The sequence below is a fragment of the Kogia breviceps genome, chromosome 7, assembly GCF_026419965.1.
Source record: "Kogia breviceps isolate mKogBre1 chromosome 7, mKogBre1 haplotype 1, whole genome shotgun sequence".
Taxonomy (NCBI): Eukaryota; Metazoa; Chordata; class Mammalia; order Artiodactyla; family Physeteridae; genus Kogia; species Kogia breviceps.
Genome location: NC_081316.1, coordinates 16,542,070 through 16,678,216, shown reverse-complemented (window position 1 = coordinate 16,678,216; position 136,147 = coordinate 16,542,070). Strand labels below are relative to the sequence as shown.

The 136,147-nt window shown below is 50.4% G+C and overlaps 8 protein-coding genes across 28 annotated transcripts in view; 2 read left to right on the top strand and 6 right to left on the bottom strand.

Annotated features, from left to right (window-relative positions):
* Nucleotides 1-9,592, bottom strand: part of ACTN3 (actinin alpha 3) — a 13,857-nt gene extending 4,265 nt beyond the window's left edge. Inside the window, exons 1-12 of one of the 2 annotated variants that reach the window (XM_059068788.2) lie at nucleotides 8,779-9,592; nucleotides 4,875-4,989; nucleotides 4,576-4,695; nucleotides 4,209-4,295; nucleotides 4,040-4,127; nucleotides 3,485-3,563; nucleotides 3,316-3,397; nucleotides 2,488-2,573; nucleotides 2,104-2,196; nucleotides 1,435-1,665; nucleotides 1,162-1,309; nucleotides 1-102 (exon numbers count right to left, since the gene is read on the bottom strand). The exon at nucleotides 1-102 is cut by the window's left edge and continues 49 nt beyond it. In XM_059068788.2, coding sequence (XP_058924771.1) covers nucleotides 1-102; nucleotides 1,162-1,309; nucleotides 1,435-1,665; nucleotides 2,104-2,196; nucleotides 2,488-2,573; nucleotides 3,316-3,397; nucleotides 3,485-3,563; nucleotides 4,040-4,127; nucleotides 4,209-4,295; nucleotides 4,576-4,695; nucleotides 4,875-4,989; nucleotides 8,779-8,928 — 1,381 coding nt within the window. In that variant the 5' untranslated portion in view covers nucleotides 8,929-9,592. The remainder of the gene's footprint in view (nucleotides 103-1,161; nucleotides 1,310-1,434; nucleotides 1,666-2,103; nucleotides 2,197-2,487; nucleotides 2,574-3,315; nucleotides 3,398-3,484; nucleotides 3,564-4,039; nucleotides 4,128-4,208; nucleotides 4,296-4,575; nucleotides 4,696-4,874; nucleotides 4,990-8,778) is intronic. The other variant, XM_059068787.2, reaches the window with a different exon arrangement.
* A 189-nt stretch (nucleotides 9,593-9,781) lies between these two features.
* On the top strand, nucleotides 9,782-15,704 carry ZDHHC24 (zinc finger DHHC-type containing 24). Its single transcript, XM_059067950.2, has 3 exons — nucleotides 9,782-10,142; nucleotides 11,306-11,583; nucleotides 15,096-15,704. Exons 1-3 carry the CDS (start codon nucleotides 9,862-9,864, stop codon nucleotides 15,389-15,391), a joined length of 855 nt encoding a protein of 284 aa, XP_058923933.1. The 5' UTR covers nucleotides 9,782-9,861; the 3' UTR covers nucleotides 15,392-15,704.
* Nucleotides 15,705-19,491: 3,787 nt separating this feature from the next.
* BBS1 (Bardet-Biedl syndrome 1) lies at nucleotides 19,492-38,219 on the bottom strand. 6 transcript variants are annotated; one of them, XM_059067945.2, is made up of 17 exons: nucleotides 37,815-38,219; nucleotides 37,392-37,468; nucleotides 37,241-37,275; nucleotides 34,323-34,595; nucleotides 34,161-34,207; nucleotides 33,982-34,020; nucleotides 33,787-33,859; nucleotides 32,848-32,979; nucleotides 31,901-32,007; nucleotides 29,961-30,081; nucleotides 29,635-29,793; nucleotides 28,464-28,533; nucleotides 27,714-27,872; nucleotides 25,109-25,242; nucleotides 23,941-24,075; nucleotides 23,088-23,174; nucleotides 19,492-22,854 (listed from the first exon to the last, which is right to left on the bottom strand). In XM_059067945.2, the coding sequence occupies exons 1-17, from the start codon at nucleotides 37,859-37,861 to the stop codon at nucleotides 22,768-22,770; spliced, it is 1,782 nt and encodes a 593-aa protein (XP_058923928.1). In that variant the 5' UTR covers nucleotides 37,862-38,219; the 3' UTR covers nucleotides 19,492-22,767. The 6 variants fall into 6 exon arrangements, with proteins under 6 accessions (XP_058923928.1, XP_066893728.1, XP_066893731.1 ...); XM_067037627.1 differs by having other exon boundaries at nucleotides 37,392-37,465; nucleotides 37,815-38,205; XM_067037630.1 differs by lacking the exon at nucleotides 32,848-32,979 and having other exon boundaries at nucleotides 37,392-37,465; nucleotides 37,815-38,188.
* Nucleotides 38,220-38,574: 355 nt separating this feature from the next.
* Nucleotides 38,575-75,320, bottom strand: DPP3 (dipeptidyl peptidase 3). 7 transcript variants are annotated; one of them, XM_059067936.2, is made up of 18 exons: nucleotides 75,242-75,310; nucleotides 73,782-74,056; nucleotides 62,157-62,246; nucleotides 61,408-61,545; nucleotides 60,749-60,823; nucleotides 60,029-60,122; nucleotides 56,239-56,369; nucleotides 55,999-56,129; nucleotides 55,865-55,923; nucleotides 52,751-52,945; nucleotides 52,420-52,532; nucleotides 51,963-52,055; nucleotides 50,422-50,484; nucleotides 50,198-50,322; nucleotides 49,955-50,075; nucleotides 48,330-48,509; nucleotides 41,565-41,727; nucleotides 38,575-39,126 (listed from the first exon to the last, which is right to left on the bottom strand). In XM_059067936.2, the coding sequence occupies exons 2-18, from the start codon at nucleotides 74,049-74,051 to the stop codon at nucleotides 38,954-38,956; spliced, it is 2,214 nt and encodes a 737-aa protein (XP_058923919.1). In that variant the 5' UTR covers nucleotides 74,052-74,056; nucleotides 75,242-75,310; the 3' UTR covers nucleotides 38,575-38,953. The 7 variants fall into 7 exon arrangements, with proteins under 7 accessions (XP_058923919.1, XP_058923925.1, XP_058923924.1 ...); XM_059067942.2 differs by having other exon boundaries at nucleotides 75,247-75,308; XM_059067941.2 differs by having other exon boundaries at nucleotides 73,782-74,059; nucleotides 75,247-75,306.
* On the bottom strand, nucleotides 68,806-70,074 carry LOC131759205 (protein-S-isoprenylcysteine O-methyltransferase-like). Its single transcript, XM_059067951.2, is given in 4 exon segments — nucleotides 68,806-69,231; nucleotides 69,234-69,290; nucleotides 69,502-69,677; nucleotides 69,788-70,074. Coding segments are annotated over 4 exon segments (858 nt in total). The 3' UTR covers nucleotides 68,806-68,893.
* A 3,688-nt stretch (nucleotides 75,321-79,008) lies between the features above and the next one.
* PELI3 (pellino E3 ubiquitin protein ligase family member 3) lies at nucleotides 79,009-87,955 on the bottom strand. Of its 6 annotated transcripts, XM_059067946.2 has the most exons (8): nucleotides 87,755-87,927; nucleotides 86,467-86,619; nucleotides 85,854-85,925; nucleotides 83,632-83,761; nucleotides 82,935-83,036; nucleotides 81,943-82,137; nucleotides 81,437-81,625; nucleotides 79,009-80,029 (listed from the first exon to the last, which is right to left on the bottom strand). In XM_059067946.2, exons 2-8 carry the CDS (start codon nucleotides 86,616-86,618, stop codon nucleotides 79,460-79,462), a joined length of 1,410 nt encoding a protein of 469 aa, XP_058923929.1. In that variant the 5' UTR covers nucleotide 86,619; nucleotides 87,755-87,927; the 3' UTR covers nucleotides 79,009-79,459. The 6 variants fall into 6 exon arrangements, with proteins under 6 accessions (XP_058923929.1, XP_066893732.1, XP_066893734.1 ...); XM_067037631.1 differs by lacking the exon at nucleotides 85,854-85,925 and having other exon boundaries at nucleotides 87,755-87,943; XM_067037633.1 differs by lacking the exon at nucleotides 81,437-81,625 and having other exon boundaries at nucleotides 81,901-82,137; nucleotides 87,755-87,893.
* A 19,656-nt stretch (nucleotides 87,956-107,611) lies between these two features.
* On the top strand, nucleotides 107,612-110,656 carry MRPL11 (mitochondrial ribosomal protein L11). 2 transcript variants are annotated; one of them, XM_059069438.2, is made up of 5 exons: nucleotides 107,612-107,959; nucleotides 108,335-108,430; nucleotides 108,854-108,947; nucleotides 109,032-109,191; nucleotides 110,381-110,656. In XM_059069438.2, the coding sequence occupies exons 1-5, from the start codon at nucleotides 107,837-107,839 to the stop codon at nucleotides 110,484-110,486; spliced, it is 579 nt and encodes a 192-aa protein (XP_058925421.1). In that variant the 5' UTR covers nucleotides 107,612-107,836; the 3' UTR covers nucleotides 110,487-110,656. The 2 variants fall into 2 exon arrangements, with proteins under 2 accessions (XP_058925421.1, XP_066893737.1); XM_067037636.1 differs by lacking the exon at nucleotides 109,032-109,191 and having other exon boundaries at nucleotides 107,749-107,959.
* An 11,872-nt stretch (nucleotides 110,657-122,528) lies between these two features.
* Nucleotides 122,529-128,258, bottom strand: NPAS4 (neuronal PAS domain protein 4). Of its 3 annotated transcripts, XM_059068281.2 has the most exons (8): nucleotides 127,934-128,258; nucleotides 127,006-127,157; nucleotides 126,725-126,827; nucleotides 126,333-126,606; nucleotides 126,041-126,150; nucleotides 125,559-125,694; nucleotides 124,020-125,437; nucleotides 122,529-123,280 (listed from the first exon to the last, which is right to left on the bottom strand). In XM_059068281.2, the coding sequence occupies exons 1-8, from the start codon at nucleotides 128,106-128,108 to the stop codon at nucleotides 123,252-123,254; spliced, it is 2,397 nt and encodes a 798-aa protein (XP_058924264.1). In that variant the 5' UTR covers nucleotides 128,109-128,258; the 3' UTR covers nucleotides 122,529-123,251. The 3 variants fall into 3 exon arrangements, with proteins under 3 accessions (XP_058924264.1, XP_066895516.1, XP_058924263.1); XM_059068280.2 differs by lacking the exon at nucleotides 122,529-123,280 and having other exon boundaries at nucleotides 123,927-125,437; nucleotides 127,934-128,204; XM_067039415.1 differs by lacking the exons at nucleotides 126,041-126,150; nucleotides 127,006-127,157; nucleotides 127,934-128,258 and having other exon boundaries at nucleotides 123,155-123,280; nucleotides 126,725-126,811.
* Between the last annotated feature and the right edge of the window lie 7,889 nt (nucleotides 128,259-136,147).

Sequence of the window (136,147 nt, the reverse complement as noted above, 5' to 3'; positions counted from 1 at the left end):
CCGCCAGGTCGCTCTCAAAGGCCTCGTGGCGCCGCAGCAGCGCCCGCACCTCCTGCAGCGAAACCGACTCGTAGTCGCGTTGGCTCAGCATCTCCTCCTTCCCTGCTCGGAGAGAGGCCCGGCTCAGGTCACCGAGCAGCCGCGACAGGAACAGGGGGTCCAAGCCGGGCTGTGTGACCACGGAGGGTCCTCATCTGTGAAAGGTAGGTGATCACACCTGCCCAGCCTACCCTCGGGGTTTGCTCTGAGACACTCGTGTGATAAAGTTAAGTGAAGCTCCTGTTCCGGGGCATGGCCCGTGAGTGATGTCAGGGTCCCTTGACCCTGCACGATTTGGGGTGGCCCTTGGTACACTTTTGGTATTATTCGATCGCAAAGTGCTTTCCAACGACTCTGTGAACCCAGTGAGCCCTTGATCCATTTTCCTTTGCTTACCCAGTGCCTGGCACTTGGTAGACCCTCTATGAATATTTGTTGGATGAATGAATAATGAATGTAAAAGTGCTTTGAGAATGACAGTTACCATAATTATGCAAATAAGACCACAGTCACAGTAATTGCAGCAGCAACCATTTCTTGAGTGCCTCTGCGTTTTGCAGAGAAGGTAACTGAGGTTTAGAAGTTCAAAGACCTGTCAGGATAACATAAGTGGCGGTATATTTAAGGAATTATTCTGTCAAACCACTGCTATTCAATATGTCCATAATCCATTATTAGCATTCGTTCATTATTTTTTTAAGCAGGACTCATTCAGTTATAGGATTAAAATCCTTGATAGAATACAGAACGAATGTTTTCACCCAGTGATATATTTGATTCATGCAATATTTTGGCATCAGTATACTTTACATCGTTTACATTATACTTTGGGTATAATGTAAATGATGTTAGTGGGGGGACTCACCTTTGGACCCCTACCACATACACAAATAAAGTGCTAAATGACAAATTAATCAGAGCAGACCTACAGAAGACCAGAGCCAGGAGAAAGTTAGGGGCCTGAGTTTACAGATAAAGAAACTGTGGCCCCAAAAGGGGCAGTGACTTGACTGCACAGCAAGTCAGGGTGGGACTAGAAAACAGATCTCCAGCTTCCTTGCAGAACACCTACCCCCGACCAGTCTCCGCCCCAGGACAGAATCAGGCCCCGGAGGTACCTACCCCGGGTCCAGGCTTCGTGCAGGGAGGCCTTCTGCTGGAACTTCTCTGCCAGGTGCTGCAGCCGCTGCAGGCGCCGGATCTCCGAGAGCAGCCAGTCCTCATAGCCCTTCTCCGCTTGCTCCAGCCCCCGCCATGCATTGGCGATGTCCTGTGGGGCAGGCAGAGGTGCCCGCCATCACAGTTCACCCATTATACAGATGGGGACAGAGAGACCAAGGTCACCCGGAGGATGTGGGCAGGGCTGGGGTCACCACCTCCCCTGGCCTGGCTCACCGAGACCAGCTTGCCCTCAGATGGCATGAAGGCGGGCCGGTGGCTCAGCCGCAGCTTGGTTTGCAAGGTGTTGAAGTTGATCTCCAGCTGGCACTTCTCCTGCACGCGGGGCGGCTTGTGCAGGCGCCGGTAGTCCCGGAAGTCCTCCAGCTTGCGCTGCATGGCGTTCATGCTGGGCTCGCCCATGCGGTTCTCCAGCCACGGCACGGTGCGGCGGATCCATTCCAGCAGCTGCGGGGCCGGGCAGGGGCAGGGCAGAGAGCGCTGAGTGGCCTGCTCACCTGCCCACCCCTCTCCACCCGCACCCAAGCTGTGGCCAGAAGGCCGGGCCTCAGGCAGAGTGGGGGTCCCCGCTCGTCAGGGCAGGAGCAGGATGGTTAACTTCTGAGTCCAGGGACCAGTGTAGGTCAGCAAAGCACAAAGGGCCAGGGGACTGCCTAAAGATGAGTGAATGGAGAAATGAACGAGTAACTGGATGGACGATGAGTGGATGACAGGAGCCTGGGTGGGCGGAAGTGGGCAGGGGGTGGGTAAAGATGGCAGGAGGAGGCTGGGAGAGGCCACAGCTACTCTGAGGAGAGGGAGGCTCTGCAGGTCCAGGCCCGGGCTCAGCTGCATTGGGAGAGCACAGGTAGGGGAGGGGGGAGGTCCTCGCAGCCCCAGCCTCACCTCACTGGCCAGCTTCTCGTACTCCTCCATCAGCTTCTCGTTCTCCTGGTTCACGGCCAGCACCTTGCAGATCCTGTTGGCGGCTGTCTCTGCCTGTGGTGGGAGTGGGCAGAGGGGCTGGCGTTGGAACAGCTGCCACAGACACCCCCGACCCAGCCTCCCTCTGTAAACCCTTCAAACCTGGGCCCATGCAACGGAGGAGAGGATGAGGGGGCACATTTTGGAGGGTAAGCATGGGCTCCCAGGCCAGAGGCCTCTGCGCCTGAGCTCCCCCAAGGATCGAGTATGTGCGGCTGGGACAGTGGCACTCCCACCCACATGGGGCCTGGCACCTCCAGATGTGGAGATGCTGCCCAGCCCAGGCAGCAGCAGCTGAGCCCCTACCTGCTCCGCCCCCGCGAAGGCATGGTAGAAGCAGGAAACATAGGTCATGACGGCCTTCTCATCGGGCTTTGGGGTGTTCACGATGTCTGCGGGATGGCAGCGAGGTGTCGACTGGCCGAAGCCAGGGATGGGGAGTGGGCTCGCGTCCCCAAGCGGGCAGAGAGTTCCCTCGGGACGGGAGGGTGCAGAGACATCTAGTCATGGCCACTAGCTGCCAGATGCCCCAAACCCAGCTCTTCTCTGGAGCCCTCTCGGGTCACCCCAGGGCCTAGCAACCTCCCCCTCTGTGGGGTGAGGAGAGCATGAGGGCGTGGGTGAGTGAGCAGACACTGCAGCCCTGATGAGGCGCCAGTCCGCACTGCCTGGTGTCTCTAACCATCCCATACCTTGGTCTGTCTGTCTGTCTTTCTCCTAAGTTCACATCCAGGGTACCAGGCACAGTAGGTGCCCAGAAAATGTTTGCTGGTTCAGTTGACTAAAGCCTTTATGGGCACAGGGACAAGAGGCAGGACCCACCCGAGAGCAGCTCCCAGGAAGGGTGACCGTCATGCCACCAGGTGACCCAGGTTACTGGGATATGAGGTAGAAGGTGGAGCCATTACATAAGGCAGAGGCGGCAGAGCCTGGTTCCACTGGGTGGAGAGGGACAGGGGACCGGACAAGGGCTCCTGGAGAAGGGGACCTGTTGGCAGGGAGGACTCTGCCCAGGGAGCAGGGTGGGGACAGAGCATTCCAGGAGGAGGGAGGAGCAGGGGCAAAGGTGTGGAGGTAGGACCGTGCCGCCTGGTGCGTAAGGGGAGTCCTTGCCCGGGCGAGCCTTACTCTCACCTTCTGCATCCAGCATCTTGGGGATGTCCAGGTACTTCTCTGCCACCTCGAAGGCAGTCTGCAGGTTGCCGATGGGGTCATCCTAGATGGTGTGCGGGGTGCGGGGGAGGTGAAAGGTCAGCTGAGGGCAGAGACTGGGGAGTCGGGGCTGGGGGTGGCAGAGGCCTACCTTGCGCAATTTGGCGTAGTCAATGAGGTCGGGGCGGTGCCGGTGGATGAGAGCACAGAGGGCCAGGCCATCCTTCCAGCTGGACAGAGAGAAGGGGGGTGTGGGGTCAGGCCTGGGTTCAAGCTGCAGCCCCGTCCTACCCTCGTCCCAGGAGCACCCCTATCAGGATGGCATCATCTGTAAAATGGAGGAAAGTCCAAACTCCTTGGCTTGGCATTTAAGGGCCCTTAATTGCCAACCTGGGACCATTTCCTCCAAGCTCATCATGGTTCCTTCACATCCATGTGCTTAAGCTACACCAATTTCTAGATGTTTTTGGTCTCCAGGTCTTTGCTCACAAGGTTCCCTCTGGCTGGAACACCCTTCCCGGGATGTCTCCCGTGCTCCCTCCTCCAGGAATTTCCCCCTTGCCCTCCTGGATTCGATTCAACATTGACCGAGTCCTCCTATTTCCAGACACTGTTGCAGGAACTTGGCTGTGACCTCCCCTGCCCTGTGGCTCATGCTGGGGCCCAGAGCCCGGCTGAGGCCCCACACGCTGATGGGCAGACAGACCTGGTGTGGAAGTTCTGCACGTTGACGTTGCGGTACGGCGCCGTCTTCCGCTGACACCACAGGAGTAAGCCCTCCTTGGCCGAGGTTTCTGGGCGGGGACGGGGGCGAGTGTTGGCTGGGGAGGGCTTTGGACCAGCCCTCTCACCCTACCTGCCTCCTTGCCGCTCACCTTCCACGGAGATGTCCTGGATGGCGAAGCGAAGGATGATGGTCCAGATCATGCCCAGGGTCATCTTCAGGTTCCCGTCAACAATCTCTGAAGGGTGGGGGGTGGGGACACACTCCACCTGGCACTCAAGGCTTTGGCTGCCCTCCCCCTGCTCCGCCCTCTGGCCCTTGTCCCCATCCCAGGGCTGGCACCTAGTAGGTAGGTGCTCAATCATTTTCCTTCAAAATGATTCATGGAACACCTACTGGGTGCCAGGTCCTGTGCTGCTGACAGTCCCTCCTGCGAGGTGCGGACGGTTATCCCCATTGTTGAGATGAGGGACCGCACCCCAGGCCCCTGCCCAGGCCTCCTCCTGCCACCGCCTCACCTTCGGCACCGATGGACACCAGCTTAACCCCCTTGCTGGCAATGAAGTCCAGGGCCTTGTTGACGTTGGCGATCTTGTGGAAGCGCATCTTGCCTTTGTCTGGCCTGGGCAGCCTCTCGCCTGGGTGTGAGGGGAGAGGTCAAGGGTCAAAGGTCATGAGAGGAAGCTGAAGACATGGTCCTCAAACTTCCCCCTCCCTCAGCAATCTCCCTCCGGCACGCTGATGCCACTACTCCCCCAGCTCTCTGGGTTTCTCCCCTGGGTCCTGGGGTCCCTGTGCACTGATTTGCACCCCTCACCTGAAATGACCTCCAGGAGCAACATGAGTCTGAGGCCGTTGCGGAAATCGTCCTCGATGTTCTCGATCTGGGTGCCAGCCTTGCGCAGGTGTGAGTTGCACCAGGCAGTGAAGGTCTGGGGGCAGAGGACAGTGCTCAGACCCTAGTGCTGAGGACAGTGCCCTGGCTCCTGTCAGGGCAGATCTCAGAGCCCAAGGCCCTGGATTCAAGTACCGGCTCAGCCACTGACTTGTTGTGCATCTGGGGCCAGCCCCTTTCCCTCTCTGAGATTTAATTCTCCCGGAAAAGGAGAAATGGGGTCTGGGGCCCATTCAGGTCCCAGTTTGGACTTGGGGTGCCTCACTGCCAGCACAACAGCTTGTGTCAGTCTCAAGCACTGAAGGGGGAATTAGAAACCTGTAAAGCAGACACTCCAAAGTGTGGGGCTCTCTGAGGCACAAGGGTCAGTGCAGGGTGATACTGCCTCAAATCTGAAAAATTCTGGGTTGAAGCACAGATAGCTCTGAGGGACTGTGCACCTGTGTTTTTATTATCTCAGTGTCACCGACCTCTTACAGCTGTTGTGAACTGGCCTTCAAGCAGACCATGAGGCTGCAAGAGCTTTCTGCAGGCTGTAGAGGATCAGCTGGACACTCAGGCCCAGCCTGACCTAGTTTCTGGAGGAGACTGCCCTCCCTCTCCGGCCAGAGCATGCTTCCACCTCAGCCTCTGTCTGAGATGGGAGGGCTGGTATATGGCTGTGTGTCTTTGGGGGATGGTAGTGACCTAGAGCTTGGTGCACAAGTTTCTACCAACCTACCAAGCCTCGAGGCCCTGGATTCCGCCATCAGCAGTCCTTGGAGGAATCCATACTTGGGCCCCAATCCCAGCTGAGCTACTCACTCTCTGTGACCTGGGATGTGCCCCTTGACCTCCCTTGGGCTCAGTCTCTCCATTTGCACAATTAAGGTTCAGACTCAGTGATGTCTCAGGTCCTTCTTCCCCTGACCTTGCAGGGTTCTGGAATTGACAGCATCCCCCCGCCACTGCAAAGCAGATACTCCAGGGAGGTGGCCCTGGAAATCATTTGGAATTCTTTCCCTCCGCACTAAATTGACGGAGCCCCGAGCAAAAGAGAGGGCAGTTGGATTCTCTGCACTTCCTTCCAACCCTGGAGTCTCAGATGCTCTGGGTCAAGATAGGGCAGGAGGAAAGGCAGGAATGGGTGAGGCCTCTGTGATGGAGGAAGGGGCATTCTTTCATTTGACAAACATGACTTTTTTTTTTTTTTTTTTTTTTTTTTTTTTTTTTTTTGCGGTACGCGGGCCTCTCACTGCTGTGGCCTCTCCCGTTGCGGAGCACAGGCTCCGGACGCGCAGGCTTAGCGGTCATGGCTCACCGGCCTAGCCGCTCCACGGCATGTGGGATCTTCCCAGACCGGGTCACGAACCTGTGTCCCCTGCATCGGCAGGCGGACTGTCAACCACTGCGCCACCAGGGAAGCCCAAACATGACTTTTAATGAGATTTGCTCCTTGCCCTAAAGGAACTCACAGTCAGTCAAAGAGTTCTGTTGGTCTAAGAAGTGCTGGGAGAGACTATTATTGGGGAGACTAGGGGAGGAGTTCTTCATATCAAGTGGGGGACCTCTTGGGGAAGGTTAATAATTGATCAGAACTGTGATGGAAGTGCAGGAGTTACTCAGGCAGGGAACGGCAGGCAAAGGCATTCCAGGCAGGGGCAGCCACACGGGCAAGTGCTTGGCGATGAGAAACAGTTACGAGGTTTGCGGAGCTACAGCCATCTGGGCACCGCTCTGGGGGTGTTGGGGTATACGTGGTGAGAGGCAGGCCGGAGGGGCAGCAGAGGCCAGATCATGCACGATCTTGAGTGCTAAGCCAGGGAGTCTGAACTTGATCTTGAGGGCAACAGGGGAAGCTTTCAGGCACAGGAGGGGGAGGGGCAGCACTGTGTTTTAGAAAGCTCATTCTGGTTGCAGAGGGGAGACAAATGGCTTGGCAGAGCAGAAGGGAGAAGTGAGGAGGTGCCGACTGAGACCAGAGTGAGGGAGGAAGGGTGTCAGTGAGTGGGACAGGGCAGGATCAAGTGAATGAGATGGAAACATTTGTCCTTGCTAGAATATAAGCTCCCTGAGGCGGGGTCTTTACTTTTGTCCCCTGCTGAATTGCTGGCACCTAAAACAGTGCCTGGCACATACTAGGACCTCCTTAAGAAACAATGAATGACTGTTTGCAATGAGGTTGAATAAAGAGGACTCGGTTATCAGGTGGGAGGAGACAGGAGTGCTTCAAGACATGGAGGAGAAGCAGGCATGGGGGTGGGACTAAAGCTGAGCACAGAGATGTTCATTACATTGTAATAAACAATGTTAGATGAGAAACAACCAGAATGTCCAACCCCAGGGGGTGCTGATGAATTTACAGAGCATCTACTCTGTGCGATCATTGAATGAGTCAGTGAGGTGGGTGGCTGTAAGTTGGGTTGGAAGGGTGCTCCTGATATTTTAAGTGATGAAAGCAAGCTACAGACTAGCTTGTATCTTATGAGGGGCATGTGGACCTGGATCTGGGAGAGGCCTGAGTGGGCTGGGTGGGTGGGGGGATAGGAATTGTTGCAGAGCAGATGGCAGCTGGAGCCAGGGGCAGGGATGACATCACCGGGGGATTGCTGGACCCAAGGACCACAGCCCTGCTTGGAGACAGGTGCAGGAGAAGCCCGGGGGGAGGCGTGTCACCCCGGGCACCCTAGCCGTGTCAGCTGAGGCTTCTAGCCCCTGGGGTCATCTCCTATCAACTAACCCAACGGAAATGCTCTGATTTTAAATTCTGGGATTCTCAGATCCTGCAAATCCCACCAAACACCCCTGTTCCCCTGCCCTTTCCTGGACTCATACACTGTTGGCAAAAGTGCTGAGCAGGGTCTAATGACCTCGTGGTACACTCCTACCACTGTCCTGCCACACTCCCCAAAGTTTCCTCACTCCAGCCTGGATCATTTTCTCTTTTGGGTCCCCAGGTATCCTGCCCCCTCCACTTGGGAAAGTCTGGGAGTGAAAATAGATCGGGGAGGGGAGGCCCGAGTGCCTTACAAGGCTGGGCCTGGGCAGCAGCTGCCCATGTGCCCCTCTCAGCTCCTCCAAGGTGCTGCCTCAGCACGAAGTGTCTATCTGGCCAGAGAGTCAGGTTACCTACCATGAAAGGGAACCCAGGGCTACCCTCCTCCCCGACCTTGTGGCCTTTTCAGCAGATTCAGGGCCCCTGGGGTGAGGAGGGGTATCTTGGGAAAGAATGGGGGTGGGGCAAGCAATGGGCAAAGACCCTCAGGTTGCGGGGCGTCCTGTTTTCTGACAGCATATGATTTTGGTCCTATCTCAGCCCCGGTTTCCTCATTTGACAGTTGGGATAGAGTGACCACGGACACCACGCTGGAGAGAACATAGAGAGGGTGGGGAAGGGGTCTGGGATGGTTACCCCTTCCCCACACTCCCAAGTCCTCTAGCTGCCTGGCTGCAAGTCCGCAGGTGGCGTCTGGGAATATTTCACTAGAGAGTGGGGTTGTGGAGACAAAGATCATCCTTCCCGACCTCACCCAACCCCGAACTTGGATCTCCCAGGCTTTGCCCAAAACCATATTCCTTAGCAGAAGTGGAGCAGTGGGCCCAGGGGAATGAACCCTGTGGGGTCGGGACCCCAGAAACTCTTCTTGTCCTCCTAAACCCCTCGTGAGGGTCTCCAGCCCTCTCTTCGGGCCCTGGGGGACAGCAGAGGACTGATGGAAGAGCCTGGGTGAGGAAGTGGCACTGAGGGTTAAGACAGGCTCTGCCCCTGACCTGCTGAGATGCCAAGGACAAACCGCCTGGCTTCTCAGGCCTCAGTTTTGCCATCAGGAAATGGGCTAGCACTCACTTTCCGCTGCTGCTTCTCCCAGGCCGGGTCCAGCAGCAGGTCGCGGTCCCAGTCCTCCTCCTGTTCCATGTACTCGCCGCCCCTGCCGCCGTCGCCCGCGAAGGGCCCCTCCCCGGTCCCCAGACCCTCGGGCTGCATAACCATCATCATCTCGCTCGGGCTCCTGGCTCCGCTCCGCTCGGCGCGCTCCAGGACATGGGGGCCGCGTTAAGTAGCGCCCGGCCCAGCCCCGGATCGGATTCCGGCTAAATATGGGGGAGGAAGGAGGGGCCGGATGGGGGCGAGGCCACTCGGGTCGGGACCAGGCAGCAGGTTGTCCTGAGGCTAGGAGACTGCAGAATTTGGGGGCACTGGAGTGTACCCTGTGGCGGAGATCCGGGGTTCGCGTTCCGGCTCCGCAGCTTGGAAGCTGTGTGACTCTTGGGAAAGCCACGGGCCCTCTCCGAGTCTGTTTCCTCAGGTGTACAACGAAGATGACGGTAATAATAGTGGCTGCAGACTGCTCTAGAAGCGACCGTTTGGGCCTCCTCATGACCCTTTTCCTGCGCCGCGCTGGTGGGAAACAGTAGCACTGTTCCCATTTCACAGTCAGAAACACCGAGGCGCCGAGCTGTTTTGAATGTTTTCTGGGGTGATGAAGGGAGACACTAGAGCATGGGGAGGGGCTCCAAGCCAGCTGGATGGGCCGAAGCAGGGCTATTAATATCGGGGCGACTAGGGGGAGAGGGGGAATGTGCTGAGCCGCGAAACACCGACGCCACCGAAGCGGCAACTCAATCTTCCCGGAGAGCCGGCCAGCGGGACCGGGGTGCGGGACTTCTGCGGGAGGGGCGGGGCCTGCGCGGGTGGGCTGTAACCGCGCTGCCCTACCGGCTCTAGCGCCAACGAGATTCCAAGCATCTGTTTGGCTCGTTCGGCCGTTCAATCACATCTCCGTATCTGCGGGCCCTCCCCGTGAACCTGAACGCTCGCTCACCCCTTCAGAGCTTCTATTGGTCGTAACAGACGTCCGTTTGCCACTCTCCCCGCCCCAATACGGAAGCGGAGGGGTACCCGGGATCCGACCGCTAGTGGGTCCAGGCCATGGGGCAGCCCTGGGCTGTGGGGAACGCGGAGGCGGCGTCTGCGCGGCTTCCTCTTGTGCTCACCGCGCTGTGGGCCGCGGCCGTGGGCCTGGAGCTGGCCTACGTGCTGGTACTGGGTCCCGGGCCGCCCCCACTGGGACCCTTGGCCCGGACCTTGCAGCTTGCGCTGGCAACCTTCCAGCTGCTCAACCTACTGGGCAACGTGGGGCTCTTCCTGCGCTCGGACCCCAGCATCCGGGGTGTGATGCTGGCCGGCCGTGGTCTGGGCCAGGGCTGGGCGTGAGTGGGGCACGGGATCTGGAGGGGGGGAGAAGCGGGAGCTTTGGGCAGGGAGAGGGCCTGTTACAGTAAGATCCGCTTGAACCAGACGGCAGAAGGAGTATCCTTCATCCACTTAAAAATATTTGAGTACCTACTATGTGCAAGGTACTATTCCAGGCACTGGAGGTACAATAAAACATATTCCTGATTTCAGGGAGGGGGCAGATGATAAACTTTAGGCGTAATAAATCAGAAAATAATGTAGAATGTTAGAAGGTGTTGGTGGTAAGGACACAGAGAGAGCAGGATAAAGGAGACCCAAATTGCAGTTTGAAATAGGGTGCTCAAGGTAGGCCTCATTGAGAAGGTGGCCTTTGAGCAAAGACCTGAAGGAGGGGGGAGACTTAGCCACAGTCATCTGGGGGAAGAATGTTCCAGGCAGAGGGAACAGATGATGTAAAGGCTCTGAGGCATTTGTGTGCCCAGCATGTTCCAGGAGCAGCAAGACAGCAAGTGTGGCCAAGGTGGAGTGAGGGGGGAGAAGAGAAGTCAGAGACGTAAAGACCTTGTAAGACCTCGAAGACTTTGCTTTTTACTAGAAGTGAAATGGAGAGTCATTGGAGGGTTTTGAGCAGAGGAGGGACATGACTTAGATTTTATTTACTTGATTTATTTTTTTCTTGGCCGTGCCAGGGATCGAACCCGGGCCCTCGGCAGTGAAAGCGCGGAGTCCTAAGCACTGGACCTCCAGGGAGTTCCCCTGACTTAGATTTTAAAAGGATCAGTCTGGCTGCTGGGGTGAGGCTACACGAGTTGGGACAAAGGTGGAGTCAGGGAAGCCAGGCAAGAGGCTCTTGCAGTAATCCAGAGGGGAGCTCATGGTGACTTGGACAGAGGTGGTAACAGTGGAGGACAGGAGAAGTTTGCTTCTGATGTTAGAGACCAGAGAAAGGCCTCAGGACTGGGGCTCTCAGAGCTGGAAGAGCCCTCAGACCTCCTGTGCCAGGAATGGAAGGGCCTGGGAGGTGGTGTTTAGCCTGCATTTACCTGTGAAGAACCTGAAGCTTAGAGAGGGCAGGGGCTGTGCCCGCTTCCCCAGGATGGGCTCAGGGGCTGACTGGGCATGAAATGGGGCACTCAGAGCTGCTGGGGGAACTGACCCTGTGGTTCCTTCCCTGCAGTTACTGCTACCAGTGCCAAAGCCAGGTGCCACCGCGCAGCGGGCATTGCTCTGCCTGCCGCATCTGCATCCTTCGCCGGGACCACCACTGCCGCCTGCTGGGCCGCTGCGTGGGCTTCCACAACTACCGGCCCTTCCTGTGTCTGCTGCTTCACGCCGCAGGCGTCCTGCTGCACGTCTCTGTGCTGCTGGGCCCTGCCCTGTCAGCCCTGCTGCGAGCCCACACACCCCTCCACACCGCCGCCCTCCTCCTGCTGCCCTGGCTCATGCTGCTCACAGGTGGGGGGCCGGGGAGGCCTCCACAGAGAGGCGGAGGCCCGTTTTGGTGGTCGATGGGATTTCCGGCTGGTTCTCCAGGCAGCGCCCTGGGGACCTGGTCCCGGTGTCAATTACGGGAGGTGACGGGAGCCTGGTATTTACTTGGGAGTGCGGTCTGGTAAAATACAGGGCCTCAACGTAGGTACAGAGTTCTGGCTGAGAGAATCAGGGGAGGGTTCCAGAAGGTGGTGGCAGGGGAGAAAAGACTAGTGGGATTTCACCTCGAGGGGGATGGGACGGGGAGAGAGCATTCTAAGTGGGGGGTGTTCGGAGCTAGGGGAGCAGCGTGAACAAAGGCTTGGAGGTTGGGCACGGAGTAGTGAAGGCATTTGATGGGAATTGTGAGAATTAAGGCTAGGGCAGTAAGTGAGGACTGGATGGTAGAGGGCCTTGAATGGAGTGTGAGGAGATGGTCCTTACTTGATTGGGCAGTGGGGAGACAGTGAAAGTTACAGGCAGGGGAAGGTCCAGTCTTTGGAAGTGCGGAGGGGATGTTTTGAATCAGGAGACTGATTGAGAGGCTGTGTTCTGGTTGACACTTTCCTCTGACACCACCCAAGGTAGAAACCCCACTGGTTTTTTATACTTTGTTCTCTGCCCCCCAAAATGCTTCGGGCTTTCTTTTCCCTGACTCCTTCCTCCTGACCTGTCCACGGTCCTCTCTGTAACCTTGTCCTGCAATTACTAAACTCCCTGACCACTCTGAATAGTGGTTCTGTCTCCTCATCCTATCCAAGCCCAGCTCTGTCCCCAGGACCCCCTCCCTGCAGCCCAGGGGGGGTCTTGGGAGGCCTAGTGGGGCTGTCAGGGTCTTCCTGTGCCCACACTGGCTTCCTGAGCAGCCCTCCTCTGCCCTCCTCATGACCCCCCTGCCTCCACTGAGACTCAAGCCCTCCAGCTGCTCCTGTCTGCAAGCGCCCAACCCCCGGTCATCCACGGTCTCCCACTCGTTTCCCGAAGTCACTGAAGACTTGGGCTCCGGCCCCTCGTCTCGCTCTCAGCCCTGGGCCTTGCTGAAGGCACAGGTATCTGAAAGCGTGGGTGAATGGCCCAAGTCGCTCAGCTTCTTGACCTTCTCCTCCCCTCCTCCTTCCCCTGCTCCCACATCCCCACCCCAGTCGTGTCAGAATCCAAAATGTGTCACCTCCCAGAGCACCCCATGTCACCCCTCTCTGCCCCCACCACCTCTCCTATCCATCTGTCACCCTGTGCTCCGCAACCCTGCTCCGGAGCTCCTGGCCCTCACCTTCCCGTCCATCAGCACCTTCCCCCTTCACCACCCCAGGTCCAGCGTGGCGCCCTCATTTCCACTAGCAGCATCTCATCTCAAGCCTTTTTGCCCCGTCTTCCTTCTGCTGTGCCTTCCTGGCTGCTCTGTGTCTGCCCTTGGCTGCGGAGAGCTGCCAGAGATGCCTGGTACTAGGTGGCAGTTGGCGTCATGTCACGTTCATGGCTGCTGACCTCAACAGGCCCTCAGCGGTGCCTGGCTGCCCTGGTTTCTCATAAGCTTCCTCCCCCTAATGGCTGCAGCTCCAATCTTCCCACTTTCCTGTCCTCCAAGCCCCAACCTCTCTTGAAAATACATCACAGAGGAAATTAGACACCAGATGGCACGTCCAGAATTGGCTGTCCTGTCCTGGGGGCAGAAGCTCACTGCCCCAGCTTCTCCTGGTGCCCGACCCCTCCTCCCTGCTGGGAGGCCTCACACCGTGGGTCGCTTCTCCTCCTGCCACACTGCAGGCTCCCTCCACTGGCTTCCTTCGGGTTTTCCCACCTGGTACAAGGCGTCTCTTCACCCTACGTCCTCCTCTTCCAGCTCATGCCTTCTGGCTCTTTCAGCAGCAGCCAAGTCAAAGAACTTGCCGGGGCTGTAGGCTGCTTTTCCTTTCCTCCCACCCATTCCTCCACCTGCTCCAAACTGGCTTCTGCCCCCACCCGTCCTCCGAGACTGCCACAGTCCCCAGGCCTCTGTCTCCACAAAACCCAGAGGACCCTTCTGTGTTCTTTTCTTGCTTATGAGACCTTTCAGCCTCATAAAACTGCTGGCCTTCAGCCTCCTTAAAGGGCTCTATGCTTGACCTCCCCGACAGCTTGTACTTTGGGGTTTCCTCCTTCCTTCCTGGTTTCCCTACATCTGATCCCTATGGACCTGGTTTCCTGGCTGAGGTCGAGACGCCATTCTCATCTCCCTACACACTCTGCCGGGTCTTGGAACCGCCCGGGTACCAACCGCTCACAAAGCTGCATATCCAGCCTGGGCTTCTCTCCTGAGCTTCCAGAACTGTCCACTCACTTGTCTCACAGGCACCTCTCCATCCTGCCTCAGGACCTTCAAACAGAATGTGTTCTCCCCTCTTCACTTAGCAAATACCTCCTTAACCTTCAGGCATCACCTAAAATATCACTGTCAAAATAGATGAAGTTTATTTCCCTGAGCCTCTTAATAAGTTTCCATGTCATCTCCCCGCCAGTAGGCTCTCTTTTCTTATTGAAAAAACATTCACATAACATGAAACTCATAATTTTAACCATTTTCAAGAGCACAATTCAGTTGCATTTAGTATATTCGCAGTGTTGTGCAGCCATCACCACTGTCTTAATTCCAGACCATTTTCATCATCCCCAAAAGAAACCCTGTGCCCATTAAGCAGTCGCTCCCTATTTCCCCCTAGTGCCCCCAGCCCCTGGCAACCAGTAATCTTCTGTCTCTATGGATATGTCTGTTTGGGACATTTCATATAAATGGCACCATACGATACATAATCTTTTTTTGTGTGTTTTTTTTTTTTGCGGTACGCGGGCTTCTCACTGCTGTGGCCTCTCCCGTTGCGGAGCACAGGCTCCGGACGCGCAGGCTCAGCGGCCATGGCTCATGGGCCCAGCTGCTCCGCAGCATGTGGGATCTTCCCGGACCGGGGCACGAACCCATGTCCCCTGCATCGGCAGGCGGACTCTCAACCACTGTGCCACCAGGGAAGCCCGATACATAATCTTTTGTGTCTGCCTTCTCTCGCTTGACATAACATTTCAAGCATCTTGTAGTTCATTAGTTTACCTGATAACTTATGACCTTCTGTGGGTCAAGATGATGCAAGACGCTGTACTTTCCCATTGTCACACACATCACAGCTGTAATTAAGTAACTGAGACATGATCTCTTGAATGTCTGTCTGTGAGCTCCCTGAGGTCGGACATGCTACCTGCCATTCATCCTGGTATTCATGGGAGGTGCTCACAAGTTTGTGATGCACGAGTGAAAGTCACATCTAGGGCAGGGGGCTGTGTCTGCCCGTTTCACCAGTGTGTTCCATCAGCCGGCATGGGTTGGCCAGGGAGCAACAACTCAGTGTTTGCTGAGCAGAGCAATGCGTCCTGCTTCATGGTGGAGTAGGGGACGGGAGGAGGGCAGGAGCTGGGCTCTGGGACGGCTGGGCTGCTGCTTCTCCTTGACCCTCTCTGCTCTCTCCTTGCAGGCAGAGTGTCTCTGGCGCAGTTCGCGCTGGCCTTCGTGACCGACACGTGTGTGGCGGGTGCACTGTTGTGCGGGGCTGGACTGCTCTTCCATGGGATGTTGCTGCTGAGGGGCCAGACCACGTGGGAGTGGGCTCGGGGCCAGCACTCTTACGACCTGGGCCTCTCCCACAACCTGCAGGCGGCCCTGGGGCCCCGCTGGGTCCTTGTCTGGCTCTGGCCCTTCCTGGCCTCCCCGTTGCCGGGGGACGGCATCAGCTTCCAGACCACAGCTGATGTGGGACTCATGGCTTCCTGACTCCAGGAAGAGCCTGAGCTGTACAAGGAGTGGGGAACAGGAGAGGGGACTCAAATAACTTGTTTCAGGCCCACCCCCAGCCTCAGAAGGGGCGGCGGGCTGGTACTGATGCCTGCTTTCGGCAACTCCAGCCCCGCCCTTAGCCTTGCCCTTGCCCAGCTTGGACTCCTAGTGTCCGGGGCTTGGGCCCTGCGGCTCTGCCTCTATCAGTGGCCCCTGAGTACAGCGAAGGGCCTGGCAGGGGGCCGCTCGGCCTGCCCAGCTGCCCCTTTGCCAGGTTAATAAAGTGCCCACTTGGTTCTTGGACTCCCTCCATCTTTGTGGGTTTCTGGACCTTCACTGTTGCCCGGGCTGCTGTTTTTGTCTCCTCTGATTGTCAGGCCTGGGAACCACAGAATGCCTGAGGGTGTGAGGCACCAGGGCTCTGCCTCCTGCGGCCTTGGGGCGGCGGGGGTGGCCAGCAGCTTAAGGCAGAATGTAGCGATCCAGGGTATGAGAGTCCAGAATTCTTTCCCAGGTTCAGTGCTGTATACTTAGGAACATTTCACAGCAACAATTTCAATGAACTTCTCTCCAGCTAACCCGGTGCACTGGGCAGCAGGTATGTGGGTGATAAAGCTCTTGAGCGTTGATGTGATAAGATCCCGTGGTAGTAAATGGAGGAGTTTGGATTTGAACCCAGACCTTTGTGCTTTCTCCTTCACCCTTGAACGGCCGAAAAAATCAAGGCAGAGAAATCAGGTGGGGATGTTCGAGCATCTGTGCTGGATGGTGCTGAGACTGCTAAGCTCCTCCTCTCTGGACTCTTTGGGAGCTGCTTGTTAAACACTTCTATTTAAATATAGTAAACAGACATTTCCAGTTAAATGTGGCAGATTTAAACATGTGAGTTTGTTTCCTCTTAAAATCTAAAATGATAGTAAAGAAATTAAAAATGATGTAAATTTACAAAGACAAAGAAAATAGGAGGGAGACAGCCCTAGACCAAAGAGCCTGACGACATTCTGAAAGATGGAAAGTGGATAGAGGCTCATTTACTCTCTTAGAGAATTAGAAGTTGAAATTAAGTGTTCCCCTCTTGGAGGGGCCAAGAGGCAGCCCGATCGCCCCCAGGAGCCCTGGAGAGGTTCACCGTGGAAGGCAAGGTTTGGGGCTGACGGTGGGACGAGACTGATTCAAGGTCTCTGAGAAGCAGCTAGGTTGCCCCGCCCCCAGGACCCCCCGCTGGGGTGGAGGCGGGGGCTTTTCGAAGAAGCTTTGCATCTCAGGGGCCCTGGGGAGGGTGGGGGTGAGGGACTGGACCAAAAATGGAGTTAAGTGAAAACCTACAAGTGCTGCTGGGGGAGGGGGGTAGTCCTTCAGTGACATGGCAGGCTTGCCTTCCAAGAACCCACAGAGAAGCCCACCCTTCTGACAGGCCCCGCCCATGCCCACAAAGGTTTGAGCTGCTAAGACTTATTTGTTTTTCTAAACAGCATGCTCTATGACTATTTTTTAACTCTGTTAGGAACTTGGTGTACCTGTCACTTTGTGCCGTACATAAGCATTGGCAGACTTCTGTTTCCTCTATTGCTTTACCCCTCACCCTGCAAAATATCTTGGTTTTTTTTTTTTTATAGTGAAAAGATACAAGGAAATATTTATAAAATAAAGAGAAACAACACCCTCCCCGCCCCCATTTAAGAACTGGATACTGTTTCCTTTGAGGTCCCTGCTGTGCCCCCTCCCTGGTAGAGGAAACACTGTGCTGTCTTAATCATCCCCTTGCTTTGCTCTGTGATTTTATTACATATGTTTGTACTGGTTTTGCATGTTTTTGAATTTTATATAAACGGAGCCACACCATGTTTATTCTTCTGTGATTTGCTTTTTCCTTCAATATTATGTTTCTAAGATTTATCCAAATTAATGTGTGTGGCTGTAGAGCGTTCCTTTTCCTTGCTGTATAGTGATCCATTGAATATACCACAATTTATCTTTCTCTCTTGTCCCACTGATCATTTTATCTACCCCTGTGTATGATCTCCTAAGATCTATACTCGGTCCTTGCTCTAACATATAAATTTTAGAATCAGCTTGTCAAGTTCCACCAATAAAAACCCCCCTTGAAATTGTGAATGGAACCCAACTGAATCTATAGATCAGTTTGGGGAAAAATCAACATCCACATGAATTTTCCCATTCGTGAACATGGTGTAGCTCTCCATTTAATGTTTTCAATAAAGTTATGTATGTTTTCTCATAAAGATCATGCCTTTTTTGGTTAGATTTATTCTTATGTATTTGATATTGTGATGCTATCATTCATAGTTTATGAAAATAATTTTATGTCCAGCAAATCTAAAACTTATTTACTTGAAAATCCTTCTGGGTTTTCTGTATTTATAATCGTATCTATGAAAAGATAGTTTTGTCCCTTTTAAATTTTTATATCTCTTATTTTTCTTTTTTCTTTTTTATTTTTTTGTGGTACACGGGCCTCTCACTGTTGTGGCCTCTCCCTTTGCGGAGCGCAGGCTCCGGGTGCACAGGCTCCGCGGCCATGGCTCACGGGCCCAGCCGCTCCGTGGTATGTGGGATCTTCCCAGACTGGGGCACGAACCTGTGTCCCCTGCATCGGCAGGCGGATTCTCAACCACTGCGCCACCAGGGAAGCCCTCTTATTTTTCTTTAATTTTTATTTTTTTGGCTGTGCCGCACGGCTTATAGGATCTCAGTTCCCCGACCAGGGATTGAACCCAGGCCATGGCAGTGAAAGCCCAGAATCCTAACCACTAGACCACCGGGGAACTATCTCTTATTTTTCTTGCCTCTCTGTCTGGGTGGAAGAAAGGGTGGCTACCCTTGACTTGTTTCTCACAATAGGGGGAATGATTTCAATATTTCACCATAAAATATGTTTGCTGTGTTTTTTAATTTAATAGATGACTTTTATTAGGCTGAGAAAGTTCCCTTCTATGCCAGGTATGTTGAGTTTTGATTCTTTTACTTTCATTCTCTGCCTCTTAAGAATGGCCTGTAGATCGACTGTTTAAATCTTTGGCTTCTAATAACTGAAGTATAGTCAATTTTTTTTGGCCACACCACACAGCATGTGGGATCTTAGTTCCCTGACCAGGGATCAAACCTGTGCCCCTTGCAGTGGAAGCACAGAGTCTTAACCATTGGACTACCAGCCAGGGAAGTCCCAGTATGTAGTCATTTTTATCTATTGTAATTAACGTTCTTGGATATATTTCTACTCCTTTATTTTGTGCTATTGTCCTATCTTGGCTAATTTTTACCCTTTTATTTTTTGCTGGGTGTAGAATTCTAGGCTAATAGTTATTTCCTGTCAATATATTGAAAATATTATTCTGGCTTCTGGTGTCTATTGTTGCTGTAAGTCAGCTGTCATCTATTTCATTGTTTTGTTGTTACTGTTCCTTTGAAGATACTTTCTGTCTCCAACTGCTTTTAAGATTTTTTTGTCTTTGGTATTCTACATTTTACTGTGATGTGTCCAAGTGTGGTTTTCTTTGTATTTATCTAAATGGGATTCCTTAGGTTTCTTGATTCTATGATGCCTTTCATCACTTCTAGAAAGTTCTCAGTCGTATCTTCAGATGTTTTCTCTGTCTCTACTGGAACTCTGATTAGACCTTCCTACTCCATCGTCCTCGTCTTTTTTTAAAAAAATATTTGGCTGTGTCGTGTCTTAGTTGCGGCACACAGGATCTTTAGTTGCAGCATGCGAACTCTCATTTGTGGCATGTGGGATCCAGTTCCCTGACCAGGGATTGAACCCAGGCCCCCTGCATTGGGAGCACAGAGTCTTAGCCACTGGACCACCAGGGAAGTCCCCCTCCTTGTCTCTTAATAGCTCCTATTTTCTCTGTTTCTGGCATTCTGAATAATTTCCACAAATCTATCTTCCAATTAAGTCTTTCATCAACTGCTAAACCAATCTATTGAAGTTTTTTTGGCTTTTGTTTGTTTTTAGTGGTTGTACCAACTCATCGAGTTTTATGTGTCAAATGTTTTATTTTTCATCTCTAGAAGTTCTGTTTGGTTCTTTTTCAAGTTTGCCCGCTCATTTTATATACTCTTGCTGTCTTACATTTTAAAGTTTTTAAAAAATTATTTATTTGTTTGTTTATTTATTTATTTTTGGCTGCGTTGGGTCTTTGTTGCTGTCCACGGGCTTTCCCTAGCTGCGGCGAGTGGGGGCTACTCTTCATTGCAGCGCACAGGCTTCTCATTGCGGTGGCTTCTCTTGTTGCGGAGCATGGGCTCTAGGTGTGCAGGCTTCGGGGGTTGTGGCTCGTGGGCTTCAGTAGTTGTGGCTCGTGGGTTCTAGAGTGCAGGCTCAGTAGTTGTGGCACACAGGCTTAGTTGCTCTGTGGCATGTGGGATCTTCCCGGACCAGGGCTCGAACCCGTGTCCCCTGCATCGGCAGGCAGATTCCTAACCATTATGCCACCAGGGAAGCCCAAGTTTTTTTTTTCAAATTATTATTATTTGGCCATGCCATGAAGCATGTGGGATCTTAGTTCCCTGACCAAAAATGGAAGAATTATGAAAAAAGACATGGGGTCCAGGAATTAGGGAATCTAGCCCAGAACATGGCAAACAGAATTCCCAGGAGAAGTGTTCGCTGCAGTTCTAGAGAGCCAACAGCATTCACTTAGGCGGGGGATGAACAGAAGTGTACAGAAAAAAGAGGAACCGTCAGACTGGGAGGAGGAAGAATTAGCAATCGGTATAATATAGAAAACTAAGCAAATGAAAAAAACAGGGCAATTATTAACTCCATGAAAAATAAGTACACAAAAAAGGTAATTTACTTATAGCCCAATTCTTGGCTCTGTAGTAAGTAGATAACTTTCACACAGTAATCCAGACAGTGAGTATGGATTTACCTAAAAACCGGGGAGAAAAGGAGAGGGCAGGGTGCTCCCACAAGAGAGCTATAAGCCTCATCTATTACGACAGGGAGCCAAGAAATTATGTCCAAGCATAAACATATTTAAAGAATAGCTAAGAGAACTGTAGCATGGGAGCAGTGCTGGGGAATGGGGAGAGGCTTGCAGGATCTTAGTTCCCTGACCAGGGATTGAACACGGGCCACTGCAGTGAAAGCATGAGTCCTAACTGCTAGACCGCCAGGAAATTCCTGAGAGGCTGTTTTCTTGTTATAAACTGCCTAATTCCATAGTACTAAGTAGGTACATGTTTTTAGATACTTAAAAAAGAAGGCACCACTCTTCTCATCCTTAATGTACAGTTTCTTGGAGCTCTAACTGGTGAGGGCATTGGGTATCATGCACAGTTTCTTGCTTTGTATTGCTTTATTTACACTGTCCAGACCAGTACAATTCACATATTTTTAAATAATAGGTACATTGTATTACATCATATAAATTCACGTTAGGTGTTGGGGTTAGGAATAGTTTCTCCACTTTCATCATCATGAATAACTGAGTAGAACCCAGATCAGACTTCTTTGTTCCGAGTTCACACAGTTCATCACTTCACTGGGGTGAAAGGGATTGTGAGGTCATCTGGCCCAGCCCCAGTGACACAGCTCCAGTGACAAGGGGCCCAATACCTGCTAGGGCAGGCCCTTCCATCTCTGATAAGCTCTCTCAGAAGCCTCTTCAGGTTAAGCTGAAATCTCTCTGACTGACAGCGACACTCGCTCTACCTGTCTTTCCATTTCCAGACGGAACCTCCTGCTTAGTCCAACTGTGCCTCAGTCAGCTTGATCTAGAAAGTCTGCACCACCCTGATCCAATTGGTTTGTTTGCGAGTGGCCGGACTGTGCAGAGAGGGGGATGGGGCTCTTTCTCTGGTCCAGTCCCCTTGCTTCTTTTAACCTGGCCCCAGAATGCATTCCCTGGGGAGGACAGGGGGTGACTGTGGGCTGTCCCTCACTGTCTCTGGCACAGAGGCTGTTGCCTGGCAGAATCAATCAGCTTGGGGCTCTTGGTCTCAAGAGCCAAAGCTCTACACTTACTCTTGTCAAGTACCCCCTTTCTGGAGTTGACTCCTTGTTTCCTCTAGAGGGGCTGCCAACTCTAGGATGTTAGAGCTGAATTTGGTCAAACTGCCTTATTTTACGCTTGGGGAAACTGAAACAGGGATTTGGGTACTTCCCACAAGCCTGAGCTGTCTGCCACATGCTAGGCTGAACCTGGTCAGACAGAAGATATAGGTCCTTCCTCAGGCAGTAGGGTTCCTGGCTCACAAATGCCTCAGGGCGGCCCTGGTAGCGCTAACTCAAAAGAAGGCTGTGAGGCGGGCCAGGCAGACTAGCCAGGGGGCTCCGGGAAGCACCAAGGGCCCAGACTGTGGGTCTCTGATGCTTAAGGTCTAAACATGTACCTTCATGCAATCTTCAACCTGACTCAACACCTATGGTCCATGCCTTTCCAGTGAATCTCACACTATGGCCACTGCCCAGTGAACTTGCCACTCACCTGACCGATCTGGGCTCTGGGGCATAGAAGAGCATCTTGACTGGCAGTTCTAGGCTTCTGCCTCCCGAACCCCCTCCTCAGGACCCCAGAGACGCCCCTGCTGTGTGCCGCGGCCCCACCTCTGCTCTGTCTAGCTGAGCCTTCCTCTCCTGGGATGCTTTCTGGGCACGAGCATCCAAGCCAGGAGCAGCAGCTGTGTGGTCTTCAGAAGCCTGGTGGGGGCTGGGGCCACTAGCTCCTGCACGGCACTCTCTGCCCCTCTGCAGCAGCTTCTCCCTTGGTGATCTTCATGGAGCATCACAGGCCTGAGACCTTAGCTGAGCCTAAGACTTCCTGTGGGAAGGCAGCTATTCCCGGGGCCCCCTGCTGAGCTCACGAGGGGAGATCAGAGAGCATGTGTTTTGCCTGCAAGCTGAGCTGGCAGGAGCCAAGCCTCTGGAACCCCAGGGAGCAACAGGGGGCTCAGTCTCACCCAAGAAAAGCCTCTGATTGTCTCGGGCAAGGCCCCAGCCAATTCTGCAGCAGCAGCAGCAGAGTGACATGCCTAAGGGAAGCGGCAGACGAGGAGGCTGGGCCTATGCCCTCATCTCACCTTGAGCACTTCAGAACTCTGCCTTCAGACCTGGGAGTGGTTTCTGGGGAAAAGTGGGGAGAAGAGAGTGCCCAAAGGGCCAATGCCTGGGTTTCCCTGAGGAGGACGGAGCCCAACCTCCTGGGGACTCACTGACCTGCTGCTACAGGTCACCCAGTGGTCAGGGTGGTGAGAAAGGCGCACTAGGAGAGGAGAGGAAGGCTGTCGCCCAGCACACTGCTGCAGCGGAGGGGGCCTGGGGCCGTGGACTCCGCCCGGCTCAGTGGAAGGGGCTGGATCTCCCTGGTCCTGATTCCACAGGGGCTTTAACACGGGCTCAGGCGTCAGGCAGCTGCCAGCCCCTCACTCACAGGCATGTTGATGTGGGCGCTGAGCAGGGGTGCGCTCTGGCCTTCTCGGAGCACCAGCACCTATGCAGAAGGTGCCCAAGGTAGTAGGGGGCATTCCCCCTTTACCCCTGCTCCTGCAAAGGCCAAGCACGGCCTGGTGTGCACTGGCCCTACTGCAGGGCTCTGTCAAAGGGGAGGGGGAGGCTGGGAGGCCTCTACTGGGCAGACACCCACCCCATCCTGGCAGCACCCCGGGGGCCTTGTCCGCACTCACTCACACTGACCTCCCCAACTAGTACCAATGGGCAACCTACCTTGATAATGTCTGAGATGCCCTTGTCGCTAAGACTCTCCACAAAGGTCTCCAGGGGGTAGTTGAGCCCTGGCACCAGCAAGGGGACCTAAGTTTGGGGACAAAGAGGTGAGGAAGTCAGCCCTCACGCCTAGACGGTGTTTGATAGATTCCAAAGCACTCTCATACCTGTTGTGCCAGCTGAACTTCAGTGTGCCCTGGCAGGGTGGGCAGGGATGACAAGCCCGTTTGAGGAGGATATGGGCTCAGTGGGGGGAGTGAATGCCGCAGGGCTGCATGCATGTCCCTAATTAAAGCTAAACCTTTTTTTTTCTTTCTTTTTTTTTTTTTTCTTGGTCCAGTAGGGGAAACGTGGAGTCTTAACCACTGGGCCGCCAGAGAAGTCCCTAAACCTAAACCTCCAACCAAGTCCAGGGCTATTTCTTTCACATCCCAAAGTCTTTCTCAGTTTCTGGTCCTTCCAACTTAGGGTCAAACCTGGACCTGGGGGGAAACCAGGCTCTTCACTCTGGAAGAGTCTCCATGGGGCTCCTATTCCTGCTGCAGGAGTGGTTGGAAAACAGGGTGGGCTCTGGGACCCCAGAGCACCAACGGGCTTCTGAGAGCAGCACCGGTGAGGCCTGAACTCTCACTGTTCTCCCAGAACCTTCGGTGTGCCTCCCGGAGACCTCTCACAGGCTGGGAGAAAAGTTGCTGAGGCAGGTCTCAGGGGCTCTCCCCAGGGCCCCTGCTGCACCCTAGTCTGGTCTGTGGCTGTAGCCACTTGCCAGCTCCCTCACCTCTGACCTGTGGACATCTAATCCGGCCCTGCCCTCCCTTTCTCACTCCAGGTCTCAGTAAGGTGGGTCCAGTACCTTGAAGAAGGCCCGGGGCAGAGCATAGAGGCCCTCGTTGTACAGGAAGCAGACCAGCAGCCCCAGGATGGGTCGGGCTGTTGAGGTGTTCTGCAGGTGAAGGGTGAGCTTAAAGGTGGGGCCCAGGCCCTGAACCTGTGCAGAGGGTGGGGTGGGGAGAAAGCCCATAGGACCTAGTGGCCTTGGGGGCTGAATACGGCCTACCCCGGCCCTGCCCGCCTGCTCCCCCATCAGCGCCCTCAAGTCACCTTCCTCGAACCGCTCTAACGCACTGTCCATCTGCCCCTCAAAAGACACAGAGCTCAGAAGCTTGGCTCCACGTGCAAGGGATGAGCAAAAGCCCAGAGCGGAGAAGGGGCTCGACCGAGGCCACTCAGCAAGTTGGTCGGAGGCACAGCTGGCCTGGGGAAGCCGGCCCTGGCTCCCACCTGTGTCCGCGCCCCGCCCCGCCCGGCTCCGCTCTTCGCAGGGCCTGGCCCACCTCCTCCTCTTGTCCTCTGGTGGCTGCAAGGATTTCACTTTTCTCCCTCTTGCCCTCGACTGCTCTGCAGCCGCTTCCTCTCTGTATCTATCCACTTTCTTTAGGGAAAGAGATATCAGAAGCCCAGTTGGATCAGACAGCACACCTCAGGGACCCATTCAGAGCCAGCTGGAGCCCTGACGACCTTAAGGTCACTTGTGTCTGAGTACAAGGGGCCCTCATCCTCCTTGTGCCAGTGTAAGTCTCAGGATGGCCCCTTCCCAGTACCGGGCAGTCCGAACTCCTTGGGCTGCCGGCAGTTACCGAAGTGAACAGGTTTCTTCCCTGTACCACAGCTGTAAGAGTCCCTCCGGGCTCCTGGGAAGAAACATCCCAAGGTGACTACCTGTGCGCCCTGCCCCAAGTCTGGGGGCTCGTCTGAGGTACCGCATGGAATAAGGGGGCTGGAGAGCATGCCCCACTCTGCAGCCAGCCAAGGGGAAGAGGTGGCACAGGAAGGAGAAGGTGAGAGCGCTCTCACAGAGGAGGACATGAGACTTGGGCCCTGGGCCTGTGAGAAGGTGAGAAGGGGCACGGGGCCTAGCTGCCTTGGGATCCGCTCCAGGGCTGAGGGGTGCCCGCCCGGCCCTGACCTCTGCCCCTCCGGCCCTGAGGTGGCCTGATGCCCCCCGCCACGTGGGTGCTCACCACAGCGTGCAGCTTGAGTGGCTCCCGCGCCGTCGCAGACACGGGGCTCAGGCTGGACTCGAGGGCCTGAGCGTAGGCACGGGCGGCCCGGAGGCGCAGCAGGTAGAGGTCTGCCTGGAAGGTCCGGTGCATGGCTGGGGAGGCGCACAAAGGGTCGATGCTGGACGTGAGGAGTGAGGTGGGAGGAGGGGCAGGGCCGGGGGAGTGGGCGCTCCTGCTCAGGCGGCCGTGGGGAGAGTGCAAGAGGAATGCACAGTGGGCAGGGGCTGGGAACGTGGGCCACAGGAGGACTGAGGTCCCACAGCCGGCCTCTGGTGACACTGGGCGCTGCGGCCCACTCCCTGCTCCTCCTTCCTGGTCCTCCCACCACCTGGCTGCCCACAACCTCAGCCTCCTTTGCTGGCTCCTTCTAGTAAGGGCTGGGGTTCCCTTGAGTTTTGTCCTTGGTCTTCTTCTCATGCTCTGTCTTCCTCACTGCCCCATCCTTGTCCTGCCCCAGCTGTGACCACCCCAAAGAGGAACAACCGCGAGCTCGAGGGCAGGGGCGCATCAGGGCCCGGCCCGCGTCTGCACCTGGTACTGTGCACTCATCTTGGGCAGCTCGGCGCCCGGCCTGCCTGCTGCTTCTAACTGCCTGATGGGCACCTCCACCTGGACGTCCCATCAACCCCTGGAGCTCAACGCTGCGGAAACCAACCTCATTTCCCTAACTCCGTCACCGCATCCCCATCCATCAGGTCACCCAGGTTCACCCCTCACAGCTAATCACTTGCCAAGGCGGATGACTCTTCCTCAAGGCCTCTCCAGAGCCCGCTCCCTCCCCTCCGTCCCACTGTCCCTACTTTCCAGACTGAGCGCCTTGGTCAGCCAGTCTGTCCTTGCTCCGAGTGCCTGTGAGGGGCCTTCTGACATTCAGAAGCCTTCATCTTTATGTTATCCCATCCTTTCATCTTTCCTTTTTCCTCTAATACTTTCACAGTTTATTTTTAATTTACCCAGAATTAACTTTTGTGTTTGGTATGAGGTAGAGTTCTAACTTTTTTTCTAGAAACAAGTTGTCCTAATTATGTTTTTTGGACAGTCTCTCCTTCCCCCACTAATTTGAAATGACACCTCTATCATATACTGACTTTCCACGTGTACAAGGGTCTGTTTCGGGACTTCCTAAACGTGCCACTGAGCTGCATCAATGCCCACACTGATGCCACAGCTGCCAATTCCTACAGCTTCATAGTTCATTCTGCTATCTGACAGGCTGAGTCTCCTCATTCTGATTTCCCCCAAACTTCTTAGATTTACTCTTAGAGTCAACTGGTCAAGTCCTCAAAATAAAACCCATTGGGATTTTAATTGTAACTCTGCTATGTTTCTAAATTAATTTCAGAAGCTGTTAACTAATCAGCAGCTTTACACCTTTAGGTCTTACTACCCTGAGACCTGGTAAGTCTCATCATTTACATATTCAGGTGGTCTTTCCTGTTCTTTAAAGCAGTTTTATAATTTTCTTTATTAGACTTTGTGTTTTCTTGTTAAGTTTACGTCTAAGGATTTCTTTGCTATTGTGAATGGAAACTTTCTCTTTTCTAACGGTATACTGTTGGTATATACAAAAGCTATTGATTTTTGCTATTTTCATTATACCTTAGAGAACTTCCTAATTATTTCTCTAATATATCAATTGCTTCTCTTGGGTTCTCTAGGCTACAACAGCCTGCTAGCTATTTCTTTATCCTGTAATTTATCCTTTAAACTGTAAGCCAGATTCCTTTCAAAGACAGAGAGGGTTGAGTTACTGTATTTTTCTGCTTAACATCTTTCCCATCTCTCTCCACTACACGGAGTAAACCAAAACATCTTAACTTTGCATTCCAGACCCTTTCGGAGCCCGCTGACCTGCTTTTCCAGCTCCCCTCTGGCCACTGAGCCTTGCTGCACTGCACCCGCAGCTACATGACGTTGCTTAGATCCAGGTAGGGCCCTGTGCCTTTTCACAAGCCTCTGCCTAAATCGCCCTCCCCTCTTCCTCTCTGGCTGGTAGGCTTATAATCATCTTTTAGGGTCAAATCCAATATCATCTCTCTGAAGCCTTTCCCAGGCTCCCAGGCAAACACACTCCCTTGTGTGTCTCAAGAGCCCCTGCAGAGACTTATTCTACACCTGCCATGCAGCATGAAGTTAGCAAGGTCTACTGAGCTCTTTAGGTAAGGACTGGCCTAATTCTAGGCACCTGGCACAAGGCCTGGCATAATCATGGGTATTAAGTGAATGAATGAATGAACAAAAAGAGCAGGAAAATCAAATAGGATAAGGAAGAACCTTGATCAAATTCTACTTCTCTCATGAGAATTCCTGCATCTGGAAGTGGCTGCTCCCTCCTCGAATCCTAAGGGCTCTCGCCCTCACCCACAGCACCTTCCACCTTGAGGTGTAGCTCTTTGTTGGCAGGGTGTACCTCCTAGGCTGTCTCTGGGCTTCCAGAGGCATGAGACCCACCTGGTTCACCCAGCCTCCTCCCACTGCCTAGGGCACCCAGGTGGCATTCACCCAGTCCCTGCTGCTTTGGCGCAAGGGAGGAGGAAGAGGAAGGAGCCAGCCTGAATCTCACCGGTGCCGGCTTCCCGCTCTCGCAGTGTCTGATCCACATAAAGCCGGGTCTTTCGGGGCATGTTGAGTTTCATGGCCTGGGCTGGTGGGGGACCTGCTTCACCTCCCCCCTCCACAAACACTGCTGTTCGCTTCAGGATCTTTATAATCAGGCCACCACCTAGGGAGGAGGACAGACAGAAGCAGATTTGTCCTCCCCAGTTCTACCCTACGTTCCCATTCTTTCTTCCCAAACAATCTGTCTCATATCGACCCATTTCAGTCTTCCTGCTGAGACTCTGAGTTTCTGGAAGGAATGAAGTGTGTCCTACCATTCATTCATTCATTCATTTAGCAGATGATTTACTTGTTTGTTTATTTTTGGCTGCACCACTCTGCTTGCGGGATCTTACTTCCCTGACCAGGGATCGAACCTGGGCCCCCTGTAGTGGAAGCGCAGAGCCCTAACCACTGGAACGCCAGGGAATTCCCTAGCAGTTATTTATTGACCACTGTGATCTTCCTGGCATTGTGGCGGATACTGGGGTGAATTGGAGACACAGCCAGGGCCTGGCGCCCAGGTAGCGACATCAGACTGCTGGTGAGCTGTCCCCAGTGAAGGCCCAGCCCAGAGAGGACGTGTGTCTGCAAGCCCTGCTTTCCAAACCCAGGCCCACCCATGTTCCACATCCCCCTCCTCTTCTTTCCCAGGATCTGGCCTATCTCACTGACTCCCAACTTTAAAACCCCTGCCAGGCCTGACTTGCCTCACCTCGTGTAGTCACGATGAGGGTGTGATCTTCCCGCCCGTAGCGGCCAAAGCAAAGGCTGGTCACTGCATCCTACGGTGGCGATTTCAGAGTTTAGCTGGGAAAATGACTCAGTGAGGCGAGCAAGACTGGGGAGGGGGATAAGGCTGGGAGACCCCAGATATGATGTACGAGGTGAGATGTGAGGCGAGGCCTGGAGCCACGCTGCCTCTAACCCCAGCCCCTCCTCACTGCCGCGGCCACAGTTCCAGACCGAACATCTCTGGCTTTGGGTCAGCTTTCTAAGAGGTCTCCCAGCCTAGTCTTCCTCGCCAGTGTCTTTCACACTGCTGCCTCTGCTGCCTTTCAAAAATACAAATATGACCACGCCTATTCCCTGCTGAAAAACCTCCAGTGGCTTTTGCCCTCCTTGTCAGCACATTCCAGGCCTTCCGCATCTGACGCCAACCTGCCTTTTCTATCAGTTCTCTCCCTGCCCTTTCCCCAACCCACACACCACACCGCCTGCCCTCCCAGCAGCCTGTGGTCCAAACCAGCTGCTTTCCAGTTTTACATTGTGACATACGACACTTTATACATACAGGTACACAAAGTTTCACAAGTGATATATTCTGAACTTCTTTTTTCTGGTTCTGTTGCTGGCCTGTTAAATTGATTTTGTTTGAAAAACTCCGGTTCAGATTCATCAAACTACCTGGATTCCTTTAAAGAACACTCATGCCTCTCAGCCTTTGTTCATGTTATTTCCAGCCTGGAATATTCTATCTCCATTTACCCACTCCATTTATCGAAGCAAACTGCTTCGAGGCGCAGCTGAATTGTGATTTGCCCTGTGGAAATGGCTCCTGAGTTCCGTCCCCATTTATCCTTCACCACCACCCCCAGTCACTAGGCTGCCTCTGTGCTTTTTCAGTGCTTTGCTCTGCTTTAGTCTGCCTTGTATTTGAATCTGCTGTGTCTCTAGCTGGCTATCACTTCAGACTCTAAGTTCCCCGATGGTAAGGATTCAGTCACTGATTTATGCTTCTCATACAGTGAGCTGTGCATATGGGATGCTCAACGAATGTTTTCAAAATGCATCAGAAGTTAAGGGTGGCAGGTGGAGTGGGGTCAGGAGAGGCAGCTAAGGGGCCCCACAGGCGGGAGCGGGGCAAGGAGGAGTCAGCAGCTCACCGGCGTCCGGACGACGCTAAGCAGGGCCTTGTCGCGGTAGATGCGGACCTCTCCGTTGGCCAGTCCGGCCATGACGGCCTGCAGGCCCCGGGAGCGCTGCTCCAGGAGGTTCATGGTCAGGATGGCAGCAGGCATCTGCACTGTCCACAGCTTCTTACCCTGCGGGGGGGACCGGGGACGGCTAAGTGTCTGCAGGGGGCTCAGGGCTTAAGAGTGGAAAGAAGGGGTGGCTGAAGTTGCTGGGAAGGGAAGCCCAGAAGGGCTCGCCTGCTGAGGGGGACTGAGGAGGCACGGGTGGGGGGCTGGGGCTTGCCCAGAGGCCACACCTTGTGGGTGAAGCCATGCAGGCTGTCTCGGTTGCTGCCCACCACCAGGACCTTGTGAACCCGGACAAGCCCCACGGGCTGGGCACTCAGCTCGATGCAGTACTTGGGGCGCTTGGAGTCTCTGTGGAATAAAGACACACTCTCCCAGCCCCAGAGGAACCCTCTCTCCTTCCCCGGCTGACCCTCCTCTTTCCAAGCCCCACAGACTGTCCTGGCAGGAATCTAGGCCCACAAGCAGATGACGGCCGTATTAGTTCCACCTCTATGACTTAGCAGCTGCATGACCTTGGATAACAGGAAGTGTGTCTTACCTCCTAGTCTTCCTCTCAACTTTACCACAGTAATTTGTGTGATAACCTGGCATTTACCAGTTTACAGGGAGCGTACCGCAGGTTAGACAAAGTAATGGACCGACGCAGTTTAGTAATTTATCAGAAAAGCATGAGGAGTTTACTCTGTGTAAATGCACTGTTCTCAGTTTCCTGGCTTCTGAGTCTTAATTTCTGTTATCCAGAAAGTAGGGATAATTCCTGTCTGTCCATCACAGGCTCTAGCCCACCTTTCTTAAGTCTGAGCCAGAGTCACCTCCCACCTGATGACTCGTCTGAGAGCTTCCCCACTGGTCTCCGGGACTCCTTCCAATCTACCCTCCACCCAGCACGGTAATCTTTAAAAAATGTAAACGGGTCATGTCATTCTTCTGAGTAAAACCCCATAACAGTTTTCTACTGCACTTCGGATAAAATCCAAAATCTTTACCATGTCCCACCAGGTCCTGCATGAGCCGACCCTGGTCTCTACGTCATGTCTTGCCACCAAGCTTGAGTGGCACAAGACAATGTCTTTCTGGGCTTCCCCGGTGGCGCAGTGGTTGAGAGTCCGCCTGCCGATGCAGGGGACACGGGTTCGTGCCCCGGTCCGGGAGGATCCCACATGCCAAGGAGCGGCTGGGCCCGTGAGCCATGGCCACTGGGCCTGCGTGTCCGGAGCCTGTGCTCCGCGACGGGAGAGGCCACGACGGTGAGAGGCCCGCGTACCGCAAAAGAAAAAAAGACAATGTCTTTCCCATCTAGAGTTCGCTTAAATTTCCTCTGCCTGTAACACTCTTGCTTCACTTTTTTTTTTTTTTTTTTTTTTGCGGTACACGGGCCTCTCACCGTTGTGGCCCCTCCCGTTGCGGAGCACAGGCTCCGGACACGCAGGCTCAGCGGCCACGGCTCACGGGCCCAGCCGCTCCGCGGCACGTGGGATCCTCCCGGACCGGGGCACGAACCCGCGTCCCCCGCATCGGCAGGCGGACTCTCAACCACTGCGCCACCAGGGAAGGCCCCTTGCTTCACTTTTTGAACAACTGGCTCCTTCTTCACCTTCAAGTCATCTCCCCAGACGCATTCGCTGATCACCCTGACCCCATTATTTTTTTGAGCCTATATTTTTCCTCCATAGCATGCATCCAGTTTGCAATATTATCTTGGTTTGCTGACTTTAATATCTATCTTCCCACAAGGGCAAGGACTTTGTTAATGTTCTGTTCATCAATATATCCCCAATAACTTATACAATGCTTAATCCATAGTAGGTGCTCAAAAACATTTCTTTAATTTAAAAAAATGACGACAAATATCAAACTAATGCATAAGGAAATTTCACATACCTATAAAAGCAACAGAACAAATACGAGAGACTATTTTTATTTCTTCTAATATCTGATTGCATCACTCGTGTTACGGCCACCCAGCCCCGTCTCTCACTTTGCCGGGCCCCATCGGACAAGCCTCCACATGTCCCCTGTGCTCAAGGGCTCTGCCTCCCATATGAAGTTCTCAGCTCTTTCCATTCCCACATTCTAGCCCCAAAGCCCCCTGCTCATCTTACAAGCCCTCAAGACCACCAGGTTTCTGAGCTGTTCCTCTGGCCCCAGAGACCACGGATGTGGCTACCTTCTCAGAATATAGATGTTCCCGTTGCGGCAGGCAGCAGCAAGACGGAACTCCACATCGAACTGGCCAGAAACCTCCAGGAAGACGGGGACGCTGGGTAGGCTCATCTGCAAAGAAGAGACTCAAACATCCCGATTTCCCTGAGCCCCAGCCCTTTCCTGACCTGAAGTAATTCCTCCAAGTCCCAATCTCCTCACTCACACCCTGCTAGTCACAGTTTAAACTTGTACAATTTTTCTGGAAGGAAACTCGGCAACATGTAGCCCTTTGACTAAACTAGGCCACTTCTAGGAATGCATCATAAGGAAGCATTTAGATAAGCACACAAAGATGTTTGGGCAAGGAAGCCCACTGTGGTGGTGTTAATAATAGCAAAAAACTGCAAACAAATGTACAATAGGTGACAGGGTACATCTACATAATCGATGTTGTGTGGCCTTTGCAAAGGCTGATGTGGTTTTATATAGATATGGAAAGATATTGATAAACTTCTGCTACATGAAAACAGTAGCCTACATGATCCTATACCACGAGGCCATATTTGTTAACAAAAAAAAATTATGTAAAGTTATATATCTGTGTCTAAATATGAAAATGTCTGGAAAGACTTATGCCAAAGACTTATCTGTGGGTGGTGGGATTTGGGGATATATATCTTTTTCTTTTCTTCTTCTTTTTTTTTTTTGGTCCCATCACATGGCATGTGGGATCTTAGTTCCTTGACCAGGGCTTGAACCCATGCCCCCTGCAGTGGAAGCGCACAGTCTTAACCACTGGACCGCCAGGCAAGTCCCTATATCTCTTCCTTTATGCTTATCTACATTTTATAATTTTCTACAATGAACACATATTACCAAGAACTAACTGGGGGGCAGGAGATATTGCGGAACAGGGGAGGGAATGGAGCCTGGGCCACGGCTGTGCCCACGGCCAGGCCCCACACTGACCTTGGCCAAAACAGTGAAGGCCTCTGGGTCCAGCACCAGGAGCTCCTTGTTCTCAGTGCCCAGCACCAGGCAGGACACAGCATCCTCGTCAGCCAGGTTCTTCTTCAAGGTGGTCATGGTGGTGATGACTGTCTGCAGAGGGGCTCCAGGGGTCACCCCGTAGCTCCCCTCACACCATCCCCCCAGATACTAATGCTCGAGACATAATGTTATGTACTCAAGGGAAGCAGGATATAAAAGCATAATTATAAAGGAAATGTACCAAAATGGTAAGAGTACCTCTGAGTAGTAAGTGTAGTCACTTATATTTCTCCTTTATATTTCTCTTTATTTTCAAAGTTTTCTCTAATGAAAATATATTACCTTTACCCCCAAGATGATAAAAGTTATCTAAAGCTACATAACTATATATCAATTCAAAGCTCTCACTGTGGGGCTTCCCTGGTGGCGCAGTGGTTAGGAATCCGCCTGCCAGTGCAGGGGACATAGGTTCAAGCCCTGGTCCAGGAAGATCCCACACGCCGTGGAGCAACTAAACCCATGCGCCACAACTACTGAGCCCGTGCGCCACAACTACTGAGCCCGCACGCCTAGAGCCCGTGCTCCACAAGAGAAGCCACCGCAATGAGAAGCCTGCACACCGCAACGAAGAGTAGCCCCCGCTCACTGCAACTAAAGAGAGCCCACATGTAGCAACAAAAACCCAATGCAGCAAAAAATTTTAAAAATGAAAATAAATAAATTTATTAAAAAAAAAAAAAAAGTTGTCACTGTTAACTGGAAAGTAGAAGCCCTGCAGCTTTGTGACTATGTATGTGGAACGGTAACTGCAAAGTAAAACTAGTCGCATTTGGCTGTAGAATTTACCACGAATGTTACATGGTCTTTTTAAAAACTGTCCATATTTTTTCTAGGGAAATAAGAAGAGAGGGGCAGTACCTGCCGCCTGATGGACTTGGACTTGTGCTGGTTCACAAATGCCTCCATTTCACTCGGCTCCAGCTGCAGAAACCTGGATGCACAGAGCACTGACACCTGCATGCCTTGGGCCTGGCTGCCCTCCCCAGGCCACTCCGCAGCCGCTCCCTCCCCGCCGGGAGCTTCTGGAGCTCTGGCCCTCCAGAAGGCCCTTACCTGAGTGACTGTGCAGACAAAGGCACCTCTGCCTTCTCCCTGTAAGGAGAGGGGCCATCAAGGCAGGTTTAGTTAAGGAACAGGGACTGGGGCTCCGGCTGCGGGCTCTGGGATGAAGGCATAGGGGTGGGGGGTGAGGGAGGGGTAGGAGGCATACGAAGGGGTAAGTGGGATCTCACCGGATGCCCTCCAGCATCTCCTTCAGGGTCAGGGGGTCAATCCGGTCCTGTGCCAGCACGAGAAGAAGGTACAGCCTGTGAGCACCAGAGCCAGGCAGGGAACGAGGACAAGCCCGAGGCTGCCACCTTCACCTTCTTCTTCTCATCCCGCACATCACTCACCTCTTTGGCCTGGTTCCAGAGGTCTTGTTCCAGGGGGTTTGGAGGCAACTGCGGCAGGCTGAACTTGAAGTAGGGCCTGAGATTCTTATACACGTACACACAAGGGCCTGACGCGAGTGCCAGCGCTGGGGTCCGGGGTTCGTGTTGCTCCATGAGGAAGGTGGCAGCAGCGGCTGGCAGGGCAGGTAGCGGGCTTTCGCTCAGCACTGTGGGTCCTTTAAGCACCTTCAGGCAGGGCTGCTGCCCACCTGGGCCAAGGTCCCCCACCACCAGCTGTAGAGAAAGGCTGGCTGATTCCAGGCTCAGGGTCTAAAGACCCCCCCCCCCCCCATACTGCCCCTCTTCCTGGGCTTAGCTTTTTGCTGGTGCGCATTCATATACTCTCACAATGCACCATGGGTGGGTGGGGGAAGGGCAAAGGCTTTGCAATAAGGCTTGCAAGCTGTGTGACCTTGGGAAAACTGATGCAACTTCCTGAGCCACAGTTTTCCCACACACAAAAGGGGAATACCTACCATATGACACTTGTTGTGAAAATCAAATGAGATAATCAACTAGAGGACCTAGCGAGGAATAGGTGGCAGCCGATGTTTTCATCATTTGTTCAGTAAACATTTCTTCAGGGCCTGCTCCATGCCAGGCACTGTTCTAGACACTGGGACAGTTGCTGAGGTCAGTGGGGGGCCTGAAACTCATATCTGGGCTCTGAGGCCTGGCTTCTAAACGGGAACAGAGCTAAAGATGCAGAACCAATCACGCAGAGCAGGATGTGCTCTATGGACCCAGAGAGGAGAACCAAGCTCCTCAGCCTGTCTTTTCCACCCTGCAAGCCACTGTAGCTGTCATGCAAGCCCATTCTCCGGAGTGAGGCCTTCAAGGCCCCTCTGATGTGGTTCCCAACTTGTTCTAACCCCTCCCTATCCATGCTATGCTCCAGCCAGAATGGGGGCTGCCACAGAATGCCCAGATTCTGAGCACATACAGTGTGCTAGGAGCCACACCAGTAACTTCATGCATCCTTTCATTTAATCCTAGCAACAACCTGTGAGGTAGGTACGATTATTAGCCTCATTTCACAAATGAGGAAGCTGTGGCTTAGAGATGTTAGGTAGAAGTCACACGGCTAGTAAGTGGTAGAGCTAGGACCTGAACCTAGGTCTGTCTGGATCCAAAGCCAGTGGTCTTAACTATTATTTCATCTTGGCCTCAACTTTCTAATTTCAAATTTACTCTTTCCAAATATGCTCTGAACTTCCAAGCCTCTCTGCCTCTGCCTGGAATGCCCTCCTCTCTTCCATGCCTTCTTGGGACACTTCATTCATCCTTCAGCACCAGTTCATGTTACTGCCCTCTAGTGCCTCCCGACAGATTCACTGTTCTTTCATTGGTGCTCCTGTAATACTTTCCATATATTCTATTTTAGCATCCACTCATTTACCCCCAAAATATTGATCAATTATCTAGTTTGTGCCAGGCACTGGGTTAGATGCTGGGAATCAACAGTAAGCAAACTAGCCATTGAAAAAGTTATTACACAAAAGCATTACCATTTCACATTAGTTATTGGGTCTGTGATTTCTCTACCCTTCACTGCTGTTCGCCCAGTGCCAAGCATGTTCGGTCAACATCATGGATGAATTAAGGACATTGTCTATATCTCCTTCTGACTATGGACTGACTCATTTTTGAGTTTAGTGTGTGCACAACACCTGACACACAGAAGGGGTTCCCTGTATGCTTGCCGAATTGTTGAATGATTTATGGATAGGAATTTGGGGGCCAAAGTCACCAAATCCTACTGCACAGTCCATGTAGGGTATGATTCCCTTCAAGCTGCCCACATAACACACCCATTGTGGGTTCACTGCCCTTGCTGAGGGCTGAGCTGACAGACCCAGGTCTGCCACCTTCTACAAACTCGGTAAACTCAGCCTCTCAGAATCTATTTTCCCACTAATAAATAATATCTATGTATGTGAAACTGCCTCAAAGAGAGTCTAGTCCAGACATGTTAACTTCCTTTATTTAGCCCAATATATATCTCAACCTTTTAAAAACCCGTGCCTTCAAAATTTTTTAATCTATTTTTCTTCTTTTTTTAATATTTTCTTGACTGCCCCGTGCGGCAAGTGGGATTTTAGTTCCCCAACCAGGGGTCGAACCCACGCCCCTTGCATTGGAAGTGTGGACTCTTAACCACTGGACTGCCAGGGAAGTCCCCCAATTTTTTATTTCTTTATTTATATTTTATTTACTTACCTTTATATTTTAAATTAAATTTAAAATTTAACCTTTTTATTATGGAAAAATTTCAGTCATATACAAAAGTAGAGAGACTCATATAATGAACCCCCAAATACCCATCATCCAGCTTCAACAATGATTAGCTCATGGCTAATCTTAAAATCTATGCCCTTTAAAAAAAAAAAATGATTTATTTGTCTGCACCGGGGTCTTAGTTGTGGCACGTGGGATCTTTAGTTGGGGTATGCGGGATCTAGTTTCCTGACCCGGGATCGCACCCGGGCCCCCTGCATTGGGAGCATGGAGTCTTAACCACTGGACCATCAGGGAAGTCCCTATGCCCCTTTGACAAACATAAAACTCTCACTCTCCTCCTTTCTACTTTCCCTCCAGAGTAACGCCCCTCCCCCAACCAAGGGATGTGCCCTTCCGGCAAAGAATTACTTCAAGTTAACAAAATTAAGAGGCTTTATCTTAGTATAATTTCCAGCAGCATTTTGCTTTGCTTTACTTTCCGCAGTCTGTACTGTGAAATCAACAGGTTCTCTTCACTTTCCACATTAAAAATAAAATTAAACCCTAAATGTGCTTTTCCAAAGTACACGTTAATTCCAGATTATGCTGAGCTTCTTTGGAGCCATCGGGAAGTCTCACCTCTGGGGTGATATGCTTACCTTGTACTCCCCGTCCCCATGCAAATCTGCCAGCTCTGGAAAACATAAAACAGCCATTAAGCCAGGGTCTCAGAATTCTAGAGGCTTCCCTACAGAACCATCTGACTCCTCCGTCCCCCAAGAACCGGGGTTCCTGGTCCCAGAGACTCACCCAGGCAGGCGGAAAAGGTGTGGATGTTGGCCATGGGGTCGTAGTGTGCATCCAGCCATTTCGAACTGGCTTCACTGCTGGGAGAATAGGGAAAGAGTTGCGGGGGGCGCGGAAGATGAATCCCAACGGAGGGGAAGAAAACTTGCCGGAGCTGGTTTCTGAGAATGAGGTGTGTAGGGAGCTCTGAACTAGGGGTATAGAACATCTGGGTCCAAGTCCAGGCTCCACCACCGGCGCACAGAGTGACCTCGAGTCACCCACACGCACCCATTCACTCCTTGGGCCTCAGTTTCCCCACTTGACCTCTAAGATCCCTTCAAGGACCGCCAGCTCTGCTGACAACCGCAGGAGCCCAGATCCCGGGAACCAGGGCACACTCTTTACATAGGTAGGAAAAGAGGCCTCAAGGACCCCAGCCTTCACCTCTCAGCTCTGCCGCTGTCGGAATCCGACGAAGACGCAGCAGCCATCTTCTCAGGCGTCACCCTGGCAACCAGCTCCGGCAAGCCGCCGCGCAGCGCCTAATACAGCCCGGGTTCTGGGAAGCTCGCGTACAAAGGTTCCGGGCGCTCAGCTTTCCGGCCCGGGACACAGAGGCCAGCGAGCAGGATTCTCTGGCTTGTGCCGGGTTTCTAGCTACTGAGATGCAATCCCTCATTCCAGGTCATATCATTTATCCTTGATCCTTCCAGTAGGAGCTTCTGGGCCCTGCAGCTCAGGGTCAGCGGCAGGGCCCTCGGGCTTTGAGCCCTGTAGAGGAGCCCTTCTAGTGTTTATGAACAGCAAAACTAACTCCTCCCCTCTTCATCCTCATGGTTAACCGGGTGGAAAAGAGGCCACTCCTTTTCTCCCTCCTTACTCTAGAGGTCCAGGCTCAGAGAAAAAACACAAAGGGTAAGAGATTAAATCCTAGGATTGTGACTGAAGTTGAGGCTTTCCAGTTTTTAGGTTCCTGGAATATTTTAAAATAGAAGAAAAGCCACGAAGGAAGATGGCAAAAATTGTGCTACGTTCATCTCTTGACTCTGTATAGCCACATTTAGAGGTGATGTCAAAATCCCATTGTGGATGGGAGCCTAAAAATGACCCTCCTTCTCCCTGCGCAGGCCTTGATCCCAGCACCCTGCTGGGAGCAAATGAGAAGTGAGGCAAAGGCAAGGAAGAACCACACAAATTGCAAAGATGGTGGTGGTTTCTAATATTTATTTTTCTGGTTATAAAAGTAATACATGAAGAGCACTGGATTGGGAGAGGTTTTGAGCCCTGCAGGATGACAGGTTACTTTCTCAGATCCTTCATTGCCTCATCTGGGAAGCCGGATAAGGAGTCCTGCCTTGCCCACCCCACAGAGGGCAGTGCAGATCAAATGAGATAACACAGGGGAAGCACTTGGTAAGCTGGAAAGTGCTGTCAAATGGAAGGGCTTAGTGTCACCACCCTCGGCTGAGGTAGCACCAAGATCCGAGCTCCTGCCCCTCCCCTGGCCCCTAAGACACAGACAAAAAGGGGGCCACTTGCAGTCTTGGTTTAATGGAGTGGGGGAAGGGCCATGCAAATCTGCCTCAAGCCTGGCCAGATGGGGTTTCACTGGGGCACTTCCAGAACCGGGCATCAGCTGTGGCCAGCTGGGTGAGGATCTCCTCCAACTCGGGCCCATCCTCTGGGAAGCGCTCAGAGAAGGATCGGATGAGGCCAGCAGCTGAGGCCTCATACTCAAGAAGCTGTACTTCTGAGCCTGGGGAGGAGATGGAGAAAAAAACAGCAGCAGGAAAAGGTCTTAATAGGGAAACAGAATCATTAGCATAAGCATAAGCATAGGAGCAGCTAGTTCTTCCTGAGTTCTTACCATGTGCCAAAAAATTGTGCTCAATATTTCTTTATCTAACTGAATCCTTAAAATAATCCTACGAGATAGGAACTATTAAAGGGGGAGTATTCAGTGAATTGCTGCATTCATTCATTCATTCATTCACTTAATAAAGATTTACACCAGTGCCATGTTAGGTAAAACAGACACAGTCCTTGGCCTCCAGGAATTGCCTTATCTCTGTCTACTGTTGGACCCTGGGCAAGTTTCTCAACCTCTCTAAGCCTCAGTTTCCTCATCTGTAAAGTGTGGGCAAGCACAGTACCTGTTTTCTCAAGAAGCTGTGGTGATTAAATACAATAATGCATTGAGGGAATGCTCACCAAGAGCTAGCTACCACGAGCATCGTGACCTCTGAACCTATTATTCATCTGTTAAATGAGGCAGTTCCCAGGGTACCTATCTAACTTATGGGGTGTTCCTGAATACTCATGGGAAGCACTTCCCTCTAACATCCTTCCACTGCTCTACCCGCTCACAGCACCTTGTTGTGCTCTGTGGCATCATGGGATGTACGCAGCTAAGAGCACAGGCTCTGAGTTCAGATGGCCCAAGTTCAAATCCTGGTCCTGCCACCCACTAACTGTGGGACCTCAAGCAAATACATTCCCTTCTGTGTCTTAGTTTCCATCTGAAAAATGGGGATAATATCTTCCTCACTGAGTTGTTGGGAGTTGATCCATGGAAAGTTTTTACCCAGACTCTGGCACATGGAAGTCCTCAAAAGTTAGCTACAATCCTCCTCAGCATCCTCAGCATCCTCAGCACCACTACCTTTGAAAATTCAACCTGTTCTTCAGGCCTTAAAGTTTTACCCCCACTTCCTCCCCAGACCCTTCCCTGAGTCCCTCAAAAGTAGACGTGATCTTCCCTTCTCTAAGTGTTCAGACCACTCTTTGTGTCTCTTGGGCACCCATGAACACTTCCCTTATAAGATCATTTCTGTCTCTGGCTTATTCCTCATGGGCTGTGAACTACTTGAGGTGAGTAGTACAACCCCAATGCCTGCCCAGGGCTGGACAGTCAAAGCAATGACGATATTGTCCATGTAGTGAGCACTGACTATGTGCCCGGCATGATCCATTCCCTCACTCATTTGACAGGCATTGAGAGGCTCCTGTGGGCCAGGCCCTGTGCCAGGTGTCAGGGATGAGCTGCTCCTGCTGCCATGGAGATGAGCAGACGAGCAGACAGGAAAATGGCAGAGTGACAGCCGTATGAAGAAGAGGAAGCTGGGTGATAGCTCAGGGGGTGTGCCTGGAGGGTGGGGAGCCAGGGAGAGGGTTGCCAAGGGGTGGGGGCCAAACTCCTCTATTTTATTTTTTAAATGAGGTGTATTGTCATTGTTATTAATGTTTTTCTTTTGGCCCCACCACACATCTTGCGGGGATCTTAGTTCCCTGGCCAGGGATTGAACCGGTGCCCTGGCAGTGAAAGCATCAGGTCTTAACCACTGGGCCACCAGGAAATTCCCCAGAGTAGAGTTTAGAATAAACCTTTTAAATGCTTTTTCCTCATCAGGAGGAGGTAATTATTTCATTTAACCTTCACAACTGCCCATGACTATGGTAGTGAGGAGCAAACGCTCTTAATACAAAAGGGCCTTTGGGCTTCCCTGGTGGCGCAGTGGTTGAGAGTCCGCCTGCTGATGCAGAGGACACGGGTTCGTGCCCCGGTCCAGGAAGATCCCACATGCCGCGGAGCGGCTGGGCCCGTGAGCCATGGGCCTGCGCGTGTCTGGAGCCTGTGCTCGGCAACGGGAGAGGCCACAACAGTGAGAGGCCCGCATACCACACGCACAAAAAAAGGGCCTTTAATACAAGAGCTACAAGCACAAGGCAGACAGGGCCAGGGATTCTGGCAATGGTATCATGGCTTGAGGAGGGAGGGGGACCACCACGGGGATGCTGATCTCTCTCCGGGCTCTGCCGAGTCCTGTTGTCCCCTGGGCTCAACTCAGCCTGCTGGGTGCCAACTCTCTGCCTGAGCTGACCTCAATCCTGGGCCCCCGACAGCCTGAGTCTCCGGTATGATGCCTGACCTCCTCACAGGCCCGGGGTCTACCTGTTCTACTAGCCCCTGCTCTGCTGCAAACCTCTGTTGCTGTCTGAGAAGCAGCATATGACCCCGTGTGTGTGTGTGTTGTGGGGGGGCAGTAGATGCCAAGGTGTGGGCCTGAGGTTTGGCATGGGGAGGAGGGCCACCCCAGGTAGCCTTTCCTGAGCCCCGGGTTTGTTCCAGGCCTTCTCTGTGCTCCCAGAGGGCCCTGAACGGCCCCCATCAGCAAGGGCTCAGGAGCCCATTACCTTTGAGGCGAGTGTTGGGCTGAACGATGAGCTTCCGGGCTTCCTTACGGAGCAGCACTGTGTCCCTGAGGGAGAGGAAGCACTCGGGGGGCGCGTCGGTGACCGCCGCATACCCCTCATAGAGGGCCCGGCCTCCGGCCACATCCCCTGTGGACTTCAGCACCTGTGGGAAGACAGGAGTTAGTGCCTATCATGGGCGCCCTCCCGGCATCCACGGGGCTTTGCCAGGGGCTACAGCCAACGGTGCCCAGCCCTGGACTACATCTGCTCTCTCGCAGCTTTCCTGTGCTGAATATGCGAGGAATGCGGATCACATGTTAGCACAGAGTAAGTGCCACACTCAAGTGAAGCTAATAGTTCTCCTCTGCTTGTCTCACTTGAGCTGTAGACAAGGAAGGTATTATCATCACCCTCCTTTTTTTTTGAACATTTTTAGGGACTTCCCTGGTGGCCCAGTGGCTAAGACTCTGCACTCCCAATGCAGAGGGCCTGGGTTTGATCCCTGGTCAGGGAACTAGATCCCACGTGCCGCAACTAAGACCCGGTTGCAGCCAAATAAATAAATAAATAAATATCGGGCTTCCCTGGTGGTGCAGTGGTTAAGAATCTGCCTGCCAATGCAAGGGACACAGGTTCGAGCCCTGGCCTGGGAAGATCCCACATGCCGCGGAGCAGCTAAGCCCATGCACCACAACTACTGAGCCTGCGCTCTACAGCCCGCGAGCCCCAACTACTGAGCCCACGTGCCACACTACTGAAGCCTGAGTGCCTACAGCCCGTGCTCCACAACAAGAGGAACCACGACAATGAGAAGCCCGTGCACCGCAACGAAGAGTAGCCCCCGCTCACCTCAACTAGAGAAAGCCCGCGCACAGCAACAAAGACCCAACACAGCCAATAAATAAATAAATAAATTTGTTAAAAATAAATAAATATTAAAAAATAATAATGAAATTAAAAAATAAAAACAGTTTTATTTTTACCATGACAAATGTTCAGGCAATTATCCTTAGTGTTCAACAAATACTTTTCCTTGGCTTCATGGCACGCGGGATCTCAGTTCCCCAACCAGGTACTGACCCTGCAGTGGGAGCTCGGAGGCTTAACCACTGGACCGCCAGGGAAGTCCCCACCCTCTTTTTTTAGTGAAAACATTTCACACACCCAAAATATATAGTATGTATGTTATAAAGAATAAGACACCCATACAACGACCACCCAGCTTAAGAGTCAGTCCGATCGCCCCCTCCTTGACTGCACCCTGTGACCTCCCCCATCTGAGGAATCAGCACTCGACTTGGTGCTCACTAGTCCCTTGTTTTCCCTGAGTTTTACCCTCAACCATAATTTTTTTTTTTTTTTTGCAGTACGCGGGCCTCTCACTGTTGTGGCCTCTCCCGTTGCGGAGCACAGGCTCCGGACGTGCAGGCTCAGCGGCCATGGCTCACGGGCCCAGCCGCTCCGCGGCATGTGGGATCCTCCCGGACCGGGGCACGAACCCGCGTCCCCTGCATCGGCAGGCGGACTCTCAACCGCTGCGCCACCAGGGAAGCCCAACCATAAATTTTTGCCCACATCCTGTGATTTGCTTTTTCTGCTCGAGTTACATCTGAGATTCATCTGTGTTTGTGCGTGTAGTTATAGTTCACCCTTTTCACGGCTGTACATATTCCACTTACAAACACGCCACAGTTTCATCTCTCCCACTGTTGCTGTGTAACCTGTGCTTTTTGCCCTTTGAGGCTGCTGTGGACATCCTGTACGTCTCCTGATGCTCAGAGGCAGGTTTCCCCAGAGAATCAAGGTCTGGAGGTCAGGTGAATGCTCATCCTCAAAGGACGATGCCCACATTGTTTTCCAGAGTTGCTGCACATGTTTACATTCCCAGAAGCAGGGGCTGGCAGTCCGTCCTGCTCGGCACACCAGGGTGGCATTGACAGTTTTTCATTTTGCCAAGATGGTGGGTGGAAATCTCATGTTTAAGTTGCGCTTTCCTGATGACTAACAAGGTGGAATAACATCCCACAAGTTGGTGGGCTACTTATTTTCCTCTTCTGTTCATGAGTTTGGCCTACTTTTCTGTTGGGTTGTCTTTTCCTCCCTTTTTTTTTTTTTTAAGTTCTTTATATATATATATATATTTTTTTCTTTATATATTTAGGTGCTAACCTTTTGTTAACACATATGTGGTAAATACCCTATCCTAGTTTAAGACTCATCTTGTCACCTCCTTTATGGTAAGTTTTGGTGAATAAAAGTTATTATTATTGTTATTATTTTGGCTGCGCCGCATGGCTTGCGGGATCTTAGTTCTCTGACCAGGGATCAAACACAGTCCCACAGCAGTGGAAGCGCAAAGTCATAACCACTGGACTACCAGAGAAGTCCCTAAAAGACTTTTTTTTTTTTTTTTTTTTTTTCTGTATGCGGGCCTCTCACTGCTGTGGCCTCTCCCGTTGCGGAGCACAGGCTCCGGACGCGCAGGCTCAGCGGCCATGGCTCACGGGCCCAGCCGCCCCGCGGCACGTGGGATCTTCCCAGACCAGGGCACGAACCCGTGTCCCCTGCATCGGCAGGTGGACTCGCAACCACTGCGCCACCAGGGAAACCCCTAAAAGTCATTTTTAATGTAGTTTAAACGATCGATCTCTTCCTTGATGGCTTGCGCTTCTTGTATGGGGAGAAATTCTCCTCCACCCTGAGATCATAAAGATATTCCTTTCTCCGTTTAAAACTTTGTGATTTTAACAAAAACATGTATTGCCTACTGCAATCTATAAAAAGAGTTTTGATGGGAAATAAAGTGTGTGTGTGCTTGTACACCACCCTCCTGACCCCGTCTCTTCTTAATCCTCTCACCTGCTCTCAGGACTTGTTCCTCAGTCTAACAGCGATGGACAACTCTTATCAGTTAAAGAAATTCTTATTGATTCAGAGTTTCCTAGGCATTTTTTATCATAAACAGATATTGACTTTAAAGAGCTTTTTCTAAATCTATTGAGATGATCATGGTTTTTCTCCTTTAATATGGTGATTTTCATAAATATATTTTATAATGTTAAATAAACCTTTCATTTCTGGGATTAAACGCAAATTGATATTTTCTGGATTTGATCTACTAAGATTTTGTTTTAGAATTTTGGCGTTTACATTTTCCTTTCCTGAACTATCTTCGACTTTGGTATCAAGATTAAACTGGCATCTTACAATGAGGTAGAGAACATTCTCTCTTTTTCTATTGTATGGAAGAGTTTATATAAAATTGATACCATCTGTTACTTGAATATTTCGTAGGATTCATCTGTAACACTCTGTGAGCTTATCATTTTTTAAAAATTAATTAATTATTTATTTATTTTTGGTTGCATGGGGTCTTCATTGCTGCACGTGGGCTTTCTCTAGTTGCGGCAAGTGGGGGCTATTCTTTGTTGTGGTGCGGCAGGCTTCTCACTGAGGTGGCTTCTCCTGTTGCAGAGCATGGGCTCTAGGCGCACGGGGTTCAGTAGTTGTGGCTTGCGGGCTCTAGAGTGCAGGCTCAGTAGTTGTGGCGCACGGGCTTAGTTGCTCCGCAGCATGTGAGATCTTCCTGGACCAGGGCTCGAACCTGTGTCCCCTGAATTGGCAGGTGGATACTTAACCACTGAGCCACCAGGCAAGTCCCAGCTTGGCATTTTTTGTATGAAGATTTGAGACCACCGATTTAATTTCTGTAATGGCTATAGGATTATTCAAGTTATCTATTCATGAGTCAATTTTAATGTTATTATTTTTCTAGGAATTTGTCCATTCATCCAAGTTAAAAATGTATTGCCATAAATTTCTGCTATATTTACAGTTATGTCCCCTTTAAATTTCTACTCTTATTTTTTTGGGGGGGCCATGCAGCATGTGGGATCTTAGTTCCCCGACCAGGGACTGAACTCGGGCCCCCTGAGATAGAAGCGCAGAGTCCTAACCACCGGACTACCAGGGAATTCCCATTCTATGATGTTTCTAGACAGGGGTTCTGCTTGTCATTCTTGGTATTTCTAGAGCTTCCTGGATTTATGAATTGGGTCTTTAATCAGTTCTATAAAATTCTCAGCCGTTATCTCTTCTAATATTCCCTCTCTTACCTTTTCTCTCTCCTTTCCTCTTAGAACTTAAGTTTATGTACATTAGACTTTTTCACACTATCCTCCATGTCTCTTAATCTCTCTCATTTTTTTTTTTTTTTGTGTGTGTGTTACACGGGCCTCTCACTGCTGTGGCCTCTCCCGTTGCGGAGCACAGGCTCCGGACGCACAGGCTCAGTGGCCATGGCTCACGGGCTCAGCCGCTCCGCGGCACGTGGGATCTTCCTGGACCAGAGCACGAACCCATGTCCCCTGCATCGGCAGGCGGACTCTCAACCACTGCGCCACCAGGGAAGCTCTAATCGCTCGTTTAAATTTCCTAGTTTTGTGTCTCTGTGCTACATGCTGTATAACTTCCCTTATCTTCAGCTGGATTTAAAACGTGTTTCAGCTGCCTATTTTTAGTTTCAGTGATTATAAAGATTATTGCTAGGAGGTCTATGTGGCTCTCTTCCAAATATCTGACATTTTGTGGCTCTGATCCTTACTTATTTTGCCAATTTGCAGGTGGCAAAGTAGGATTCCTACCAGGGCACCCTCCAGGTAAGCCTCCCCCTCTTAGACCCAGGGTTAGAATGATTTTCCCTAGCTTTGGAGTAATTAAAACCGACTGGGAACTCCTGGGGGAAGGTTAGAGAGAATATCTCACCTTTCTCTCTTCTGCATGATATTTAACACCCAGGATGTGAACACACATTCATCAAGTCGACAGGTTAGACCCCAGGAGCTTAAACCAAAGAACTGGCAACAGGGGTGCTGACGGGACCCAGGTGTTATCATGAACAAGTGAGTAAGGCAGGTAGGTAGTGGACCCGGCAAACTGGAGAGTCATGACATGTCCAAATGTCCAAGTGTGCAAATGCAGTGGCTGCTGCTCAGTTCCAGCCCATCATTCACGTGGGAATTACGTCTATTGATGTCAGACCTTCAAAGAAGTCAGAAATACACATTTGTATCTCACCTCACCAACTTTTACAGTATGGGTGGGCCAAAGCTATGACTGTGTTTGTGACCCATGGCTGAAGCCTTTCCCTATGGAAAAGGCTTCATCTTCCCTGGGGCTGGCTCCTTGCTGTGCTCTTGGCTTTTCCTGGGGGTCTAATAAAAGAAACAGCAACACCAAAAATGCTTCCATATTCCGTATCTTCTGTTAAACTAGTGCAGCAGACACTGTCCATTCTGCTGAATGATTCCTCTCGTACAGAGACCCACCTGCTTCCATCTCTAGAATGGAGTGCTCTGTGTTCACTCACTACTAAGTCACAGTTCAATACTGGCCGAAGATTTGGCAGATTTGACTCCTTTGTCTAGTGACTTATTATTATTATTAATAGACTGTTTTGGAATAATTTTAGATTTACAAAAAAGTTGCAAGGATACTACAGAGAGTTCTCGTGTGCTCCTGGCCCAGTTTTGCCTGTTGTTAACGTCTTACAAAATTGGTACATTTGTATTAACTAAACTCTAGTTATTTAGATTTCACTAGTTTTCCCACTAATGTCCTTTTGCTTTTTTTTTTTTTTTTTTTTTTGGTGGTACGCAGGCCTCTCACTGTTGTGGCCTCTCCCCCTGCGGAGCACAGGCTCCGGACGCGCAGGCTCAGCGGCCATGGCTCACGGGCCCAGCCGCTCCGTGGCATGTGGGATCTTCCCGGACCGGGGCACGAACCCGTGTCCCCTGCACCGGCAGGCAGATTCTCAACCACTGCGCCACCAGGGAAGCCCCGGTCCTTTTTCTATTCCAGAATCTAACCCAAGACACTGCACTGTGTTTTGCATCTAATGATTTTTAATTTCTAATTTTATTTTACTTTAATGGCCAAACATATCTTTTTAGGAAAAATGCCTTACATCCCTTCTGGGAATAGGTGGGAGTACAATCATAAAGAGATATTTGCTGAATTGAAGGCTGGGACTTCTTCAGGTTGAAAAAGCCAGCAGGACCCTGTTCTGACAGAAGGCACTGCCCGGTAAGGAGTGGGTCACCATCAGTGGTCCTCCAGCTTTGTTGAGTGTCAGAATCACCTGGCAGCCTAGTAAACATGCAGGTTCCGGGGCCCCGCACTCAGAATTTCTGAACCAGGAGGTCTGGGATGGAGCCTTTGAATCTGCATGTCCTGGGCGATGCTGCTGCTGGTCCCTGGACCACATTTTGTGTCACACTGGCTTGGATAACACGACATTCTATCGCTCAGTTCCACATATATGTTGTTTCATTTAATTCCTACCAGGTGAGGCAGGTGATGTACCTCATTTAACAGGTGAGAAAAGTGGAGGCCAGCAAGGCAAAGTATGTTACCCCAATTACACAGCTGGTTAGTACTGGCACCAGAACCCCGAAAGGTCTCCTGACTCTAAACATCCCTACATGGGAGGGATGTCAGGGCTGCAGTGACCACTGTCCCTCCCTCCTTCACTCACCAAACTCCAGGCTTCCTCCTTCTGTCTCTCAACCCACCAAGCTCCTTCCAGTCCCAACACCAGGCTTTACGCTTTGTTTCTTCTGCTATCAGATCTTCTAATAGCTGGTTCCTCCTTGGCACTCACATTCCAGCTTAAATACCACCTCCTCCAAGAAACCTTCCCTGTTACAGGGTGGGGAGACAGGGTGAGGCTGAAGGTGGCCTCCAAGGTGAGAGGCCCCCGTTTACCTGGAGTCTCCGCAGGAACCTCTCCAGGGCGGGCTTGCCCACGGTCCGGATCTTGTTGCGGTCAAGGTGGACCTGGGCATCTGGGCGCCCATCGGAGCCTGTGGTGGGAGTGACGGTAACAAGTCCCTCGCCAGCCTCCAGCAAGACCCTCAGGATCACAAACCGGGCCTGCATGTGGGCCTGCCGGGGCCAAAGAGAAAGGAATCATTTGCAACCCCGAGGCAAGAAGTATCAAGAGCTCATTCCAAGGCCTGATATATCATATGTACGCACTAATTGTCAATTATTATTGTCGTTTTATTCTTCCCCAGCCTGTGGGTCCTTTTGTGCCTATTCCTCTCCCCTCAAATGCTTCCCTTCTCCTCTCACAAGGGAGGGCAGGCTGCCCTGGTAGACAGGAAGGCCATTTCCAGGCAGGACCCAGAGCCCTATGTTCCCCTACCACCCCCTCTGCTGCTCCACAGCCCACCCTCATGACAACAGTTACCCCCAGAGGGCCTCTTGCCACCAGGACCCCGAGCATTTTCTTCTCCCCAATCCTGTTTGCATTCAACAGTGGGATCTAGAGGGCACCGTTATCCCCAGTTTACCGATGACAAAACAGAGGCCCAGAGAGGTGAAATGACTTGCTCAGGGTCACACAGCTTGTAGGAGAGAGCAAGGACTAACCCAAGTTTCCTGACTCTAAAATGTGTGTTCTTTTTTTAAAAAAAATAAATTTATTTATTTAAAATTTATTTTTGGCTGTGTTGGGTCTTTGTTGCTGCGCATGGGCTTTCTTTAGTTGAAGTGAGAGGGGGCTACGCTTCGTTGCGGTGCGCGGGCTTCTCATTGCGGTGTCTTCTCTTGTTGCGGAGCTCTAGGCGTGTGGGCTTCAGGAGTTGTGGCACGTGGACTCAGTAGTTGTGGCTCGCGGGCTCTAGAGCGTAGGCTTGGTGGTTGTGGCACACGGGCTTAGTTGCTCCACAGCTTGTGGGATCTTTCTGGACCAGGGCTCGAACCCGTGTCTCCTGCATTGGCAGGCGGGTTCTTAACCACTGCGCCACCAGGGAAGTCCCCGTGTGTTCTTTTGATGACACAATATTGCCTCCTCAAAACAGACTTACTTGACTTGTTAAAAGATTTCAATTGCTTACGCTATCTCTAAAGTACATCTCATCACCGAACAGTGTAGCCTAATGGCTCTGGAGGCAGGCTGCTTGGATTTGAATTCTGATTCTCTTACTTACCAGCAAGTTACTTAATCGCTTTGTGCTTCAATTTCCTCATCTCTAAAATAAGGGTAATAACAGTGCCTACTGGGGACAAATGGGTTAATTCACATAAAGCTCTTAGAACTAAGTGGCACAGAGTAAGTCCTATGCAAGTCATCTGTTAGTGGTCATAGTAAAATCACCTCATCTGATTCACCCTCAAAGGCGGGCAAGGAGGTTATTACTCCCATTTCACAGACAGGGACACCGAGACTCACAACAGTGACGTGACTTGCCCTCATATGCAGTGGACTCTGGGAGCAACCCAGTTTATGCGCCTCGTGGGTACGGTTGTCCCTTCCCTACACCCAGAATCCTGATCTTGGTCCCCACCTCAGGCTCCTCCCTCCTGAGGGGTCCCCTGGCCCCCACCTGTCTCCAGCTGGAGGCCTCCGGGGTGTAGAACTCCAGAGCAAGCAGCCCAGCCCGAACCATGTTGAGCCAGTTCACGTAGACCACATCTTCTGCATCAGCCCCCTCAAAGCCAAAGATCCTGGCGGAGGGAGGGGAAGTGGCGGGGGGGAGGGGGGTCAGAGGCTACCCGGGCCCCGCCCTCCCTGCCAGCACCCCCTCCATCCACAGAGGAGGCCCACCCCCCAGGCCTGCTTCTCCTACTGCAGCACGTGGGGGTTGAGGCAGAGGTAGAGGCCCACGCTCTCTGCACGGCACTCTTCATAGCTGGAGGCGATAGTGCTGAACTTGCTGTCCCAGGTCTCCCCGCTCCGGTACCAGCTCTGAATCTGGGAGGGGAGGCCCAGGAAGCAAGCTTAGGGGTGCCTGCCACCCCCTTGGGCCGCCCCACTCCCAGCACCCCAAGGCTCCGCCGAGGCCACCCTCACCTGTTCCCCTGTCTCTGGGTTGATCACTGTCTCCTGGTCAAAGTTGAATGCTCCTTTCTCATCCTGCAGGAGAACGGTAATGAATGTGGGGCAGGTGAGGGCAAGGTGCCCCTGCCCTGGGCCAGGCCTTCAGCCCTGCATCCAAGTGGCTCAGAAAGGTGACCAGGAGCAGTGAGTGGATGGCAGGAGCAGCAGGTCCACCGACACACTGCTGCCTCCAAACCTGTCCTGTGACACATCTCAGAAGCCCTGGAGGTAGAAGAACGTGAGGCACCTACCCCTGCACAGAGAGTGACACTGCAGGCCAGATGGGGAGGGACATGCCCAAAGTCACATGAAGACTCGGACTCAGTATCTTCAGAGCCCAGCTGGAGATGTCCCAGTGGGTGGACCAGAGAGCCTGGCCGCTCCTCACCTTCTTGGCCCCTCTGCTGGCAGAGGAGGTCACAGCACGTGACTCTGCCTCAGAAGCATCACCCTCACCGTCCTCTCCACGTGCCAAGTGTCTTTCATGCACCATCCATTTCACCCTTGCAACCACCCTCCAAAGAACATTCTATTACTACCCCACTTCACAGAGGAGGAAACTAAGGCTCAGAGACTAAGAACCCCAAAGCGGAATCAGAGCACATAATGTCTGTGCACACTGTCTCTTAACAATAACACCCATTTTCAGAGGGCCTATCGAGTGCCAAGCAAATCCCAGGGCTTTGCCTTTATTCCTCACAAAAGCTATACCGTAGGAGTCAGGAACCCCATTTTACAGATGGGCCCACTGAGGCCCAGGGAGGGGAACTGTCTTGTGCAAGGCCACCGAGGGGCCACGTGTCCCTGCTCCCCTGGGACTTCAAAGTCTGGACAAAGCCCAGTGCCAAGCTGCTCCCCCATAAGCTGCTCTCTGGATCCTCCTGACTTCCAGGCCCAGCCTGTCCCCATTCGGGGAGGCAGCCCCACCCCACAAGGAGCAGGCTCAACCCTGCACTCTCTGACAGCCCTGCCCCACCCACCCCCAGTCACGTCATCCATGCAGCTCCGGGCTGGGGGTCCACAATGGGCTCTTCCCGGCCTGCCAGAAAGGCTGTCTGTCTTCTCATATTCCCTGAGTGGGTGCTTGAGGGGGCTCCAGCCACGCTGGCTGGCCAGGAGAAAGGGGCAGCTCTGGGGAGAAGGGGCCCCCTACAGTACCTGGAAAGGTACAGGCTCCAGGGAACAGCAGTGCAAAGACAGACAGTGCTGCAGCCTCAGGACTAGGGGCTCCAGACACTGCCCACTCCCAGCCTCTCTAGCCCTGGGGCTGCCTGGGTCACACCCTCAGGGCAGGCTTCCCTGGCCTGAGCCAAGCAATCCTTCCTGTGGGGGGACCTTAGCTGGACGGTCCTGCAGGTCCCACTCAATCCTGGGACATCTTGGGGGAGGCTGAGACACTGAGGGTCAAGGCTGGAGCGGCTTCACCCCTGAGGGGCTGACTCTGGAGGAGGGGAGCCGTAGGCCTGGCTCTGCGGAGGCTCCTGCGGGCTCCAGGGCCAGCCCCGTGTTCTTACCTGCACGAAGAGCTTGCCGCTGCCGTGGCCCAGCAGCTCGTGCAGCCCCACCTGCACGTCAAAGGAGGGTCCCTTCCAGCGGATGTACAGGTCCTGCCGAGACAAGCGGAGACCCACGCTGCCCAACGTCCCACCACGGCCACACGGCCTGCCCACACCCCCCGTGCCAGGCCGAGGGCCCATCGTGATGCACATATTTGCTAAAGGCCCACTACACCGGGCACCGCAAAGCCCATCCCATCCTTGCGGCAACCTGCGAAGAAGGGGCTGCCTCCACTGTTTGCCAGCTGGGGAAACAGGGTCCAAAGACACAAGGTCAAAGGTCACAAGCGGGGAAGCAGCAGAGCCAGGCCCGAAGCCGTGTTCTTTCCTCTCCTCTGCACTGGCCTGTCCGCCTTCCTGCATCAGCCGAGGTCAGGCCAGGCCCAGCGCCAGCCCTCGGGCTGCTGGTGCCCACCTTGTCCTCCTCCTCCAGGAAGGTGAGTTTCTCCCGCTGCATGGCGTAGGCCACGGCCAGCACGTTCCCCAGCGACACATTCTTGAAGCCTTCCGTCTGCCTTAGGTCGTCATCTGGAGAAGGCGGGGGCGGGGACCAGGGAGAAGGGACAAAGGTCAAGGGTCTCAGATGAGGAGTCTGGAGAAGAGGGACATGCCGGGATGGTGAGCGGAGCAGGGTGATTTGTGGCCAGGGTGAGTGTGTGGAGGCGGAGGGTGCGACTCTCAGTGGGGTCTGCTGGGGGTTTGGGCCATCCTGTCGTGTTTGAGGGGCAGGGCCCGCGGAAGCTCACAGTTGGGGATGTTGATGCCGGCAGGGATGCCAGAGCCGGCGAAGGTGAGAACATCCAGGGAGGTGAAGTCGGGGGTGAGGAACTTGTCCTTCTCGAAGGCTGGGGGCCAGGGAAGCTCCTTCAACAGCTGCTCCGCACTTGCCACCAGCCACTCAAACTTGGCACTCATGTTCTTGTTCACCATGGCCACAAAGCCTGTCGGGGGACAGAGTGGGCTGTGGGTTGGCAGGGTTTGGAAGGGATCCCACGCCCCCCTCAACCCCTCTAACCCTCCAGCCGTCATGCAGGTATTGAACGCCTGCTGTGCACAGTGACCCGGTGCTGGCCACTCGGGAGAACAGTGACCCAGGCCTGGGCCCTGCCTCCACGAGGTCACTGCTTTGGGATGGGTGGGGTACAGAGAGAAGGCTTCGCTGAGTAACACCTGAGGTGGATCTTAAAGGAGATTGTGGGGAGTACATAGGGGATGATGGGGAAAGGATCAGATGCCCAGTGCAAGGGACGACGTGAACAAAAAAAGACGCTCTCCTTTTCGGGGGACCTGTGAACTGTCCTGCACGGCTAGCGCACCTGGCTTATGCGGTGCTGAGTGAGGCTGCTGCACAGGCGGCTGGGACTGATCCTTTCCGATTCAGTGCAGTTCGAGTTCCTGGCTCAAAGCAGTGTTTCCAAAATTGTACTCCGTAGAACACATTTTCTATGAGAGCCTTCATAAAGCAAGACCTCCCTGGTCAGATAAGCTTGAACAACACTACACACTCTACCTCCATCTTCTTAAAGGTTCGCAATGCACATTTGCACGTTAAAGGTACTGCAGAGTCCCGCAAGCAGAGACTCCCTGCGGCTCAGCAACAAATCCTTCTTGATGTAATTCCTGCTAACCCTGCAGGGACTACGCCCTGGAAAGGCCTGACCTAGACTGAGGAAGGGGTCAACCTTAACCTGGCCAAGGGATGGGCTTGGCAATGCCCCTCCATCTGGATTCGCTCTGTCTGATGAAATCATCACACCAGGGCAGGAAGAGAGGATGATTAAAATAGCAAAGAAGGAAAAGAGACCTAAATAAATGTCCAGTGATTGGGGATTATTAAATAAATCAGGGGGCAGCTATGTGATGGCATGCCATGTAGCTATTAGATATGTAGTACAATATCAAATGTTGTGGGAAATTATTTATGATATATTGTGAATACTATACACCTATTAAAAAGAATGTGATAGGTCTATATGTACTGATAGGAAAAATATCCACGATGCATGATTAAGTGAAAAAAGCAAGTGACAGAATAATACACAGAATATAATCTCATTTATCTGGATGAGTTAAAAGGAATGCGTGGGGACTTCCCTGGTGGCGCAGTGGTTAAGAATCCGCCTGCCAATGCAGGGAACACGGGTTTGAGCCCTGGTCTGGGAAGATCCCACATGCCACAGAGCAACTAAGCCCGTGCGCCACAACTACTGAGCCTATGCTCTAGGGCCCGTGAGCCATAACTATTGAGCCCACATGCCACAATTACTGAAGCCCGTGCGCCTAGAGCCCGTGCTCTGTAACAAGAGAAGCCACCGCAATGAAAAGCCTGCGTGCCACAACAAAGACCCAACGCAGCCAAAAATAAATAAATTTATTTAAAAAAAAAAAAAAAAAAAAAGGAGTGTGTGTGTGTGAATGCTTCGACAAAGTCCGGGAAGGACCTGTACTCAACTGTGAACTGTGGTGATCTCAGGAGGGGTGTGGCATAGGAGAGGGTAGTAAAGGAGGGATTTCACATTTTATCCGATATACATCTGTACTGTTCCGATTACTTGCAACAAACGCAGATTTTACAGTCAATGATTTTTTTTAAAAAAATATTTATTTTATTTTGACTGTCTTGGGTCTTAGTTGCGGCACACGGGCTCTCTAGTTGTGAAACATGGGCTTGCTATTTAGTTGCCCCACGGCATGTGGGATCTCAGTTCCCAGACCAGGGATCGAACCCATGTCCCTTGCGTTGGAAGGCAGATTCTTAACCACTGGACCACCAGGGAAGTCCTACACGCAGATCTTAAATCACACACACACGTTTATAAGCATAGCAATATATAAAAACAGAAGGCAAAAAGTACATTCCAAATTTTAACCTTGGGGTGGGTACAATCACAGTTGATTTTTTTTTGGTCTGTATTTTCATAATTTTTGACCATGAACAGAGACTACTTTTCTAATAATCACAATGAGTTACGTAAAAAGGGGGGGACCTCTGAGACTGAGGCTGCTGAGGAGGCCCTGGGGCCTTGGCCCTCGGAGCAGGCCTGGCAAATCAGGACCCAGGCAGGAAAGCTGTGCGTGTGCACACCTGTCCCACCCTCCAGCCCCTGGACTGCCTGTTCCTTATGCCTTGTCCCTGGGTCTGGATCTCTGGGCTCAGATCCAAGCCTTCATGGGCTGTCGGGGCTTTCCTCTCTCCTCCAAGGCTAATCTCGCGGGCTTTTGGCAGCTGGATGCTCCAGACTCTACATCCAGGGGCTGGGGAGGATAAAGCTTTGCAGAAACAAGTCTAAATCCTCAGGCTGAATGCCTTGCCCTGCACTAGTGGGTCCCATGGGGGCGTGGGCACAAGGGCCGACGCAGCCTGCCACCTGCCCTGAGATGACAGCAGCTGAGTCAAGTTCACAGTCCCAGTGTTAATTCTGTTCCCATCAACCCAGCACCGTTTCCGTGCCTGGCATTGTGCTGAGCCGTCTGCATATAATACCTCACTTCCCACGACACCCAAAAAGCAGTGATGGATGTGCAGAGGTGGGGTTAAGTGGCTCAAGGTCACACAGCCATTAAGTGACAAAGCTGGAGCCTATGCCTGGACCAGACACGAGAGGCAGCTCAGCAAAGTGGATCAGAGCCAAGATGCCTGAGCTAGGCCACCCACCACCAGTGCCTCAGTTCCCACATCTGTGAAGTGAGGAGAGACATTCTCATAGGATGATGGTGTCAAAATGAGCTAGGTGTCCAGTACATGGCAAATCATCAATGGCTGTTGTCATTATTACTGCTGAGGGAGGAGTGGGGAGGGGAGAGTCCTCAGGGGACAAGGGTAAGGGTTTCCATCTGACCTCCCACCTCCCAGAAGTTACCTTCAAACTCTCCACGGGAGCCAAAGGGGTCTCGGTAGCTCTCGATGAACCCGATGTAACTGGGGGAGAGAAGGGCTGAGATGGAGGCAGGGCAGGGGGTGGGGGGCAGGGCGGGGTGAAGGCTGGCGCCTCACCTCTCCACAATGGGGCCTTTGTCCTGGATCCAGAAGCGAGAGCCCTTCTTGTGGGCCTCGATAGAGCCGTGGGTGAAGCTTTCTATGTACTGGGCCAGCATCTGCTCCTGCTGGCTGGTGGCTGCATAGGCCTGGGGGTGAGCAAGGGTTGGTCAGCCTCAAGCCACCCACCCATCCCCATACCCGCCTTTGCTGCCCTGAGGGGCCTGGAGAAGCACCTCAGCCTCCAGCCAGCCCTACCTTGGCTTTCTCCAGATGCTCCACCACCTTCTGGAGGATGGGTGCATAGTCTCCCCGGGTCACCCGGAAACTGCTTCCCTGGAATTCATAGCTCTTCAGCTTGGAATTCATTTCGGAGTCCAGAATAGGCTCTGAGGGAAAAAGGATGGCTCAGGGAAAAGGCTAATATAAGACACCCCAGCAGGCTTCCTGCTGTGACACTCCTTTACTCTAAGATCTTCGATGGCTCCCCACTGCCCACAGAAATTAGTAAAAACTTTCATCTTCAAAAATATAGATATTGGGTTGGCCAAAAGGTCGTTCGGCTTTTTCCGTACCACCTTACAGAAAAACCCAAACTGTTTGGCCAACCCAATATTATGTTACATGAAATGTTCTAAGTGATTTACATGTTAACTCATTTAAGCCTTGCATCAGCTCTGTGGGGAGAGGAAAATTATTGTCTCTATTCTACAGATGGGGAAGCTAAGGCACCAACAGGTTAAGTCAGTTTTTGAAGGTCACACAGCAGCAAGTAGCAGAGTCAGATTCAAACCCAGTGTGGCAGATTGTATTTAAAAAGCTAGCCATATCCTAGATGTAATCACAAGAGTCCTTATAAGGAGGAGACAGGATGGTGAAGGGAGGTAGGAGATGTGATGAGAGTAGAAAGAAGGGGGAGAGATGTGAGGAAAGGGCCACAAGCCGAGGAATGCAGGTAGCTTCTAGAAGCAGAAAGAGGCAAGGAAACAGATTTCCCCTGAAGGATCCAGAAGGAACTGGAGTCTTCTTTTAGACTTTGGACCTCCGAACTGTAACAGAATAAATTTGTGTTGTTTTATGCCATTAAATTTGTGGTGATTTGTTACAGGAGCAATGGGATTTTTTTTTTTTTAAGGATTTTATTTTTTTCGCTGTGTTGGGTCTTTGTTGCTGCACGTGGGCTTTCTCTAGTTGTGGCAAGCCTTCGTTGAGGTGCGCGGGCTTCTCATTGCGGTGGCTTCTCTTATTGCAGAACAGGGGCTCTAGGCATGCGGGCTTCAGTAGCTGTGACTCACAGACTCTAGAGTGCGGGCTTCAGTAGCTGTGGCGCACGGGCTTAGTTGCTCCATGGCATGTGGGATCTTCCCGGACCAGGGCTCGAACCCGTGTCCCCTGCATCAGCAGGTGGATTCTTAACGACTGCGCCACCAGAAAGTCCGCAATGGGATATTAACACTGTTGTATTTTGCCTGTTGTCTCTGATCTAGACAACATACTTCTAGTTTATATTAAAAAAAAAAAAAGATGGCCACAGTATCTCCCATCTCCCCAAGTGATTTCTCCTATCAGCACTTCTCCTCTTGAAGCGGGGCAGGCAGGCTTGTGGCTACAGCAGAAGTGACGCCATGTGACTGCCGAGGCTAGGTCATAAACGGCGACACAGCGCCTGCCTGGCTCTCCTGGGGTGTTCGCTCCGGAGCCCAGACACCATGAGAAGTATGAAGATGCTGTGTGAGGTGTTTTGGTTGACAGCCCCAGCTGAGGTCCCAGCCAACAGCTAACATCTACCGCTGGACGTGTGAGTCGGTGAGCAGGCAGAGGATTCAGCCTAGCTGTTGAGTCACCCCCCACCTCTAAGTCTTCCCAGCTGAGGCCTCAGACATTGTCAGCCAGAGACATGCTCTTCCTAGCGTGCCTCATCCAAATTCCTGACCCACAGAGTCCAGGAGCATGAAAAGGTGGCTTTATATCACTAAACAAGTGGGGGTGTTTGTTACATCAGGCAGCCTGGCTCCAGAGCCACACTTTTTTTTTTTTTTTTTTTTGCGGTACGCATACCTCTCACCATTGTGACCTCTCCCGTTGCGGAGCACAGGCTCTGGATGCGCAGGCTCAGCGGCCATGGCTCACGGGCCCAGCCGCACCGCAGCATGTGGGATCTTCCCGGACCGGGGCACGAACCCGCGTCCCCTGCATCGGCAGGCGGACTCTCAACCACTGCGCCACCAGGGAAGCCCCAGAGCCACACTCTTAACCACTGTCCTCTGCTGCATCCTATAGGCCCAGCTCATATTCCCGTGTGATCTCCTCCTATTCCCTTGAACCCTTATCCTCTTCCCTAGTCAAATCAAACTACGTGTGTGCTGATCCCTAAACTTTCCCACCACCTTGCTCTGGCTCATGCTGTTCCCTCCACCAGGAGTGCTGTTCCCGACCTGTCCTCCTTTCCTTGGTATCTGAGGATCAACCAAGGCCCAGCTGCTGAGAAGGCACCGGTGAATGAAACACAGAGTTCCTCCTCTCAAGGAGCTTGAAGTCAACAGAAAAATAACTGGGAAATTACTGGGCGTGCTGATGAGCAAAGAGGCTGTGGAAAGACAGGGAAAGGTCCTGGGAAGGTGAGGTCCAAGCCTGGCCTACAGGACAATTAGGGTTCACCAGTGGAACACCTAGAGGGGAGGGAGGACATTCCAAGGGGGAATGGGGAACAGACCGTGCAAAGGCCCGGAGGGGGTAGGTGAGAACATGCGGTTTTCAGGGAATTGGAAGCTGCTGAGCGTGGCTGCAGCCCAGAGTCTAAGTGGGAGGCTGGGGCAGGGAGGTGGGAGGTGGGAAGTGGGTGGGGAAGGGAGGGTGGGGTTACAAAGGTCCTCACAGGGGCCTGGATGCTTCTCTTAATGCTGCATCTGTATCCCCCTCACCTGGTAACAGACTCCGGTTTTCTTTTGAGAACCACCCCCTCACAACCACCCCAAGTCCAGGTGGTGGGTCCACCTGGCTGTGAGTCCACCTGGCTGTGAGGTAGGCTTGGGACCAGGGTCCCTTAACCACAAGGACTGATTCACAGGTAAACAGGGGACCCGAAACAGAGAAACTTGAGCCACTCCCAGAAGTTAAGACACTACTTTGGGGAGAAAAGGGCTCTCTTTGCTGGAATGGCCCAGCTGGTGGCTATCAGGCTGTGTGTTTTGGTTGACAGCCCCAGCCGAGGTCCCAGCCAACAGCTAACATCTACCACTGGACATGCAGATGGGAGCAGCCTGCTGTGGGTGAAGTCAAAGAGAGCTGAGCCAAGAGACAGAGAGAGAAATTTCTGAGAATACTGTCTGAGCAGCTGGATCCAGCTGTGCCTGAAGCTATTGTATTCTGGGCTTCTTAATTACTCAAGCCTATGAAGTCCCCTTTGCTGCAGGCAAATTTGAAATAGGTTTCCTCACTTATAACCAAGAAATTCCAAATGATGGAGCCCTTAGAAGTGCATCTGGGCTTTGCCTTGAAGGTACTTTGGGAGATACTTAGGAAGTGGATTTTAGTAAGTTCACCACCCCCACCTTTCTGTATTCTCCCCAACCTCCGAGACACGCATGGTCACCTCTTCCATTAAGCCTTCACTGATGTGCAGTTTGGATTTCTCCTCTAGGCTGTCATGGGACATATGGTCCAGCCTCTACTTCCATTGTTTACATGGATTGTTATCTTCTGTGCCACTGCCTGGAGGATGGGGACCATGGCCAACAGGTGGCCCCTGTCAGAGGCTTGCAGCAGTGATGTTCACCAAGTGGAACAAAGGCCCTTCCCCTGCCCTCATGCCTCCACTTAGCTTTACATCACCACCAGCACTGCGGCTGGGGGTGCTCACCTCACAGGAACACCATTTGCTGAGCACTAGGGCTTGCACCCAGCAAGCCTTCAATCAACATCTGCCATAACTATTACAACTGTGGTTACTCCCTGCAGCTACCGTAGTTGGCTAACCCCTGTACTGGGTTCTGGCCCCCTCCACGCTGGTCCAGGGACACAGGAAGGAGGAGAAGGGGCGTGAGCTCACCTGTGCTCAGCACAGAAGCCAACCGCACCTCGTAGCAGGGCTTCCCATCCTGGCTGACCTCCTTGAAGAGCCGTGTGTTGTAGGCACTGAGGTTCTGGAAAAGACCAGGGCAGGGGTTTGGGGGAGAGTAAGTCCAGAGCGGGCTGTGGGGTGGGGGGAGGGAAAGTGGGTCACACCACAGAGAGAAGATACACAGGTAAAGCAGTCCAGGGCCTCCGGTGGACCTGCCTGAGTTGTCTGCGAGGGGAGAGAGCAGGGTGGGCAGGCCAGGGCAGACTCCGGCTCTGCTCAGTACACTGAGTGCTAACTTATACTAAGCGCTGTGCAAGACACTGCGTGACCTCAGCTAACCCGGGGTACAGGAGGCAGGTCCCATTCCACAGATAAGGAAATGTCGCTGTGTGGCTGAGCTGGGAGGTGAAAGTGACACACGGATGCCAGAGCCAAAGCCAAGCAGCTCTGATGTTCTGTGTCCTCCTGCCCTGAGGCTGTCACAAGGCCCTTCAGCCCAGGGTGGGGCAGGGGCGGCTCTATCAGGGCACACACAGGGGGACATCTTCATTCAAGCCAGGCTGACCCTTAGACGAGGATTCCCAAGTCTTCTCCACCTCAAGGACGCAAGATGCCCATGCCTCTGGGCCCAAGCTGAGACCCAGGAGTGGGCGCCAGTGCCAAGGGGACCCCAACAAACCACCACCCCAAGTTCCCCAACCCCCAAACCTGTGAGTCCAGAAAGTCTTGGGCTAGTTTGGCATCTTCCATGGTACAGTTCCCAGAGAAATAGGTGGTGACTCCCTGTGGGGGAAGGGGCAGATGGGAAATAGGAGTTGCCGAGTTGGGTTGGGGAAGCTAGCGAATTCCTTCCCGCCACCCTCTCCAGCCTCTGGCTTCCTCCACTTCCTCTCAGCAGCCTCCACTGTCCCTCTCCAACTCTTTCCAGGGGGAAAAAAATTACAAAACAAACAACAAACAGAGGCCCAAGTCCAGCCTTCCTGCAGCTCTGTGCCAGCCTCTCGCGGGCCCGCCCCTAAGGTTTGCCGCATCCCTCACCCCACGCAGCTCCCAAGCAGCCTTCAGAGGTGGGAAGCTTTGGCCCCCTCCTTTCCCATGCCCCCTCCTCAGCTCCCTCCAGCTCTCAGCTTCTCTCCTTCCTTCATCCTGCACATGGCATCCCAGGATGTCAGAACTGGGAGGGCATTCAGAAAGCGTTCCATCCAAGCTGCTTACAGATGATGACGCTGAGGCCTGCAGTGGAGGGCACTTGGCCTCAAGCGTGACGGACAGCCCGCTGCCTCCCCATCGGGTGCCCCTCCCTCCATACCAGGCGGCCCCCAAGGATGCCCTCCACTCCCCAGTGTGGCTGGCGGGGGGGGCCTCACCTCCTTCCCCAGCCCGAGGTGTCGAAGCCTCGATTCCAGAGAGAACATGAGCTCCCCGCAGGTCTGCCAGAGGCCCCCGACTTCCTCCGGATGCTGCTCCGCGGCCTTACTACCCAGGATCACACGTTCCAGCTTCTCCTGCAGGGGAAGGGAGGCCCGTGGCCTGGCCACACCACCCGGACCTGCCTCCTGGAGCACCCCCCTCCCCGCCCCCATCGACCCCCAAGCTCTTCTCCCACAGTCTAAGACCTGCTGGCTCAGAGTGCAGTTGACAGACCAGCAGCATTGACATTGCCCGAGAAATGCAGACCCTCACGCCCCACCTGCTCAGGCCTGCTGGGTCAGAAGCTGCACTTCAACAAGCTCGCCAGGCAATTCATGCACTCAGTAGGGGCTGAGAGCCCTGGTGTAAGAGCTGCCTCTGCCCCAGATGGGCCTGAGCCCCGTGGTCCCAGAGGGGGACTCCTCATGCCCAGGCTCCTCCGCTGTCCTCAGTGGTGACCGGCAGGCTCCGTCTCTGCAGCACCTAACAGCGCACAGAGCCCTTTCACAGCCTCCGCTCATTCGTCCCTCGGGTCAGCAGGGTCAGGAGGTGGCTGCAGCACCCAAGACCGTGCAGCGTGGTAGTGACAAGGTCAAAGCTCCTCTCAGGCCCCGACTCTCACTGGGGCTCCATCTGCTGCATGCCCCACCCCCCCCCATCCCACCGGCCCCAAACTGCCCACCTTCCCCAGCCCTCTTCAGCTCACCTTGGGCAGGTTGGGAACAAACTTGGTGTCACCAAAGGACTTGTAGTTGCCCATGTTGGAGTAGACACCTGCAGTGTAGACCAGGAACGCCTGGGGGAAAGGGGGTCAGAGGAAGCACAGCCTCCCTACCCTACGGAGGTTCCCTCCTGGGATATTAACACCCCAGAGGAAGCAGTATGGGTGAGGCTGGGAGACTGGCGGGGCAGGACCCACATCGTGGGAGGCCCCAGTCTGGCCACAACATGCTTTCACAGCCCAGTCTTCACACACCCATCGTCCAGCCAAACTGGTCTTCTCAACAGCTACCAAATCCATCCAAGCCCTCATGCACCTTGTTCCCTTTACATCAGCACCCTCTCAGCCACCTGCGGCCCTCTCATGTGATCCCTGAGGTCCAGTGCAAACACCACCTCCTTCTGCAGGAAACCTGTCCACAGCCCTCACCTGGCAGGCAGCCAGCACCGGAAGCATCAAACGTTAGTGCTGGAGGTGCCTTGGTCAACTACTCTATGGCTTTTGCTGGCCCCAAATCTAGTCTCCCTTCCTCTGGCAATAAGGCCTCACATCTTTCTTTTAGGATAGGGTGAAATCTCCCTTCCCCAACTCCAAGGGTGGGCACAGGCCCAAGCTGGCCAATAAGAGTCCAACCAGGAAATTTCCCAGCAGCAACAAGCCTCTGTTTCACACCAAGAATCATCAAGCCTGAAGCCCCAGGAGCTCCCCTACTGAGGTGACGGAAGAAAGCAAAGCTGAGAGATGAAGACTGCATCACCATGGTATCACCGAGTCCCTGAATCTAGTCGTGCCTGAAGCCTCCCTAGCCCTGGACTTTTCAATCATGTGAGCCAGTAATTCTCTCTTTTTAAAAATAGACTTTAAAAAATATTCTATAGGGCTTCCCTGGTGGCGCAGTGGTTGAGAATCCGCCTGCCGATGCAGGGGACACGGGTTCGTGCCCCGGTCCGGGAAGATCCCACATACCGCGGAGCAGCTGGGCCCGTGAGCCATGGCCGCTGAGCCTGCGCTCCGCAACGGGAGAGGCCACAACAGTGAGAGGCCCACGTACCGCAAAAAAAAAAAAAAAAAAAAAAAAAAAAAAAAAAAAATTCTATAGAGTAGGTTTAGGTTCCCAGCAAAACTGAGCAGCAGGTACAGGGATTACTCCAAAGTCCCCTATCCCCACACAGGCACAGCCTCCCCCATTTTAATAGCCCACACTAGACTGGTGCATTTCTTAGAACTGATGAACCTACATTGACACCTCATCACCCAAAGGTCATAGTTTACATTAGGGTTCACTCTTGGCGTTGTACATTCTATGGGTTTAGACAGATGTAAAATGACATATATCTACCATTATGTATGATACATTACTCTGTATTATACAGAGTAGTTTCAGTGTCCTAAAAACCCTCTGTGCTCGTCCTCCCTCCCAACGCCTGGCAACTACTGATCTTTTTACTATCTCCATAGTTTTAACTTTTCCAAGATATCATATAGTTGGAATCATACAGTATGTGCCCTTTTCAGGTTGGTTTCTTTCACCCAGTAATATGCATTTAACTTGCTCCATGTCTTTTCGTGGCTTGATAGCTCATTTCTTTTTAGCACTAGATAATGTTCCATCGTCTGAGGTACCACAGTTTGTTATTGATTCAGCCACTGAAGAACACCTCAGTTACTTCCAAGTTTTGACAGTTATGAATACAGCTGCTATAAAAATCGTGTGCAGGTTTTTCTGTGGACATAAATTTTCACTTCAAGTTTTCACCTTGGTAAATACCAAGGAGCATTACTGCTGAATCGTATGGCAAGAGTACGTTTAATTTTATAAGGAAGTGCCAAATTCTCTTCCAAAGTGGTTGTACCATTTTGCATTCCCACCAGCAATGAACAAAAGTTCCTATTGTTCCACATCCTTGCCAATATTTGGTGTTGTTGGTGTTTTAGATTTTGGCCGATCTAATAAGTATATAATGGCATCTTGTTTTGTTTAAAGATGTTGGGGGGAGGAGTTTATTAATTAATTAATTAATTTTTGCTGTGTTGGATCTTTCTGTGCGAGGGCTTTCTCTAGTTGCGGCAAGCGGGGGCCACTCTTCATCGCGGTGTGCGGGCCTCTCACTATCGCGGCCTCTCTTGTTGCGGAGCACAGGCTCCAGATGCGTAGGCTCAGTAGTTGTAGCTCACGGGCCTAGTTGCTCCGCAGCATGTGGGATCCTCCCAGACCAGGGCTCGAACCTGTGTCCCCTGCATTAGCAGGCAGATTCTCAACCACTGCACCACCAGGGAAGCCCGGCATCTTGTTTTTTAAGTTTGCAATTCCCTAATGACATACGATGTGGAGCATCTTTCCATATGATTATTTTCCATCCGCATATCTTCTTTGGTGAAATATCTGTTAAGGTTTTTGGTCCATTTTTAAATCGGGTTGCTTGTTTTCTTACTGTTGAGTTTTAAGAGTTCTTTGTACATCTTGGGTAACAGTCCTTTATTAGACATATATTTGCAAATACTTTCTCCCAGTCTGTGACTTATCTTTTCATTCTCTTGACAGTATCTTACACAGAGCAAAAAACTTTAATTTTAGTAAGTTCAGCTTATCAATTATTTCTTTCATGGATCATACTTGGTGTCGTATCTAAAAAGTCACCTGCATACCCAAGGTCATCTAGATTTTCTCCTATGTTATCTTCTGGGGGTTTTACAGTTTTGTATTTAACATTTAAGGCTGTGATTCATTTTGAGTTAATTTTTGTGAAGGATGTAAGGTCTGTGTCTAGATTCTTCTTTCTTTTTTTTCTAACATATGGATGTCCAGTTGTTCTAGCACCATCTATTGAAAAGACTTTTTTGTTTCATTGTATTGCCTTTGCTCTTTGTCAAAGATTTGTTGACTATTTCCGGGCTCTCTATTCTATTGCACTGATCTATTAGTCTATTATTTTGCCAACAGAACACTGTCTTTTTAAAAAAATTAATTAATTAATTTTAATTTTTGTCTGCATTGGGTCTTTGTTGCTGCATGCGGGCTTCCTCTAGTTGCGGCGAGCGGGGGCTACTCTTCATCGCAGTGCGTGGGCTTCTCACCGCAGTGGCTTCTCTTGTTGCAGAGCACGGGCTCTAGGCACATGGACTTCAGTAGTTGTGGCACGTGGGCTCAGAAGTTGTGGCGCATGGGCTTAGTTGCTCCGCAGCATGTGGGATCTTCCAGGGCTTGAACCTGTGTCCCCTGCATTGGCAGGCGGATTTTTAACCACTGCGCCACCAGGGAAGCCCCAGAACACTGTCTTGATTACTGTAGCTTTATAGTAAGTCTTGAACTAGAGTACTATCAGTCCTCCAACTTTGTTCTCCTGCTTCATTATTGTGTTGGCTATTCTGAGTCTTTTGTCTCGCCATATTAACTTTAGAATCAGTTTGCCAGTATCCACAAAACAACTTGCTGGGATTTTGACTGGGATTGCATTGAATTTATAGATCAAGTTGGGAAGGAGTGACATCTTGACAATATTGAATCTTTCTATGCACAAACATGGAATTTCTCTCCATTTATTTAGTTCTTCTTTGATATTTTTCATCAGAGTTTTGTAGTTTTCCTCATATAAGTCTTGCACACATTTTGTTGGATTTATGACTAAGTATTTCAACTTTTTTGAGTGCTATTGTAAATGGAATTCTGTTTTAAATTTCAAATTCTACTTGTTCATTGCTGGAATATAGGAAAGCAATTGGCTTTTGCGTGTTAACTTTGCATCCTGCAAACTTGCTATAATCACTTATGAGTTCTAAGAGTTTTTGGTTGATTCTTTCAGATTTTCTACATAGACAATCATGTCATCTGTGAACAAAGACAGTATTATGTCTTCCTTCACAATTTGTATACCTGTTATTTCTTTTTCTTGTCTTGTTGCATTAGCTAGGACTTCCTGTACAATGTTGAAAAGTAGTGGTGAGAGGGGACATCCTTGCCTTATTCCTGATGTTAGTGGGAAAGTTTTTCACCACTAAATATGATATTAGCTGTAAGATTTCTGGTTTTCTGACAGTTTTTATCATGAATGGGTGTTGGATTTTGCCAAATGCTTCTTCTGCATCTTGATATGATCGTGTGATTTTTCTTCTCTAGCCTGTTGATGTGATGATTTACATTTATTGATTTCTGAATGTTGAACCAGATTGGCAGGATAAATCCTACTTGGTCATGGTACATAATTCTTTTTATATGTTGTTGGATTCAATTTACTAACATTTTATTGAGGATTTTTGCATCTATGCTCATGAGACATATTGGTCTGTAGTTTTTTTTCATTCATTGTAATTTTTGTCTGACTTTGGTTTTAGGGTAATACTGGCCTCACAGAATGAGTTAGAAATTATTCCCTCTGCTTTTCTCTTCTGAAAGAGATTGTAGAGAATTGGTATGTTTAGTACCAATTAAGTTAGTACTACTAACTTAAATGTTTAGTAGTGAACCTATTTTGGCTTGATGTTTTCTGTTTTAGAAGGTTGTTTATTAATTATTGATTCTATTTCTTTAATAGATATAGGCCTATATAGATTATCTATTTCTTCTTGTGTGAGTTTTGGCAGATTACGTCTTTCAAGGAATTGGTTCATTTCATATAGGTTATCAAATTGTGGGCATAAAATTTTTCATAGTATTCCTTGATTATCATTTGAATGCCCATGGATCTGTAGTGATGTCCCTTCCTTCATTTCTGATATTAGCAGTTTGCGACCTCTCACTTTTTTTTCTTAGTTAGCCTGGCTAGAGGTTTATCAATTGCTATGATCTGAATGTTCGTGTCCCTCCAAAATCAGTATGTTGAAACCTAACCTCCAATGCCATGATATTAGGAGACAGGGCCTTTGGGAGGAGATTAGATCATGAGGGCATAGCCCTCCTCATTGAGATTAGTGCCCCTACAAAAGAGATCCCAGAGAGCCAGCTCAAATGATCCATCATGGGAAAACACAGTGAGAAGTCAGCAGTCTGCAACCCAGAAGAGGGCTTTCACCAGAAGCCGACCATGCTGGCACCTGTCTTCCATTCTTTTTCTGCCTTCTGTGGTTTTTTTTTTTTTTTTTTAATCTAGAAATAAGTTAATATTTTGAGTTGGTAAAATGCTTTTTTCGGTATCTGGTACAGTGAATCAAATGTCCATTTTTGTGTAACTCATGCAATATTGGTTTCGTTTATGTCATCTCTGTCACCAAAGTATTAGAAACGTTTGACATTGTTCTTCTAAGTCTTCACAAGACCCCTGCGAGGTAGGTGGTATTGACCCCATCCTACAGATGGGGAGGTCTAGGCATGGAAAGGTTTAGTGGCTCCTTGAAAACTGCGTCGCGTGGCGTGGCGTGGCATGGCAGCACTCCAGCCAGGGGCCGATGCCACCTCTGATTCACGCTCTGTTGGTGCCACTGCAGGACTGCATGGAAGGAATTCACACTGAGAGCAAGCTGCTCTCTGGTCCAGAATTCAACAAGGGTCTCAAAGCTTATACATTTAAAAAAAAAAAAAAAAAAAAAAAAGCTTATACGTTTGACTCGTAAAGCCAACCACTCTTCCCGAACTTGAAAAACAAAAGTACTGACTAAATCTCAGCTGGGATTATTTGCCTTATTTTTTTCATGAGTTGACTTGCTTGAATTTCATAGTTGTTTATGCTCAAACCCCTTTGGAAAAGACAGTTTGAAATGGCATTAGGGATGATGGAATTTTGAGAACAAATCAATGGTTAATGGATTTAAGTCAAAACACAAAAATATAAGCTATGATAGAATAAGAATAAACCCCAAGTAAACGGAGAGCAGTATTTCTCAACGTTTAACAATGCCTTGCACAGAGCAGGTGTCCAGGAAGCATTTTTTTTGGATAAAGGAGAAATGACACATCTTTGATATGCCTGTCACCGGTAACAGCCCCCTTTTGGGAGGAGCCAGGACCCAGGAAAGCCACAGGGGCCCACAGTCTCCTTGGCCCGGGGAGCCCTGGTAACACAAAGCATCAGCTGTGTCATCTGGAGGTGTCTGTGCTGCCTTTCTGCCAAATGAAAGGTGGGGCTCACACGCCAAGCGAGTCCCCTGAGTTCATACTGCCGTTTTTGAAAACAGGTAAGTAAACATGATGAGATATATGAAGAGCCAAAGTGCCTTATAAGGAAATGTCTTTAAAATTGTAGAGATGCTCATGCACTTAAGGACAGAAACAGGGAGGTGAAAGCTGTGCTGTTTGTGTGTTTTGGTCAAAGTAAGGATTCTGAATGGGTTTCTAACACTAGTAAGTACTGGTGCCCACGTACCCCTTCCCGCTGCAGGCGCCTCACTCAGCATCTAGAGTGAGCCCACCTCTCCCCAGGGGTCTTGGTTACAACTTAACACCACTGGCCTTGTGGGGGATGAAGTGTGGCCTAGGCTCTCTCCAGGCACGTCAGGGGGGCACTGCCAAGTACTGCTGTTATTTGCTTCTTGTCCACCTTTAATCTACGTCCTACCTTGATGCAGCCTGAGAACGGGCTGCTCCGGGGCAGTGGGGAGGTGGGGGGGGGGGGGTCCTTTGGTCCTAAGGCCTTCTGACCATTTGATCTTGAGTGATATTCCAGAAGAGTAACTGGTGACATACAAAATGATTTAAGAAAGTCCGTTCTGCAGAGTGGCCAACAGGAAGCAGTTCCGTCCCACGCTGCCTGGAGTGGGAGGCCTCCCGGCCTGGCCTGGGCCGCCCGGGCCTATCATAGTTCCACCTTGACTCCCTTTATGAAAGGCAGGCCCGTGGGCACCCGCTTCTTATACTCCAGGTACTCGTCTCCAAAAAAGTGAATCAGTGAGATCTCCTCCTCCTCTGTCCGGTCGCGGAAGAAGCGCCACACTGTCAGAGCGTAGCTCATGCCGCAGATGGGGTTACACAGCACCACCTGGGTTCCGATACTCCAGTAAAACCACCCAACGTAAGAAGGATGCCGGAACCAAGCGTATACTCCACTTGTCACCAGAGTGTGGGTTTCTGACTTTTCATTCTGCACCACGTGGTTGAAATTGGAACCAGCTGTAGACATTGCCGCTTTCCTCACTCTCCAAAGACCACCGTCAGCAGCCCCGTGGCGCTGAGCCAGGTGATCTGCTTCAGTTCTGGCCAGAAGATATTTTCTTTTTTTTTTTGAGGTACGCGGGCCTCTCACTGTTGTGGCCTTTCTCGTTGCGGAGCACAGGCTCCGGACGCGCAGGCTCAGCGGCCATGGCTCACGGGCCCAGCCGCTCCGCGGCATGTGGGATCTTCCCAGACCGGGGCACGAACCTGTGTCCCATGCATCGGCAGGCGGACTCTCAACCACTGCGCCACCAGGGAAGCCCCAGAAGATATTTTCAAGTGTGAACTCTATCCAAGAAGAAAGAGCTGCTACTGTATACTCCACGCTGTGATTCAGGAGAAAGGAATCCAAGGACAGACTCTTGGGATTATTGACTGCTGTGACTAAGTACTCAGAATAGTGGAACAATGACAGGGAGCACATATACCTTGAAGCCACTGGTTTATATCCAGATCAGAGACTAGAAGGCTCAAGGGACTGAAATCATAGTGTAGGGAAAAATCCTACACTGGCCATGGGGGAGGCACTAGATGTGACCAGCCAAAGTGATTCCAAGAAGACTGGCTAAAACTTAGCAGCACTCCACAGCCAAATACAAAGCCAAGGAAACAGGCTCGGATGGCTATCTGGTAGTGCGGCGGCTGGTAGAGCAGCAGCAGCAGCAGTGCGTTGAGTCCGGCCACATAGAGTGCCAGCCCGGTGCGGCCCTGCAGGCCGGCACGCGTGAGCAGTGGCAGCGCGAGCACCGAGGCACCCAGCAGGAAGGTGGCGAGGCTGAGGCGCGCCTCGGAGCCCGGCGGAGCCCACGCCGCGCAGCCCGCCATGGCGCAGGGCGGCAGACCAGCGGGCGGCTGCCCCAACTGTAGCCGGGCCCTTCTGTGGTTTTAACTGAGCGTTTTATATGATTCCATTTTCTCTCCTTTCTTAGCATATCAGTTGTACTTCTTTTTCTAGTTTTTTCAGTGGTTGAGTTTGCAATATACATTTATAACTAATTCAAGTCCACTTCATGGGCAGTTTGAGTACCTTATAGTAACAAAATAATCCTAATTCTTCCTCCCCTCCCTCATATCACTTCTGTCATTCATTTCACTTCTACATAGCATACATAAGCATATACATACATGTACACATAAGCACACATAGTTGGATATGTTGCTGCTATTATTATTTTGGACAAACTGTTATCTCTGAGATCAATTAGGAATAAGAAAAATAAGTTTTTATTTTACCTTCACTTATTCCTTCTCCAATGCTTTTCCTTTTTTTACTGTACATCTGAGTTTCTGACCTATATCATTTTCCTTCTCTCTAAAGAACTTCTTTTAACATTTCCTGCAAAGCAGGTCTATTGGCAACCCATTCCCTCAATTTTTATTTGTCGGAGAAAGTCTTTATTTCCACTTCACTTTTGAAGGATAATTTCACAGGGTACAGAATTCTAGGTTGGTGGCTTTTTATCTCAACACTGTAAATATTTCAGTCCACTCTTCTTGCTTGCATGATTTCTGAAAGGTCAGATGTAATTCTTATCTTTGTTCCTCTGTAGATAATTTTTCCTTCTGGGTTCTTTCAGGACTTTTTCTTTCTCTTTGATTTTCTGTAGTTTAAACATGATATGCCTACATGTAGGTTTTGTTTGTTTTTCTTTTTTGTTTTTTACTTACTATCCTACTTGGTGTTCTCTGAACTTCCTGGATCTGTGGTTTGGTATCTGACATCAATTTAGGGAAATTCTCAGTCATTATTATTTCAGATATTTCTTCTGTTTCTTTCTTTCTTCTTCTGGTTTTACCACTATATATACGTTACACTGCTTATAGTTGTCCCAGTTCTTAGATATTCTGTTCTGTTTTCTTCAGTCTTTTTTCTCTTTGCTTTTTAGTTTCAGAGGTTTCTACTGAGATACCCTCAAGCTCAGAGATTCTTTCCTCTGCTATGTCAAGTCTACTAATAAGCCCATCAAATGTGTCCTTCACTTTTATTAGTGTTCTTTTGATCTCTAGCACTTTTTGGATCTTTGTTGGAATTTCCATCTCTCTGCCTACATTGCCCATCTGTTCTTTTTTTTAAATTGAAGTATAGTTAATTTACAATATTGTGTTAGTTTCAAGTATAGTGCAAAGTGATTCAGATATCTATAGGTATATATCTATATGTATATATCTACATATGTATTCTTGTTCATATTCTTTTCTATTATAGGTTATTACAAGATACTGAGTATAGTTCCCTGTGCTATACAATAGGTCCTTGTTGTTTACCTATTTTATATATAGTAGTGTATATATGTTAATCCCAAACTGCCCATCTGTTCTTGCATGCTGTTTACTTTATCCATTAGCACCCTGAGAATATTAGTCATAGTTGTTTTAATTCCTGGTCTGATAAGTCCAACATCCCTGCCATATATGAGTCTGGTTCTGATACTTGCTCTGTCTCTTCAAGCAGTGTTTTTTGCCTTTAAGAATGTTTTGGAAGTTTTTTCTTGATAGCCAGACATGATGTGCTAGGTAAAAGGAACTGTCATAAATAGGTCTTTATTAAGGTGATGGTAAGGTGTGGGGGCAGGGGAAGCATTCTAGAGTCCCATGATTAGGTCTCAGTCCTTTAGTGAGCCTTTGCTGCTGGACTATGAACTTCACATGTGCTTCTCAGTCCCATGTTCCCACCACTCCTCTTAGGTGAGACAGATGGTCAGAGCTATGGAGTTGGGTATTTCCCTTCTTTCAGATCAGTTAGGCTCTGATAAAACCCTAGCAGGTTTGGTTCTGGTTAAATAGTTTTTCCTGAGGGCAGACCATGTTAGGAAGAACAGAATGTTCTGGCATATTTCAAAAATGGTTCCTTTTCCTCTCGTCCTGTGAGGAGCATGAGGGACTTTTTCTCTGAAATTCATTATGAGAACCAGGTCAAGCTCCTGGAGGTAAAACCCCCCAAACTGTGGGCCCCTCTTATGACTGGGTCCCCTTGGAGTTTTTAACTCTTAGAATTGTCCACACTGAGCCTCCAGCAATTCATCAGTTACAGTTCAGGTTTTCCTACCCCAGCACTGGTTCTGTGGAGGTTTCTGCTCATGAATTTTTGCTCTGGTAAGTTGTGATTCTCTGTACCTGCCTGTCTGTCTCTCCAATTTTGGAGGCAGCAGTTTGCCCTGTGACCTCACTTCTCTTAAGGATCTAAGAAGAGTTGTTGATTTTTCAATTTCTTCAGCTTTTTACTTGTTGTTAGAACAGATGGGCAACATCTAAGTTCCTTACATGCCAGACCAGACTGGGAGTCAAGGTTTTTTTTTTTCTTTCTTCATTTAAGCCAATTTGAGGTGGGTTTCTGTTACTTACAAACAAAAGAATCCCACTGAAAATAATGAATACTTGGGTAGCACTTTTCCATTAATAAGCACTTCCCCAGCTATTAGCTCTTTTAATGAGTAAATCAAGGTCTAGAGACGGGATATGATTACTCAAAGTTCAAAAAAACGTAGAAGAAACAGCCTGGGCCTCAGTGCAGAGATAAGCAATCCAATCCCTTTATTTTACATATAGAAAGACAGACCATATCCTCATACATTCTTGGTGAAGCTTTTTCAGATGATGATTTAACAGCACCAATCAATTGCCAATGTACAGAGCCTTTGACCCAGCAATTCTACTTCTACAAATAGATCCTACTCACACATGTGCCTAAATATGCTCATCGTGGTATTTTTTGTAAGAACAGTAGAGAAAAACCTAAATGTCCATCAATAAAGAAAAGATTAAATTGATTATAGTGTACATTGCTGTGGAATGCTTCACAGCCAATAAAAAAGAATGAGGTGGATTTATGTGTACCCCATGTAAGTTCTCCAAGACATGGTGTTCAGTGAAAAAAGCAGAACTCATAAGAATACATAGAATGTGATCTCATATGTAAAAGAGAAAATAAGGAACTAATACATGTGCATATGTACATGTACAGGTATGCAATACAGACAGAGGACTGAAAAGGTTATATATCCCACCATCTTCAGTGGTTACCTCTGGGGAGGGCACGGAGAACAAGCTGTCTTTTTGTTTTGTTTTGTGTCTTTCTGCATTGTTGTAATGCATTAAGAATGCATTAATGTATTCCTTGGCCAACAGACCCACAGACAGACAAAAACAAGGGGACAGGCAGAACATTCTGCCCAGGGACACACAACACGGTAGAGGAAGATATGGTCCAGAATGCAGACCTCCTGATTCCTACACTGGACTCATTCCTCTACCGCCTCCGAATCTCCACAGCTGTTTCCTTTACTCCACAGCCCTCGTTATAATCACAGCAGCCACCACTTATCTTGGCGTCAGGTCGCTACAACCCTAAGAGGTACAGACTGCCCTCATGCATATCTTGCAGATGAGAAGACTGAAGCTCCAGGAGTGGATGTCCCTGTGTTTGAAAACTTTCGTCTAATGCAAAGAGACAGAAAGTCCTTTGTACCCCTGCTTCCTGGCCCCTCACACCCAGAAGCCACTCAGGAAATGCAGGTTGGCCTGAGAGAACTGACCTGATATTCCTCCTCGGTAAGGCCCTCAGCCAGGGCATGCTGGCGCAGCTGGTCAGGGTCCTGTGCACGGAAGAGGCGGCTGAGCAAGGCATAGATGTAGGGGGCCTCAGGGGAGGTCTGCAGCAGCACGGCCAGGCCTCCATACCAGGCAGCCCGTGACAGGTGGTGGGCATAGAGGCGCTCTGCAGGTAACAGCAGGTGGAAGGCCTCGCGGCAGTCCAGGCTAGACACGCCGATGTCATTGGGGAGGATGTACTGGGTGTCCGCCATGGGCCCTGCTGAGAACCATCACCATGATCACAGCCATCATTTATCGCACGCCAACTGCACACCTGACTCTGCACTCTCACAGTCTGATTTAATCCTCTCCAAAGTCCATGAGGAAGGGAATACCATTGTACCCATGCACCAGATATGCTAACTGAAGCTCAGAGACAGTTAGGTGACTCACCCAAGGAGATTACAAAATATTCTGGTAGGCAATGTTTGGCCCGTGGCCTCCCAAACTTAAAGACTGAATCCAACTACCTAGTATTACAGTTGGGGAAACAGGTCCAGAGAGCCTAGAGCTTTGCCTAATAACACAAGGGAGAGATCAGAAGCAGAGATCTGAATCTCTGGACTCCCAGCCCCAGGCCTCACTCCTCCTCTCCTCCTTCTCTGACCTCCTAGCCTCCTCCTTCAGAATTATCCTGCAGGTTCTTCAATTCTGCCCACCACTGTGTTCATAAGGACAAAGTCCCAGTTGGAAGACCCAGGTTCCAATCCTGACTCAGCCCCAGACTCCAAATATCAGGTCAATTGTTTTACTTTTCTGCCCCTCCATTACTGCCTCTGTAAGATGAGATTGATAGTAACCCCAACCTCACCGGGTGGGTATGCAAATTAGATGAGGTCACGAGGTCACAAGGTCACCCCAATCGAATGGAATGTACCTACAGCAGTAAATGATTTTCCCTGAACTCTTCCTCTCTCACTGATCCCAGGATCTGTCCCACCCTCATCCCTCTGTCTTTTCTTCGGTCCTCCGTCCTCCTGTCCTCTCCCTGTACTGGGCCAGGGGAGCTACCCTAGCTACAGAAGTTCAGAGTTGGGAGAAAACTCATTTTACAGTTAGGGAGATTGAGGCCAAGCAACTTACCGAAGGTCTCACTGCCCGGTTGGGATCCGGGTATCTCCCAACCCAGAGTATACTCCACAAAGCCCTCTCTTACTAGGAATGAGTTTCCAACCTCCCCCGCCCCTCCCGATGCTGCTCCCCAATAGCACAATCCCCTGGGTTCTGAAAGGAGTGTTAACCCTTTGCTGCCTGGAGCATTCCTTGGCCTCGGGGCCGCGATGAATTTGGCAAGGGTACGGGATGGGAGGCAGAAAGAGAATGATCTTGCGCTCGGCCCAGACTCGCCCTGTCCCCCGAGGATGACACATTGTGACCCCGACACCCGGGCGCCGCGCCTCACCTCACCTGCAGCAGCTGCTCCGATCGCAAACTCACTTCCTGCTTCCGGCTCCCCCCATTCATTGGGGCTCCGCGAACTCCACCCCCACCAGCCAATTGCCGGGCCTCGGGGCCCGGACGGGCATCGCCTCCAGCCAACAGGCGCGCCGAGGAGAGCTTCGCCGGCATGCCGGCTCCCCGCCCCAGGCACCACGGCGTCGTACGCAGAACGGCCCTTGTGGCCTTGGCCTTTTGTCGGCAGGTGGCGCCCGCGCGGGGCTCAGGAACCTCAGTGGCCTGGCCGGTGGCGGCCTAGTCCCAGCAGACGGGGCAGACAAGGGACCCCGAGTCCAGGCGGGGCGGCGTGGCTGTCACGGACAGAGCACCAGGGATTTCCCCCCCCACCCACAGTCCTGACCTCCGCTCTCTTTTGGGGTTTTTCCCAGTCCCCCGACCTCAGTTTTGTATGGGGGAACCTGCACCGTGGGAGTGATGTGGTCCTTCCTCGGTGGAGTCGAGGGCCAGGGGGCGGAGACTCTTCCGACACTGCAAAACCCTTCGCGCAGGGAATCGAGGCTACAGGTGAGCGGGCTCCTGCCAGGGCTGGCAAGGTCCTACCGTGTGGGGGGCGCGGAGAAACGCCCCCAAGTGCTTCCCTGTACCGCTACCGACTCACTGTGGGCCTGATGGGGGCTGCAGCTGAGTATCTTCGAGCCTCAGTTTCCTCAGCACAAAGGGGCGAGGGGCCTGGGAGTTCCCCGGTGCTTGCCGGGTGCCTGACGGATGAGAAAGCCGCCTGTGACCCCAAAAGGCTGTCCAGGGCAGAGCCGAGCCTTGGATGTCTGGAGAGACTCACAGGAGGATGGCCTGGGTGGGGAATGGCATGTGGGAGGGCCAAGCACCCAGCCTGGGCGAAGTGGGGAACATGGTGAGGGTCCCAAGTCAGAGGTGGGGCAGAGCCAGGCCACCTACGGTCCAGTCAGACCTCCCCTGCCTACTGGCTGTGTGTCCTTGAGTGGGACACTTTACCTCTCTGAGTCTTGGCTTCCTCAGCCAGAGAACCAGGCTAAAAATCGTCTTTACTCGGAGGGATGTTGTAGGCTTGAATGAAGTGTTGACAGGGTAGTGCTGCCCCCTAGTGTTGTGCAGAGGGGGGTGGAGGAGAGGGGATACCCTCACACCCGTGTCTAGGCCCAGAGCAGCAGCTGCCCACCACTGGCACCAGTTCCTCATTCACAAAAAGTGCCCAAGGCCCTGCTTGGCACAGCGGTGTGAACTGTTGACTCTGATGGTGATTATCATTATACGGAGGGACTCAATCAGTTGGTCTTTGTCCTTAGAAAATCACCCTTCTTCCCTGTGCCTCGATTTTCATTGTCTTTCACATGCGTGTAAAGTCTTCCTTGACTTGGGAGAGGTTGAAATGTACACAGATAAAGAAGGAAGTGCCTTCCATGGACACCAGTGGGCAGCTCAGGCCAAGGAAAGAGCCCAGTACTCCTGGGAAACCCCCAACCAAGCTGCATTTTTATCTTCACAGCTAATATGAGCACTTCCTGAAGGTCTGTGCTAGCAGCTTGACATGGAGGATCCCATTTAATTCTTGCAATAACCCTGAGATAGGATATCATTTTACCTGTTGCACATACGGGGAAATGGAGGCTGATGGATTCATTGACTTCCCTAAGGCCACCCAGGAAGTCCTCAGGTGTCCCTGAACTGGGGTCTAGCCTTCCACCACAGTCCCCTCCACCTGTCCCAACACACACACACGCACGCACGCACACAGACACAGACACACAGTATCACATGCAGCAGTCCACTCCCTGGAGTCATGACCATCCCCAGCCTTGGCTCTTGCCCATGGGAATGAAGAAGGAGTAGGTGAGGAAGTAATATTAAGTACATACTATGTTACAGGTGTCCTCCATACATTCACAACCACCTGGAAACATAGGGACTGTTATTCCATTTAACAGCTTAGGAGACTGAGGCTCCAAGAGTTGGAAGGGGGTAGAGCTGAACCAAGACCAGGGCTGTCTGACCCCCTCCACCAACACCTCTGAGTTCTCCCTCATGTGGAACCTGTGCCTTTTGCTTGCCTCTCCTCCTAGAGAGTCTGAGGTTCCCTGATAAAAATGGCATGGGAGTGTTCCGCCGTTTGGTTCTCAAAAGAGTGAGAAGAGAGAACTGGAAAGAGTTGGATTTTTACTGTTCTGGCTGTGTGTGTGTGTGTGTGTGTGTGTGTGTGTGTGTGTGTGTAGGAGTTGCAATGCTCCCAAGTCCACCCCAGCATCCCCATCTGGGATCCCCCTCTGTGACAGTGTGATGCTCTAGAAGCAAGAGTCTGATCACCTCCTCCTCTCACCACCAGCAAGTGCCCTCTCTCTTCTCAACAGTCCCAGGTCTGGTCTCTCTGGCTCCAGCCGGCCATGTGGATTAGGGCAGGTCCCTCCCCTTGGAATCTGTACTCCCTAAGGCTCTGTCTTCCACTGGGGATGATGCCCAGGTCAGGCTGGTACTCAGAGCCTCTTCTTCAAATTTTTATATTTGCAGAACCTCCATCTACCTGTCTTTCCAACTTGTTTGCCCCAGGAAAGCTCTGGGGCAATCTCAGCAGCACCCCGAGCTTGCCTTGGCTCTCAGGAAGAGGCGACGCTTAGCCAAGATGAATAGGGATCCAGTTCAGACTTGGCCTCTACGGCAACCAAGGCCCACCAGACCCCAGCCCAACATTCCCACCCCTCATTCCTCTTTTCTGCCTCCTCCACACCCACCTCATTGGTCGTCAAGCATTTTCCCTGCCACACCTTTGCCCATGCTGTTCCCCTTACCTGGCTTGCCCTCCAGACCCCTCCCATCCCTGTCCAAGGAAAGCAGCCCAGTGTGATGGAGGAGAGGGCAGGCTCTGAGGCCAGGTAGTCAGCTGTGGATTCGAATCTGACTTGGCCACTTTCCAGCTGTGTGACTTGGAGCATGTGTTTTAATCTCCCTGTAAACAGAAATGGTAACACCTCCCTCTCCGGGTTACAGGGAGGATTAAATAACAAAACCTCTGAGAAGCAGAGCCTGGTGCCCGGTGAGTGCCCAATGAACATAGTTATTATTACCATTAGCACAGTGCGGGGCACACAGTGGGCATTCAGTGGTGGTAGCCCTTGCGTCACAGCCAACACTCTGGAACCACGAGTCCTCCCCCCGCCCCACCCCCGCTCAACTCCTGACTGTCCAGAAATGAGGGTAAGAACTTTCACCCAGCATCTTGCCTGTCAGCATGGCGCCAACATCTCGCTCCAGCCACCTTTCTGCCCCCTGAAGCCCACGCTCCAGCCACTCTGAACCTCTCACTCAGTTGTCTGCATACTTACACCCGAGCCTGCGCTCCGCCTCCCTTCTGCCTTAAGTACACGCCCCCCCCTCAACTTCCCGCGGATCCTTCCTGTGGGCATTCCCAGCAGTCGAGGCAGAGCCCTTATGCGCCTCCTCGGTGAAGCCTCTCTCACTGCTCACTTTTCTACCCTCTGGTGAGACCAGCTTCACGGGTCCTTATGACTCCCTGATCCTAGCACACAGAAAGCCATGCTGTCCTTCAGTAATTGGTCTGTCATCCACTAGACTGTGAACTCTACCCGGCAGGGAACCAGGTCTGACTATCTCTGTGTCCCCAGATCCCACTTGGCAAGGAGTCCAGCCCACAGTGGGTATCCGCAGATGTCGGTCCCAGCCTGCCCCCCACCCGGCCCTCCCTTAGGGGCTTGGAGGAGTTGCACGCACGCAGCACACGAGGGATTTGTGAGGGCAGCTGAGCAGCAAGGTTTATAGAGGAACCCAGGGCAGCAGCAGGGTGATTATCTGGAACTGGGTTGGCAGGCTCAGGGCACAGCCAGCCTAAGCTGGGGGTCAGGGGCCCATGGCCCCTTCATTCCCCCAGGGGCACAGTGTAGGCGGCGTGATGTGGGATGCCCCAGGAAGGGCCAGGGCGTGGGGGTGAGCCTCCCTCCATCCGCCTGGGACAGAGCTGGTGCTGAGGGCCCCATCATTCTGACCAAGGTAGGGGGTCCCAGAGACCCCCCTTTGGAGCCAGAGTTAAGAGCGGAAGGGCACCACCCATCCAACGCATCCATCTGGTGTGGCGATGTGCCAGCAGGTAGAGTCCCACATGCAGAGCTCCCTCTGGGCTGCAGGAGGTGGGGGACCTGGGTGGGCAGGCGGGCGCAGCAGCAGGGGGCCCCCAGGGAGCCTAGTCCAGCGGCCCCTGGAAAATGAGGCGGACACAGCCATGCTCGCCGGTGAGCCAGGCCCCGCAAAAGGGACAAGCAGCATGGAAAGCGTGGGTGCCATGGGGCAGTGGCGTCTGAGCCCAGTAGCGGGCAGTCTTCTCAGAGCAGACGTGGCCACAGGGTGCGAAGGCGTGGCTGGGCGGCCCGGGGTCCAGGCAGAGGCCGGCCTCCTGGCCGAGCCACAGGGGCACGTAGGGCCCCACGAGGCGGCAGAGAGGACACTCGCGCTCCTGGCGGCCCCGCTCGCGCCGGCAGCCCCAGCCGTGGTAGCCGTGGACATGGCCACAGCGGACGTAGACCCAGGGCTGCTGCTTGTCAGGTGCCGTGCGGCCACGGGCCGGGCTAGGGAAGGCGAGGGTGCTGAGGCCCACGGGACACTGGGGCCGCGCTGCATTCGCCTCCTGCCTCTGGGCCTCCAGCTGCTTCAGCGTGGGCGCCCGCAGCAGCCCCGCCGGCGTGCGCCACAGCAGCGTAGCTCCGCACAGGTCAATGAGGGAGCCGTCCTGCAGCACGTTGGACTCGTTTTCCACCTGCAAGGGCAGCAGAAGAGCCTTATTGCCCAAGAGGCTCCTGAAACCCCTGCCACTGGGCCGCCATGACCCCAGTCAAGCCACCCATCCATCCCACCGAACTCCCCTAGAGAGAGCACTCTGGACCCGTGGGGCTGGCTGGGGCAGAGGAGGGGGGCTGACTGGGGCAGAGGAGGGGGGAGGGCAGGGGCAGAGGAGCAGAAAAGACTGAGAAGCCGCGTGGTAGGGGAGGCAAGTGGTCCCAGGCAGGCACTGTCCGAAAAAAAAGCAACAACAAAAAACACCCAGGCAGGCACCATTCCTTACACGCAGTGGAACATGGGCCTTGGTCACCTCATCTGTCAAATCAGAAGGCCTGGACCAAAATGGGAGTTTTCTAAAACATATTCCCAGGCTCTCCCCTAATGGCAGAGGCCAGAAACTCCTCTGTCCAAAACGCTGGGGTCTTAGCCCAAAGCAGGGGTCCTAAGGGCTGAGGTTAAAAGCAAGGACTCTAGCACTAGATCGTCTGGGTGTGAATGCTGGCCTCAGCATTTACTAACTCTGTGTCCCTGGTCAAGTAACTTATCCTCTCTGTGTCTTAATTTCCTTATCCTCAAGATGGATTTTACTTCCCTGTATAGCAAGTGGTTCTCATGAATCAACGTAAACACTTGTAATGGTGCCCAGAACATAGTAGGTGCTCAGTAAGTGTGTCCTAGTGAAACGTTCAGAAGCATAATTTTAAAAAATAATGTTTCCCCAGATCTCCCAATAGGATTGATGCTCTGGAAAAATAAGCCATGCTTTTCCTCGAGGTTTGGCATCTCCTTGCCCGAGGTGCTCACACCTAGGAAAAGCTCTGCGTGGCCCATTTGAGGATCTTCGCCACGTGACATTGGGCAAGGCCCTATGTCTCTCTAGGACTCTCCCAGCTCCTAACATTAGTGCTCTGATCTGTACCACATGGAGCGTTCACTGTCACCTGTGTCAGAACTACTCCAAGGCCCTTTCCTGCTGGGAGAGAATAAAGCTAAACCCGTGCGAACGTGACAGACATGTTACAAACTGCCAACACTAGAGGCTACAAACTGCTCACGCACAGGCCAAGTGTCACCCTCATAGGAGGGTGTGAATTTTTCAGCTGCTAGCATCCTCAAAGCCACTTGGTACTGCACGGTGTGTTTGTGTGGGTGCCACTTCACATCACCCCAGGGGCCTCTGGCAGTATATGTGGGCCACACTTGGAGATGCTGGTCTGTTCCCTTCTGTGGTGCAAGCGGCACGTGCCCCCAGATGGACCCTGTTGGGGATCCCTTGTGCAGCAGGACTGGAGATCATCTGTCCTGGCTTGGGAAGGGGGAAGGGGAGATTGGGAGGACCCAGGAAGGATGAGGGGGTGGGGAGGAGGGTGGACAGGCCACCTACCAGCTTCCCCCGCTGCTGTGCCGAGCGGCTGTCCCTCAGAGTATATACATTCCCACAGACCGAGATCTCCCGCCAGACACCCGGGGCCGAGTCCTCAGAGAAGCCGCCTGCTGGGTGCATCACCAGGACCCCGTTGGTGGTTAAGCCGTCCATCAGGCCGTCAGGGGTCCGCCATTTGGCTGCCCGCTCCTGGGACCACACGTGGGATCAGATCACATCCCCGAGTGGCCCCCAGCAGGCTGCGAGCCAGGAGTGCTGCCCCTCTACCCTCGAGCTCAGAGGTGGCCCGGAGAGGACTCGAATTGGCGCTGCGTGACCTTGGGCGTCACCTGACCTCTCTGAGCCTCGCTTTGCTCATTTGTTAAGTGGGGTTGCTAATCCCTGCATAGGTCATGGTTATGATTACTGCAGGCTGGTCCATCACCCCAGGATGCTGCCCCTCCCCAGCCTACCCCTCAGCTCACTCTCAGATGTAGTGCTGGTCCCTGCCCGGGAGGCTCACTCACTCCAAGGAAGATGTTGCTGGAGGCATCGAAGCCAGCGGCATAGATGCGGGTGGTGTAGGGCGGCCGGCGGTCACAGAGGATGCGGCAGGCATAGCGGGAGATGGTGCTCTGGGCAGAGGGGCCCTCGGCAGCCCCTCCTCCAGGGGACGTGTCTGTTACCACAAAGTCGATCATGTTCTCCGTGGAGCGGCCAATCTGTGGGGGAGGGGAGGGCAGGCACAGGAATGCCGTGTGCACAGGTCAATCCTGCGGGCTTCCCATCCCAGGGTTCCCAGCAGCTGCTCTGGGTGCAGGGTCACCAAACAAGGAGGGGACGGCACCATCCCAGCTCCCTGGGGGTCTCCACATCCAATCACTGGTGTCTGTGTTTCTCCTTCTCTGTCTCCCCCCCAGTTCCTGGAAGCACCCCACTCAATTAAAAAACTAGATGATTTGCAGATAGAACAGTGAAAGGGTAACTGACACCCATAGTCGGGGAATGTTCAAATGTTAGTAGAAAATAGTGAATTTTTGGTAAATATTTACTATATATCATGTTAAGCATTTTGTGTGCAGTATCTCAGTTAATCTTCCCAACGATGCCCTGGGGTGGGACTATAATGGGCCCCACTTTACAGATGAGGAAACCAAGGCCCAGAGAGGTTAAGCGACTCTTGCCCAAAGTTATCCAGCTACTAACTGACAGAGCTGGGAGCAGAAGCCAGGCAGCAGGACTCTCACAACACACTCTGATCTCCTAAACTGTATGCCTCCCACAGGCAGGAGTCCGGGCTTGGTTTGAATCTTGATGCAGCCACTGACTTCCTGTGGGACTGGGAAGTCAACAACCCTCACTGGGGTGTCCTGCTTCCTCATCTGAAGAGTGGTCCACTGCACTGAGGACACAAAGTACCTGCCCCGTGGCCACGAGCCACCCCCTGGAACACCTGCAGAGCTGAACGTCCAGGCCTGGTGGTCCAGTGGCCAAGGCTCGTGGAGGCGCCCGAGCATACCTGGAACATGTCTGTGTCACTGTCATGTGTGTACTCGACTATGACCGAGTGGCTCCGGGACAGTGTGTACGAGATGCTGTGCTGGCCACGGTTGCTCAGTGCCTGGTGACAGAAAGGAGAAGTCACTTTCCCGGGCATGTGGCTAGGAGAAGGGTGAGCCTCTAAGCCAGAAGCTGGAGCCCAAGGCCCAGTGGCCACTCCTAGGGGAGGGGCGGTTCCACCCTTTGCAGAGGGTGTATTGTGCAGCTGGCACTTAACACAGGTTACCTTATTTGATCCCTAAAGCCACCCGAAGGAGGCATGGTCATCGTTCCCATTTTACAGTTGAGAGAACTGCAGCTCCAAGAGGAGAAGAAACTGGCCTAAGGTTGAACAGCTGGAAACAGCAGATCCCAAATTCTAACCCAAACCCTCTGCAGCCAAAGGCCTTTCCTTTGTCATTGCTGTGTGACTGTCACATCCCCTCTCTGAGCCTTGGCCGCCTCTAAAATGATGCTGACCACTTCCATCCAATGGATGGGGTCTGGTGGTCAAGGAAACACTTTGCAGACTGTAACACATGGCAGGGGATCTCCCACCAGCACCATTTCTCTGGGGCAGTGGGTGAAGACACAGTGGGCTCCCCTGCTCCAGCGGGGCTGTGGGCAGGTAGGACTGGGAAGACCAGCACTCAGGACTGCTAGGACAAGCTGCGTGCCTTGGACACAAGCGGTGTGGAGATGTGGTGCATGACGTCCGGCTTCACTCCATTGGCGTGTGGCCGGCGGCTCAGTGCCAGGCGGCTTCGGCGGCGGCCCTTGTCCCCACTTGCCAGACACCCATTGTAGCTGTGGATGTGAGGGTTAAGAAGAAAGGGTTGCAGGGAGAGAGAGAGAAAGTGAGCCCCTGAGAGACTAGGAGGAACTGCCAACTTCTGGGCAGATCCTACCTTCAAAAACAAGCCCTAGAACCACCCACAACTAGAAGACCCTACGATATCAAACTGGTGCCTTCGGGGAGTGGGGTGGGGGTCAGAATATCCTCAAAAGGCCTTGCATCCAATTAACCAGTGTTTTCTGGTCTCCTGAACCATGCCTGGCGAGGTGCCAGGTACTGGCATGGTATAGTGACGCACCACAGTTCTGTGCCCTAAGTTTTTCAAGGAACCTGGGTGCCACCTGCCATGACCCAGGCACAAGCCAAGTATGCCCCAGGCCCAGAGACAGGAGAAGGGAATTCTGGCCCCAGGATCAGGTTTCTAAGAGAGGGGACACCCATACTGGGCCTTGAAGAACTAGAAAGGATTCACCTTTAGCAAACTGTCATTAATTATATCACAAGTACTACCGGAAACCAGAATGAAAGAAAAAAACAGACCCACAATGCCACTACCTCCATATCGCCACACACATCAAATTTCTGCCTTCCTTTCCAGCTCTTGTCCGGAGGGAATGATTGTGGAAGGCAAAGATGGAGTGAGTCATAACCTTGATCGCTGCCATGTACCGGAGCCTCCCGTGTTCTTGGTGCTTCACATTATTAATTACCTAATGGAACGTGTGCAACGTCCTGCCAGGCAAGTATCTTTCTTCTCATTTTACGAATGAGGAAAATTGAGGCTCAGGGAGATAAAATGACTTGCCTGAGGTCCCAGGCTAGTCGGTGGGAAAAGTCTAGATGTGAACTTGGGTCTGTCTACCTCCAGCCTCTTCTGCAGAAGACTTTCTATAGGAGGGCTCACCCTGAGCAAAGGCCCTGAGGCTGGAAGGGTTTGGTGAGATCAGAGAGTGATGATTTGGGTGGTAAAGTGCAGCAGGGGACAATGAACTTGGTGGGAGGGCCCTGAACACCAGGGTGAGGATTCCGGACTTTATTCCATAAGCGGTGGGGAGCCGTGGAAGGTTTGGTGGCAGGAAGTGAAAAGAATGAATAGCTGGCAAATACAGCTGAGGACCACTTGAATCAGAATCTTCCCCAGCCTCACACATGGAGATTCTGATTCTGTACATTTGGGATGGGCCTGTCAATGGGTATTTTCCAATGTGCTCGCCAGGTGGCTCTGATGTCCAGCCAGTGTGGGGGTTCACTGCCCTGCAGAGAACAAATGGCAGTCAAGAGGGCCTGTCCTCTTAGGTCTGAGCTCTCCCTCATCAGTGGCCTCACCCTCAGCTGCAATGCCAGCTCTTCCTTTGGGACATCGAGCAGCTGCTTTTTTTTTTTTTTTTGGAAAGCGTGGAGTCCTAACCACTGGACCACCAGGGAATTCTGAAGCAGCTGCTTTTCTAATGCAAGCACCCCCGAGAGGGGCATCACTTTTGCCCTTGTAAGCTCTTCCCACATATGGGGGGTGGGACAGTTCAGGACACAGGCTGGGGGCTCAGACTGGCCTGGCTTAAATCCTGGCTTTTCTGCTTATCATATGACCTCTGTAAAATGGGGCTAATTTATCAGGACCTACCTCACAGGTTCATTGTGAGAACTAAAGGAGATAAAGCATTTAAAAATGCTTGGCACAGAGTTTGGCATATATATAGCAAGCCCTTGGTAAGTGTTGGCTATTATTATTACTGAAAAAAAAGTACATGGCATGTACATGTCAACAAACAGTAGCCATTATTATTTCTAAATAATCATCACAGTGATAACATAGCTTATCATTATACTTTCTTCGGGGTAGAGAGAGAGGTCGAAAGGAGGTACAGATGGGGGAGGAAGGAGAGGAAACTGTGCCTGGGGCAAGAGCTAGGTGGGTGGTGCAGAGATCCTGGTCAGGTGAAGACCAGGAAGGGATGTGTTCTACTCAGCCACCAACTCATGTTTCTTCCTCTCTCCTGGCCTCAGTTTCCTCATCTGTAGCGTGAGGGTCAGCTGTAGCTTAGCAAAAGTTCACTAGACCTAGAGTAAAAAGCCCTGGGTCCAAATCCCAGCCCTGCCACTTACCAGCTGTGTGCCCTTGGGCCAGTCACTTCCCCTCTCTGAGCCTCGGTTTCCTCACCTCCTTCCTCACAGCATCTTTGTGAAGATTGAAATGAAATAATGTCCATGAAAGGGCTCGGCACAGGCCTGCCTCCCAGAACACTTGGTGTGTGCCAGGCACTGTCCTACGTGCTTTACAGAAATCAACTCATTCATCCCTCCGGACAACTCTCTGAGGTATTATTATTAGCATCCCTATTGGGAAATGGGAAAACAGAGGCACAGGGAAGTTAAGCAACTTGCAGAGGCAGGATTTGACCCATGCAGTTTCGCTGGAGAACCAGAGTTCTTCACCTCAGACTACACACACTAGGTGCTTTATGAAAGGCAGCTGGTGTTACTTTCTTCTGCTCAGAAACATGGGTGGGCAGTTAGAGTTGTCTCAGTAATTTATGAAAAATGGGAAGATAAGATAACAATTATGAATTGAGGTGGGCTTGGTCAACTTTGTCCCTCAGCTGGGAAGGTGAGGAGGGACAAACAGCAGAAGGCCCTAAGTGGGGAGAGCCGGGGCCCTTGGTCTGGCTGTCCTGTGAGGTGCCTGGTGCCCTACCCGCCCTGGCCCAGGGAGGCTCACCCCAGAACGATGAGTTCACCATACTTGATGGGCTCCTGCCCTGGCTGTGTATCTTCACTGGGAGAAGAGAGGACACAAGAGCCCTGGTTCTCCGGGTGCTGGAGGTCTGAGGTTCGGGGGGAGCCCACTTCAGGGTTTCCTTCCAACACCATTCTGGGCAGAGTGAGGAGAAAAAGAGCTTTGCAGCCTCCCACCCCAGCCCCCTCAATGCCAGCTCCAGCCTGCTGCAGGCCACCTAGGCTAACAACAGAGTGACCTTTCACCCACTCTGTTGCCATGGCAACCACTTCACTTCTGCCTCCCCTAAACTGACAGGGTTGCTGGGATACCAGGGAAGGGAGATGGATGGGATGGAACCAAGAGGGTGGGGCTGCACAGAGGGTCAGAATATTTGGCAGGGGCAGAGGATGGACCAACTTGGTGTGGCCAGAGCTTCTTTTTGGCCAGGGCCTCAGTCTGGGATGTGCTTGGAAGAAAGTCACCCCAGGAGTTGGGGGCCCTTACTGCTCATCCTTCACTCAGTTCCTGGGTTTGGCTCTCAGCCCCGGGACCCCTGAGTAACACTTCTGTCAGGTTTTTGAAATCTACCTGTCCATCTTAATCTTTCTGCCCCTTTGCTGGTCTAGGCCTCTGTCTGTCTGTCTGTTTTCTCAGTGACTCTCTGTCCCCGCCGCTGTCCTTTTCGCCATCTCTCTACCCACGCTCCTCCCCATCTCCGCCTGTCTGGCCACCTCTACCTCCCCATCCATCTGCCCCAGTCTCCCCATCTTGTCCTCACCCTAAGGGCAGGCCTCTGGACCCCTCCCCCGTGCACCCCCTCCCTCCCTCAGGTGTCAGTCTGCAGTCCCCGGGCCGCCCGGGTCTCTGGAGGCCTGTGGGGGCGGCGCTCCCCCCTCCCGCTCGGGCTGCAGCAGAGCCGGTCCCCGCAGGAAGCCTGTTTGGAAAACATCCCAGCGCAGGAGGGACTGCGCCGGGGCAGGACGGCGCCCCGCGACCGGGGCAGGCACAATGACAGCCCAGCGCATACGCAGATACACACCCGGCGGCCCCTCCACACAAACACGCGCTCTCACACACACAGTCTAGCACAACCCGAGCCCCGCGGGCAGTGCCCGGACGGGCGCAGAGTCCACCCTCGACCCGCCACAGCAGGCGCGATCGCGCAAAGAGCCACAGGCGCCCGCCCTCAGACCAAGTACCCCTGCCACCCAGACACTCAAACACGCCCCCAGCGTCCGCTGGGGCCCGCCCGGCGAAGCCCCCGCCCCCTCCGCCCCGGCGGCCTCACCTGGCCGAGCTCCGGCCCCCTCTCGGCGCCGATCCCTCCGCGCCTCGCTCCTGCTCGGCCCTGGGGCTGCTGCGGCGGGATGGGTCCGGCCCGCGGCGGCTCCGCGTTGCCTCGTCACGGAGACACCCGGAGCCGGGGGAGGGGTACGGCGCCAACAGCCACGCTCCGCCCCCTGTCCTTATGCCCCGCCCCGTTGAAGCCCCGCCCCACTCAAGACTCCGCCCCCTGCGGCGAAGCTCTTCCCCAGTCGGCGGAGCCCCGCCCTTTCTCTGGAGACCACGCCCCTTATAGGGCCCCGCCTTCGGGCCTTGGAAGCCCCGCCCACCACTCTATTTTAGGAACGCCCCCGCCCAACTTCGCCAGCTCTGGGACTCTTGGGTAGTCTACGAGACCCCTCCCCCAGTTCGGGCTCCCCTGACCCCGCCCTCATTTCTGGGGACTCCCGGGTTCTCCTTGAGACCCTGGCGCCCCCTCCCCCACCGCGGTCTAGGACCTCCCCACTGGGCTGGAGGCCCCTTTCCCCACCTTAGGCCAGGGACTCTCCACCTCCTGCCCGAGAACTCGCCTCCCAGATGGGGAAGCCGCGGAATTAGAGGAGAGAGGCAGGGGCGGGAAGGAGAGAGAGAGATAGAGGAGGCGAAGGAGGGGGTGTGCGTCAGCAGGAAGGCAGAGGAAAGCCGCCGCGTTTGACTCCAGTAGCAGACCTGTCTTCCCCCCCCCCCACCCCGCAAGCTCGGCTGCTTTCTCGCTGTGCACCTCCGGCTGACTCTGGGCCCCCCAGGTGTCTAGGAACACCTCCCACTCTCCCACCAGCTTGCACACACCACCTGAGATGCCGCAAAGGGGATGGAGACCTTTGGGGGTTTGCAGTCCCCTCCGGTCCTGGGCTTGCAAGAGATCTCGTCTGTCAGTCTGCGCCAGGTGCTATGTGCTGTGCTTTGAACAAAATAAGCCCTTTAATTGTGAGACAGGCACTATAATCACCCATTTTACAGATGAGAAAACAGAGATTTAGGAACCTGACTTGGTCGTGGTTATTTTCCTAGAAAGGGCCCAAGAGTGGATCTCAGCTATGTGACTCCAAAGTCTGGACTACTAACTTCTATACCTTGTTGTTATGGCTTGGGAAGGCTGGACAGCACTCAGAGGTGCAGAGCCAGAGAGACCCAGAGATGCATCAGATAAGATCCCTAGAGCTCATTATCTCTTGGTCCGTTTGGAACTATAACCAAGAGCTGGGGGAAGCCCAGAGGGTGGACCTTTAATTTGCATCTTTGGAGTGCATGTTTTATTGAGGAAATCAAGGAAGGCTGCACAGAGGAGGCCACCTTTGGCCCCAATCAAGAAGGATAAGTGAAAATTTGCCCACACATTCCTGAGAGGGGGCACACTTCCCTTCTGTCTCCCCAACTTGTTGCTTATGAAGCTGCCAGTCTCCAAGACTCCTCCTGGGCCCCACCACATCTACACACCCCACTAACTCCACCACCTAAAAATAGTCCAAGATACCAACTGCTTTGCCAACTGTTCTGGGGCCCCAGCAGCCAGATGAAACAAGAAAGCAGCTGACAGCACACCCTTTGAGGACAAAAGCACTCATTAATCAAAGAGAAACTCCCTGAGAGGCCACCACAGGGCAGGCTGGACTGCTGAGCTGCTGGCAGCAGGTCATACAAATCCTGCACCACAGGGTACCTTCCATCCCTGACTGCCTACAGTGTGCCCACCTGCATGCCAGGTATGCGCAGCCATAGTAGGACACAGGGACACTGGGACAATCTTACTCCCCTTTGCACTCCCAGCTTCTAGCACATTTTCTGCCAGAGCGGGCCCTCTGTGAACGTGCACTGAATTACTATTAGAACTCCCAGTTTACAGATGAGAAAAGTGAGGCTGGGGTGGGGGCGGGCAGCCAGGTCACACAGCCAGGCAAATATGGAACTGACGTTTGACCAGAGCCCCCGTGCTACGACTTGACACCAGACTGCAGGAAGGGCTAAGAGAGGTTCCAAGGCTTTGTCCCAGGAGGCAGAGATTTCTCCTGTGGTAGAGCACTGGGCTTGGAGCTGCATGGTGGGTACAGCCAGACCAGGAGGGACCTCTGGAAGTATGGGATGAGCCTGATTGAAGCATTGCATTGTCCAGGTCAGGGAGAGGAAGGGTGAGTTGGAACACCGCCAACAGACACAGATTCTCAAGTCCCAGCCTTGGCTTCTGGCTCTAAGGCCCATGCTCTGTCCTAAGAACTCCAGCTTTGGGACTTCCCTGGTGGTCCAGTGGCGAAGACTCCGCGCTCCCAGTGCAGGGGGGCCTGGGTTTGATCCCTAGTCAGGGAACCAGATCCCACATGCCACAACTAAAAGATCCTGTGTGCCGCAACTAAGACCCAGTGCAGCCAAATAAATAGATAAATATTAAAAAAAAAAAAAAAGAACTCCATCTTCTTAATCTCTCTAGGTGTATTTATAAAATGGGACTAATAATAGTACCTTCCTGAAGTGGGATAAAAATGTGCAGTATTGTTTTGAAAACCTTTTTGTTCAGCCCCTCCCTTCTCTCTTCAATCTAGATCTTGACCCTACTGCTTCTTTTTTTTGGCTGCGTTGGGTCTTAGGCGAGTGGGGGCTACTCTTTGCTGTGGTGTGCGGGCTTCTCATTGTGGTGGTTTCTCTTGTTGCAGAGCACGGGCTCTAGGCATGTGGACTTCAGTAGTTGCAGCATGCGGGCTCAGTAGTTGTGGCACGTGGGCTCTAGAGCGCAGGCTCAGTAGTTGTGGTGCACCGGCTTAGTTGCTCCACGGCGTGTGGGATCGTCCCAGACCAGGGCTCAAACCCGTGTCCCCTGCATTGGCAGGCGGCTTCTTAACCACTGCTCCACCAGGGAAGTCCCGACCCTATTGCTTTTTAAAAAGGGGACAAAGAAAGGAACAAGATACAGCCTGTATTTCTTCAATTCTTGGGTTCAAGTGCCCAGAGATAGGGGCTGGCATAAACAGTTTGGAAGAATATTTGTGCATCTAGTTGAGAAAGGATGTTGAAAACAAACAGACAAACCAACAACAAACTCTTTCTGGGCTAAGAGATTTGCAGAGGAATGGATAAGGAAGAGCTAAAATGCTGAGCTGTGCCTCTGAGGCCTTGTTGTAGATAGAAGCGTGGGCCTGGGAAAAGACAGACCCCTCAGATAGATTTAGGGATCCAAACCCTATTCCTTCAGAGTCCAAACTTGATTGGATCAGCTTGTGGAACAATTTATGTTCTATGACATTGTTGAAAACAACAAAGAACTCAGCTGGCAATCAGTGGAGTTTAACAGCTGGGTGTGGTCAGGGAAAGAGTCAGTCAAGGAGACGTCTGCCCAAATCACTGTCATCCCAGGTGACTACGGGTGGGCATGCAGACTGAGGACCAAGGACAGAGGCTTTAAACTCAGGCTGTGGGAAAGGGGGATGGACTTTACTAAAATAATCCACCCAGTCACTAAACAAGCAAGTAACAATAGTAAGCCCTTGGGGGGTGGCAGATGCCAAGGTGCCACAATATATTATCTAAAATCTTCAGTTTCCAACAGGGAAGGATGACACATAGACTAGGAAAAAAACAGGCAGGTGTTGTCAGGATGTGGGGAAATTGGCACCCTCACACACTGATTGTGGGATTGTAAAATGCTGCAGCCACTTGGGAAAATAGTCCAGCATGGCTTCCGACAGCTAAACATAGTTACCATGTGACCCAGCAATTCCACTCCTAGGGATAGGCCCAAGAGAAATGAAAACATATGTCCACACAAAAACTTTTACACACATGTTTATGGTAGCATTATTCATAATAGCCAAAACGTGGACAACCCAAGTGTTCATCAATTGTTGAATGGATAAACAAAATGTAGTATATCTATACAATGGAATATTATTCAGCCATAAAAAGGAACAAAGTACTGATATATGCTAGAACCTTGAAAACATTATGCTAAGTGAAAGAAGTCAGTCATAAAACACTGCGTATTGTATGATTTCATTTATAAGAAGTATCAGAATAGGAAAATCGATAGACAGAAAGTGGATTAGTGCTTATGTAGCCAGGGAGGAATGGTGGAATGAGGGGTGATAGCTAAAGTGTATGAGTTTCTCTTTGAGGTAATGAAAATGTTCCAGAATTGACCGTGGTGATGGTTACATGTATCCGTGAACACACCCAAAACCAGTAAGCTGTACACTTTAAATTGGTGAATTGTATAATATGTGAATTATATCTCAATGTAGCTTTTACTAAAAAAGAACGAAATAGAACAAAACAAAACAAGAAAAAAGAAATAACATTGAGCAAAAGAAGCTAAACAGCAGAGTTCATACTCTATAATTATATAATTATATTGATTATATTAATTGTATAATCACACTCTATAATTATATTGATATAAATCTCAAAAATAGTCCAAACTAAGCTATGTCCGTTCAAGATGCTTACTTTGGTGATAAAACTAATTAGAAAGGCAAGGAAGTTAACACCATGAAAATCAGGCTGGAAGGAGAACAGCGGGCGCTCCGGGGTGCTGTCTGGGGTGCTGCCCAGGTTGCTGTTTGGTGTCTTGACAGAGTGACACTCACCTGAGTGCTCATTTAATGTTTGTTAAGCTGTACATTTACGTTGTATGAGCTTTTGGTTTGTTTATTGTATTTTATAATAAAAATGTTAAGAATAAGATGAGTTGGTTCAGGGGCGTCCCTGGTGGTGCAGTGGTTAAGAATCCGCCTGCCAATGCAGGGGACACAGGTTCGAGCCCTGATCCGGGAAGACCTCACATGCCACGGAGCAACTGAGCCCGTGCGCCACAACTACTGAGCCTGCGCTCTCTAGAGCCCCTGAGCCACAACTACTGAAGCCCACGCACCCAGAGCCTGTGCTCCACAACGAGAGAAGCCACCACAATGAACAGTAGCCCCCGCTCGCTGCAACTAGAGAAAAACCCGCGCACAGCAACAAAGACCCAACACAGCCAAAAATGAATAAAATAAAATAAATAAATTTATTTTAAAAAAGAAAGAAAAAAGAAGAGTTGGTTCAATCAAACCCTCACCTTCTGCAATTTGAATGGGTAGAGAGTTGTTCCAGCTGAAAAGTCAGGATGTAGAGGAGGCTGGTAAGGCTGTGATAGCCATGGCCGGAGTGAGAGAAGAGGAGCTGAGGAAGCCAGTGAGAGCAGTTGCACAGACAGAAGAAAAACTATGGGAGGGGATAAGAAGGGCCCCTAGAGCTTCAAATGTTGATAGCTTGATTTATTCATTTATTTACCCGCTAATCAACAGTGTTATTAAGTACTTGCTTTGGGTCACACTAATGAACCTACTTCTCTCTAATCCCCTAACCCCCTATGGTGCATCCCCAGCAATCATGTTTATCATTGTGATATCATTCCCTGGCCACAGCTAAAGGGAGTAGGGGTGCCAGCGTGACCCAGCCTGGGCCAATCATATTATGTCTGTTGGGAATTTGGAATGGAGATTCAGAGATAGCCTTTTTCTGCTGTAGGGTTGGAGAATCATGGAAAACTGGTTTTGCTATGCCAAAGCTTCACCCTTGGTGGGCACCTGACCTAAGTCTCAAGAGACACTGGGGGATAATTGAACTAACTGCTTTGCCACTGGATACAAGAACTGCCACTTCCATCCTAGGTCATGAAAATTATCCCTACTTACAACTCGGCCTCTACTGTATTTGGACAGTTTCATAGTTTTTATGATTGTTACTTTCAAACCCCACTCCTGGAGCCAATTTCTGTATTATTTATGGGTTGTATATGGAGGAAAAAAAAGAGGAGAGATTCCATAATTAGATGCAACAGGGTATTACAGAATCCTAGTGTGATAGACATTTGATATATTTTTGGCTCTCCATAATCTGAAACATTTTCCCGTGTGTGTGTGTGTGTGTGTGTGTGTGTGTGTGTGTGTGAACTCAACTTGATGAGACAGAGACTAGTTCCAACTATAAAGGTTGAAAATGCCAGGTATTCCCTTTCCCAGCATCCCTTGCATCTAGGGTGCAGACACATGTCTTAGATTCTTCCAGGCAGAGGCATCTGCTTCAGACTGAATCAGAGGCTATTTCCTAAAGAAGCAGATGTGGAGGAGACAGTGGCTATGTCCAATTTCAGAAGTAGCAGTAAAAGTAGTTCCAACGGCAGAGTCTGCAAGCCCTCCGCCAGAGGTGCCAGTGGTGAAGATGCTATGCCCAGCGTGGGCAGTGGTGTATTCTTAGGACCAGTTCTGTGTCACGATTTTGGGGTGTTCCCACTTGCCTAGCTACTGTGCCTAGTTCCCTGAACAGCCTGGAGATCCTGTGAGTTACTGAGTATCCTTCATAAATTTTCTTCCTGCTTAGCTTATCCAGAATTGGCTTCTGTACTTGAAATTAAAAACCTTAACAGACACCCTTAGAAACCTGAATGCAGTTCTTCCTGAGGAGTGGCAACAGAGAGCGGGAACCTGAAAGGAATCGTCTCTCCCCACTTTTTGTCTCTTTATCTCTCTGTATGTTGGCATCACTCTTCCCTCCCTGCAGACCAACATACTTGTTCTGAGGTAGGAAGTGGCTGCTCCGCATCGCCCAAGTTTTGACATCTTCTCCTTTCAAGAAGCCAGCCCAGGGCTTCCCTGGTGGCGCAGTGGTTGCGAGTCCGCCTGCCGATGCAGGGGACGCGGGTTCGTGCCCCGGTCCGGGAAGATCCCACATGCCGCGGAGCGGCTGGGCCCGTGAGCCATGGCCGCTGAGCCTGCGCGTCCGGAGCCTGTGCTCCGCAACGGGAGAGGCCACAACAGTGAGAGGCCCGCGTACCGCAAAAAAAAAAAAAAAAGCCAGTCCAAATTGAGAATAGAATTTCTAACTTTTGATGAAAAATTACAAGGGGAGGAACTCTGGCCCAGCTTGGGTGAGATGCTCGCTCCTGGCCAGTCAACTACAGATAGGCAGGATCACGTCATATAAAAATGGTTGCTGGGTCCAACCCCACGGATTGGAGGTGCATTTTCAGAGAATGAGGGAACATCAAGGTCATGGATTGGACCTAAATGTGTCCACTAAAAAATGCAGTTAGGTGTGGTGAAGTGAGGAGGGGAGGGGCAAAGGGCCAGGAAGGTGGGTTCAACCTAAGGTCTAGCAATCCTTAGGAGGCAAGCTAAAAATCTAGAACTTTACCTTCTGGGTGATGGGGGAGCTTCTGATGATAGAAGTATTACATATTCGAGGTAGGACATTTTTAATGTACAGAAAAATTGAAATAAGAAAAAAATCATTCTCAAATGTATTATCCATAACCACTGTTACCATTTGGGTGTATTTCCCTTCCAGTCTTTCTTATAAGTGTGTACACACACACACACAAACACACACAATTGTAATTACACCCTATATATACAATATGGTATTTGCTTTGAGTACTTAACATAATACCATGTATATTTCTATGTTACTAAATATTCCTCCTCAATAGTATTTTAATGGCTAGGACAGTTAGGGATGGCCTCTTTGAGGAGGTAGCATTAGACTTGAGGTCAGAAGGATAAAGACCCAGTCTAGGGAAGAGCCTTCAAAGAGAAGGATAAAGACCCAGTCTAGGGAAGAGCCTTCAAAGCAGAAGTAATAGTATGTATGAAGCCCTGAGGCAGAATGGGCTTGCTGGGTTTGAGGATGAGTATAAAGAAAATTCCTCCTGTGTTTCTTCTTTACTGACACTCAATCCATTCTAACCCCTGGCAGAAACATACTGTCTTACAGTTTAACTCCATTCTATCTATCTTAAGATAGTGTCAGACCCCACAAGTTAAGGACCCCAGGGACAAAAGAGTGCCCCCACTTTTTTTTTTTTTTTGGCCACACCATGCAGTATGCAGGTTTGTAGTTCCCTGACCAGGGATCGAACCCGTGCCCTCTGCACTGGGAGCACAGAGTCTCTCTCTCTTTTTTTCATTTTAACTTGACTGTATTTAATCTATCTTTTTTAAAAAATAAATTAATTTATTTTTGGCTGCATTGGGCCTTTGTTGCTTCGCGGGCTTTCTCTAGTTGCAGCAAGCGGGGGCTGCTCTTCATTGTGGTGCACGGGCTTCTCATTGCGGTGGCTTGTCTTTGTTGTGGAGCATGGGCATGCAGGCTTCAGCTGTGGCACGTGGGCTCAGTAGTTGTGGCTCACAGGCTCCAGAACACAGGCTCAGTAGTTGTGGCACATGGGCTTAGTGGCTCCGCGGCACGTGGGATCTTCCAGGACCAGGGCTCAAACCCATGTCCCCTGTATTGGCAGGAGGATTCTTAACCACTGTGCCACCAGGGAAGACTGCCCCCAACTTTATTTTTTTTTAATTTATTTTTATTTTTTGGCTGCGTTGGGTCTTCGTTGCTGTGTGCGGCCTTTCTCTAGTTGGGGTGAGTCGGGGTACTCTTCGTTGTGGTGCGCGGGCTTCTTATTACAGTGGCTTCTCTTGTTCCTGGAGCACAGGCTCTAGGCACGCCGCCTTCAGTAGTTGCAGCGCATGGGCTCAGTAGTTGTGGCTTAGTTGCTCCGTGGCATGTGGGATCTTCCCAGACCAGGGATCAAATCCGTGTCCCCTGCATTGGCAGGCAGATTCTTCACCACTGTGCCACCATGGAAGTCCTACCCCCACTTTAGATGCCAATCGCAGGTTGTCACCTGAGCTTCAGACCAAGCAACCAACCAGTGATAAATCAGAAGTTTCGGAGATTGATTCAAGATGGTGGAGTAGAAGGACATGCGTCACTCCCTCTTGTGAGAGCACCGGAATTACAACTAACTGCTGAACAATCATTGATAGGAAGACACTGGAACTCACCAAAAAAGATACCCCACATCCAAAGACAAAGGAGAAGCCACAATGAGACAGTAGGAGGGGCTCGATCACAATAAAATCAAATCTCATAACCATTGGGTGGGTGACTCACAAACTGGAGAACACTTATACCACAGAAGTCCACCCACTGGAGTGAAGGTTCTGAGCCCCACGTCAGGCTTCCCAACCTGGGGGTCCGGCAATGGGAGGAGGAATTCCTCGAGAATCAGACTTTTAAGGCTAGTGGGATTTGATTGCAGGACTTCCACAGGACTGGGGGACAAAGAGACTCCACTCTTGGAGGGCATACACAAAGTAGTGTGCACATCGGGACCCAGGGAAAGGAGCAGTGACCCCATAGGAGACTGAACAAGACATACCTGCTAGTTGGAGGGTCTCCTGCAGAGGCGGGGTGTGGCTGTGGCTCACGGTGAGGACAAGGACACTGTCAGCAGAACTTCTGGGAAGTACTGCTTGGAGTGAGCCCTCCCAGAGTCCACCATTAGTCCGACCAAAGAGCCGGGTAGGCTCCAGTGCTGGGTCGCCTCAGGCCAAACAACCAACGGAGAGGGAACCCAGCCCCACCCATCAGCAGACAAGAGGATTAAAGTTTTACTGAGCTCTGCCCACCAGAAAACACCCAGCTCTACCCACCACCAGTCCCTCCCATCAGGAAGCTTGCACAAGCCTCTTAGATAGCCTCATCCACCAGAGGGCAGACAGCAGAAGCAAGAATAACTACAATTCTGCAGCCTGTGGAAGGAAAACCACATTCAAAGAAAGACAGACAAAATAAAACGACAGAGGACTTTGTACCAGATGAAGGAACAAGATAAAACCCCAGAAAAACAACTAAATGAAGTGGAGATAAGTAACATTCCAGAAAAAGAACTCAGAATAATGATAGTGAAGATGATCCAGGACCTCGGGAAAAGAATGGAGGCAAAGATCAAGAAGATGCAAGAAATGTTTAACAAAGACCTAGAAGAATTAAAGAACAGAGATGAACAATACAATAACTGAAATGAAAAATACACTAGAAGGAATCAATAGCAGAAGAACTGAGGCAGAAGAACTGATAAATGACTTCGAAGACAGAATGGTGAAATTCACTGCCACGGAACAGAGTAAAGATGAAATAATGAAAAGAAATGAAGACAGCCTAAGAGACCTCTGGGACAACATTAAACACAACAACATTCTCATTATAGGGTTCCCAGAAGGAGAAGAGAGAGAGAAAGGACCCGAGAAAATATTTGAAGAGATTATAGTTGAAAACTTCCCTAACGTGGGAAAGGAAATAGCCACCCACGTCCAGGAAGCACAGAGAGTCTCATACAGGATAAACCCAAGGAGAAACACGCCAAGACACATAATAATCAAACTGACAAAAATTAAAGACAAAGAAAAATTATTGGAAGCAGCAAGGGAAAAACAACAAATAACATACAAGGGAATTCCCATAAGGTTAACAGCTGATTTCTCAGCAGAAACTCTACAAGCCAGAAGGGAGTGGCACAATATATTTAAAGTGATGAAAGGGAAGAACCTACAACCAAGATTCCTCTACCCAGCAAGGATCTCATTCAGATTTGACAGAGAAATCAAAAGCTTTACAGACAAGCAAAAGCTAAGAGAATTCAGCACCATCAAACCAGCTCTACAGCAAATACTAAAGAAACTTCTCTAAGTGGGAAACACAAGCGAAGAAAAGGACCTACAAAAGCAAACCTATAACAATTAAGAAAATGGTAACAGGAACATACATATCTATAATTACCTTAAATGTGAATGGATTAAATGCTCCAACCCAAAGACACAGGCTCGCTGAATGGATACAAAAACAAGACCCATATATATGCTGTCTACAAGAGACCCACTTCAGACCTAGGGACACATACAGACTGAAAGTGAGGGGATGGAAAAAGATATTCCATGCAAATGGAAATCAAAAGAAAGCTGGAGTAGCAATACTCATATCAGATAAAATAGACTTTAAAATAAAGAATGTTACAAGAGACAAGGAAGGACACTACACAATGATCAAGGGATCAATCCAAGAAGAAGATATAACAATTATAAATATATACGCATCCAACATAGGAGCACCTCAATGCATAAGGCAACTGCTAACAGCTATAAAAGAGGAAATTGACAGTAATACAATAATAGCGGGGGACTTCAACACCTCACTTACACCAATGGACAGATCATCCAGACAGAAAATTAATAAGGAAACAGAAGCTTTAAATGACACAATAGACCAGACAGATTTAATTGATATTTATAGGACATTCCAACCAAAAACAGCAGGTTACACTTTCTTCTCAAGTGCACACGGAACATTCTCCAGGATAGATCACATCTTGGGTCACAGATCAAGCTTCGATAAATTTAAGAAAACTGAAATCATATCAAGCATCTTTTCCGACCACAATGCTATGAGATTAGAAATCAACTACAGGGGAAAAATCGCAAAAACACACAAACACATGGAGGCTAAACAATACGTTACTAAATAACCAAGAGATCACTGAAGAAATCAAAGACAAAATGAAAAAATACCTAGAGACAAATTACAATGAAAACATGACAATCCAAAACCTATGGGATGTAGCAAAAGCAGTTCTAAGAGGGAAGTTTATCGCAATACAAGCCTACCTCAAGAAACAAGAAAAATCTCAAATAAACAATCTAACTTTACACCTAAAGGAACTAGAGAAAGAAGAACAAACAAAACCCAAAGTTAGTAGAAGGAAAGAAATCATAAATATCAGAACAGAAATAAATGAAATAGAAACAAAGAAAACAATAGCAAATATCAATAAAACTAAAATCTGGTTCTTTGAGAAGATAAACAAAATTGATAAACCATTAGCCAGACTCATTAAGAAAAGGAGTGAGAGGACTCAAATCAGTAAGTTGAAAATGAAAAAAGAGGGCTTCCCTGGTGGCTCAGTGATTAAGAATCCTCCTGCCAGTGCAGGGGACACAGGTTCAAGCCCTGGTCCGGGAAGATCCCACATGCTGCGGAGCAACGAAGCCTGTGCACCACAGCTACTGAGCCTGTGCTCTAGAGCCTGCGAGCCACAACTACTGAAGCCTGCGAGCCACAACTACTGAAGCCCGCATGCCTAGAGCCCGTGCTCTGCAACAAGAGAAGCCACTGCAATGATAAGCCCACGCACTGCAATGAAGAGTAGCCCCCACTCGCCACAACTAGAGAAAGCATGCATGCAGCAAGGAAAACCCAATGCAGCCAAAAATAAAATAATTTTTTTTTTAATGAAAAAGGAGAAGTTACAACAGACACTGCAGAAATACAAAGCATCCCAAGAGACTACTACAAGCAACTCTATGCCAATAAAATGGACAACCTGGAAGAAATGGACAAATTCTTAGAAAGGTATAACCTTCCAAGACTGAACCAGGAAGAAATAGAAAATATGAACAGACCAATCACAAGTAATAAGAAACTATGATTCAAAATTTTCCAACAAACAAAAGTCCAGGACCAGATGGCTTCACAGGTGAATTCTATCAAACATTTAGAGAAGAGCTAACACCCATCCTTCTCAAACTCTTCCAAAAAATTGTAGAGGAAGGAACACTCCCAAACTCATTCTATGAGGCCACCATCACCCTGATACCAAAACCAGACAAAGATACTACAAAAAAAGAAAATTACGGACCAATATCACTGATGAATATAGATGCAAAAATCCTCAACAAAATACTAGCAAACAGAATCCAACATTAAAAGGATCATACACCATGATCAAGTGGGATTTAACCCAGGGATGCAAGGATTCTTCAATATATGCAAATCAATCAATGTGATACACCATATTAACAAATTGAAGAATAAAAACCATATGATCATCTCAATAGATGCAGGAGAAGCTTTTGACAAAATTCAACACCCATTTATGATAAAAACTCTCCAGAAAGTGGGCATAAAGGGAACCTACCTCAACATAATAAAGGCCATATACGACAAACCCACAGCAAACATCATTCTCAATGGTGAAAAACTGAAAGCATTTCCTCTAAGATCAGGAACAAGACAAGGATGTCCACTCTCACCACTACTTTTCAATATAGTTTTGGAAGTCCTAGCCACGGCAATCAGAGAAGAAAAAGAAATAAAAGGAATTCAAATTGGAAAAGAAGAAGTAAAACTGTCACTGTTTGCAGATGACATGAAACTATACATAGAGAATCCTAAAGAAGCCACCAGAAAACTACTGGAGCTAATCAATGAATTTGGTAAAGTTGCAGGATACAAAATTAATGCACAGAAATCTCTTGCATTTCTATAAACTAATGATGAAAAATCTGAAAGAGAAATTATGGAAACACTCCCATTTACCACTGCAACAAAAAGAATAAAATACCCAGGACTAAACCTACCTAGGGAGACAAAAGACCTGTATGCAGAAAACTATAAGACACTGATGAAAGAAGTTAAAGATGAAACAAACAGATGGAGAGATATACCATGTTCTTGGGTTGGAAGAATCAATATTGTGAAAATGACTATACTACGCAAAGCAATCTACAGATTCAATGCAATCCCTATCAAATTACCAATGGCATTTTTTACGGAACTAGAACAAATCATCTTAAAATTTGTATGGAGACACAAAAGACCCCGAATAGCCAAAGCAGTCTTGAGGGGAAAAAACGGAGCTGGAGGAATCAGAATCCCTGACTTCAGACGATACTACAAAGCTACAGTTATCAAGACAATATGGTATTGGCACAAAAACAGAAACATAGATCAATGGAACAAGATAGAAAGCCCAGAGGTAAACCCACGCACCTATGTTCAACTAATCTATGACAAAGGAGGCAAAGATATACAATGGAGAAAAGACAGTCTCTTCAGTAAGTAGTGCTGGGAAAACTGGACAGCTACATGTAAAAGAATGAAATTAGAACACTCCCTAACACCATACACAAAAATAGACTCAAAATGGATTAGAGACCTAATTGTAAAACCGGACACTATAAAACTCTTAGAGGAAAACATAGGAAGAACACTCTTTGACATAAATCACAGCAAGATCTTTTTTGATCCACCTCCTAGAGTAATGGAAATAAAAACAAAAATAAACAAATGGGACCTAATGAAACTTCAAAGCTTTTTCACAGCAAAGGAAACCATAAACAAGACGAAAAGACACCCCTCAGAATGGGAGAAAATATTTGCAAATGAATCAATGGACAAAGGATTAATCTCCAAAATATATAAACAGCTCATGCAGCTCAATATTAAAGAAACAAACAACCCAATCCAAAAATGGGCAGAAGACCTAAATAGACATTTCTCCAAAGAAGATATACAGATGACCAAGAAGCACATGAAAAGCTGCTCAACATCACTAATTATTAGAGAAATGCAAATCAAAACTACAATGAGGTATCACCTCACACCAGTTAGAATGGGCATCATCAGAAAATCTACAAACAACAAATGCTGGAGAGGGTGTGGAGAAAAGGAACCCTCTTGCACTGTTGGTGGGAATGTAAATTGATACAGCCACTATGGAGAACAGTATGGAGATTCCTTAAAACACTAAAAATAGATTTACCATATGACCCAGCAATCCCACTACTGGGCATATACCCAGAGAAAACCATAATTCAAAAAGACACATGTACCCCAATGTTCATTGCAGCACTATTTACAATAGCCAGGTCATGGAAGCAACCTAAATGCCCATCGACAGACGAATGGATAAAGAAGATGTGGTACATATATACAATGGAGTATTACTCAGCCATAAAAAAGGAACGAAATTGGGTCATTTGTAGAGACGTGGATGGATCTAGAGAGTGTCATACAGAGTGAAGTAAGTCAGAAAGAGAAAAACAGATATATTAACGCATATATGTGGAACCTAGAAATATGGTACAGATGAACTGGTTTGCAGGGCAGAAATTGAGTCACAGACATAGGAACAAAGGTATAGTCACCAAGGAGGGAAAGCAGTGGGGGGTGGGGGGTGGTGTGATGAATTGGGAGATTGGGATTGATGTGTATACACTAATATGTATAAAATAGATGACTAATAAGAACCTGCTGTATTAAAAAAAATAAATTAAATAAAATTCAAAAAAACCCTTTAAAAAATAAAAAGTTTCCACAACCTACTCCTTGGGTTCCATCATTTGCTAAAACTGCTCACAGAACTCAGGAAAACAACTTACTTATACGATTGCAGTTTATTACAAAGAATATTTCAAAGGGTACAGATGAACAGCCAGAAGGAAGAGATTGCACAGGGCAAGGTATGGGGATGGGCCATGGAGTTTTCAGAGACAAGACCCTCCCAGCAGCTTCACACGTTCACCAACAGGAAGTTCTCAGAACCCTGTCCTTTTGGGGTTTTATGGAGGCTTCATTAAGTAGGCATGATTTTTTATTTTTATTTTTTGCGGTACGTGGGCCTCTCACTGTTGTGGCCTCTCCCGTTGCAGAGCACAGGCTCCGGACGCGCAGGCTCAGCAGCCACAGCTCCCGGGCCCAGCCGCTCCGCGGCACGTGGGATCTTCCCGGACCGGGGCACGAACCCGTGTCCCCTGCATCGGCAGGCGGATTCTCAACCACTGCGCCACCAGGATTGATTAAATCCTTGGCTATCAGTGATTAAGTCAACTCTTTATCCGTTTTCCCCTCCCCAGAGGTCAGAGGTTGGGGGATGGGCCTGAATGTTCCAATCCTCTAGTCACGTGGTTGGTTTCCCTGGCAACCAGTCCGCATCCTCTGGTTACCTAGGGGTTTTCAGAAAATCACCTCATTAACATAAAGTCACCAGTTGTTGAAAGGGGATTATTATGAATAACAAAAGACTCTCCTTTCACCTTTACGGCTCTTATCACTTAGGAAATTCCAAGGGTTTTAGAAGCTCTGTGCCAGGAACAGGGACAAAGACTAACCTGGATTCCACATCCACGGATTCAGGGAATCTGGAACTGAAAATATTTTTTTTTAGAAATTCCAGAAAGTTTCAAAAAGCAAAACTTAAATTAGCCTTGCACCAGCAACTATTTACATAATATTTACATTGTATTTACAACTACTTACATAGCATTTACATTGTATTAGGTATTATAAGTAAGTTAAAGTATATGGGAGGATGTGTGTACGTTATATGCAAATACTATGCCATCTTGTGTAAGAGACTTGAACATCCTTGGATTTTGGTATCTGCGGAGGGGGGGGTGAGGTAGGGTGGAGGGGGCCTGAAACCAATCCCCATGGATGCTGAGGGGCGCTTGTATATATTCCTCATCGTAAATCACAGTATCACAAACAAGGAGGTCAGTGTGGCTGGAGTGGAATGAGGGAGGGAGGGAGGAGAAGGGCCTTATAGGGCAAATAAAGAATTAGGATTTCAGTTGGGTTCCAGTGGGAAGTCACTGGAGTAGGTGATTGGCATGATGACTTTGGGGTGACAAAACCTGACAGGCTTTAGAAAGACCCCTTTTGGCTGCTGAACGAGGGCCTGCAGAGGAGCCAAAGTGGAAGCAGACACCTGTTGGAGGCTGTTCTCATCCAGGTGAAAGATTTTGGTGCTGAGACTAGTGTCACAGAGGTGGAAGTGTTCGAGCAGGCAGTTAGCTAGATATGAACAGAGAAAGGGGAGCCAGGCCAGGTCCAGGAAACCATACATCTTGTGAATGCGGGGGGTCCTAGAGGCCAACAAGAAAGGTGGTAAAAGGCAGGAATCTGCGGCATCTGAATGTAACCTTTTGCTCACTATCCTCTCATTACAATAAAATTAGCCTTGCAAATAAGAAGTACCCATCACGCACCATGACACCTGTGTTGCACAAAGAAGTACCCATGAAGATTCCGTGACACTTCCGATCAAGACCAAATAAGGGTAAAAATTCCTCCTCCCCTTGGGAAGGTGGAACTGGGATGAAATTCAGGCAACATGAACCAAAATCCCTCCCTCCTCAATGAATATTCTGCCCAGTCATTTTCACACCCCATATAACCAGCTTGCCAAAGAAACTCAGGGCAGCTGCTCACCTGAGCCTGCCTGCTCTCCCTCCTGAGAGTGTTCTATTGCTTATTAAATCCTCGCTTTGCTTTGTTGGCCTCCGTGTCTCATCTCTGAGTTCTTTCTGTGACGAGACAAGAACCTACTTTCTTGGAACCAAAGTAGAGGAGGTAATATATGCAAGGATCATTGCATTTGCCCCACAGGTATTTCCCAAAGACCTAACCACATAGCCCTGCCAGGTGCTAGATTGGGCACTGGACTTGTTTGAAAAACAAGACAACAGGCCCAAAGTGGAGTCACTTACACTAAGTCTCACATCACCAGACTTAATTACAATATCCACTCTCCCAGAATCTTAAACCAGTCAACAGAAATCACCTGACCAGCACTAGTGAGACCCCTGATAGATCCCTGCCACCCCTAAAGGAAGGTGATCTTGCAATAACCAACCCACTTTTTTGCCTCTTATAACCTCCTTGTTCCTGCTCCCTTCTGCCTATAAAAGTCCTTCATTTTGTACTCTCCTCTGAGCTCCTTTCTATCTGCTAGATTGGATAATGTCCAATTTGAATGATATTATCCTCAAATAAACTCTTAAAAATTTTAATATGCCTTAGTTTATTTTGCAACAGAAACACAGAAATGAACAAGGTGCGATATTATTTTTGAGGGTCACCCAGGCCACTGCAATGGCTTTCTATGTATTTTGGCCACGAGCATGTGAGAAATACATATTCAGGAATTCCCTGACAGTCCAGTGGTTAGGACTCTGTGCTTCCACTGGCCGGGGCCTGGGTGTGATCCCTGGTAGGGGAACAGCGAGGCCAAGAAAAAGAAAATGAGTTACAACTAACTTAAAAAAAAAAAAAAAGTGGTGCAGTGGTTAAGAATCTGCCTGCCAGTGCAGGGGACACGAGTTTGAGCACTGGTCCGGGAAGATCCCACATGCTGTGGAGCAACTAAGCCCATGTGCCACAACTACTGAAGCCCACGTGCCTAGAGCCCATGTTCCACAACAAGAGAAGCCACCGCAGTGAGAAGCCCGCACACCGCAATGAAGAGCAGCCCCCGTTCACCGCAACTAGAGAAAGCCCGCATACAGCAACGAAGACCCAACGCAGCCAAAAATAAATAAATAAATTTATTTTTTTTTAAATGAGTTACTCTTCATAAAGATGTACACACTTCATACTACACAGGCATTTGTTGACTAAAGTAAATTCTATATTCTAAGTATCTCTTGGATTGGTCCCAAGCTACCATTATCTCTGCACCATCTTACTGCCCTGACCTAATGGGTCTCGCAGCATCCAATCCCTGCTCTCCTCCAATCCCTCTACACATCCAAGCCAGGGTCACCTTTTCAAAATGCAAATATGATGCAAATACTTAACACTCTTCAATGGCTTCCTACTGTACAGCCCGCACTCCTTAGCAGGCTGGCAAGGCCTGTGAGATCGGGTCCTCGCTCGCCTGTCCGGCCTCATCTTTGCCACTGAACAGTCTGGCCTCCCACATATCCAAACGCAGACTAGGGAGTTGCTTCCTTATAATCTGTAAGAGCTAAAATAATCAAAACTGTCCTTTCATTGACAGGAAGTGGAAATTGCACCCAGTGGAGCCCAGTTTGTGCCAGGCCACATTCCTGGCTTCCTGAGCACCTGCCATGCCCATTTGCTTCCTGATTCCTTCATTCAGGAAGGATTTATTTCTTTATTTGTAAATAAATTTGTAAATATAGGTTGGGTGATGTGAGGCACCCAGAGATAAATCCTACCCAGCTTGGCTTGCTCTGGGCCAGGCCCTCTTCTATGTGCTTTACCTGAATTAACTAATTTCCTGTGAGGTAGGTACTATATTCAGCCCCATCTTACTAGTGAGGAATCGGAAGCACAGGAAAGTTAATTACTGTGCCCCAGGTTTTATAGCTAGTAAATCAAAGAGCCCTCTTGGTTCCAGAGTCTTGAGAAGGTTAATGAGGCTGAGCGTTATAAGAACTTGATAGACTTCAGAGACAGGAGCAATCACATTTACTTAGTGGGAGTCCAATGCGAATGCAGAATAAAAAGTTTATGTGTCTCACAGTTTACAGTGTGGTTTTACATGGATCATATCATTTTACATGGATTATATCATTTAACCAGGGATTACAGCAGTACAGACTTGTGGTAAACAGAACAAGGTCTAGAATCAGATAATCTCATATTTCTTTCCCAGCCCTGTCACATACAGGATAGGTGTTTTAGGGCCTCTTTTTGTGCCTCAATTTCTCATTTGTAAAGGGGGTATAATAAAACAATATACGTCATGCCATTGTGAGGATTAAATGAGATAATAATGCCCTTAGCACAGTGCCTGGCATGTAGCAAATGCTAAAAAAAATAATAATAACAACAATAATAATAAGATGCTGGCTTATTTTATTGGACACAGGTGATGTATCAACTACGTTCTGGGCCTCTTAAGCCTCACAAGAGCTCTGCAAGGTTTTGTCCTTATTGTACAGTGAAGAGCACGTGCTGACTAGGTGTCAGGTATCGTTCTAAAGCACTTTGCTGACTCAATCCTCACAACAATCCCAGGGGTATGTACTACCTACCTATTATAATCCTCCTTGTACAGAGGGGGAAACTGAGCATACATTAAGTAAGTTGATCATGTTCACAGCCAGCAAGAGAAGCAACCAGGCAGTTTACTTCCAAGGTCCGTACTCTTAACCGCCTTCCCTTTCAACAACAGGTGACGAAACAGGCTCAGAAAGTGAAGAGATCCCCACTCCTAAAAAGGAGCGCTGAACTATTTTCCAACCCAGGGATTATCACTATGTCCAGCAGATGGCGCCCCAGGACATAGCAAGCTGTGGGATTCGCATACGCTGTCAAAACTACCATACGCACAATGCAGTGCGGATATTAAGGGCCACCCGCCAGTTTAGCTGTCTGAGGCACTGCCTGTGTGCTCTCCAGGAGGAACGTGTGTATCTGAGACATTCGGGTCCTTCCTCAATCTTAAGGTAGCAAGTTAAAAGTTTTTTCCGCTTCATCTCATCCTCCTTGTCTTCCTGGTTGGAGAGAGGAAGGCTGAATCAACGCTGCTATTTGTTGGCTTCATCTGCCAACACCCTAACGTGAGGACCCTTGACCTTTAATCCAAGGTGGCGGGGCGGGGAGCCTTAGCTCTTGCCGTGGACCTGAGATGATCTAAGGCCGGGAACTCCGCCTCATGTCGAAGCTAAGCCGGGCCACTCGGGCCCTCAGAAAGCCCGAGGCCGGCGGCGTGATCCGGACCATCGTGCGGGCAGGCCAGGCCATGCCCGGGCCCCCGCTAGGCCCCGTCCTGGGTCAGGTACAGCCGCGGCGGGAACCTGGCGCGGGAGGCGTCGGAGGGTGGGAGCTAGTACTCGGGTAGCGGGTGTGGGCTGGGCCAGGGCGGCCTCGGGTTAAAACGCGGCTCTGCTGCCCACGCGTTTTATGTCCTTGGGTTAGTTACACAGCCTCATCGAGGTTCAGCTTTCTCTGTTCTTCGTCCGCGAGCTGTTGTAAGGATAGAGAGGCATGAAACATACGAATCATCTGGCACATAAAATGGTAGTTGGATCTGGGTAGAGAAAAGAGAATGGGAGCTTAGGGAAGTGAAGACGGAGGAGAGAATGGATGGAGCCTCCGGGAGAAAGGAAGACGTCCCTTCCTCCGCACGCTGACCCCTATGCCTCCCTCACAGCGAGGCGTTTCCATCAACCAGTTCTGTAAGGAGTTCAACGAGAAGACCAAGGACATCAAAGAAGGCATTCCTCTGCCTACCAAGATTTTTGTGAAGGTGAGGAGTCGGGACTCTGATCCCCTGTTTCCTTCTCATTCTCCCCAGGCCCTGGAGCTGGTCACCTGGGGTTGCTACTCTGCTCATAACTTGGGACAAGTGTTTTCCTGTTACCCGGCCCCATTTTCCCCATTTATACAGTAGAGACTAGGCCATATCTTTCCTGAACCCGCGCTGCCATATTGCAGATCTTTCCTTTGTCCCTCCAACTTGCTGGGGCTTCCAGAGCAGAGTTGGACCTGGAATAGAAGTGACAGGGATGTTTGTTGCAGATTTGTTTCTTCTGTGGTTTTGTTGTCAGTTAAAGGGAAGGAAGGTGAGCTGAGAGAAGGGGGGACAAGAAGTTAGAAGTTCCCTGGGCTGGGGCAGCAGGGGTTGGGGGAGGTGGGAAGAAAGATTCTCATGTGTCTTGTTTCCGTTCAGCCTGACAGGACATTTGAAATCAAAATTGGCCAACCCACTGTTTCCTACTTCCTGAAAGCAGCTGCTGGGATTGAGAAGGGGGCCCGGCACACAGGTAAGGGGCAGGGTGGGCATACGGGCTTCTGGGCTCTGGAAGGAAGCAGTGACACCTGAAGGGCTATTTGTTCCTTGCTCCCAGGGAAAGAGGTGGCAGGCCTAGTGACACTGAAGCACGTGTATGAGATCGCCCGTGTCAAAGCTCAGGATGACGCCTTCGCCCTGCAGGATGTGCCCCTGTCCTCTGTTGTCCGCTCCATCATTGGCTCTGCCCGTTCCCTGGGCATTCGTGTGGTGAAGGAGTGAGTTCCCGGGGGAAGCTCAGTGTGAGGGGAGGGCCTGAAAAGTTCTTGACTCTGCGACAAAGCTGAGGGCCCACTGACTGGGAGAGTCAGCTTCTGAGTTAATGGATCTTAGATTCTTGGGAGTGGGGAGCCTCATTCATTCATTTGGAATATACTTCTTAAGTACCTATCATGTGTTAGGCATTGTTTTGGACACTGGGTGCAGCTAGGAAGGAGGTAGCCGTGCTTGACCTTGCTTTCTAAGGCACTTAGAGTCCAGAGATGGAGGCAGATCCATAAATGGAGCAGTATACTGCCAGATGGCCAGTGTTGATAAAAGGAACTACAGGTATCTTCGGAACAGGGAGTAGGTTGCCCGGTGTGTCGATGAAGGCTTTGCAGAGCAGTTGACATCTAAGCAGAGCCCTGGGAAGTGAGGTCAAGGACTGGGGCAAGCATTCCGAGAAGTAGAAAAGTCCCTGTGAAGGATGTAAGGTGAAGGAATGGAGCAAAGAAGTTCAGTGTGATCTGGGTATATAATACTAGAGTAAGAATGGGACATAGTAGGACGTGAGCCAGACAGGGACTAGTTGTTCCTCAAATTCAGACTTGATCCTGAGGCCAACAGCAGGCCCCCTCATGGGGCTTCAGATGGCCTCAGAAATTGTTTCCTTGAAGTGAGATGTAGGGTGCGAGAGCCTCTGGCCAGACGACAGCAGGGGCAACACTCAACCCTTCTCTGGCCTCTTGCTGCTGGTGTCACACCCCACGCAAAGGCTGACGGTTGGTTGTGTCCCAAGAGGAGTGGGGTTAAGCGTGGAACAGGGATAGACTTGACTTTGCTCAGATCTCTACTTGTATTGGGAGTACAGAAGTGAGTGAATCTGATCGTTGCTCTGAAAGAGATATGCACGCACCGCCTGATGACTTCATTTTACAAAACGTTTCGGGGCGCAGAGGAAGGGCAGGTTAATTTGGACTAGGGTGTAGCTGTACTCGTCCTCAAAAGATGAGTAGGGCTTTAAGAAAGGAGTAAAAGGCAGAGATGATAGTGGGGTGGCAATTCTGGCAGAGGAAACAGATGAGCAAAGGTATGGGGTCTGGGACGTCCAGGAGGGGAGAGGGGTTCTGAGACAGTGACATGGTGCTGTGAGCTCCCCACCAGTGACCAGCCCTTCACTTACCGTCTGTTTTTCTGTACCTGCAGCCTCAGTTCAGAAGAGCTGGCAGCTTTCCAGAAGGAGCGAGCCCTGTTCCTGGCTGCTCAGAAAGAGGCAGATTTGGCAGCCCAGGCAGAAGCTGCCAAGAAGTGACCCCTGTCTCCCACCCTCCAGGATTTTGAAGGGTGCCAGTTGGAAAGGCTGGGCCAGAGGGGAGGGAGGTCACATCAACCTGATTATGTTTTTCTGACTTTAAATTATGTATTTTTGCACATGTGGTTATATCAAAGGATCAAGTGTGAATAAACATCTTTTGTCACCCACTCTCAGTTTCTGCTTTGGGACCCCGGAGAAAGGGACATCACCCAAGCAGAGCGACTGCCCAGGATCTGAATTGGCAGGGGTAGCAGAAAATCCTGTGTTTTCCCATTTTCCAGGGGTGAGAGAAAGGGCAAGGTAGGTGGGGGCATGGCTGCTGGACTTGGGTGTACAGAGGCAGCAGATGTTGTTTCTGCTTCCATCCGAAATGCCTTCTATCTCTTGGGGACTTGCCACCTCAACAGAAACAGAACGCTTTGGGGACTTCAGGTCACAGCCCCAAGCAGGGTTGCTACATGGAGTGCCCTGGATCCCAAGGGCTACTTCAGGCCCCTCTATTAAGCTGACCCTGGCTCTGAGGTGATATCTGAATGTGAATTATTGTGGGGTTTATGGCTACAGACCCATGGAAGAAGCAGAGCATCAGCAGGTACCTGCCCATGGTGGGAGAAGTCCTTGTGAAGCCATGGCCTTTTGTTTTCCCATTAGTCATAACATCAAGGACTATTGTACTCTCAGAGAAGAGAGGAGGAGTTTGGGGAAAAATGGGATTCACATTTACTAAGCACCTGTTATGTGCTAGGTACTTGGTTTTACACCAAGAAGATTTGGAAAGCATAGAAAAAACCCTACAAGAAAAGAAAAGCCACAAGTAATCCCCACACCTAGATGAGATTCCTGCCAATATTGTGGTATATATCTTTTCTACTTGTTTTTTTTTCTTTGTGTTTGTATATAATACTTTAAGAAAAAAAGAAATTTGGGTCATACTCTAGATACTGTTGTATTCTACTTTTACTTGTAACTTGGCAATTATTTAGAACATTTTTTCATTATTAATCATCTTCCTAAAACAATTTTTAATGGCTACTTAGTATTCTGTCTTATGGGTAGACCATTATTTAACCAAGTCCTCAACTATTGGGTAGGTTTGTTGTTTGCATTAAAAAAAACATACACACAACGTTGTGATGAACATCATTTGGTCCTCTGCTTCAGGGTCTCCCAAAACGCCAATCAAGGTGTCAGCTGGGGCTGTGGTCTCAGCTGAGGCTTGACTGGGGAAGGATCCACTTTCAAACTCATGTGGTTGTTGGCAGCATTTAATTCTTTCTGAGCAGTTGCATGAAGGCCTCAATTTCTTGCTGGTTATCAGTCAGAGGCCACTGTCATTTCCATTCTCCCTAGCTGTGTTGTCTTGGGCAAGTTACTTAACTACTCTGTGCTTTAGATCCATCATCTATAAGAGAAAATAGTGCTTATCTCAAAAGGTTGAAATAACTGCGTATGTGGCCAGTAAATTTATGACAAAGGAGCCAAGAATATACAATGGGGAAAGGACAGTCCCTTCAATAAATGGTGTTGAGAAAAGTGGACAACCACATGCAAGAGAATGAAACTTTAAAAATTAACTCAAGGGGCTTCCCTGGTGGCGCAGTGGTTGAGAGTCCGCCTGCCAATGCAGGGGACACGGGTTCGTGCCCCGGTCCGGGAAGATCCCACATGCCGCGGAGCGGCTAGGCCCGTGAGCCATGGCCTCTGAGCCTGTGCGTCTGGAGCCTGTGCTCTGCAACGGGAGAGGCCACAGCAGTGAGAGGCCCACGTACCGCAAAAACAACAACAACAACAACAAAAAACACAACTCAAAGTAGGTTAAAGACTTGAGCATAAGACCTGAAACCATAAAACTCCTAGAAGAAAACAGACTCCTTGACATTGGTCTTGGCAGTGAGTTTTTTTTTATTTACTTGACCCCAAAAGCAAAGGCAACAAAGCAAAAATAAACAAGTGGGACTACATCCAACTAAAAAGCTTCTGCACAGCAAAGGAAACCATCAACAAAATGAAAATGCAGGGCTTCCCTGGTGGCGCAGTGGTTGAGAATCCGCCTGCCGATGCAGGAGACACAGGTTCGTGCCCCGGTCTGGGAAGATCCCACATACCGTGGAGCGGCTGGGCCCATGAGCCGTGGCCGCTGAGCCTGTGCATCCGGAGCCTGCGCTCCGCAAAGGGAGAGGCCACAACAGTGAGACGCCCGCGTACCACAAAAAAAAAAAAAAAGAAAAAAAAAAAAGAAAATGCAATGTACAGAATAGGAGAAAAAGAGTTATAAATCATATATCTGATAAGGAGTTAATATCCATAGTATATAAAGAACTCATACAACTCAATAGCAAAAACAAAAAAACAAAAAAAACCAAAAACAGAAAAACAACAATCACACACACACATATACTCTAGTTAATCATTCAAGAACAAGCAGTTCTCTTGATTCTCATCTCCCTTTAGCCACTGCCCCCATTTCTATGTTTTCTTTCACTGTAACAGTTAAAAGAATTGTCTAAACAGACTGTCTATACTTTTCATCTCCCATTTACTCTTTGCTTGTAATGTTTTTTGTCTCAAAGTCTATTGTGCCTATTATTATTATTATTATTATTATTTTGTGGTACGCGGGCCTCTCACTGTTGTGGCCTCTCCCATTGCGGAGCATAGGCTCCGGACGCGCAGGCTCAGCGGCCATGGCTCACGGGCCCAGCCGCTCCACGGCATGTGGGATCTTCCCGGACCGGGGCACGAACCCGCGTCCCCTGCACCGGCAGGCGGACTCTCAATCACTGCGCCACCAGGGAAGCCCTATTGTGCCTATTATTAAATATACCTACACCAATCTCTCTTTTGTTTAGAGTCAGCACAATATATCTTTTTTTTTTTTTTTTTTTTTTTTTTTTTTTGTGGTACGCGGGCCTCTCACTGTTGTGGCCTCTCCCATTGCGGAGCATAGGCTCCGGACGCGCAGGCTCAGCGGCCATGGCTCACGGGCCCAGCCGCTCCGCGGCATGTGGGATCTTCCCGGACCGGGGCACGAACCCGTATCCCCTGCATCGGCAGGCGGATTCTCAACCACTGCGCCACCAGGGAAGCCCAATATATCTTTTTTTTTACATCCTTTCCACCTTTTCCTATTCTTATGTTTTAGATGTTCTTGTAACAGAATTAGTTGGTGTGGTAGCCAGCTCCCAAAATAGCTCTCGAACCGAACCTCCTAGTAATTAACACTCCCCCACATTGTGCTGGGGTTCGTCTATGTCACCAGGCCTGGCAGAAGTGCTGGCATGTCACTTCCAAGATGAGGTCATCCTAATCCACACAGCTCCCATCTTGGTTACCTTCTCTCCTTTATAGTTGCACCCACCCACCTCTCCCCTACTATCCTAATCCCTGGCAACCACTTTTCTGTTCTCTATCTCTATTATAGGGAGGTCTTTGTCCTCATTTCTAGAATGTTATGAGTGAACTCATACAGTATATGTCCTTTTGAGGTTGTTTTCTTTTATCACCCAGTATAATGCCTTTGAGATCCATCCAAGTTGTTGTATGTATTAATAGTCTGTCCCTTTTTAATTGCTGAATAGTATTCCAAGGTATGGATGTACCACAATTTGTTTATTCATTTATCTATTGAAGGGCATTTAGTTGTTTCCACTTTTTGGCTATTACAAATAAAGGTGTTATGAGCATTCTTGAAAGATGTAATTTTCATTCCTCTGGGATAAATGCCCAGGAGTGCAGCTGGCTGGGTCATATAGTAAGTGTGTTGTCAGTTGTTTAAGAAACCGCAAAATTATTTTCCAGAGTAACTGTACATTACTTACACTGCACCAGCAATATATGAATGATCCAGTTTCTCTGCAGCTTCATCAGAACTTGATGTTGTTGTTGTTATTATTTTAGTTGTTCTAATAGGTGGGTTGTGATATCTTGTTGTGGCCTTAATTTGTGTTTCCATAATGTCTAGGGTTGTTGAAAATCTTTTCATGTGCTTATTTGCTATATATCTATGTTCTTTGTTGAATTGTCTCCATTTTTTGGTCCATTTTCTTTTCTTTCTTTTTTTTTTTTTTTTTTTGGCTGCACTGTGTGGCTTGTGGGATCTTAGTTCCCCAACCAGGGGTTGAACCTGGGCCCTTGGCAGTGGGCCCAGTGAAAATGCCGAGTCCTAACCACTGGACCACCAGGGAATTCCCATTTGTCCATTTTCTAATGAATTGTTGTGTTTTTCTTTAACTGCTGTGTTTTGAGAGTTTTAGATAGGAGCTCTTTGTCAGGTATGTGGTCTGCAAATATTTTCTCCCATTGTGCAGCTTGTTTTTTCATCCTCTTAACAAGATCTTTCACAGAGCAAAAGTTTTCAATCTCAATAAAGTCCAATTTATCAATTATTTTCTTTTATGGATCATGCTTTTGGTGTCATGCCTAAGAACACTTCACCGAGCCCTTGGTACCTAAGATTTTCTCCCATGTTTTTTCCTAAAATTTTATATTTATGGCTTATTTTTAGCTCTCTGTCCACATCATGAAAACTTTATTATAGCTACGTCTTCTTTTTTTTTTTAAATTTGATAAGCAACTTTATTTATGAATCACCCAGGGAAATTTGTTAAAATGCAGAATTTAATATCTGAGGAGGGACTCGTGATTTTGAATTTCTAACAAGCTCCCAAGGTGATGTCAGTACTGCTGGTTTTTGGACCAAAACTCTGAATACCAAGGTGGGGAGAGATGAGATAGAAATAGAAAACAGAAGAAAGGAGAATGATGAGGTGAGGCAAAGAAAAAATACGGTTCATTTGAGGTCATAGCTAAGGATGGGCCACTTTATATGGACCATGGAGATTAGTAGGCTTTCTTTAAAAACTATACCTATTCTGCTATATCTTGGTTAGTTTTTAGACGGCAAAAGATTTCTGCTTCATTTACAATCTTGTTAGTATTAATTTTTCAGAGGGAGCTTGAAGTTGCTACTGGTAGAAAAAAGAATAGGAAAAGTCAGACATGTACAGTGTTTTGAAGGACCAAATGTTACTCTTCCATTTGCGTTCTCAGGTAGCTTCCAGAATCCTAGCATTTCCCCAGCTTGGTTATCCAGCCTGGCACATACTTTCCTCCTCCTTAGCTAGATATAATCTCCTTGTATGTTTGATGGAAACTCAGTTGGCCTTAGGGAAAGCATTTAATTCACTGAATTCACATGAATTTTTAACAACTGTCATGCATTTAATTCTATCGGGGCACTTGCATTTTAGAGGAAGGACTGCTTATTCAAGAATAATAAATCTTAAATAGTGCATCATATTTGGGTGAGTCTAACTTTCCTAATCCTCATAAGTAATCTCATGGACCGCTGTTCTTCTAGGAACGGGAGATGTAACGCTTACTCTCCTGGTGCTCTTCCATGCCGTCTTCTCAAAGGATTATAAAAAATCATTCTGAAGTTTTACTTTTTTATAACAATAGTACAAAGAAGTTAAGATTTTGTTGACTCTCACTCTTAATATATATTATGTATAGATTCAATTCAACCTCGGTTTTAAGAAAACAAGTCATGGTCATTTCTTTTTGAAAAACTTATATATTGTTGCATTTTATTCCAAGTTTCCTATTTTAGTAATGTGAATGAGGTTTGCTGTCACCCCCTACTTCTGATGATATTAGTGGCTTCCATACTGCACCTTTTATATTTTTCAATTTTTGTTGTACTTCTGCCACAGCTCCATAGTGAGAGGAGCAGATGATTTCCAGCTATTGTGTGGCTACTTCTTCCCCTGGACTATTTGGTGTGCTCCGTTACAGCACTGTGTCAGATGTCTTCCAACTAAACAATGATTACATTGCTTTTTTCATCTATTCTGTAGATATCTTAGTCACTGGCCTGCAGCAAAGCTGGAATGAAGTCTCAGAGGTATATTTCAACTTGTAAAACAATCATGAAGGTTGGCCTTGCATTTTCATAAGGCAGTTTGTGTTTTCTTAAGGAGTTCTTATCCTGTGCCTAAATGGCTTTACTTGCCTCATGGGAATCAGCTGACTCTCTATGTGTGTGTGACTTCACCCAACCTTTTAAGAAACTATTTCTTGTTATTTTCAACTTTGGCATTTCCAGGCAAAAATTAGCATAGATTTTGGCATAGAAAATATGAGTCTGCTTCCAAGCCTCCTCGCAGGGACTTTGTATCAAAAGTGAAAAGGAAAGAAAATGAAGCTAAAATCCTTATACATGGCTACGTGGGTGTAACTAAGAAGCAATCTAGACATCCTGGCTTGCTTGTAAGCACATCATGGGTATATAGTGCCAATCTTAAATTTTTTTTTTTTTTTTTTTTTTTTTTTCTCCGTACGCGGGCCTCTCACTGTTGTGGCCTCTCCCGTTGGGGAGCACAGGCTCCGGACGCGCAGGCTCAGCAGCCATGGCTCACGGGCCTAGCTGCTCCGCAGCACGTGGGATCTTCCCGGACCGGGGCACGAACCCATATCCCCTGCATCGGCAGGCGGATTCTCAACCACTGCGCCACCCGGGAAGCCCAGCACCATGTCCTCTTAAACCATATCCACAGTATAGTTATATTTTACATTTAAGTTTATGACCCATTTTGAGTTAATTTTTGTATAAGGTATGAGGCTTAGGTTGAAATTCTTTTCTTCCCCCCAAGGACGTCTAATTACCCCAGTAGCATTTGTTGAAAACATTATTCTTCTTCCATTGAATTGCTTCTGCACTTGATTTCCTTCAGCTCTGAAAATCTGGGAAAATTCAGTTCCGCCCCTCAGAGGTTTTGAGTTTAGCATTCATCCCCATGCAGAGTTGAAATCTGGCTGATGTCTTGATGGGGAGACTGGTCCTGAGTTTCTGGCACTGTGTATGACATAATTATACTCCATATGCAGTATATGTCACCAATTTTTATTTCAAATAATGATTTTTCATTACATGTGTTCATTATATCAATAGGGTGATTTTATTTTGCTCAAATAACTGAAATAGAAAATAATATTTTGGATTGTGTACTTTTACTAAAAGTTGGCCTAGTATAGATTATAGTAGCCTGTGATATAGTAAGATACTTACATGTTTTCAGACAATGTACAAATAGGCCACTCAGCACATTGTTTTGTAATTTTTTGCCAAAAAAACAAAACAACCCTTGATACGGGTTCCAATTTTCCATTTCCAATTGTTTTCCAATTGAATTTTTAATTTCAGTTTTCGTGTTTTTTATTGTACTTCTAGAAAATCTATTGGTTCTTTTTCAAGTCTGCTTATCACTGTTTTCATTTCATGTTCCCTGTAGATGTTTTTTTTTAAACTTTGCATATTTGAATCACTTCTTATTTATTTATTTATTTATTTATTTATTTATTTTTTGTGGTATGTGGGCCTCTCACTGTTGTGGCCTCTCCCGTTGCGGAGCACAGGCTCCGGACGCGCAGGCCTAGCGGCCATGGCTCACGGGCTTAGTTGCTCCGCGGCATGTGGGATCTTCCCGGACCAGGGCACGAACCCGTGTCTCCTGCATCGGCAGGCGGATTCTCAACCACTGCGCCACCAGGGAAGCCCTATTTATTTATTTTTATACTTGCCTTGTGGACTTTATATTTTTTAATTAATTTTTATTGGAGTATAGTTGATTTACAATGTTGTGTTAGTTTCTGCTGTACAGCAAAGTGGATCAGTTATACATATACATATGTCCACTCTATTTTAGATTCTGTTCCCATATAGGCCATTACAGAGTATTGAGTAGAGTTCCCTGTGCTATACAGTAGGTCCTTATTAGTCATCTATTTTATATATAGTAGTGTGTATATGTCAATCCCAATCACCCAGTTTATCCCCCTCCCTTCCCCCCTTGGTAACCATAAGTTTGTTTTCTACATCTGTGACTCTATTTCTGTTTTGTAAATAAGTTCATTTGTATCATTTTTTTTAGTGAATTACTTAATTTTTTAAAGTGTTTTTTGTTTGTTTGTATTTAATATTTTTGGCCGCGCCACATGGCTTGCAGGATCTTAGTGAAACCGGGGATTGAACCCAGGCCCTCGACAGTGAAAGCACTGAGTCCTAACCACTGGACTGCCAGGGAATTCTTCATGTTCCCTGTAGGTATTCTTGGCTTTGTAATTAATTTCTTTAAACATGAAAAAATATAGTTGTTTTAAATTTAGTAACTGACCACTCCAATATATGTACTGTGTATATCTGTTTTGCTAGTTCTTGCTCATATTGTCTTGCTTCTTTGTGTGTCTGGTTATCTTTGATTGTGTCCTGCTCAATGCCTGTGACACATTATTTATGGAAGCTCCTTGAGGCCTAAGATGGATATGCCCTCATCCAGAGAGGTTTTCAATTAGTCCTGCCAGGCACGAGAGGAGACTACAAAAGTCCTGATATTCATCTCATCCCAGTCTAAATAAACAGCAACTCTTCACCCGGTTACTAAAGTCAGAGACACAAGACTCCTCTCTTTTCCTCACCCCACTGTAAACACATTAGCAAATCATGTTAGTTCTGTCTCCAAAGTATCCCCAATCCATTCACTTACCCACATCTGTGCCTGGTGAAAGCTCTCATCCCCTCTTGCCTGGACCGTGGCAGGAGCCCCAGCTGGTCTCTCGGCTTCCACTCCTGCCTCTACTAATCCTTTCTCCACACACTGTCAGAGGGATGGCTTACACATGTCAATTAAATCATGTCATTCTCCTGCTTAAATCTCCTCAATCAATTCCTATGGCATGTGAAATAAAATCGAAGTTTCTTATTGTGATGTAAGGCCCTGAGTAATCTTTTCTCTCCTCTCCAACCACTCTTCCTCTCACTGGCCTTGATCCAGCCACACTGATTTCCTTGCTAGTCCTTAAACAGGTCAAAGCCTTTCCCATTTAAATACCTCTACTCTTGCTTTCCTTTGGCCTGGAACATTCTTACTCCTGTTCCTCATCTTTGAGGTTTTGGCTCAATGTTACCTTCTAGGAAAGGGCTTCCTGTCAACCCACTCTAAGTTAGGACACTCTGAACCAGAGCTGTGCTTCTCTACCATAGCAACCTGGCTCTGTCCCTTACTGCACATTCTGTATGCTCCTTTGAGACTTTACTTACTTTGTGTTACATCTCCCCACAACTAGAATGTAAGCTCTGTGAGCCCAGAGACCTTGTCTGTCTTGTTCACTGCTGCATCCCCAGCACCCAGAAAAGTTCCTGGCACATGTAGTTATTGTGAATGTTTACCACATAAAAAAATAAGGCTGCAGAGCCAGCCCTTGAGGTCAGTCTTTATGACCCCAAAACTTGTGCCCTTTCTCCTACATTCTGCTCCCAGGGCAGAGTCTGGAATCCGTGGGAAGAGAGCTGGCTGAGAGTCAGATCTGGCTTCTGCAGCGACTCTGGGAGTGCCATCAGACAAGTCCTTTCCTCCCCCCTGGCCTCAGTTTATCCACCTGTGCTAAGGTATGATGCTCTGAGCCACAGGGACCTTGCCAGTGAGAGGAACAGAAGCAGATCCCTCTCTATCCAGCAGGTAGAGCTATTGGCTCTTTTGGACTTGGCTGCCGGGATCTCTCATTCTGAATGTTGAGGTGTCTTCTCATCGAAACGCACACTCTACTATCACCTACCGCCACCACCAAACACCAGTGAGGTGTTCATTTTTTGCTCACATTTTAAAATTTTTTAAGTGTTCATTTATTTAGTTTTACTTGTTAAAGAAACTTTTTATTTCAGAATAGATTTAGATTTACAGAAAATTTAGGAAAATACTAGTTTCCATATACTCCACACCTATCATTTCCCCTATTATTAACATCATACACTTCTATGGTACATTGATCACATTAAAGAGCAAATAGCGATACATTATTATTAACTAAAGTCCATACTTTATTCAGGTTTCCTTAGTTTTTTATTTTATTTTATTTTATTGGCCACGCCAGGGATCTTAGTTTCCAGGCCAGGGATCGAACCTGTGCCCCCTGCAGTGGAAGCACAGAGTCCTAACCACTGGACCGCCAGGGAATTCCTGGGTTCCTTTAGTTTTTAACCTATGTCTTTTTTCTGTTTCAGGATCCTATCTAGAATACATTACACATCGTCATCATGTTTCCTTAGGCTCCTCTTGGCTGTCACAGCTTCTCAGACTTTCCTTGTTTTGGATGACCGCCAGGGAGGTTTCAGGGTTTTTTTTTTTCAGTTGATGAACAGTTTTATTAGAAAATGAACAATTTTTCCCAGTTTTTGAGACATAATTGACATATAACACTGTATAAGTTTAAGGTATACGACATAATGATTCGATATATATATACATTTCAAAGTGATTGCCACAGTAAGTTTAGTTAACATACCAGGGGTGGTTTGTAGATGGGACTCCAATATGTGTCTTGAGCTTACGGTCACTTAAGGTTCAAAGCTGAAAGATACAAACCTTGGCCCTCTGGGGAACTTAGGCACAAAGTTTTTCTGGTAGAAATTGGTAACTTCCTGCTCAAGGCCTTAGGCTCATCTTCAGAAGTGGTCCTCTCGATAAAATACTTCTAGTGTGCCTGCCGTGTGTTTGGCCCCTTGATCGACACCAGGGGGGGATGGATCTGAGACAGGGTCCTTTTGGGGCTTCCAGTCCAGTTCTTTTGTTCAAGTTGGAGAATAGACGCACAGGAAGGCAGAGGGCAACACTGCACCTTCCTGTTTCACCCGAGGATGTATCCAAGGTGGAAAAAAGGTGACAGGTCCCTGGAATGTCTTCCTTCCCCTAGGACCTCTGAAGGGCACAGCCTCAGAGCTGGAGGATTTGGAATGAGAGAGGTTTAGGGAATTCTCAGTGTTGTGTGCTCTCAGCTCCTGGAATCCAGCCCCCAAATTTTAATGGGCTGGGGTGGGGGAGACTGAGGCCTGGAGTTTCCTTCCCCACCTTGAGAAAGAAACTTGTAAGCCTTTGTGGTCACCATTGCTTTCTAATTCAGTTTAATAACTTAAGTCCTTTCTGTGCTCCTCAGCTTATAAGAGGCCCCATCAAGTCCTAGCCGCATCTTTGGGAGGTCAGGGCCGTTTCTTTCAGCCCCATTTTACCTGTGAAGGAACTGAGGCTCACATCCCACTCGGCAGGTAGTCAGTGGAGGTGGAATTTGAATCCAGGTCTTTCTGGCTCCTAATTTTCATTTCTGCCCCCACCATATCCTGTGGTTTTTAGCCCTCAAGCTTAGAGAAAGACAGTGTTTTTGGAAACTTTTTCTCTTGACCCACTAAGTTATATTCTGCTCAGAAGTTTGGGGTCTGCTCTAGTTTGCAGACTGGGAGGGGAGGAGGCCCCCGCTCCAGCCCAAGCCTGCCCTTCTTGGGTAATCTGGCAGGGGAGACAGGCCAGGGCTTGGATGCAGATGACGTGAGTGTATTGCCCACCTGTGGCTCTCACTAACTGTGGGAGTTAAAAAACTCACTTTTTACTTGTGATCCTCAGTTTCTCCATCAATGAAATGGTGCTTATACACCTGTCCAGAGGCTTTATTGCAGTGAATAAGTGATATAAGATTGTTTGTCAGCGGAAAGCCCCATTCAGGGATAAAAGAGGTGGTTGTCATTTCCAATGAGAGATCCAGAACCCTAAATCCAGGGGAGCTGCTTGCCTGTAGGGCCAGGCTGAAGAAAGAAACTCATGTTCTGAAACTTCAAACTCACGTCCAGGAAAATGCCAAGCTGAATCCCCTACCCATCCCCAGACACCTCTGCTCCCTCCCACACTGGAAGCACTGCAAGCCTGGAGCAGAGAGGAGACTCCAGTACCCTTTAGCATTGGATGCCAAAGCATCATGAAGCCAAGACGTAGCATCTGTTTCAGCTCCAAACTCTCAGCTTCTAGAACAGGGTGGGCCACACGCAGAACACCCAGGTGTTGAGTGAATGAATGAATGAGTACATGAGTGAATGAAGGAATGCCAGGGCTGTCAGCAGGTCCAGAGTTTACCTCGTAGCCTCCAGGCTCCCGTTGGGACCTCTCAACCTTCTCAGGTCACCACCCTTCCCTTTTCACAGAAGTGCATGACTCCAGGTGTACCAAAAAGGCAAACTGGACTTTATTATAAAGTTGGCTACAAAGTCACCGCAGCACCACGAGGTGACCACCTGGGCAGTCCCAGGCAGTTGGGCAGCCGGGTGAGTCCCGCACCAGGTACACGCACTCGTGCAAGCACACGTGTGACGGCGGCAGGTCTGCCTTCCTCCATCGGAAAGGAACGTAGCGTCTCTTCGCGCCCCCCACCCCAGGCGCGGGGCGCAAAAGTCACAAGAAGGGCCGCCAGGGCGGCAGAGTCCATCGGAATTGAAATCCCGTTACTGGTGTGTAGAGAATTCTACGTGGGTGTCAAGAGCCCCTCAGGGCACAGGCTGGCCCAGGTGGGCACTGCCTTTCCCCCACCAAGGCCCAGGGGTGGCTTGGCCCCCAGGGGTGGAGAACTGGCCCAGGCCCATGGGGCAGCGCGGGGCGGGGGAAGTGAGACTCCCCCATTCTCCGCTTGAAATCCCATTCAAGGAAACTCACTACGAGTGAATACAGATTGAAATGGAAACTGGGATTGCTTGATGTCTCTAAATTTTAAAAAGAAGCTCCCCTCCCTTGCCCTCCCACCTCCCCCCCCCCAAATCCTGCAGGGCCTGGGGAATCGGATCTATCCCCCTCTGGCCCCCAGAATCCCCCCAACAATCCCGGGGGGGTGGAGAGCGGCTCCATGTCTTGATGACAATATGCCATACTTGACGACGTTAAGTCACAGACTTATTCAAAACGTTGGTTCCCCTCCACTTCCATCTGCAGAGAGAGAGATAGAGACAGAGACAGAGGCAGAGAGAGAGAGAGAGAGAGAGAGAGAGAGAGAGACAACAGTCAGTTAGGCCTATTAGGAAAGATAGGCTGGGGATATGGTGCACTGTTGATGCATGGTATGGGCTTCCAGTATGCTGGTGCAATGACTGAATGATCACCAGAGGCTCAGAAGATAAGGGAGTAGTTTGGATGAATGGAGTGAAATTCCGCCTGTGGTTTTGGAAAGGATGGAGCCATAGCAGGGACACTCTGTCAGGGCCAGGGGCTGAGTCCTGCTCTCTTTCCCAAACTCCTAGAAACTCTCACTCTTTATTCCCTTTAGGGGACAAAGAATACTGAGATAGAGCTCTAATCCCTCTTCAATCAATTTGTTGTATAACCTTAGGGGAGTTTCTTTAACTTCGGGATCTTGATTGTCTTCTGTAAAATGGGGTGGGGATGGCTGATCTAGGTCCCTCATAGAGTTAAGAAGGACAAACCATTACCCAAGATTCTCTTGCATCTTATCCCACACCCCTAATCTCTGTCCCCCAGGCCTATACTTGTCCAGAACTTCCATACTGTTTTCATTAGTTCTTATCCTAACTGCTATCCTACACAGCAGGTGATGTTATCCTATTAATGAAACTGAGGAACAGAGAGGGCAGTTTACTCATCTAATTCCACCCAGCCTCTCATTGGCAGGAGAGAGACTTGAACTCTTGAACATTTTGGCTCAACTCACCTTCATGGAAGCTGTCTTGAACTTGGCTCTGGAGTTGATGCAACTCATCAGTAAACCCATCGTAGGGGAATGCTGAGACACCTGTCTCAAAGGCGGTTTCGTATGTGGCCAGGTCCTCCAGGAAGCTGCTGTCTTCTGGGGACAGGATGTTGCAAGGTGATGGGGTCCCTCCTGGGACTGCTGCCTCAGGATCCTCTGAACTCCATTCCCCATTGGGGTCTGGGGTAGAGAGATCCATGAAGATGTCTTCCACGGGCGTCTCTTCCAGGAATATATCAGGGTCAGCCAGGAAATCCAGATCCTGGCATTTCCAGGGTTTCAGGTCCAGGCTGAGCACAGGGGGGGCAGCTCCTGCCAGGGATAGGTTAGGGTCCAGGGGCTCCAGCCCCCCAAGGGGCTCTAGCCCACCCGTGCCAGCCTCTGCTGAGAAGGGCCTGTCCATGCCCCGAGCCAACTGGCTGATCTGCTGGATGAGACGGTCTATCTCATTCTGTTCCTTCTCAGAATAGTGGAAGAAACTCTGCTTGACTGGAGAGGCCTCAGGTGTAAGCAGGCCTTCGGGCACCAGGGGGACATCCACAGAGAGGGGGCCCCGGAGCTGGGCTAGGGCCAGGAGTGTGCAGTCCCCATTACCAGGGCTGCTAGGACTTGGGGGCAACTTCTCATAGAGAAAACTGCATCCCTCCTGGGCGAAGTAAGTCTTGGTGGGATTAGGGCTCAGTTGCTCTGGGAAAGTTTGGCTGGGGCTGTTCAGGTGTGCTTGGAACGCTGTGCTTGGAGAAGTCACCTGCTCACGGGCAGGGCTGTTCAGAGGCTCTGGGAAGGTGGCAGTGCCAGGAAGCAGCTGATCTGGGCAAGTGGAGGTGCAAGGATCTTCATAGCTTCTGGCTGAGGTTTCAGTCAGTTGGCCTTGTAGTGGGCTAGTCAGTGGATCTGGGCAAGTTGCACTGCTGGGCGTCAGTTGATCAGAGAAGGTCACAGTGCTCGGAGTCAGCTGTTCTTGGAGAGAGCTGGATGGAGTGGGCAAGTGGGTCTGGAAGGGCTCGTGGAGGCTGAAGAGGAAGGCACAGCCTCCCGGCTGGTGGGGCGTGTAGGGTGGGGTGCACACAAGATCCTTGCTCAGGTCTGCTTGAAGAGAAGGCTCAGGGCCAGATGGGAATGTCAGGTAACTGAAGCCAAGCTCTTTGGGGGGTCGGGGAAGCTCTTCTGGTGTTGAGACAGCACCCAGCTCAGGAGCACTGGGGAAATTGGTGCTTCGGGGAGGCCCCATGGTGAAGAGTGGATTCGGGCCAGAGCATTGCTCCTGGGAGAGGATGTTCTCCGGGAATGAGGCCAGCATGGTCGGGGTGCCCAGGACATAGGCTGCCTGGGTTTCTTCAGAGTTTAACTGCTGCCGGAGGCTCCAGGCTTCCGTGTCACTGGAGAGGAGAGAAGAGGCAGCCGGTAAGGGTGTGCTGTCCATTCCCAGAGAAGTTCTCTGATTTGTCTCTCCTCCATGTCCACCTCAGCTGCCTCCCAGGCCCCTGGCTTGCAGCTCACCTGATTGGGTAGTTATTGGCAGTAATGGGACCCTCCGGACCTTCTGAATATAAAAGACAATAAATCCACGCCCAGCCTCCAGGCTTGGCCAGCAGTCTCACCACCATCTCTGCTTGAACATCTCCACTCTCAGCCACTGAGGGGAAAGAAGAGAGGCAGAGTTAGGACGCCCATCAGACAGCACCACCTCTGCTCCCGCCTTGCTGACCTCTCCACTGAATTGGGGTATTCATGACATCCTCTTTTCTGACTACCCTAGCCTGCACCGTTCAACTCCCCACTTTGACCTCAACACTCAGAGTCCCCCAGTTCTGATTCTATTCTCACCTTGACTCCTTGCCCTAGTGTTCACCCTATAGCATCCGAAACTCTTCGCCTCCGATATCTCCCCAACATCAGTCTTGATCACAGCCCTTCTTGGTCAGGTTTCCCATGCCCTTTCCCAACTCCCTGTCTCGTCCTCAGCCTCTCTGGACACTCACACAGGCGGTAGTGTTGAGCAGAAGCGTGGCCCAGGTCCTCAGGGTGCAGCAGTCCGTACCACGACTTACAGAGCAGTTCAGTGCGCTCAAAGCCCAGGTAGATTAGGACACTGGGAAGGTGGAAAGGATGAGGTCAGCTTTCTGTTTTCCCTGCTTGATACCCAGGCATCTCGCTCCCTCCCAGGTCTTCTGCACCCTTCGATCCCATCCTCCCTGTCCCTGACTCCAGAATCTAGGGTCCCCTCACCTCTGACCTGCCTTTTCCCTGCGGTCTGAACACTCTGGGGCTTACCTCTCTGAGATGTCCAGCAGGGCCAGGTCCTTAGCGTGATGGCTCTGGAACATGGCCAGGAAAAGTGAGGCGGGGCCAGGACCAGGGCCAGGGCCAGGGCCAGGGCGGGGCCTTGTCTCCAGTGGAGCACAGAAAGCTGTGAACACAGGATTTCCTGCCCAGTAGGCCCCAGGAGGGTGAGCGTGGAATCGGCCTCGAATAAGCACCAGTTTGTTGCCTGCACTCTGGCGCCTGAGGGACTTGGAGGTGTTGAAGCGACAGCGGAAGAGGCGATCTAGGTGAGTGAAGAGAAAAACTGGTAAGAGAGTGAATGGCTGAGAGAGGTGGCACATGGGAAGGAGCGGGGCAGCAGGAGGCATATTGGGTTGAGGAAAGGAGAAAGGAGTCCTCACCATTATCCAGAGCAGAGGGCAGGGCGAGTTGCTGGCGCATAGTCAGGTGGTCAGCTGGGTCAATGATGTCGTAGATACTGTCACCCTGGGCAACCAGGTCCACCTGGAGAAAGGTAAAGGAGAGACGACCATTAACGAGGGCAGCAAGAGCCAACCCTTGGCACATAGCATCTTGTAGGCTATAACGTCCTCCCCAGTAAGTCCCAGATTCTCAGAAGTGGAAAACTCATTGTGTTCCCATCTGTGCTGCAGTCCAAGCTGAAAGGATCCTCAGCACTCACCATGGAGTGGCCCAGATGCTCGCTCACACTCTCAGAGAGATATAGCAGCTTCCCCTCCGCCGTGAACACAAGCAGGAACCCAGGTAGTGCTGCCACTATGTCTTCAAGCTCTTGAGCCGAGAGAAGCCCTGTGGGGCCCGCCAGAGGAGTGCCTGCAGAGTGAGAAGATAGGGTGAGTCAGGGGTAAGACTGGGAAGCAAAAGAGAGGTGAGAAAGACATGGACCGGGTTTCAGAAAATTCTGAGGAATTTCTCATGGACCTGCTTCTGCACACACCTGTTGACCCGCTGCCCGCAGCTCTTGCCCGGGGAACCTGTTGCTGGATCTCTCCAGCCAGCGAGCCCTTCGACTTCTAAGTCGGGGCTGGGGCTTTGGCGGGTCTGTGGTTCGGGACCATGGACAGCGCTCCAAAGCCGACCCAGCCCCGAGGGCAGCGTTCAGCACCGAGGGCAGCGCTCAGCACCGAGCGTTCAGCACCGAGGGCAGCGCCCTGCAACCCGGTGGTGCTGTCAGCACGGCGGGCAGCGCTCCACCGGCTGCCCCAGAGCCCTTCCAGTATCGTGAACAGCATCAGTGCTTCCCCGGGCTTTGGCGGCTCCGTCCCTGTAACTTCCCGGGCTTCCCTTCCCTGACTGCCCGGAGCGCCTCTGCGCTGGCGGGGACTGGGGCCATTCTGTCCTGGCTCTCCTCCTCCCATAAGTCTGGCACCAGGGACGCTATCTATCTGGGCTCTCTAATCCTCATTCAGAACTAAGGTGAGGTTTGGACAGAACTCAGGAGGAAAAGTGGGAATTCCCGAGTTCTCCTAGGTCCTTCTCACCCCAGCTCGCCGACGCGCTGCCCTAGACCTGCGGCTGTCCCAGTGGGTTCCCTCTGCTTCACTCTCCCCGGAGCGCGCCAGCTCGTGTCTCCGCCCCAGTTTGCTCACCTCCAGCGAAGAAGACGCCCTTGCGAGTGTAGATGCAGGCAAGACTCATAATGTGCAGGTAGGACAGCCGGACCTTGTCCGCTTCGGCCAGCGGCAGCAGCTCCTTGAGGTTCCGGATCTCAGCGTTGATCTGGTCGCGGCGCGCCTTGGAGGCGCCCTTGGTGGAGCGATACATGACCAGCGGCTGCGGAGCTCCAGCTCGGGCGCTCCGAACACCTGCGTTCCTGTCCCGACGCACCGGTGGCTTCCTCCTTGCTTCCCCGTCTCTCGCTCAGGCTCTTTCTCTCTCTGTCTCCTCTCCTGGGCTCCGCTCGGCTGCGCTGCCCCCCTCGCCTGCCTGCTCCCGTCTTATATAGCTCCTGTCAGGCGTGGGGGGCTCGCTTTAGAGAAAGGGGGGGCGGGAGGCTGGGCTAAGCAAGCCGCAGCGGGAGCTGCTGGCTGGGGTTGGGGGGGCGCGCTCCTCCTCCCTCCCAGGCTTCCGACGTCACCCCATGACGTAGAACGAGAGCGGGAGGGGTGCCGGGGGGAGGGGGAGAGCGCAGGCTGCGGAGGGGGCCGCGGCTGGCGGCAGCTGCGCCGAGAGGCAGGCGCTGCTTTAGGAAGGCCTGAAAGGGGGGGGCGGGGACCCAGGTACCCTAACGTAGTCGGCCGAGGGAAGGGGCAGGGCAAGGGTTGGGGCGGTCCGAAGCCCCCGGCAGGAGAGTCTGCAGAGGGGCTCGCTCTGACAGTGATTTTTCTGAAGAGGTCAGGGAAAGGGGAGGGGCAGGGTCGCCCACAAATCCCCCCGCCCTATTGGCCAAAGGTCAAGCTCGTCTGGGGCGGGGCGATGGGGCTGGGGAGGAGGACCTTCCTTGGCCTCTGTGGGGTAGGTCACAGCTGGGGTTTCTCTCTAGGGATTGCTCAATCCGGGATTCCCTTAGTCACTTTCAAAGAACAGATCTCCTCCTCCCCCCTTTCCAAAGCCGGGCCTTGCTGATTTAGCGGGGGGAGGCCGGGGGGGTTCTAAGTCCCTAGGATGCGTGGGAAAAGGGTCCTGAGGTCCTGAGGGAGAGGAACCAGCTGAATCTGGCCTCGGTTCTACTTTCCCACAGCCAAGAATAGGAACACCTGCACCGACGCCGCAGTCGGCAGTGACTCTTCGTTTCTCTGTCAACTAATTAACCTCAGCCACTGGCGGGGGACACTGAGGCAGGGTCGCAGGGCCTGGTGAGGCTCTGGGTCTACACCAAGGTATCCCCTCCCCCATTGCCAGCCCGCAGAGCCAGCGGCTCCCCCCGCCACCACCCCCGTAGCCCTGCACCCCCCGCTCGAGTGCAAGCCTCCGGCTCCCCGCGGGCCGGGGGCGGGGGCGGGGCCGGGGGAATCCCAGCTCCATATTAGGACAGGAATCCTCCGGCGGCGGCGGCGGCGGCGGCGGGCGGGGCCTGGCTGCCTCCGCCGCGCTCCGAGGGCTCCCCCCTTCCTCCAGCGGGGAGGATGGGGAAGCAGCGGAGCAGCGAGGGGGCCGTGCCGGCCCCTCTGCACGAGCCATGCGCCTGCCAGAGACCCCTTAACTCCGCCGGGCTGTCCACGCTCCCCTCCAACCCCCTCCCCGTCATCGGCGGTAGGATTCCTCGCTGTCTCTCCATCTTCAACTCTCCACATCCCCGCCCCCCCGCCGCCCCGCACCAGCTAGTCTCCTTATCTCACTGCCGGCCTGGTGGTCTTTCTCAACTTCGTGCGCCCTCCGCGCCCCCCCACACGTCCCCCTTCTGCTCTCTCTCGTCTCTCTTCTTTGTCAATTTTGTCTCCACATCATATCACTTTGCCCTATCATCTCCCTCTTTCTTCTTTCTCTTTTCAGCATGCACGATCACTCCCTACTGGGGTTGAAGGGTGCCTTCGTTTCCCCCAAACACAGGGGAAGGAAATGGGCTAGGGGACATTTTATCTGAAATCGAATTCTGTGGGGTAAGGCTGTGTGTGAAGTCACTTGCGGGGCTGGGGATGAGGCCACTTAAAATTTGGGGGAAAGGGATTGGCCTGATCCTAGAAAGCCACGTACGAGGGGGTGGAGATAAACTTTGACACCAAGAAGCAAAATTTGGGGTCTTCACTCCTCGTGGAAAAGGGGGGAAGCAAGAGAGGTAGAGTGGGAGGAGGAGAGAGAGAGCTGAGAGGGCTGTCTAAGGAGGGGGTCTGTGGGGAGGCAATCCTGACCCCTTGTGTACGCTGGCAGAGGTCGGGGCCACCCACATCAACCTTCCCGTGTTCAGGGGCACAGCTGAGATGGAGGGAAGGGGTATGTCTGTCTGCCAGTCTGCCACTATCTCTAACCCTATTTACCTGGGTGACAGAAAAATGGTTCCTTCAGAAAGCGTATCTCTGTTCCACTTTCATCTCTGTCTGGCCCCTGACGTACTCACCCACCCCTCGCTCAAGCTTCTGTTTGGACAAACCCTTAATCTTTGGACCCCTTTCCTGTAGGAAAATCCAGGGCAGTGTCCCTGTTTTATTCACTTATTGGTTCTTTATCCCTGACTAAGAGGCATTCTTAGTGTTCCTCTCCACGACCAGAGGTGCCTATAGGTTTGGTCCAGCTGGTCTCCAGCAAGCTGAGCAGAGCCGCGGTGAAAGAACGGGGCAGTCACCGCTGTCCGTGGTCCTGAACTATCACGAGGTTTGTCATATGGACCATGGGACGTTAAAGTAGAGCTTGAATCCATGCAGGTCTCACAGTGAGGCCCCAGCTGCCTGTGCCCTTCTCCTCTGAGAATAAATAAGGGAGTGGATTGTAGGACAGCAAGATATCTGAGCTCTAGGAGTGAAGTAAATGGGGGGGGGGCGGGAACTGGGCTCAAGGGAAGAGCCCTTGGATTTTTCCAGAATGGACTGAGGGGGAAGGCACTCTGGAAGAGAAGAAGGGTCTAGAAAGGGACAAGGGAGGGGGCACAGAAGAGCTCATCGTAGTTCATCCGCTCTGATTCAAGTTGAGAAGCTCTGTATGCCCCAATGTCTTCTCTCCCCAGGCCAACTCCCACACCCCTTGCATCCCACCTCCTTAAAGCTATTTTTAACTGTGGAGAACCAAAAATAGCTTGGCAGCAGCTTCAGGACGTGGGAGAGGAGCTATTTATATCACCAGTGATGGTTCCAAAATAGCAAGCAGGAGGAGGGGGGCGGCTGGCACGCTAGAGAGCTCCTGGCCGCTGCTAAAAATACTGGCGGTGTGAGTCATCCTGGGCTGGCTGAGTCACCCCCCACACACCTCCCCCCCCCCAAGCAGCAGGCGGCAGCAGCAGAACAGGCTAAGAATTGGAAGTCTGAGATGAGGGAGGTATTAGAGCCCATTGACTATAGGAAAGTGGGCAAATGAATGAATTCAGAGGGGGGCCTTGGGGTGAGTTTGTAGAAGAAATGGGGGGAGCAGGAGCCACCCACCCAAACTCTCTGTGTGAGCCTGCAGCATTTCCAGCTATGCACTGCTGCTTGGGGATGCTCGGGCAATTGAAGGGAGGGGGCCAGACTCTGAGAATGTGCGTGTGTGTCTGTCTGTCCATTTGACCATGACTGTATTTGTAGGTCTCTGTATGTCTGTTCGCATGTGTCTTCGTAGCTGTGTGTCTGTATCCCTTTATATCTATGCATTTGCTTATGCCTGCATCTATGCCTGTCTTTACTAAGAATGTCTATGATTTCCTGTGTTGTGTGTAGTTCTATGTTTGTGCTGGTATGTGTTTATATGTTTGCAGCTTTCTAGGTGCCTCCCTGTACATGTGTGTGTTTGTGTCCACGTCTGAGTTGTCTCTGTGCCTTTCTCTCCCAGCACCCGACGGTGTGTGCGGATTTGCTTGCATCCCTAGCCACAATGCACCCTCTGTTGCTCTCTCAGATGTCACTTGTTGGGTTCTTGCACCATTTATGCCTTAATCATCTCTCTCCACCCAACATCTTCCCTTCTTTCCAGCCCTTGGACCCCAACGATTTGTGGAGGTCTCTTTGCATGCAATCTCTAGCTAAAAGATGGAGGAAAGGAGCCCCATATGACCTCTCCCTTTTCTCTTGAACCATCCTGAATCGTCCCTGGCCTGCAGGAGTAAATGGTTTTCCATCACTCCTTATTTGGGGAGCTGAGGAAAGAGAAGGGCTTTCTTTAGTTCTTAAAAAAAAAAAAAATTCCTGGTGTGGGCACAAGCAGGCGCAGCGCACACACACACACACACGCACACACATACACAACTGAAAGAGAGAATGAGAGAGAGAAAAAATATCAAGGTCCCTTCTTTACCGAGACAAGCTCGCATCTGTTGCCATGGCAACCCCGCCCACTCCTTCCCCGAAAAATCACCAAGAAGAGGTGATGGCATCGAGGAGGGATTGGCTGATTTGTTTCTTTATTATTTTTTCCGAAAAAGGGATTTTTATAGCAAGAACAGGCCGTGAGATCCCTTGCCCCTGTCTTACATGGCTTTACTGGGGACCTGGAGGGACATCACCCCTCAGCCTCTATCAGAGAAGAGAAGGTATATCTTTTCCAGAGATTTCAGGGAGGATGACCTGCGGGGAGAGAGCTGGAAGGTGAATGGGGAGTCTGCTTCTTTAAAACAGCATGGAGACTCCTGATTAAGGCTAACTTTCTGGAGACTTGGGGCAGGGATCTAGAGAGAGGGCTGTCAAAGTGTATCCCGTACGGCTCTAGACAAATGTGTCTATGAGGAGGATAAAGAGGGAGGGAGGGAGGGAGAGAGAGAGAGAGGAAAAATATGAATGAATGAATGAATGAATGAATCGCTTGATGGGTCTTCAGAACAGATGACAAGATGTCAAAGGATGCAAGATCTCAGTGGTGGTCAGACAGACAGATAGACAGGATGGCTCAAGACAGATCCATTAAGGCAATTGATGGTGCTGCAGGTCACCACCAGGCCACAGGTGCAGCTACTTGACTTGGACCCCAGGCAAATTGGGGTCATAGGTGAACAGTCTAGAAGAGCACTGAAGCTTACCTTTCCAAACTCTCGTCCCAGCCTGAGTCTCAAATGCCTCCTCTGAAGCCTGGCCACCAGCCACTGCAGCCACATCTCTTTCCCAAGTGAACTGTAGCCTCCTGCCAAATGACTGGATGGTGGAAAGGAAGGGATTCCTCATTTCTTCCTGTGCTTGGCTTGCTGCATAAATGGGGTCACTTGGGGCTGGAGACTGGAAAGCCAGACCGAGAATCTGATTCTAGAGAGAAACACCTCCTCCCTTCCAGCAAGCTGCTGCCCACCCTCAGCAGGCCAGGGCATGGCCTGAGGACGGGGTCAGCTCTACCGGAAGTGATGGAAAAGAGGCATGAAAAGACTTCAGGTTTGTTCTGACCTGTTAGACCTATTCTCATGACAAATCAGGTTGATATTATTATTTTTAAAAAATTTTATTTATTTATTTGTTATTTTATTTTATTTTTTTTAGATGTTGGGGGTAGGAGTTTATTAATTAATTAATTAATTTTTGTTATGTTGGGTCTTCGTTTCTGTGCGAAGGCTTTCTCTAGTTGTGGCAAGCGGGGGCCACTCTTCATTGCGGTACGCGGGCCTCTCACTATCGCGGCCTCTCTTGTTGCGGAGCACAGGCTCCAGGCGCGCAAGCTCAGTAGTTGTGGCTCACGGGCCTAGTTGCTCCACGGCATGTGGGATCTTCCCGGACCAGGGCTCAAACCCGTGTCCTCTGCATTGGCAGGCAGATTCTCAACCACTGCGCCACCAGGGAATCCCAAGTTGATATTATTATGCTCACTTGATAGTGAAACTGAGGCTCAGACACAATGACTTACTCAAAGTCACACTGCAAGTTATTGGAGGTGCTGAGCCTTAAGCCTAGCTCTTGCTCCCAAGTCCAGGCTTTCTCTTGTACCTTGGGGTAGAGTTGAAGTCTGCAAACTCTGACTTGCATGCCAAACCTAACCCACAAAGTGTCTTTGCAAATAAAGTTTTATTGGCACACAACCACATCCATTTGTTTATATATTATCTATGGCTGTTTTCACCCTACAATGGCAGAGTTGAGCAGCTGCAACAGAGACCATATGGCCTGAAAGCCTAAAATATTTACAAACTGACAATTTACAGAAAAAGATTGTTTTCTTTTGGAGTTGAGGATGAGTTCACACTAGGAATATCTTTGCTTGTCTCTCTTTCTCCATCAGAAGCTCTCTGGACCCAGGGCATACCCAAATGTCATTTCATCTCCCTTTACTCTTCCAAATGCCATGGAGCAGTAATGTCCCTGTACTCCTTAAGGGTGAAGAGATTGGGAAGTCCTATGGGCTAGGCTCCTTACTAGCTTCTAGCCACTCTGTAGTTGTGTAGATGTAGCCTCCCCATGCAGAACTGATGTTCCACATCCTGTCCCCATGGCAACATGAATTGGAGTTAGCAATGAAGAGTCAGGATACTCCATTCCATCCTACCCCAACCCCAGTCTCAAGACTGCATTTTGGGTGGTGATTAAGGTATTAACAAGAAGACAAAATGTCCTGGTGGGAAGAAAATGATAGTACTGTGGGGTCGCAAGCCTCCTAGAGCCTCCAGTCTAACCCAGGGGAAGAATCTCTATCCACTTTCTCAGAGAAGTTTAGTAAGTTGTCCAGGGTCACACAGCTGGAATGAGATAAATCCAGGTCTCCTGATTTCTACTTCTTGCTACTTTTAACTAGGTTGTTCTTTTGAATCCGTGAGTTTGAAACCATGTAAAGGTTTTCTAACAGACTCCCAAGAACCTCCCCCATCCTGGGGCTAGGGTCCACCAGTCTGCAGTGAAAATATAATCCTCATGTCGGTTTGTGCAAAGGCGCGTCTTAGCAGGCTGTTTTCTTTCTCTTAAGGTCTTTTCATTATGTTATCACTCCCCCAATTCTACTTGCATAGGGAAGTATTCAGAACATTTCATCTATTTATGGTTATGAAATCAACAAATCTCATGTGAAGAAGGTACACGCTGGCGCCCACGCATTGAGACGGTCAGAGCCAGGCGAGTGGGCTGAACAGAGAAGGTGAGGGGCACGGAACCATTGAGAGGGTGGGAGGGGAGAGCGTAGCTCAGGTGGGAAAAAACGCAGCTTTCCTAGGCCAGGGCCTGAAGGCAGGGCTGAGGGAAGATGGCACAAGCAACGCAGTGAGGCGCGTGTCAGACCAGCCATGTTCCACGGAGGGAAGGAAAATCAATCAACTGAAACCGCTCTTTATGGCTTCCCTGGTGGCGCAGTGGTTGAGAGTCCGCCTGCCAATGCAGGGGACGCGGGTTCGAGCCCCGGTCCGGGAAGATCCCACATGCCGCGGAGCGGCTGGGCCCGTGAGCCGTGGCCGCTGAGCCTGCGCGTCGGGAGCCTGTGCTCCGCAACGGGAGGGGCCACAACAGAGAGAGGCCCGCGTACCGCAAAAAAAAAAAAAAAAAAAAAATGCAGAGCAGGGGCCCAACACTCCCCCAAGCACTGTAGGGGAGAAAGGAGTGCAGGATGCCCTTCTTGCCCTCAGGGAGCTGGAGGTCCGGGGGCGGAGACAGCCCTTCCGCACATTCGGTCATTAGTTCAGCCCAGTTTCAGGATCCTCTCCAACACCGCTCTCCAGCTGGCTAACTCCTTGTCCTCTGGCCCTCCGGTTGGGTCCAGGGCCCCCCTCAATGCCCCCCGCGGCCCCCTGTGCTTCCTCATCAGTGCAGTTCTCATCCTACATTGGCACCACCTGTTTGCTCGTCTGTCTCCCCCATCAGCGTCTATGCCTGGTCTCGTATTCTCAGCATCCAGCATAGGGTCCAGCCCAGAGCAGGGCCTCAGGTATGTCACTCACTCATTCATTCACGCACACACATCTGAGGGCTGGGTTTGTGCCAGCTTCTGTGCTAGGCACTGGTGATGCGGTGGTTTAGAAACACAGGCTTGGTCTTAACCTCATGGAGCATCCAGCCTGGTGAGAAAGTGAGAACTCGATCAAGCCATTTAAGTAAGTGGAATGACTGCTGGGAAGAAGGCATACAGGGTGTTTGGGGAGAGCAAAAGGAGGGATGACCGAGCCTGGGAGTCTGGGTTGGCTTCCCGGAGGAGGTGTGATTGGGCTGAGTTGCCAGGTGTCAAGTGACTGGCTGACCAGGTTCAGCTGTGCTGAGTAGGTGGGGTGGAGTGGGCGGAGTGCAGTATCATAAATCAGACAACACAGGACACGTAGCCGCAAGAGAAGCCACCAAAGCCCGCAGCTGTGT

What these genes read in the sequence shown, in the direction of transcription:
- ZDHHC24 (XM_059067950.2), top strand. Translation starts at nt 9,862, where the DNA reads ATGGGGCAGCCCTGGGCTGTGGGGAACGCGGAGGCGGCGTCTGCGCGG. An exon ending in GGTCTGGGCCAGGGCTGGGC is followed by an intron (nt 10,143 to 11,305) that starts GTGAGTGGGGCA and finishes CCTTCCCTGCAG; the next exon opens with TTACTGCTACCAGTGCCAAA. An exon ending in CTGGCTCATGCTGCTCACAG is followed by an intron (nt 11,584 to 15,095) that starts GTGGGGGGCCGG and finishes CTCTCCTTGCAG; the next exon opens with GCAGAGTGTCTCTGGCGCAG.
- BBS1 (XM_059067943.2), bottom strand. Translation starts at nt 37,596, where the DNA reads ATGTTCTATACCCCTAGTTCAGAGCTCCCTACACACCTCATTCTCAGA. An exon ending in AGAGCGGGAAGCCGGCACCG is followed by an intron (nt 25,243 to 27,713) that starts GTGAGATTCAGG and finishes GCGCCTCCCCAG; the next exon opens with CCATGCACCGGACCTTCCAG. An exon ending in GCATCTCAGACATTATCAAG is followed by an intron (nt 22,855 to 23,087) that starts GTAGGTTGCCCA and finishes CCTTCTGCATAG; the next exon opens with GTGCTGGTGCTCCGAGAAGG.
- DPP3 (XM_059067936.2), bottom strand. Translation starts at nt 74,051, where the DNA reads ATGGCGGACACCCAGTACATCCTCCCCAATGACATCGGCGTGTCTAGC. An exon ending in TTGTTCCCAACCTGCCCAAG is followed by an intron (nt 61,546 to 62,156) that starts GTGAGCTGAAGA and finishes CTTCCCCTGCAG; the next exon opens with GAGAAGCTGGAACGTGTGAT. An exon ending in ACCCAGAGACAGGGGAACAG is followed by an intron (nt 50,323 to 50,421) that starts GTGAGGGTGGCC and finishes CTCCCCTCCCAG; the next exon opens with ATTCAGAGCTGGTACCGGAG.
- PELI3 (XM_059067946.2), bottom strand. Translation starts at nt 86,618, where the DNA reads ATGGTGTTGGAAGGAAACCCTGAAGTGGGCTCCCCCCGAACCTCAGAC. An exon ending in GTGACACAGACATGTTCCAG is followed by an intron (nt 82,138 to 82,934) that starts GTATGCTCGGGC and finishes CCTCCCCCACAG; the next exon opens with ATTGGCCGCTCCACGGAGAA. An exon ending in CACAGCAGCGGGGGAAGCTG is followed by an intron (nt 80,030 to 81,436) that starts GTAGGTGGCCTG and finishes CTGCCCTTGCAG; the next exon opens with GTGGAAAACGAGTCCAACGT.
- MRPL11 (XM_059069438.2), top strand. Translation starts at nt 107,837, where the DNA reads ATGTCGAAGCTAAGCCGGGCCACTCGGGCCCTCAGAAAGCCCGAGGCC. An exon ending in CTACCAAGATTTTTGTGAAG is followed by an intron (nt 108,431 to 108,853) that starts GTGAGGAGTCGG and finishes GTTTCCGTTCAG; the next exon opens with CCTGACAGGACATTTGAAAT. An exon ending in GAAGGGGGCCCGGCACACAG is followed by an intron (nt 108,948 to 109,031) that starts GTAAGGGGCAGG and finishes CCTTGCTCCCAG; the next exon opens with GGAAAGAGGTGGCAGGCCTA.
- NPAS4 (XM_059068280.2), bottom strand. Translation starts at nt 128,108, where the DNA reads ATGTATCGCTCCACCAAGGGCGCCTCCAAGGCGCGCCGCGACCAGATC. An exon ending in AGCATCTGGGCCACTCCATG is followed by an intron (nt 126,828 to 127,005) that starts GTGAGTGCTGAG and finishes ACCTTTCTCCAG; the next exon opens with GTGGACCTGGTTGCCCAGGG. An exon ending in GCCCTCTGCTCTGGATAATG is followed by an intron (nt 126,607 to 126,724) that starts GTGAGGACTCCT and finishes TCACTCACCTAG; the next exon opens with ATCGCCTCTTCCGCTGTCGC.